The sequence below is a fragment of the Phasianus colchicus genome, chromosome Z (genome assembly GCF_987193195.1).
Source record: "Phasianus colchicus chromosome Z, bPhaCol1.hap1.1, whole genome shotgun sequence".
Taxonomy (NCBI): Eukaryota; Metazoa; Chordata; class Aves; order Galliformes; family Phasianidae; genus Phasianus; species Phasianus colchicus.
In genome coordinates, this window is record NC_143476.1 from 21,411,940 (window position 1) to 21,556,118 (window position 144,179).

The following is a 144,179-nucleotide window of genomic DNA, read 5'->3' on the forward strand; positions in this document are numbered from 1 at the left end:
TATGTGCATTTCACTGAAGCACAGGCTGACAGTAACCAAATGAAATATGTCTCCACCACATACAGTTTCTTTCACTCATCCATTGTTAGTATTCACTCTGAGTTTTCAAAATAAAAACAGTCTCTGAAACATCTTCCCAAGCTGTCAGCAGAATTCCTAACATCTCGTTATCTTTCAAGTCTTCTGAAGGTGGTGTTACACAGCACAGACTGCTCATATCAAGTCAAGCAGCACTCATCTCTCTCATTCATTTTCGCACATGCGGTCATTCCTGTAACGCTTCTATAACAATTCATCTTAGTTTCAATACATATTAATGAGCGATCAGACTGAGAAAGGGAGAATAAAAGTCCTTCTGACATACTTTGATACAAACCTCTAAATTCTCCTCTATTCCCAATTTTCTAATACTTTGTGTTAATCTGCAGAATTTGGTTGGTTTATCTAGAAATCCACTGAAGATTATGAAAACTATTTTTAAGATTCTTGACTGTCTGTGTATGCTATGCTGTGTCTGCTATCTATCCAAAGCAGACTAACCCTGAGCGTTGTTGCATAAATCCTTGAGAAATTCTGCATATTTCATTGCATGCTTGCAACAGAGCAATGTTAGTATACCACACAACTGGAGGAACCATTGCATGGGGCTTGAAATCTGTGGAACAAGAAAAGCTTGTTGTGCTCAGGAGTGAACACTGCATTTGACAAAGTACCTCATGTTCCTGTCTAACAGTATTAGTTTTCAGAAACAAATCAACAGGTCATGAAAAACACTAAAAAAAGAAGTTGTTTGTGCCCATGAAGTTTTACATAGACAATGTCACATACTCTTGTGCACAATCTACTGTCACATTATGTGTGGAGATGCTCCCTCAGGAGAGTATTACTGTGCTCTCATGTCTGCATGGAAACATGAGGACAGTACTGTAGTGCTTCCAGAGGCTGGATGGGAGAGAGTGATTCTTCATCTCTATATACTCTATACTCTCTATACTACAGTTCTGGAACTGCAAAATCCATGCTGAATAATATTTTTACGGATAGTATTTGCTTAGTCTTCATTTGTAAATCTTGTATATATATTTTGCATGTATGTATATTAGTAGGATCCAATGATCTCCATGAAACCCTTACATACACAACAGAAATAAACCAGAATACCCAGGGGTAAATTTCACTAGTGCTGTCATGAAATAGAGCAGTGCCACAGTTATTCCTCAGCTGTGGAGTAAATAGTTGAAGGCATGCCACGGCTCTAAAGAGGGGAAACAGTAGTTATGATACTTTAGTAGTCAGTCAGAGACAGCTGAGGATAATCCAACTATGGAGCAATCTGTTGGGACCACTATTAACTATCTCAACACCTAAAAAAATCCCAGTACCATTACAGCTATTTTTTCCTAACTGAACACATAAAATAAAGCTACTGCTATGCTTCGTCTCTGGTGAATGAAACCAGAGTTTTCTTGAGTTACTTGAGTTTTAGGGAGCCATACTGACAATATTTTGTTCTAGTGTGGAAACTTTGCACCTTTTCTAGAGTAATCTGCTTGTGGTTTGGCTTTGAAACATACTCTGCAGAATCTCTGTGGATATTTCCCATGTACTTCTTAGTCCCATGCAGTCTGCTAGCCCACACTTGTCTGTTCACAAGTTTCTCTGACAACAAAAGTAACCCAGAAGTTGCAATGATCTTAACTTGCTCAGTGCATTGACTGTCTCACTTTGCTTTTCTTCCATAACCAGGGATAAGTGTCTACATGGTCTTGATACAGCAAAGAAGGACATTTGTTTTTAATTTTTACTTGTGAAATCTTGGATTTTTGTGCACTTTTTAATAATAAAAAACAAATACTGAGGCAGTTTCAAAAGTAATGTCTCCAATTTTACTGGAGACCAGAGTGATAGCTGGTCCTGATGTCTGAGAGCATGTGATGAAAATTTTGCCTTTTTACTCATGTTAGAACAACTTATATTGGAAATATTTGCAAAAGGAGCCTCTGATGGAAAATAACATTACTGAAATAGTAATTTGTTTCAATTTTTTTCATTTGTATTATAAAAGTATTTATGCCTATTCAGTATTGATGAGGCTACTACATCACATCACAAATGAGAGCCAATACACTTGTGCATATTATCTTCTCCGATATCCAATATGAAGTGGCTTTGCATTGAGAAAAAAACAAAGGCAAAAATAAAACAATGGAATCTTTTTCAGGTCAAGGATTTGGGGAAATTTCAAGAAAAAACAACTTGAAACTCAACTGACAATTGGAGGTATGAAAGAAGACAGACCTTATGTACGTGGTAAGTTACAACAAGCAAGTTACATTACCATATGTGAGCTCTAACACTGTGCCTCTAGTAAAAACTAGTGGATTTATATTTCCCTTGATTGCACTTTTTCACTTCCCTGACTGGAAGGTAGTTCACCATCAAGATGGTAATTTTCATATAAAATTTCTCTGAGAAAGTAGAAATAATCCTAAAAGCAAACAAGGAAACATCATTCCTAACAACACAAAGGAGCTCTGCACAGTTATTTTTCCAGTTTATTTCTCTTCGAAATCAAAGTTCTCATTCTTTTAATGCAAACCACACCCTAGTTTATGAGAGGCTGATTACAGTCTGCTTTCTGGTAACATATGGTCAGCATCTGCCTTAGAAAATAATGTCTAAAGAACATTTTTTGGTGTCAATCTTTAAACAAGCCTGTTCTCTCAATCTCTGCCAAACAGAGAATAACCTTATGTAACCTTAAAGATATGAAAAAAGAGATAGTGCCAGGTATTACTCTGTAATCTTCTAATGCAATCTTTCTTTGAACAAATCTACAAAATTTTCTCTGTACTTTGATAAAAAATAGATATTGTACATGCTCTAGCATACAGACAGACAGTGTGTACTGAAATCATACAATGTCAATTCCTCATTAAGTTGCAGGATTACATTCTGGAAATATTTAACACAAATAACATAGAGTCTTTAATATACAGAGTTGTAAATCTTAATTTGAAAAAATCCCTTCATGTTTTATCAGTGATAGCATAGCATGTGTGGGTTAAATGATCTGCCATTAAATTTTAGAGAAGAATGAAAATAGAGAGTTAAAAGCAGCAGTACACCTAAATAACTAAACTTCATGGATACAACTTTAAAAGGATACATAATTTAAAAAATACTGATTAAGAGAGAAACAATTTCCCATTTTAAATTAAATTGCTTGAAATGAAAGGGTGAGTTTGGGCGAGAAATTCTTCTAAGGTGGTGAACCTGCAAGAAATGGTTGTAAGGAGTTATGAACACCATCACTAACTGTACATAGTACAAGGCTACTGTTAGAACAGCCTTAATTTTTCATCCATAATGGACAGAAGCTATTACACACTCCTTGATCTCAAATTAACACATACTAACCACTCTTCCTTCATGTCATCATTTGAAACTAAGCAACATGGGGCTTTAGAAATAGGCTTCATGGAGCTTTTATGGACTTGTATTTCAGTCGCCCATCAGTAGAATGAAAACTGTTTCTAAAAAGACCCATGGCCTCAAACACTGAACTAAATGTGGTACTTTCCAAGTCAACAACAGAAATTCCAGTGGATGTTCCCAAGGATGCATACCATGGAATGATATGGTTTTCAAGTGGCTGAAACATCTCTTTCCAAAATACGCTGTATGTATTTCTTTTATGGCAATTGCCCTCCTCACTTGGCAGAGTATCATTGAAAACGTGCACTGTGCCACCAAAATAATAATTCCAGAAAGAGAAGTCACGTCAATCAAAACAAGAACACACAAAACCACCCTGCAGTAAGAAGAATAAACTTCCCTATCTGACTTGAGACAAACAGATATGAATTCAGATCCACAACACTGTTCAGCTGTGGGATATGCTATAACACTAAGCTTAGGAAGGGAACACTCTTTTGCCATTAAAAATAAGATTAACAAAATATTAAGTATAAACATTTTTTAAAACAAGGATATTCAGAATATTGGTAACAGAATACCATGACATACAGTGCAATTTCTACCATTCTACCATTTCATGTAAATAGGTCTAGAGGAGAAAATAGGAATAAGACAATACATCAAGATGATATATGTCTGCATCCTACAAGAAAGTACCCCTTACACCAGGCTATTTGGCTCAAACATTGACAAAATCTGAGTATAAGCACAAATTTCATAGTTGGACTTCATAATCTTAGGGGTATTTTGCAATGTTAATGATTCTATGGTATTTTTTATCTCTTCACTGAATAACTCAAAAGACTGCATTGCACTCATCCTGACAGATCCCTTGCATCTCAAGCAGGGAGATTCCACCCCTCCACACTTTCCAGGCAAACGCTTGGAAGTTTCATCACAGAAGATGAATCACTCAGGTTTTATGTAGTGTATGAATTTAATCCACTGTCTGCACATGCACTCTTTAATCAGAGTAGTCTAACTCCTCCAAGCCCTTGGTGTCTTCATAGCCTTAAGAATACTGCACAAACAAAGCTAATGTTCTGATGTATCAGGAGTGCAAAAAGGAACACACATAACTAGCATGATAAATGAATGCTGCTCAGAAAATAAATGTCTTAGAATTTATAAAAATATATACAAAACAGCCCTCCAAACATCTTTGTAAAGTGCCATGTTTTGACATATGACTGAATTTTCTGGAGGTCTGACTATTCTGGTCACAATTGCTTCAGTATGAAGTTGCAGTGATATGTAATATCACTGTATTGAATGCAGGCAAAAGGAATTTGTGTGATTTTTTGCTCTAAAAAACTAAACACAAAAAACCTCAATGGCTGTTCAATCTCTGCAGAGTGAAGACTGGAGACATGCTTCAACATGGATCTTTGAGATGAGTTTTTTGCTTCTGAAGTAAATTTGAGGACATATGCAAAGTGTCTGTGTTCACAATATTAACGATGTAATATTCAGCCTCAGACTGGATACCTACTTTGCTTATTGGAAGCAAGACCAAGTCTTCAGTTCATGAAAAGTACATGTGCTTTGACAGGTCACAATTAGAGGCTCGTACTTAAAATACAGAAACGTTGTGGATGCTTATAACTGACACCAAGCAAGGAGGAGCTGACTGACTTTAAGTCTGTTTTAAAATTAATTCCAATACAAGACTCAGAACTCCAGAACAAAGCTACAACTTTTGAATAAATGGAAGAACAGACAAGAAAAAATAAGAAACTGAGCAAAACAAAAATGCCCATTAAATTAAAAAACATTATTTCATATAGATCTGCCTAGGAACTGTCACTCACAGCTGGGTTAACACAGGTTGGAAAGTCGCAATTTTTCCCATCCATGAATCTGTCCTCACTATTTACACATTTATATTTATATTTCTTGAAATTTATATTTATAAATAAATATTTACATTTATATTTCTTGAAATAATATTTATCATAAAGTATTTAATCTTTATGGAAAAAAAAAGAAAGACTGTAATTGCATGGAAGCAATACTGAATTTCACAATCAGTACAATCACTCAAGCACTTGGCGTGCCAGTTTTCTTGGTAGGCATGTTCCTTTAAGTGAAAAAGTTACTTTTTCCCCAAAACATTTCACATTCACAAATCTTAACTCTCTGCATTCCTTTAGCTTTTCTCCTAACAACACATTTTCCTTCTCCTTCCACTCTTTTTCATCCACTCATAGTTGCTTATAAACTGAAGACTGCACATAGCACAAAAAATAAAGTAATTCACATAAAATATGAAATATTTCATATTATTGAAAAACAAATGGTTCACTGACACAGAAATGAACGAGAAAGAAAAAACAAGAACGTGACCAATGTGTGAGACTGATTTAAGTTGATTTCACTAACACTACCAAATAATTACTTAAGTATCGTCAGATAGGCTGAGAAACCTTGCTGGATTTTAGAATTTCCTGCTGACGAATATGTACGTCCATCTAAAAGTAAAATTTTGTACCACAGTCCATCTCTGGAAAACAGGCACTGTAGAAAAAAAAAAAAAAAAGATCAGTAAGAACAAGGTTTCTTGCATACTTCTGATAGTACACAACATTCCTCAATTTCCTAGTGCCAAAATGTTCCTACAATTAGAATTTTCTGCAATTTTTATATGAGAGTGCTTAACAGTAAAAGTAATTCCTTTTGCTGGCCAGAAGATTTCTCATGGTTTGCTAAAGATTGTTAGTTAGTCACACTCAGAAGGTCCAGTTCTGCCAGGAGCCACTGCCTCCAAATATTTTCTCCACTCTTGTGGATTTAATTTTAAGCTGAGTAGGGAACCGAAAACACTAGGTCTAAAATAAACGTCTTTGCCTTACTATCTACAGAAATGTTCAACCAGTGAATAAATTCTGTATTTTTGCTGGTAGGAAAACATCTGAAAAAAGATTCTGCTATTACAGTGCACTGGGGACTGGAGAGGAATCCTTCTCAGTCTCACTGAAGACAAAGACTGGCAGATCCCTTTTGCTCCACAAAAGGCATCTACAAAATCAGTGAGGCAGCCAGATGACATATTTTGAGTAGAGTAAGATGTGTTGTTACAGAAGGAACTAGAATTAGTACTGCAGTCATTAGCCCAATTCAAAGGGCAAACTAATTTAAATCTAACAAGTAATGCAGAGTGAAGCTGTTGCCCCTGACACTGCTTTCTTCTAATTCCATCTCTACTATTCTCTTTTCTCATTGCTGTACTGACCAACATATTCATACTTGATAGAAGAGTTTGACTCATGAAGAAAACCTGAAGGAAAATGACATTTCACATCATTTCTGCAATTGGAGTTACTTTCTGCTGCAAATCTGCAGGTCTCCCTTATTTTTGTTTGTCCTTTTGCCCTAGTGCATTTATATCCCTTAGATTGGGGTGAAAAAAATCAGCAGGGAGAACAGCAGGTGGGGAGGAGATTATTAGCAGATAACAAGCTGCTCAGCTTTCTGTCATCTCCAGGTTTCATGGGCAGCACGTGGCTGCCTTTCAGCAGCTTAGGTGAGCAGCAGACTCCTGTGGATGGCTGAAGCACTTCCAATTGAATTGAAGTGCAGAGGAAATGGCAGAAACCACATGAAACACTGTGAGCTGAGCACAGCAAGTGCAGACGGAGGTCACCCTGTGTTTATGCAAACCAATAAACCAAGGTCATGAGACTAAAACATGAACAAGATGCCCAAATTTCAGCACTTAAACTAAAAGGAAACGCTGCCCACCTTAACAGTGAGTTACCAGCTTTATTTTCAACATATTTATACACACAATGGATTATCTCAGAGGGATCATTAGCATTACTACTTTTAAGAAGTTGACCATATTTTAAGGAGTATTTTGGCACTTAGCAGTCATTTAGAAATTCAAACATTATAAGGAGGTTCCTCCAAATACCTGGTTCTTTAGCAAGTCATTCAGGAGAACACAGCCACAGCAAAGAGGCCTTCAGAAGGACCCCCAAAAAATCTGCACTCAGCTGTATAATGACAAAGCCTAAGAAACAAGAGCTTTTAAAACATGATTGCATTTTATTCCTCTCTTGCTCGGTTTAAGGTCACAGCCTGAAATGATGATTGAGCACCTAATGAAGGGGTATGGCTGGCCCAGAAAGCACAGGTGCCAACAACTTAACTGTGCTTCCTGTTACTGAGCTTGATTAAGGGCTACCCTCCCAAGGGAGAATAAAGTGGCCACTTCCTGAGAAAGACTGTTCAACAACCAGAGACCTTCATCACCAGCTGAGTGGGTCAACCTTATTCCTGTATGTGACTACTGGTATTCTGATAATATTTTGTCTGGTGTCACAAATAACTCGCAAGAAGAAGTTTTGCTGCTTTGCAGGACAAACACTGGGAAATAATAAGAAGCCTATTCCAGTGTGCTCTCTAACCAAGGTGAACCTAATTAAGGGTGTGGTTTCATAAAGCCAGGCTGGGAAGGTGCTAGCTGGTCTGAGAGAAAAATCATGAGATAAGGTTGCAAAAAATCTTTGGAAATTTCCTTATGAAGGCTTGGATCTGAAAGTATTTTAACTTTAAAATGTTGCATTTTAAAGTATTTTGTGCACAACCATATTAAGTATGGATTTCCCCGTCACTGTGGAACTGTGCTTCCATTGCACAGACACTATACATAAGCTAACAGTGACATGAACCTTGTTCTGCACTGAGCTAAGTAAGAGCCTGCTGAAGTCAGCTGCGAGCAGCTGACTTGGCTCCAGTGCTCCTTCCCCATTCCTCTTTCCTGCCAAGTTCATCTTCTTAGCATGTCATCAATCCTTCATTCCACTGGCCTGTTCTGTCCTGAGAAGCAGTCAGCCCCAGCTTTTCCCACCAGCCTCCACACATTCCCAAGTTTTTCCAGGCTTTTTCAGCTCCAAATAACATGCCAAAGAAGGATCCTGAAAACAGCCATCTCAAGAAATAAATAAGATGATGCTGAAAGAAAAAAACAGCAACTAATGCTGCTGCTTATTAGATGTGTGAGCACAGTTAAAGACAGCAAGCAGTCAGAATTTGAACAGCCCCTTACTTTCGCATATGTGCAGATTTAAAAAAAATGTAAATTGACCAGATCAACGTTAGTTGAACTCCGCCTACCACTCTACTGAGCCATAAGCTTGTGTACTAGCCATTGACATCCATGTCTTCCTAGAAGTACATATTCTACAAATTTCATAGGCATGAGTAAAGAAGACGCCAGAGAAATGAATGAAGGGCTCATGCCCTTCCTATTTGCGGGGCAAGGTTTTTGACCCATCCTCATCCAGTCATCCTGATAAAAATTAAAAAGAGGAAATTGGTCTATTCATTTATTACATTTGTCGTGTTTTGTTTTTTTTTTTCATTCGTTACTAACAAAATATATTGTGATTAGGGTTGCCTAGCAATAGCAACAAAAAGAAAAATGAACCAGCAGTGCACTGCAGCAGGTACAGTCCTTTGAGGTACTCATGTTAGCATTTCAGTGAACATGACAATGTTCTACTGCCAGACAAACTACAAGAAAATAAAAAAAGACAGAAGCTAAGGGAAAGATCTGCCAAAATGGAGAAAATAAATAGAGGGAAGATTGTTTTTTTTCACAGTGACAAATGAGGTTCCTTGACAAATACTACTCATTTGGTTATTAACATCATAATTGTTAATTATTATTACTGGAAAACAGAATGATGTTTTGTGAACACATTAGTTCATCTCTGATAAACACTCTTGACCAGAAAAGCCATGATGAGCATTTATTCTACACAACAATAGCTGCAATTGAGCATTATAATTAAGATTATCAGCATTTCTAATAACAATTTTCCCCCACCCATAACTCTCTTAGTGCCCTTCAAGACTGAAACTTTCCATGCGGGGCTTCTGCATGAAGAAATCTAATTGTAAAATTTGAATTTAATCAACTGAATCAATAGCGACCTAAAGGAGAGTAATCTCTCCTTCAAAACTGTTTTCCATTTTGTTTGATGGGCTTGGGACAAATTGGTGAGATTTTTTTTTTTTCCACAGAATGCCATAGTGACAGTTTAGAAGGGTGTGACAGCTACCTCCCACCCCGATCCCTGGTAATACAGAGAGCATAACCAGTGCCACTTTCTAAAGGCAGTAGCTATCATCTGTAAATGAGTTGGTCACATCTCAACCCCTCTGTCCCCCCACCAGCACTGTGAGAGCCCCAAGCATTGTAACAGCCAGCACACCGTGACACCTGCCATGGAAAGGAGAGATGTAACAGCACATGAGACATTGCCTGTAACATCAAGCAGCTGCAAGCCTCAGATTAAAACTGCTGCTGAATGACAGAGACATCTCTGCTGCTGTCCACAGAGATCTAAGTGACTCATTTTCCTTCACAGGTATATCTAGATTACAATCATTGTATGACACACCAAGTATTAAGATTTGACATGATCTGCAGAGTGTCCAGACAATGACAACAAAGTAGCCATAAATTACACTGATTACAAAATCCTGTGCCAAGCTGGTAATAAAATCCCTTGCTATGTTAATTACAAAATTCTTTATAGTACATTAATTACAAAACACCACAAGCATAAAGCCTTGATCATATCACTGCAACTGAGTAGTGTCCTCATTCTGCCCCAGACACAAAAGAATTGCTGATGCATTTTGATAAGACAGGTGGAGAATTTAACCCCTTAGCTAATCTAAACTGTTGAGGCTGTCTCCTGGTGGCACAAGGAGAATATAGGAATGAAGAACTTCTTGGAACAAAGTCTTTCGATATGATAGTCCATCTTAGCTACAGATACTGTAAGAGTTAGGAGCAATATAAGTGTTATCAATATAACATTTACCCTTGAAATTGATTCTGATCGTATCGAAGAGCAGTCTTCACATGACAGAAGACTAGGTGCTAAAAGGGTGGCTGTTATGTTAGTGCAGCAAGCTTCCGTATGTCCAGATGGCATGTGATAGATCATGAACATGACTGAGAAAGTAAATATTATTCCTCTGGTGCCTTCAAAAAATATTCAAAAATATTCAAAACAAACAAATAAAATAAAAAACATTTCAAAAGAAAAATCCAGTCCATTTTTTTTTCTTTTTTTTCCTGTGGTATTAATGCTGAGCTTTGCAAGAGAATTTCTTCAAAGAAAATAATTTCCATGTTTTGAAAGTCAATTTATTAATTGTGCTGTTAAAGTTTTATAAAACAAATACTTAGTGATCAAACACACATTTCCAGCATATGGCTTAATTACATCAAAATTATTTGTAATCTTACAGAGACACAAAGGAGTAAAACTAGCTCCTTAGCATTTAGAAAGGTCATTCTTTTTTCCTCTGATTAAAACTCATAATGAAATTACAGCAGCTATGTTTTTCATCAAGGAAGTGGTTAAATTACTAATTTTATATAAATGTATTACATGCTAGTTCAATAAATTAGAAAGAACAAGAATAACCTAGTTAAAATGCAATTCAGAGGAAACTGCAGGCGGATGGCTATTTACATGAGAAAGCACAGAGTAAATTAAGCTCATAAATTATTCACAGCTAACCAGCAAAATTTAAGGGACCAAATATTTTTAGAAATTAAATGAGGTCTGCTGCTAGAGTGATTGAATTTCTCCATTCAGAAGGAATAGAAAAATTCATTTCCAATCTCCTAATGAATCTCATTTCTGCATCTTGTCAAAATTAGATTTAAAAGGAATTAGTGACAAATCACAACATCACCATTACCAACATTCACTGTTCTGCTGCAGTTCCCACATTCCATGGCAGAAAATACAAGATTTTTTCTTTTTTTTTACTACACCTTTTGTTTCATTTGTGGCTAGTACTCCATTTTCTGTGTAAATGAATGTAATTAAGTGGATTTGAGCCATTTCAAAACCAAAATTCTTTTGTTACACCCTTGAAAAACTGCTGATTGTGAAGTAAGTCAGAAGAGCTTTCGGAAGAGCAGTCTGTTAGGTGCATCAGGACACCCTCCCTCTTTGGTAACAAACCGTTTCTTTGCTCTTTCTTTGTTCTGGATCTGGAACTGCTACTGCTATGCCGTTGAAATGTTCCTAATTTAGGTATTATTTTAAAACACAGTAGGGCTTTTCACCTCCAAAATTTTTCTTTCTCATCGCACTATGAGATTTGTTTTTTGCTTCCAAAAGTAGAAAGGCAAGAAATTGTTCCTGCTCCTTTCAGCTAGGCTATGGTTCTTTTTTCTTCTGCCCCAGCAAAAGCAATGATGTAATCCTTATTTTTCCATATTTACTATCAAGGCTTTATTGAATTGAATCCAATGGCTAACACTGCAGTTGCGTACAAGGAATCATCACCAGAACCTTTATTCTCTTCCTCCCCACCTTGTTTCCTTTAAACCATTTCCTTCTTTGTGCACACACTGTTTACAAAATCTCAGTTTTTAACAGCTGTTTAAAACTGAGAAATGACAGAATGGCCAGAGTTGGAAGGTCCCTTCCCTCAAAGTCCCTTCCATGAATCTCCAACTCCCCTGCCACATGCAGGGCCACTAACCTCCCCATTTAATATTAGACCAGGCTGCCCAGGGCCTCATCCAACCTGGCCTTGAACACCTCTAAGGATGGGGCATCCACAGCCTTTCAGAGCAGCCTGTTCCAGCACCTCACCACTCTCTCCGTAAAGAACTTCCTCCTGACACCCAACCTAAATCTTCCCTCCCTCAACTTAAAACCATTTCCCCTTGTCCTGCAGTTATCTGCCCTTTCAAAGAGTTGATTCCCCTCCTGTTTGTAGGCTCCCTTTAGGTACTGAAAGGCTGCAATGAGGTCACCCTGCAGCCTTCTTTTCTCCAGGCTGAACAAGCCCAGCTCCCTTAGCCTGTCTTCGTAGGAGAGGTGCTCCAGTCCCCTGGTCATCTTCGTGGCCCTCCTCTGGACCCTCTCCAACAGCTCCCTGTCTTTCTTGTACTGGGGGCTCCAGACCTGGACGCAGTATTCCAGATGGGGCCTCACAAGAGCAGAGTAGAGGGGAACAATCACCTCCCTGTCCCTGCTGGCCACCCCTCTTCTGATAGAGCCCAGGATACCATTTGCTTTCTGAGAAATATCTAAAATGGAGAAGATTCTACCTGCTTCTTTGACGCCTGGCCTCTGTAGGTGGAGAGTTTCATGAAATTAGTGAAGTGTTATGTATATGAAGGCACATGAAGCATATAATCCATCATGGAAGTGAAATATGGGCTGGAAAGTCTTCACCATTTTGAGTTATCTCACAGGACTAGTCGTTTATTCCTGTGCACACACAATTTTAGTTGATTATAACATAGTAATATACCATTTACAATTGCCTCATTTCATGTTTATCTTCTCTTCTTCCTAGTAGTTAAAGAATGGACAGAGAAAAATGATTTCACATTCCCCACCTCAGATAAGTCTGGGCACCTAAGAACAAAACCAACAAAAAATTTTACACGCTTCAGAAGTTGTGTGAAAATACCTTTTCAATACATGTGTTGTATCTGCACATACGGATTTTATTTACATATTTGCAGAGTGTTCAGATTTAAAATTATAATTCTAATCTATTCTAGTGGAAAATTTAAGTGTACAAGTTAAAAGCAAAATTGTGAAAAGGGTGGGTTTCAGCTTTGTTTGACTGTTTTTAAAAATCATTTTAAACAAGACTCCTTACAGCATCTTCCTTTACACCTACCCAGAATTTAAGAGGCTTCCCTATTTGTCAGTGTTTGCTTCATTCAAACAAGATGGTACCTAAAGTTTCTAAGGGACAAAACATACAATGCATACCAAGATACTGAAGTCACAGATTGTGCAAAGCCTTCAAAAAATAACCCACCTGACTGCTCGATCCATGAATGATTAGTGATCAACTATTATTATATAACAGAACAGGTTCAATCTCATAAACATGTAAAGTATGGCAATGAAATTATGCAGATTGTCTTCTGGTAATCTATGCCAATGATGCTTTGGAGCCAACATCTATTCTTGAGCTCCCCTGCAGGATAGGAATAACAAACTTGGTAAACACACAATCCTGCAACACCAGGTTTCTACAGGCCTATGCAGGTCATAAGAGGTATTTTATCCTACAGAATTGTCATAGAAAAATGTGATGTTTCAGTAGATATTATTTCAACTTTTCATTTTTAAACATACATTATTTTTCTCTACTCTTACACAGAAATTGATATAAGGTTGATTTTAAAGGACTCTATTTGCTATATCCCAAAAATAAATGATTTTATTCTCTTCCATGGTTAACGAAAGAGTGATGATGCTGCCTTAAAGCACTTGAGTGTGCCCTGTACTGTCCATTGTTTCAAAATATGGAGTGGGAATTTTTCTTCAGATGGCATCATTTTGTCATTAATGGTCTCAGCCTCAAATGGATCACAGCATCTATTTTCAGTTCTCAAAAATGTTTACATAACCTCTGTGGAGTGATGAAATCTGGGTTACAACGCAGGACTGAATACAAAAATTCTTTCAGCTTCTGCTCACTGCATTCAAAATGTTATAAGCTATACTTCACAAAGCCATCTTCACACCTCCTCTCTCTTATTATGCCCATCTGTAGCCTATAGTAAATCACACTTCTTCCCCTTCTCACTTGACAATCCTCATGCTCACTTTCCTGAGTCCATCTGATGATCACTGGCTTTGATACCACTCTCAGCTTAGCACACTGAGAAGCCTAGTTCATACAATGTGAGCATGATAGAATCTGTTGAAGAATGACTACCAATTGCAGTGACGCCTCTTGGATTGAACTCACAGTAAAAGATGAAGGATTTGCAGTTCCCAATATGTAGGGAGATACTAGCACTGTGGTCCTCAACCCCTTCTGCTCTGACAAGAGAAAGCTAACTGAATCTGCTGAAGATGTGACAGCCTGATCTTCCAGTGGCAGAAAATACATCCAGTTACAGTAACAACCAGTTACAGTGCATTGCAAAGAGTTCATCATCATAATAAGAAAGCAGAATAAAATCAAATAGTGTATGTACATTAATTAAAAAAAAAAAAAAAAAAAAAAGAACACTTGCAGTCAGAAAGGAAAAGCCACAAGCACAGCTGATTCTTTTCTTCCTTGCCTCTACAAGACACACTAGTGTGTAGCATCTAGAGTATGAGCTTCCAATTCCTGCAGTAGTCTGAGTAGAGAAGAGGAAGGTTCTCTACAGCTAGATTCACCTACAAAATCATATCAAAATACTACAGAAAACACATGCAAATTATTCTGAAACAGAAAGGTGATGTCCTGACTCAGTATCCCTGCAAACATGATGGATTATTCACCTGGTTTAAAAGGGGGTTTGGCTGGGTTTATGCCACTGATCTCCCTTCCCCTCCCACAAATCTTCTTCAGCAAAGGCTAGCACTCAATTTCAGGTTGGATATAAAACCCATACTGTCTTTTCTCCCTTTCTTAGCTCCACCTGAGTCTGTGCTCAGACTATAAAAAATCCAGTCCAGATAGCTATTTTACTGTAGGCTTTCAAGCCTTCATAAATATTCTGGACATCAAGGATACAAACTGTATTTGAAATTCCATTTTGCAAAGACTTAACCAAAATTTTTGAAGGGTTCTTAGTCCTCGAAGCAGCTGCCCAGGCAGATAACCAGGAAAAAACAAAACAAAACAAAACAAAACAAAACACTTGGAAGTGAAAATCACACAGCATATAAGTAGGCTGCTCCAAAAATAATGCCTCCTCCTTTTTTCCATGGAAACTACAACAGTTACAAAGAGCACAATAACACTATTTAAAAGAGCAAATTCTCAGCTGCAGTGCACTCTTTTTCAACCTAGTCCCGGACATTAGCTTGCATTTTTGCCAGCAATGAACAGGAGACTGCATGCTATGTTCCTAAAAATCTGCACCAGCAGAGGTGTTTCACAGTTGCTGCAATGTCATTGCTAGGAAAAATATTGCCTATACAGCATCTTTCATCAGCCTGAATACATGGAAGTCAGAAGGCACCAGACTATATGGTGGGTACACCATTACTGTCCAGACAAGATTCTCTGTACTCTGTGGTCTTCAAACTGGTATGCGGCCTGGTGTTTATCGCAAGACAAAAGGTTGTCTACTTCTCTGGCTTGACTCTGGATGCTCGAGCCTTCAGATTAGTCAGCGTCATGATGTAGCAGTCAGAGCTGATGGTTTGTCCAAATTCCAGGAAATCCAGAAGGATCAGTCCTTTCATATCCCAAAGGACAATGCACATCACTGTACCCACTGAGGGCTGTGTCTTGAAGCTTTTCTTTGGTGAAGAATTTATACCTCATCACTCCAGGGACGTTATTTTGACTCCAGCTTGTACTGGTGACACCACATTTAGTCTCTGGTAATGCTGTGATTCAGAAAACTGTCACTTTCAGCCTCGTATTGGTTCAATAGGTACTGATAAACTGCTATATGGTGTTCCTTCTGTTCCTGTGTGAGCATTTGTGGGATTCACCTGGTGCAAATTTTGCAACGTTCCAATGTTGTTACCATTATTTCCAACAAATTGAAGCCACTATTCAGCTCCAAAAACAATTCCCTGTTCATTGTCCATTGATTCACACAGATGTGCTCACTGAGATGCTCTTCATTTCAAGGTGTGATTGTGCATGGCCATCCCAAACATGGCTTGTCTTTCACATCACTGTCACCACTGATGAAATATACCATCCACCATCTCACTGTGCTCACATCCACTGCTTAGTCTCCACAGCCTTTCAGCAATGAGGTGAGCCTTCCTCTTTACTTAGCATTGTTTAGACAACACCTTGACTACTAAGTCCAGTTCTGGGCTTCTCAGATACCAGTAATAATTTGCTAAGATCATAGACAAAGGAACTAAATGACAGATGGTTCTCATTTTTAAGTAGCACAAAGTGCTCTGGAGCACTACTAACAAAAGGCCTGGCTGTTCATACTGATTCCAGTCCCACAGATGAGCGTTCACCTGTTATGTTGCTCATAGTTTTAAAGCAGCATCTGTTTCAGTCTCAAAGAAGGACATTGCAAAAGTTTAATACCCTTTATACAGAGTTTATTTTGCACTGTTAGAAATAATTATGTGTCACCTGTACATAAGCCTAACTGGTTCTAACCACATTATCCATACCTATACCAGGTACAGTAGATTTTGAATTTCTCCAGATAATAAACTAATTAACAACATTTCTCCCAAATTTAACAGATTTTTTTTTTTTTTTTTTTTTTTTTTAAGTCTAAGTAGATGTCTGTCTGTTGAGAAGCACAGACTCCAAATTCCTTTCTTTTCCTGTTTGCTATTGCAGAGGTGGAACTAAGCTGCATGTTGCTTCCAACCTTACCAAACTGGTCCCATCTGTTTTCAAGACCTTTATTTTTTTTTCTCCTGGATGAAAAACAAGATTATATTTATAATGGAATTGTGTAAGCTGTCTGCAATGCTCCTTCAGAGCAGTGGGAGTGATTTAATTTCCCTTCACCACTGCTGTAAGTCTTGTATGAACTTAAGGCTGCCTCCATTTATAATTCATGAAGGACTAACCCCAGTTTTCCAGAGAATAGTATCTGCTGCAATGGTGGTACAGAGTTTTTGAAGGCTATGATTTTGCCTTAGCACATACTGGTTCAAGTTATGGTTTAGGCTATACTAGTGTGAGTTCAAAACAATTTAAATACCTTCAACTAATATAAAAATATTCTACCTCTCAAATGCTGTTAGTGTTTATGTAAAACTATCCTTCAAACAGCATAAGCATTTTGAGAAGTAGATTTCTCATTCAGTTAAAAGAAGTCTTAGGGTAGCTCAGTAAAACAGATCAAAACTAAAAATGTGGATTTGTGAAGCTGCTTTATGGTTTCTCATTTCAGCTACTGGAATTCAAAACATATGTGATATCTGACATCTAATAAAATAAAGTTGAAGGACTTTATGGCATACTGGGAAAATATGCATTTATTATTTCATTTATTCCACAAAACATCTTTGCTTGCTGTTTTCATTACTGCACTTCACATATTTTATACAAACAGTGGACAATCAGGAGGAAAGTATTCATTTTAAATATTCAGGCACGTCTCTTTAAATAAAACCAATTACCTTTCATAATAATTTTTTTTTCTGTTGGATATGAAATGTTGACCAGGATAATGGATGTCATTCCCCTGTGAACCATTATTACATTTAGAAAGGAACAAGTCCCTTTATTCTGAAGAGATAAGGAATACTATATGTTGATCATACATGGTTGGAGCATTTGATGCTAATCAGAAGGTTTCATCTGAAAATTCCAGATATTTAGAACAAATGTGGTTGAGTGACAAAACAAAATAAAACACACACACACACACACACACAAAACAAAAAAAAAAAACAAAAAAACACTCCACAGTTTGTAAGATTACTAGTATAATGTACAAAATGAAAGACATAAATATAACTTAAGTACAGACATATAGATGTTACTATGAGTAAACTTGCACATCTGTACATCAGCTTTTGCTTTGATCAGCTCAAAACATCTCCTAACTTGTAGAGGTACAGGAAAATGAGCTTGATTTAATTTGCAGGCTGAGTACTAAGGATTCTCATTTCTGAAATCATTGCTAGGGGGAAAAACAATATTCTGCTTATTGATTGACTTAGCAATTTCAAACTGCATATATTAATGCAGGAAAAGCATTAAATTTAGCTAAGGTTTTATACTAAATATGTGTATGAAGAAGAATTAGCAGGTAGCTTTTGAGATACAAAGACTCAGCTAAGCTATAAATAAATAAACAAAAATCTGCACACACAATTTGCACACACAATTTGCACATGTGCTTTAACATCACTATCACAGCCTTCAGACTGTTTATCAACAGAGCAAAGTTTTGATATGGACATTTACTGACTTGCTTCATGGAGACAATTCCTTTTCAACTACCTGCACTCACGTGTGAAGAGGAGGCAACTGCAGTGTGATATCTGATGCCTCTATCAGTAGCACTTTGGCACAAATGCAAGAAGCACTGACAAAAATTAAAAGCTGAAAAGAAAAATTCACAGAAGTTAATACATGCAACCAGTACTTCAACATGAACATTTGTTTTTGAGGCCACAGTAGTTGATAAAAGGTTAAAAACAGAGCTTGGTGAAACAGCATGTTGAAGGATCTGGACAAGGATATCCACAATGCTTTATGACACCTCCCCCTTCAGCCCTGGAACATAGGGGTATCCAAAAAAGTAGTAGGAGATGTCTTTGAATTTCCTCTCTGTCATGGTGGCAGTCACAAGGTAGTAATAAATATTTCATCACAGCCACCCACTATCAGTGTAACTATAACCCACGGCAACATATGTCCTTGTCTACTAACACCATAAATAACCAACTATGGCACCCTGGGGAAGCTGGGTGTTTGTTTTCAGTTATAAGTAGGATCCATGTTCAAAGCATAGATTACAGATAATTATCTGTGCATTTATCTTTATTAATTATTCATTAATAATTATTCATTTTTATGTTCCCTGACTCTTTAGCTGGCAAATCACTATTGTTTTGAAGTCAGCCTCATTAGAAGATAGCCAGCAGCATCAAAAATGCATATACTCCAGCTTTTAATAAACAGACAACAAACATTTTGTAGAACCAAAATATCTCCTAAATCAAAATGTATTCTACCATACCACAATTTCAGTATAACCTTATAAAAATGCAAAAGGCTGAAACAGGAAAATGACTAGAATGCATATATTTTTCTGAGATTTAATAAAATAAAACAGCATCATACATACATACACACAATAATAAACAACAAAATAAAAATTTCTTACTATGAAGATCTCAAAGGGAGAAGCCAAAGAATTACCAGGAGTCAAAAAGGTGATAGTAACAGTCTGTAATTACTTTGCTGCAGAAAACTGGGTTTCTTTTCAGAAACAGGAGGCATTACTTTCTGAGCAACTTACGTAGATTGGTCTATATCTAAAAATGAAGTTTCCGAACTATAGTTTCTTGTCACACAAAAGCTTACCTGCACTCTGCAGTATCTAAATCTTTTATTTTGCACTTCTTAGTTAGGGATTAACTTCTAAAACTTCTGCTCTCCATTTTTCACTGAGCAGAATTTTCACTCTATTCTCACAGAACATGTTTCTGAGTTCCTAGAAGTCACCTGTAAGCTCTGATGACTCTCATAAACAGGTACAGTTGAGTACAATAAGCCAAGTATTAAAATACTCATGGGCAACAAGTTAAGAGAAGCCCACTTAACCACTCAACCTTGAAATCTGGAAGGGCAGCAGCATAATCCACATTTTCCAGGACTCATATCTTACTAGGATCACCTGATGCTGTTGGGTAAGTGCCTTGAAATTTCAGGCCAATAAACCAAGCATTTAATTTTACTACTTTGCAAATCCACTCAAACAAAGAGACCACAGTCTTGGTGTGGGATCACACAGGATCTCTTATTTGACTATTTCTATTTTAAATTCTATTTTCCCTAGTGAGACTTTACAAAGAGTTTTGAGTCATCGCACATTCTGATCGACAACAACTGCCTTGAAACCGCATCAACGTATTTCATCTACACAGCTTACAAAAATATCCAGAGATGGTAAAACCTAGCCATTGCATTATGAGGATGCCTTTGAGTCAGTCACTAGGAAGACAGAAAGTTTCATGAATCTTTGATTAATTCTGAATTAGAAGCGCTCATAGAATTAGCATCTTGTCATTTAATCTTCCTCCACTGAACAAATTCACAAACCCTCACGGATCAGAATTATTTTATATACATTGGCACATCTGGAAAAAAAAAACACAAATGCACCATACTTCATAATGACAAAGACTTTAAATTAGAAAGAAACTTTGGTTAATTTATCCATAGCATTGAAAAACATAACCAGAAACAAACAAAACAACTTCGGCAAGCATAATTTAAGTGATTTAAAATATAAGTATTCAAACCTTTTAAACGTCCTTCCAAAACTCTGTAAAATTCAATTTTGTTATTACACGGAACTTCATAATAGAGTGTTTAGGCTTGTAGCTTACCCACAGTGCAGATGACATATGACATGCCAAAGTAAGCAAGGCATTGTCACATTCCCCCAGAGACTGATGACATTTAGTTTCATGACGAAAGTGCCTTTGGGAGGCTGTCCTGGAACAAACATGAAGCTCAATGTTTGTTTGCCTTGTGGCAAACAGGTGTTTGAACAATTCCTAAAGTTTTCCTTCAAGAGCACTGTTAAAACAGTAAGGCTAGGCAAAGAAATGGTAAACATTGTGCAATAAAAGGCAGCTGATAGGGCTGGGTGAAAGGCCACGAGTCTTGTTTGAGCACCTGCAAGACAACTGCAAGTATGATGATGTTTATAAAGTAGCCTCCCAGGAATTTGTTTAGATGTCAAAACTTTAGGCAGGCAGCATTTGTTTTCTTCCTTAAACCATCTGTGAGCATGTGTGAAGGGGAACAATCTGGCAAAGCATGCAATAACAAATTTCTTTTCTTTTAGCTTCTTACAACAAATATGAAAAGAAAGATCAAAGTCACCATGTAGACTGCTGATTACTGGGACTTCTGAAGAACAGCCCAGAGTTCACGTAAGTAGTATCCAAAATTCTAAACAATCAGTATCAAAAATGCTAAATAAGAATATGTTTATCTCTTAACTATCACAAAATCTTTTCATGTCCATTTCCTATGTATAAACCTTTGGCCAGCTGGACATCCAATTTATTGAAAGCACATCTTCATTTACTGAGAACATGATTGGAAATATATTTAGATATAACCCATATGGAGAGAACACAAAGTGCACATAGAATCGCTGAATTGTTTAGGCTGGATCATTTAGTTCCATGGCTGCTAAGCCCTAAATGAGACACTAGATACAAAATGAGGCATATGGGTGAGCAAGTATGTATTCACTCAGACACCATATCACAAGTCAAAGAAAGAGCAGCCAATTCTTCTTTATTTTTCCTGACCAGAAACTCTTTTTATTACAGCTTATATATTAAATACGCATGTTGATGTAAAGTTTTGTATTTCCTGCTGGAATGCAAGTAGCCTGCTTTTAAAACTGACAGTTACAACTGTGTTTTCATGGAAGCTTAAATGTTATCACTGTTCTTGGATTTAAGTGTTCACAATTATATGTAAGATAGCATGCCATATGAACACGTGGATGTCTACTTTAACTAAGAGACAGAGTTTTCAGTCCTTTGGGAACTGCTTCTCTGCAAGTCTTCCAGTGCTTTGGCTAGACACCTGATTTTGTACACTTCACATTTAAAACAAAAACCAACCCCAAAACCACAGATTTCCTGTAGCAGACACTGAGGTTTAACTCTCAGTGTATCATTTATCAGATGTTCTAAATGGAAAATATAGTTTACAGATCTTTCTGTCCTGATCTGTTGTAGGCTGAGGTAAATGCCTTTGGAATCAAAAAATGAAGCAGCTATTAACATGCTGGCCTTCAATAGATACAAGGCAATACCATATCACAAAAGGTACTGCTTTATATTGTTACACTTATAATATGTATAATAATACAATATTATATGCTTAAACTTCAGGGAACCATTTTGCTGTATGACTGAAGTAAATGTTTGGCTAAATAAATATTTAATATCTTTTAACTGATGATTCATGCATTATTATAGTTACATTACTGCTCACGACCAATTAAACTACTCACATAAACTTTAGCCATTTTTCCAGAACTGCATTTGATTTGACATTGCCTATGCATCTTCAGTCTAAACAATGCAATATTAAAAAATCTTGCTCTGCCAACCTGTGTTAGTTATTTATGCGCTAATAATTATGTACTAAAATAACAAAGCATCACTCAGCATAACTCATTAACAAAAGGCCACTCACATATAGGCAGAGTTGTACTCTGCAGAAGATATGAAGATCTATTCCCTACACCATAACTCTCTACAATGGCTGAACATGAATGGGACACGGGTTCACAGTACACATTTTCTTCAACAGCAAAGCTTACTTCAGACAGTCTCTTAGATCATTTTCAATATAACACAACTCCCCATCGTGGAAATGATCCAGAGCACAAAAATTAAGAAGTACTTCTGTAGGATTCAAGTTTTAAAGTCTTCAAATGGGGTGATACTGTGGTCCTTGTTACTGCAGAGCCTCACAACTGCTGACTGTATACATCCCATGGCACACCCAACTGCATGACAGAACCCATGCAGCAGCCTGGTAGGGCACACTCTTCTCTTGGATTGGCAGCCAAATAAAAGCATATTTAACAAGAAACTGCAAGAAGAGAAAGGTTTTATAAACATGTTTTAAGGATGAAGAAAAAGTCTTTTAGGATTACAGGAGAAATGACACTAATGCCATAATTAGTGGCTGTTTCCTACTGAGATTTCTTACTGTTGTAAGTGACTGAGAAAGAGTATGTTACAGGATAAGACAACTGAGTATCTTACTATTGTTTCTGTGCCTTACTGTAGTACAGATATTCTACAAAGACAGTCGGTCCTCCAGATGCCAGTACAACATGAACAGTGAATAGCAGTAGCAGAAAGAACAAGGATAGCTGTTTTTCCAAACAGTAGATTGTTTAGGTTTGTTGTTTGTTGTTTTTTTTTTTAAGAATTAGATTTATTTATTAATTATAAAAAGGATGAGCATAAAACTTGTAGTTGAAATTGACCACAGCTGTGAGAAACAATACAATTTTCAGAAAAAAAATGTTTTCATAAAAAATGTTTGTATTTTTTTTCACACAATGGGAGAATTTTAGCTATGCTTGCTTGCATAAAAGGACTAACTGTGTGTTATCGGGCAAAACATTATTTGGCAAGTCTACCTGCTGCTTTTTTTTTTTTTTTTTTTAAACATGCAGCTTTATGAGAAAAATTGTGATGTCTAAAAAGTAACAAGATTCACATTAAAACCCCAGTACGTACTGATCAAGATAAAGCAGAAGTTCACCACTAGCTGGATCTCAGCAAGCAGCCCACAACTCTCTGTACAATTCCACAGCTTAACCTTTGCCAGTGTTAATTAATATATTAAAATACCTCTGAAATAAAAATGTGTGTTTCTCACTGTCTTTAATGTAGTGCATGAGGCATTAAGAAAAAAATTTGATATTGAAAATTTAATTGCAAGACTTGTTGCCTATGCATTTATCTGTACAATGCAAAAGCTCAGCAGGTGCTCTGTCTCATGAAGTTATTTTCATAAATAATTCATCATGAAAAGCACTTTGACTGAAATTCAGTTTGCCATAGAGACCAGGGAAAAGTTGTCATTCAGAATTTGTTTCAGTTCACATTCAAAAACATCTTTCACAAAGAAAGTTTAGAAACACCCTTTTCTTCTACATGCTGGCATCTCATATCTTTCACTCTTTTTACAAAGTCTATGCTGTCATCTAGTGAGTATTTCAGAATTTGATTAGATTCAGAAATGAGATATTTTTCTTTTTTTACATAAAAGCCAATAAAGGCATTTTCTTTATATGTAAATCTACTGGACATTCTAGAACTTTGAATACATGTACTCAGTACTGTGACATCAACATCTTTTGGAAAGATTCTTGTTCTGAGTAACTCAGAACGTATACTTAATTAGTAACATTCAACTAATTAATAAGTACTTGTATTACTTTACTATTTATCAGTCTGATTCACAGATCTAAAATCTTCTCTATTTCTGTAAATGTTTGAGTTAAATAATCCCCTATATTTTGAGAAACTGAAAAGCACTACTTTCAACAATCTGATCCTTGCAACAAAGAACTGTCTGTATCCTGCTTCAGTTTCCTGTAATCCAGTTTGCACAGGATGGTCAAGCAGAGCAGCACTGCAATATTACTTTTCTCAGTTTGTAACCTTGCTGGTGCTTGTATCTTTTCTCTTTTTACCAGGAACTTTGTATCACTTGTGTCTTTGCACCATGCTATCTACCTATTCTGGGGAAAGCAGAATAATACTGGCTTATTCTATAAAAAGACAGCATACTTATTTGTTCTGAATGCATACTGTGGCAGACAAATCATATAAATTTGAATTTTGAAGTTAATTTTTTTCTGGAACATCTTAAAATAATAAGATTTTGAAATATTGTAAAAGTTGCCATGATTAATGCAACCAAAACTTTTCATTTCCAGCCGACTTCTTTTCAGTTTTTCATTTTATGACTCTTTCTAACTGGGATGAAAGGGGTGCAATAAGATTAAAAAGAAGGAGTAGACAGACGATAAATCAGACTACTGAGGATATGCTTGTATTAACATGCAGTTAAATCTTTCTATTTTCTAATTAAAATTTGCTACAAAGAACAGGAATAGCTTTACAGCCCTTAAATACGTGTTGGACAAAAAGCTAATTAAAGTTGAAAATTAAAATATATATGTATACAAGTGCATCTTCTTTTCTCTATGTAAAGGATTGGCATTGGATATTTTCTGCAGCTAATAAGATTGACAATTGTACCACACTTACTGGAAGCAGTTAAACATCATACCAAACACAAAACTACTAATGATGATGGCCACATTGCAATTTTATCATTTAAATATTAGCACCTGACACATCAAGTAATTTTGTGTCCACTGGCTACATTAAAAAAAAAAAAAAAAAGCAGATATGAAACACTATATGCATCTGTACAATTCTTAACAAACAGATTTATTTCCAAATGAGTGGATTTGAAGTTAGCTTCATTGTGTGCTTGTTTTTCTTGGTGTCTCTCATATGCACAGTTGAATTACAACAAGAAATTACCAAACATCTAACTTGCTATACATCCACACAGATAAGGAAATCAAGCTGAACTGCTTGCAATATTTATCTTTTTTAAACAGGAGAATGCAGTATGCAACAAGGATAAAGCAGGTCTAATTCCAATTTTCCAGACAAATAGCTTAGGCAAGTGTGTTTTAGCGAATTTTAAAAACTGGCCATATAATGGCCGTATAATGTTCTCAAAATTGTCAACTACATGTATCCAGAGAAGCAAAGAGTAAAAAAAATAAAAATAAAAATAAAAAAAAACAAAAAAGAGCCTATAGCACTTTGTATACACTAGGAGACCACAATCACTTTACCTCTCCTGCTGCAGCCAGAATTCCAGATGGGTCTGCAAATGATAGGGAGAGCATTTCTGAAATCAATTCTAATAGCTTTGAATATATCTATAATCACATTTTCCTAAAAACTCTTTCTTTGTTCTTTGCACACTTTGGCTATGGGGCATGTATAATTGAACATTATATAATAAAGAAAAAAATGCATAGGCTTTTTGTTCTAGGCTCTAGACTCAAGGCTTACTTCTCACTGTATATTGCTGTTTTCATACAAGCAGCTCCTAACTGTTGCCAAGACTTATTTTAGTCATTTTTAAACAAAGTCCACAAGTGCTAACCCTTGAGCTGTTCAGAACAACTGTTACTGGCCTATGCCCCTTTCCCAGCACAGGTAACAAGGGCATGAAAAGTAATTTATTTTCCTGTTTACTACTATCTTCAAATAATAGCTATATTTAACCTACACCTGAGTGTAGTGGGAACAAAGACTGTGGCTGCAGATCAACCTGCACTCAGATCTGGAAAGAAATATGTTGCTGCTAGAAAAATACAAGATGATTTCCTGTTTCTTGTTTTATAGGAAACCTAAAATTCTGTCATGGAGTTTGGATTGGATGGGACCTTAAAGATCATTTAGTTCCAACTCCCCGCCAGACCACGATGTTCTCATATGAAGCCTTAATCCTGCAGTTTCACAGCACAATTTACAACAATTTGCATTATATTATATATAATACAATTTTGTAAATCAGTATCCTTACAGTCAGATGCAATCTTTCAGCTAATCTTTCTGGGAACAAAAACAAATTTCCATGTGGAAATTTAAGTCTTATCTTTACTTGAGTATTTGGGCTCTTTGGGCTTTACACTGCCACTGTAATTCTGAATCTTTCATTTTTCTGCATTTGCCCTGCATTAATTCCTGCATCTATTCCTGCTTATCCATTTAAGTCAAAACAAATCAATGCTGAACTATAGGATCTAAATTTATTTTCCTTTTTGTAATCTCTCTCTTTATCCTGCAAATCGAGTTACTCAAAGAAAAGAAATCAATTAATGAAGCCATTGTTGAAATGTCAATACCTAAGCTAGCATTTTTTCCCATAATCCCTATCTAGGAAGTTGAAATGTTGCATGTGTCTAGAGTGAACACTAATTATTCTTTTTTTTTTTTTTTTTCCTTTAGTGCTGCTATAGAGATTCACAGTTTCCAAAAACTGCCTTAACAGAACTTACTATCTCTTTCAGACTTGACTGAACCCAGGACACAGTAGTATGACCACACACTTTAGCTTTATTTGTGTTTTTTTTTTTTTTTTTTTTTCCTGTGAATATCATCTTAATTCCTTTAATTATTTATGTTAGTTAACCCATGGAGCTGGAGTTCCAGCAGTTCAATTACCTCCATCTTGTTATCAGACTTCCCACATTACCACACAAACACCTCAGTAGGGTGATTTCAGACCACAACTAATTAATAATCAAATCCATTCTTCAATGGAATTACTTATCCTAACTAAATATATAGCAAATAGTTATCACTATTATCACTATTTCTAACTTCCTTTTCTGTTGCTCTTTCTCCTATTATTCTTTTGTTACTTTATTTGCCATTTTCTCATTTATTTTTCTCTTCTTAAGTACTCAGTTAAAAGAAGTCATGACTCTTTTTATTTTTATTTTTTTACTTTTTCATTTACTTTCTCTTCAACACTAAGATTGCAATATTTCCAGTGAAATCTACTTATCAAGAACTTTTTTCTTGAATGTTACTTAGTAGTCTAACATCCTAAATGCATCTTGAAATGTTTAAACAGTTCCCCCTTGAGTCCTTTCTACATTAAGCATCTTTTCTTTCCTAACCCTGGGAAATCCTAATCTCATTAGAGCAGGTAATTGTTATTTGTTTCAAGCACCAGTCTGAGCGAAAAAGAGGTGCATGAGTACTGCCATAGTTAACACCTTACCGTTATCCTTCACACACCCAAGTACAGGATGTTCTTTTTAAATAAAAGGAAACTTCCTTCTAGAGAAGAAAACGTTTTACTTTGAAGTAATCATCAAGATACTCATGCTTCAATTCTGTCTTATACAATTACTATTTACCTCCAGACATCTTTCCTTGGGAAAGGAGGTTGTGTTTTGTGTTTGCTTTTTTAAATGTACCTTGCAAACTGCTTTCAGCAAAGCATTAAGAATAGCAGAATTTCATTAATTTAAAATTAGTCAAGGTGATTCTCATTGACATTACCTCTTGTTCTTATGAACAAATTGAAAAACAACCCAGCACAGTGTGTTAGATCTTCTGTTTTATGGAAAACAATGCCATACTGGATGTTATGAGCCTCATACTGAAATACTTAAATTACAAGATGAAATCATGCTTAGTAATAACATCTAAAGCACTTAGTCTTGTTAGAGAATGGAAAGGAAGTCATTTAGATTCTTCTAAGTAGGTTCTCAGAGTTCATATATGTATTTTAAAGCTCTTTTTGTAACATACAAATGCATTATTATACTGCATGACAATCCACAGTAGAAGGAAATCAGGATCTTCATCCAGTATGGCATTGTTTTCCATAAAACAGAAGATCTTACACACTGTGCTGGGTTGCTGAGGGAAGGCTTTGGCAGCAGGGATTCCCAGAGGTGTGAGAGGTCCAGGGCTGCCCCATGCTGGACACAACTGGTGCCACCACTGGCCAAAGCTAAGCCCATGGGTTAAGATGAAAGTAGCACTATGAAAATGTCATTTAAAAAGTGTGAAAACACTGTGCAAAGGAATGTGAGATAGAAGAAGGAGGGGAAGATACATGTGAGAAACAGCCCTGTCAAAGCTGAGACCACAACGAGGAAGGAATAGGAGGAGGAGCACCAGGCACCAGAGCAGAGGTTTCCTGCATACTGCAGAGAAGATCAGTGAAGTTAGGCCTACTGCAGCTCATGGAAGACCCTGGAGAAAGTGGTTGTGAACTAAAGAGAACTGCTGCTGTCCACAGTTGTTTTTTTTTTTTTGCAAGAACTGTGGCCCATGGGGGACCCACACTGTTCGTGAAAGACTGCACCTCATTGAAAGGCTGCAAAGTGGAACAGGTGGAAAGTGTGAAGAGAAAAAAAGCTGTAGAGACAAACTGTTGTGGAGACTACTGCCTCCATTGCCTTCCTCTTACATGCTCAAGTACAGACTGTGTGGGAGTGAAGTTGAGCAGGGAAGAAAGAATAGGACAAGGGGAAGTTGGTTTTAGTTTTGGATTTGCTGCTAACCACCCTACTTCATTTTTAATAGGCAATAAGCTAAATTAATTTTCCTGTAGTTGAGTCTGTTTTGCCCATGCTGGAGATTGGTAGGATCCCTATATCCTTATGCTAGCCCAGCAGATTTTCCATTCTGTGTTCTGCACCACCCGGCTAGCTAAGGAGAGGGAGTAAGAGAGGAGCTGGGTGGGCACTTAGTAATTGCCAAGGAACGCCCACCAAATCCATTCAGCTTTAGAATGCCCTAAGTAAGTACATTCACACAATTGACCACGCAATAAAAAAAAAAAAGAGAGAGAGACAGAAAAAGAAAGGAGGGGAAAAAAAGGTTGAAAAAAGAGCAATTATTTTAACTGCTTTATTGGTAAAAATATCGATAGTATATTTGTGATTCCCTCCAGCCTAAGCCATTTTATAATTCTACAATTTGGGAAACCCCTAGAGGCACTTCAGTATACAGACCCAAGTCTAATTCCATGAAGACCTGTGACAAAACAAGCTAATTTTAAAAATCTTACCTTGTACGTAGAAACATACCTGTCTCTAAAGGGAAGAAGGGCAAAAAAAAAACAGAATTAAGTGACTAAACCAATAGTCATTATTTATTAATGGTAGCACCTCACACATACCCTGAATTAATTATATTGATCACAGTTTGCATTTATAGTAAGGTTACATTTTTATAGATCATTAAAATAAAAATGTATCCTAAATTCTGAAAAAATTGCCAGCCCAGAAGAGTAACTATTCTAAATTTCTTTATGAGCATTTCATGAGTAGAAAAACATGTCATGGGTTTGAACTCTTGTTAGGGAGAACAGGTCTGTTGATTTTTTGAGCAGAATAATCAGTGTGTATTCCTATAGCTTCCTTTCTACCTATACAATTAGTTTAACATTTTGTGAAGACTCAAATCTATTCTCAGCAGAAGCTAAATAGGCAATTCTTTGCCAAGATCCCTGTCCACTGTGCATTCATGAAAGCAAACATGAATGCCATTGATCCCAGCAGGAAGGCTTGCAGGCCTGACACATTCTGTGCCAAAGCAAGAGCTCTAATTAGTGATCGTTCCGGTTGGGCAGTAAAGGCCTTAACCTTCCTTGGGGAATAATGAGCCAGGCAATGTCTAAAGCCCCAAAGTAAGCTTTGGAGAACAGGGAGGGTGCAAAGAACTGTGTTAAATGCACTAAACTGACAGACACAGGTGACCGAACAGTGAACTGTGCACTTGGCGATGAACAACCAAATGTCTACTACACACAGGCATCATCCGGTCTTTGGTTCCTCCTCTTTGCCTGAATTACTACAAGAATTCTAAGGATTGTATTGGACAGTGCAGTTATTTAAAAGATAGCAAAAGATTTTTTGCAATAGCATTTGTTTTGAGTATCTTCAAACCTTACTGATTGTTTTTATAGAAAAGACAATGCCTGGTGACAGTATACAATACTGAATTATATCTTGCAGAATAATGATAAAAAAACTCACCAGTGGTAACAGACTGAAAAATAGGCACCAGGTGTAATTTTGATATTTTGAAACTGTTATCAAGTCACTTATATTAATATCTAAAAGGAATCTATCCAAAAGATAAACCTAAATAGAAAGTCCATTAATATAGTAGAGATTACTGGAACTATACTGCAGAAACTCTGAGCAGGCTAAATCATTTATACACACATGCAAGATATCAAGATTTTTTTATACAAGTTATCTTACATAGCTTTTCTTCATTTATCACATTGCTTTTTCTGAATTCTGGCAACCACAACAATATTGAAAACCAGAGTTTAAATGCAAAAGCAGAGTTTAGTGAAATCAGTGTTCATTTAAAAATACTTGACATACAATCACATTAAGTACATAAAGAAGCTTAGATTTTTTAAAAGTTTACATTGTCAAGAAAAATGATAACAACCTGAATCAAGTAATCACAACTGCAAATGAGGGATTTTTACTAATCCTATTTTTAAAAGAACAAGTAAGTAATCAATTCAAATACTATCATCTACACATGTGTTGGCTACTTCATTTTATTGATTCAACTGCAAGAGATACGCACACGTTCACACATCATCTCTCTACTAAAAAAAAGTACCTAAGTTCAGCAAACCTCAGTATTTTTGTTAAATGTAGACTTGGCCTGACCAAGGAAGCCAAAACATACTCCGTAGGAAAGGAATTGTGATAAGGAATAGATTTAGTGCTCACTTACGGAGAGATTTCATGAAACAAATGACCATATCCACTTACCCACTCTTCTCTCTCCCATATTCCCTGCTAGGCAGCACGGCCTTAAGTGTCCTTCATGGTTGCTGTTGTTTCCTGGTGCCAAATAGCACAGAAAGAGATCCTATTCCTCCTGTTGACTCAGTTTTGCACCAAAACCGAGTGTCGAACTGACTCACCATGTGGACAGACATAACTGGCAAAAGCATGTTGTCAAGAGGAGCTACATTACCAGTGACAGTGAATCATCTGATCGGTATTAATGCATTTCGAATCTTCACTCCCTTAAAAACATTAAATAACAGTAGAAATTAATAAACTACAGCAATGCACCAGAGTTGAGAATCGCAAACTATGACAAGCGGGAACATAATAGCCATCAAGTCCCAAAAGCTACACAGAACCTCCCTGTTCTTCCATATTGTGCATATATCTGTAAATCCTATGAAGCTCTATGACTCTTCAGTTAAGGAAAGCACAAAAAATTGGTGCAATACAAAAGAAAACAAACATAGAAATCAATTTTAACATGCAAGAATAATCCGTATGACTTTAAATAGGTAACTTGCTTATCAGTGCCAGTCCCAAACCAAACCCCAGCAAAATTTATGAAATTTTTTCCTAAATATGAATTACAAGGTGTAGTATAACTATGCTAGTTTACACATAGTAAGACATAGAAAACGAAAGACAGCACTTTCAGGATCTTCTCTACTCCAGCCAAACATAACACTAATCTATAATCGAGCATTACTTGCAAAAATCTGTCCTTTGACATAAGAATAGACACTTTGGTAGTAAGAAATTTTTGAAGTCAAAATTCAGAAGTAAAAATACAGAGGGATGTAATCCCCTACAAAGGAACATTTCACTGGTTCATTTTCTTTCATCTGATTGCCATTTGCTTTCTTTTGTCAATAGCTATTTTTTTTTTAAGTGCTAAATATCTGGAGGAAAAGGAAGAAAAGCAAATATCAGTAATAATCTAGAACATGAATATTTCTGATAACTTGCAACTCCAGTATCCAAAGAATGTAGCACAATCTTAAAGAATTACTTAGAAGTATGCCATACTCCAAAAGAACCCTTCAGTTTGCATAGCTAATTAAAGAAAAAAAAAAAAAAGTGTATTTCTCCCCTTGTTTGAAGTATCATTCAAATTACAGTTGGGTTTGTACATATCAAGGAATATAGCTAAATGTGACTGAATTTCCCGTTGCACCTCAAAATAGGCCCAATTTAGAAGCATTTCCAATAGAGTGGATTAGATAAATGTTTGTAGAAAACTTGTGCTCCTGATATAAACAGCAGCAGAAAAGTGCCATAGCTACCTCCAGCCTTCAAGTGAAACCAAGTGTACAGATCTCTACATGTACTCATTTCTTCAAGACCAAGAAACCGGAGCAAGGAGGAGTGATCAGATAAAGGCCATGACCAACACATACTTAGAGTTTCTCCTTGAACTATTTCAGGAGAAGTTTATGTTGAATATTGGAAAGAATTTCTTCACAGAAAGGGTTGCCATTCATTGAATCAGGCTGCCCAATGAAATGGTAGAGTCTCCATCCTTGAAAATACAGAAAAGATGTGTAGACATGGCACTAAGGATCGCTGTTTAGTGGTGGAACTCAGTTGGTTGATGGTTGGACTTGGTGGTCTTGAATTCTTTCCAATCTAGATGATCCTCTGATTCTGTTTATTTACAGCTGTGAGTAGCAGGTATCTAAAAACAGCAAATTAGCACAGGCAGACTTGTGATAATGTCTAATTACTATAAATGTTGGCTTTAGGAAGTTCGTAGGCATCTGCTTCTTAAAAGCATGTAAGTGCAGGTACCACAAAAGCACTACTGAAGAAACACAGCACTGAAAATAATTCTTTAATTCTGAAAAATCCAATTTTTCGATCTTCTTTCAAGAGGAAGCACTGCCCTCTAGAGGAAAATTCTTATTTTCTGAAACTGCGCTACAGAAAAATCAGGTTTTGAGATTTTTTTCTCAATTTCTTCTTCAGTTAATTATTATAATAAATACAAAAACACCATTCAAGACCTTCCCATTTCCACATTTCTCTGTCACACAAAAAGAAGTGGAACATACAAATGAAGGTTATTCTATCAAAAAATGCTAACTTTTCAAGTACAACATATGTTGTTTTATTGATTTGCTTTACAGGTTGTTTTGACAAGCTTTAACAGACTTAATGTATTACCCATAACAAAGTTGAAAGGCTCCTGAGAACTGGATAGAGGTAACAATTTCTTTCTGCATAAAATCTGAGAATTATTTAGATAGACAAAGAGGAAGTATGCAGCACTGCAGCACTTCATCACAATAATACTGTTACAGAATGAATCCAGGTCTTAAACTAGGATCAAAAAATCACCTCTCCAGCCAGTGAACTGTCAGAAGGGAAAGGAAAAAACATGGTTTCTAAACAAACAAACAAACAAACAAACAAAAAAAACAATATTAAAAAAGGCTCAAACTTAGTCCAGCTAAAGAGAAATCATGTTAGATAGTTTGAATGATTAAAACCAGCAGCTGCAATTAGCACTCTGATGCACTGCATCTTTCTGCTTCAGTGCCTCTAACAGGACTTTTCTGAATAGAAAATAGAACATGGAACATATTTTTTCATTATAATTTTTTTGACCCAAGGACCTCAAGTCCCTGTGATACTAAGGCACAAAGTTGTTTTGTAGCACGCTGCATGAGTACACCGAGATAAAGTAGTCTTCAGACCTCTGTATCATATTCTCTCTGGTAAAAGCTGTTCTGACCTCCTACATAAATACAGGAAGAACAAAAAGTGCGTATGTAACCAAGCATCGACGCAATGGTACAAGATGGGTCAGAAAAAGATCAGGTCAAAAAGTCCAGTTATCCTACTGAAATATATATTTTTAAAAAAACAACCACCACACCTCTCCCATCTAAAGAAAGAAATACAGCCTGTTCCAAATTCAGTATTCTTTTCAGCTAAGAACAACATAAAAAGTTACATAAATCTAAACAATTGACTAACACAAAGTTCACTACAGCTTTTCTCAGCTTGGTAGCTAGTATTACATACAGGATGGTTCTAGAACTGCTTCCCATTAGACTATTTCTGCCTCACATAAGACCCTTGCCATACAGGTTTAACATATACGGGGGGAAAAAAAGTGCATGAACCTATGATTCCAATCATAGATGTGTCTGTAAAGTACACTTGCATTTTCTACTCAAACTTAGCAGTTCAGTAAGTAAACAGTAAGAGATTTGCAGTTTGTTGAATAACTTTTTATATCTCTTCCAAGAAAATGAGAAGAGACAAATTGTAACCTGATCTCTTCTCCAATTAAGCAGTGAAGAATACCACTTCTCTCTTTAAAGAAGACAGACAGCTGCTAACTCATACTGCAAATCTTACTCAGGAATCTGCTTAGAAAGAGTCACGGTAAATTTTTTAAAAAAATGGCAAAATAATTAAAAGTTATATTGATATAAAAAATAATCATTTTCTCAGAAGTGAGAAGTTTTCAACCTTGAAAATTCAGCCAATTTTTTTTTTTAATATGAAAATCATTCTGCATACAAGCTCACTACTATTGTCAGTTTAATCATCTGCATATGGCTGTACAATTCAGACAGAGCCATTAGTAACTGGTAATTCAAAATGTGGCATTTATTTACCATACCTTTCCTGATGTGGTTAAAGGAAGCCCTATATGCAAGCAATCAAACACAACTATGTTAAATGTATTAAAGTGCTCCCGTATTAGTTTGCTCAAATAGGGAGCAACTAGTAGTCTGAAATAAAATGTTTGCTATTTTAAAGAAAAGTCCTTGCTGTCTGCACTATAGTTTAAAAAAACAAACAAAATACTGTTCAAACTGTGCAACCATGACTTTTATTGGCAAAATTCATAACAAAACTTGTTATTCTGGAAAACATACTGCCCTCTACTGATCCGTGTAAAATACAAGTGGTATTAGTGAATCATCAACAATCAGAGGAATATTGCACCATCTTCTGTTGAACTAGTTATGCAACTCCTTTCTCTACATGAATTTATTTTTCCGAAGGTCATAGAAAATTGTCAGTGGCCACAATCTTTCCAAATTAGGGGAGTAACTGTAAATAAATCAGAAGCCACTTAAAGGAATCATTTGCAGGTAAATTAATTTCCCTAGCTTCTATCTGCAATTTATTCTAGTTTTTTGCCCCTTCATAATAAAAAAGATTATGGCCACTCAACAACACTAATCAAAAGTCAGTCACCTAATAATGCAAACTAGGTGCAGTCTTAATTCTCTTTTTTCTTCAAATAAACTAAGCAAGGTCATTTTGATTAGTAAGAGAAGTCAGTCTCTGAAGAGTTCTTTGAACCAATGGCCAAGATGGATAAAGAACTTTCTATAAGGAATTCAAAAATACTTTCAGCACAACTTTCTGGTTAAAAAATACCAGACCGCAATGACAGCTGATCAATTGAATTTACAAACTAATACGGAAAGCCATTCTATCCATACACAGACACTAAAACCAAAAAGCAGCTTCATGCATAGTGACTTAAATATGTTTACGTTGTTAAAGATGTAACAGAATTTCAAACAGACTCTGAGTTAGGAAAGCCCTCCACACAGAATAAATTAAAAAAAGAAAAAGATAATCTTCCAATTTTGTTAAAAAATCATTGGCAAGGCAAGTTGTTTCCAAATTATTTGCATCTTAAACCAGAGTAGTTTTAATTAACAATATTGCTTAAGAAGGTAATTAATCACTTAACTACTTGCTGCCACAAAAAAAGATTGGTCAACAATGACCACTATCTCCATCTAAGCGAAGAATATCACACAGCAGAGGTTCCTCTGCTGACAGAAATTTAAAACTAAACGGTGTCATCACAAATTATATTCAGGGATCTTAAACAGTAAATCTAATCAATTGTGTCTGAAATAAGCATTATCATGGGCTCCAACAGAAGCAGCTAATTTCTTTCTTAACTCCTCACAAAATTCATTTGTCCCCAGCTTGCTCCAAGAACCTAGGGAAATAGCCAAAGCTGCTGTCTGTTATCAGGACAGAACTGAACTGGAAGGGTGGAGACTAGAGCTGGAGAAGATCAAGTAAATGCAAATTTTGAATAGGAATTACCCCCAAAATATTAACTTTGCCAAGTGTCCTAGCTCTGCAAGCAGAAAAACACAAACTCATATATATAGGTATGCATAATGAAAATTTTCATTGTAAACTGTTAGAAGGAAAACAAATAAATTCGTCCTCAGACTCAAGTGGGGGAGATCTCAGTTGTTCTGAAAAGTTCCGTCTCATTGAAAAAAACAAACAAAAAAAACCCCAACAGATAATGTTCAAGAACAAGGTCTTGGGCTGCTGCCCCAATGCAGTCAGCGGTCCTGAATTCACAAAGCCACAAAGGCATAGCCAAGGATAAATTTGCAACACTGCAAAGTTTTAGCATTTGCTTTATTGCTACCTAGCAAAAAGCCTTCAGTTTGCTGTCTTCCCCACTAACTCACCTAACACAAAAGTACAGCAGTTTAAAAAACAGTGGAAAGAAATAAACCATACTATTTTCAGTCTCTCAACACTATTCAAGCAAGAAGAGAAATAAGAACTCTGAAACAAAAGTGATTTCTTCCAGCACCTCTGAGCACCCCACAGAAAGCATTGTTCCCTGATCTGCAGCCTCTATTGCTATCCTAAAACAGAGCAGAGAACAAATAATGAAGAAAATGGAGTTTAAAAAACAGAGTGAAAAGGCACACCATGGCTAAGAAGTTCAGAAACTACCTGAAGAACAGAAGTAAGACAAAGGCAATGTCTGAAAATCAGGAGTAAACTCTGAAAAAAGGAGTAAACTCATAATTTGGAGACTAGTAGTGGCACACACTTCAAGATGTAATATTTGACCTTTACATTTCCAGTTTCATGGAAAGATCTCACTGTTGATATCTGGATATATAAGGATTGCAAGGTTTTTTTGTTTTTTGTTCTTCAGCTAATGTAACTCAGATATTTTCATGGATGTGACTAGCAGAAAATATAGTCCTGCTAGTTTAACAGCAATCCGACAACCCACAGTCACTTCTATGTTTTGAAGAGGGCTTATATACTGGGAGAATTGGAAGGAAAAATGGATTGGATGGAAACTCTATGTAAATTTAATGCCTGGATACATTCAAATCAATCAGGGCAGAGTGGTACCAACTAGTTTTAAAAAAACATCTATTTCTACATTTTTAGCAGAAGCTCCTTACAAAGTAAGATTCTGTAAGTACTCTACTTTATCTACAGTGAGTACTCTCCATATAGAAAGACTTCTATATGGCTGAATTGCTCATCAGTCATTATCAGACACAGAGAAACTAATAGCTTTTGGGATGAAGATAACAAAAGAAAGAAACCAAGGCTTACATCTGGGTGAAAGAAGAGTACAAGCAGAAGGGGATGAAATATATATAGGACTGGAGGAGACACTAATGGGAGGAGGAAGATATATATATAAATATGGATTGTCCACAAAGGCTGTCAGTCCCTATCAGGCCTGGACCTGTACTGCCCACTTCTGGCACACTTTCCTTGTTCGCCACATGGAACTGAGACCTGCCTGCAATCCGTCTGTCCCTGTGCCACTCTACTCTGTAATTCTATAAGAATTCCTGGACCCCATTATGAATAAATCCCCCATTTTTTTTTAATTATTTCAATTACACTACAGTAAATAATGCAAAGCTAAAAACTGACATAAATTTGGACTGCTTTAGCAACCTGATTTCAGCCTGTGTGCATATTTTTATCACAGCAGCTTTTTTACCTGACCTCACTTTATTCTCACAGTGGGCAAGACAAGATGTGGAGATGAAACCCTCTGGGTCTGTACCTTAACCAAACTGCAATATATCTCATTGCTACAGCAGCCAGAAGGTGTGCAGGAAAAACAAAACTACAAGAGCAAGTAGAATGATTTTGATATCATTAGCCTAGTTCTGAGACTGTTCACTGCTTTGCAGCAGTAGTATAAATTCAGTGTTTCCAGGACACTGTGGATGCTTCTTTATTTTCAAGGTCCACAAAACTTGTTTCCAACCAATTGTGATGGTATGTATTCGCTACTACATCAAAATTCAGTGGAAGTTCTATTCTAAACATGAGAAAGTGACAGGAACTCAGGAGAGGAAGAAGGAAGAAAAAAGACAGAACTAAGCACAATAACTCACATTTTGAATACTGTGATTTCTGATGTCTAACATTTTCACAATCTCACACAAAGTGTTTCAAAAAGATTAGTACCAAAGAGCAGAAATGAAAAACAACTGAAGGCCCACATTATTCATATATTACAAGTCAAAGGAAGATGAGTATACAATAGAAATAAAATGAAATAAAGCATGTAATTAAAAGGAATTTAAAAAATCCAAATACCTTCATACAAACCAGAAACTCCTAAAATAAGGTTAAGACAAAGGGAAAGAAGTACAAACTATTCTAGTCAGTCATGACTTTAGGGCTGCAAGCAAGCAATGCCCTTACTCCTATACAAAAGCCCTCAGAGTAAGCCATCTCAAAAGGTTTTTGAAAAGCATTAGAGCAGAATTGTACTCCAAACCAGGGTTTAAATTCTTAACCAAGCATCAGCTTATTTAAATATTAAAATTAGAAGTTATAGTTTGGGCCTTGTACCTCAACGCAGCATAATGTTCAGCTGTACAAACACTTTTCACTTTTAAATAATTTGCACAATAACTCCAATAGATGCACACAGTTTGTTACTAAGAAATCATTGAGAATATTCATAGAACAAAAACTTTCACGGACAGTATTTGAGGGAACATAGTAAAAAGAATTAATTGAGCTAACAACAACAATTATGGGGAAAATTAAATATGTCTGAGCTGTTAAATCAAGCTTGAAATATTTGCCTTTCATTTTATCTTCTACCACAAGGCCTTCTAGCATTCTGAACATTCTGTACATCATGGAAGGTGTGAAAATGAGAATGGTAGGTGCTTTTTAAAAAACAAAGGCAAAACAAAAAAGAATACTGTTAGCAAAACACTAATGTAAACAAGGAGATGTAGAACACCAACAAGGTTGAAGTTGGGATCGCAGCTCCACAAAACAAATCATTCTGTAACCATAATCAGAATGCTTTTTGCCTCGAAGTTGGAGAAACAGTAACACTAACAAAGCTTTGGCCTCTGAATACAACACACTATTATTGCAAAGCAATGTCAAGACTGTCCTTGCAATCGGTAGAAAAAAAAAACAAGTAAAAGGTTTCTCTTACACAATACATTCTACGATACTAAATTAGAATGGAAAAGTTCCTATATTATCAACTCTGAAAGTATCCACTATCCCGATTCAACAGCCTTTCAGGAGGTTGTGTTCAGTCAAAGGAGAGAACAGACCCCAGGTAGACCTCACACATACTGGACAGGCTACAACTCTAATGGAAAGCAAGCTGTTTGACCACCAACTAAGGTTCATGAAGTGACCAAACATTTCCTTGAGAAGTGCCAAATGTTGGTCTGAAATTCCAGGTATAAGCATGTAGGTAACATACAGCCACCACTGTGGGCTCCTTTTGCACACAGCAATCACTTTTTCTACAAATTCAGACACCTTAGCAGTATCCTAAACTAGAAACTGTAACATTACCACAGCCTATTCCCTAAGGAGCTCTTACTAATTTTTATTTGAAATAAGACATCTGCAGCAACAAAATCGCTAAGCATTCATATTTATCTTGAGAACAGTAGTTTCCTAAAACTGCAGTGAAAGAGCCCACTGTATGAACTGCACTGCTCAAACCTTACATTCAGTTAAAGCTTTGGGGGATTTATAAGACTATCCTTAGAAGGGAAGGTGCAGCATTTGTACACCGGGCATATACTCTCCTATTCATTAGAAGAATTTTACAAACACCCAGCTCTTTCTGTTCCCACACAGATCATTCACACACATAAAATAGGTGAAAGCTGTAGTGCTTAAAAATATAAAAAATATAATGTTCCTGTATATATTATTTTTAATGTCAAGCAAGACCTTAGAACTATATATCCCAGTCAAATGTAATTCTATTTTTTTTAAAATTTATTTTAATTTTTACAGCCCTTATTAGCAGTTACTTAAGTATTAAAGTTTATTTTGAAACTCCTTCCAGAGAAGGTTCATGGTTAATCTTCTGACTTTATGATCAGAAGCAGCTTTACAAATGTTATGAAAGATTCATTTTTTAATTGTTCTGCTGAAAAATTAACTTACTAGTTTACAAGTTCAATTTTAAAGGTGCATGCATGCAAGTTCCTAATACAGTTGTATGATACACAAAATTATACTTTTTATTAAGAGTAAAACTGAAGATTTGCTGCAGTTAGAATCCTATACAAGGCTGTAGTAGCTCATATCTGAGACAGACTCATGCTCTTACTAAGAGTTGGTAATTTCATATTCAGACCTACTATGAGTAAGAGTATATTAAAAAACCACTCTCCTAATTAGCTATTTGTACAATTAGCTATTTGTACCTTGTTAAATGTTCACTTTTTTTCACTGAGAGATACCTCACTTGGATACTCACGTGGTCATGTGTTCCCAGTGTTTCAAGTAGATTAAACAACTTCATCCTTCAAGGCTGCATGGTCAAGATACGCCAGAGCATGAGAACAATTAAGGATGCACCATTCTTCATCACGAGATGTGAGAACACGGAGAAACTAAAAATAAAATCTAGCTAAAACAAACATGTCCAATTATGCATTTAATTCAAAAGCATTACTCACATAAATTAACTGGCAAACAACATTTCACCTCTTTTGCATCTCTTTTAATGCTTTTTTGAAAATGTACTGCAAATACTGAGGAAAAAAATGCATTTAAATGACTCCTGATTACATTTTGTTTTTCACAAAGCAATAGCTCAGAGCACTGAGACTGGTTAGAACAATTAGATGTTCCACACGTATACTGTATTACTTTTCTTTATTTCTCCAAAGAATTCTTATAGCACCTACATGAGAACCTACATGAACAATCAGAAGACAATCTCTTTGCCATTGCCACCTTCCAGGAGTGGAGAAGGGGTGGGGGAAGATGGGAACCTCAAGCAAGCAAACAAACAAAAAACAGCTTTAATTTAGTCTACACTTTTCAAAAACACAACTGCCCCCCACAAAGGCAGCAGATAACACTCTACAGCCGCCAGTCCATGTAGCATATGGACTACCAGTTAACAACTAGTTTTGACTATCTGAGCACTATGAGGCACAAAGAACCTTTTAGTTGGCAGTTCTGTCCATCTCTGTGCTACTAAAGATTTGCAGCAAGGCAGCACAATGACAGACAGCAACAAACAATATGTATTTAGCAAGGAGCAAAAAGTCTGTGAGAAAAGATGTAGAAGGAATCAAGCAGAACTACCCTAAATAAATTGTTCTGTACCAGTCAACACAGGTACAGAACAAAAGCTGATCAAAGGATCATAGAATGGATTGAGTTAGAAGGGACCCTTTAAGTTCATCTAGTCCAACCCCTACGCTGTGGGAAAGGACATCTTTCACTACATCAGTTTGCTCAAAACCCTGCCCAACTTGACTTCCAAAGGTGGGGCAGCCACAGCTTCTTTGGGCAACCTATTCCAGTGTCTCACTACCCTCATTGTGAAAAAGTTCTTACTTAAGTCCAGTTTAAACGTACTCTATTTCAGCTTAAAACCATTGCTTCTTACACAGACACATTCCTATTAATAACATTTTTTATATATTGAAAGGCAAAAATAATTTCATCAGACACTCACCGATGTCCCACTACAAAAACGATGACAGGATAACTAATTTTTCATCATTTTTACAGAATAAACTAAGCTCTCGTAATTGCAAGGTAATATACAGCGCAGAACAGTGCTACAGGTGCAGTGGGAGGTCAAATTGTCCTCTGCTAAGCATGGAGGCCACATATGTCCTCCCCCTCCCTCAGGAGGCTGGGGAACAGTGACAAGGCCCAGAGCCAGCAGCTGCAGAGGCACACTGAAGGGAACACAGACGCTCAGACGCTGCTTATTAGAAGTGCAGGTGCTTTAGTTCCAAATATCGCCCCCTAACAGCACGCGGCAGGAATCGTGTCCTTATGCGCTTCCATCTCTTGTAGCCCAAGACCTGCTTATGGCAATGAAAGGAACCCGCAGGAAAAGCTGCCCTTCACCACCACAACGGCCGCGCCCGGGTTTCGAACCCACGGCAGTGAGCGCGCCTCTTGGGCGCAGGCGCACTGGAGGAGCCTCTCTCGACTTCCGGTTCATGGGCAGTCCCTCGACCCATCGCCTCTTGCGGCCTGCGCGCAGGTGCGGTTGTAGCCGGAAATGTGTTTCCGCTGGGGAGTCGGTCTGGGCAGATACACGTGCGATCGGATTAACTCATTAACAACGTGGGAAGTGGTCGAACCAGTTTCGGAAAGGAGACTTTTTCTGTTTTGATTTTGAGCCGATCGCGGCTCAGCGGTCAGCTAAGCGCACAGAGATTCGGCTGAGGATACGAGCGTCTATGCAGCTGCCAGGACCCAGACGAGCCGGATCCCTGAGCGGGCGGCGCACCGTGCTCTGCGCATGCGCAGGAGCGGCCGAGGCGTGCTGCTGTGCTGGCCGGGGGTTGAGCAGCTGCCGCCATGGGGAAGCTGAACGTGGTCATGCTGCGGTACCTGTCCAAGGAGCATTTCCGAGTCCTGATAGCGGTGAGCGGGGCAGGCGGGCGGCGGGCGGGGAGGTTTTGTCGTCTGGCACGGCCGCTCAGTCTGCCCGCCTGGCGCCTTGCCCGCCCGACGAGTGCGGGAGGGAGCGCTCCGAGCGGGCACAGCTGCTCCTCCACCCCGTTCCTGGGAGCGCAGCCAGCCGGCTGCCGAGTTGTGGTTGGCTCTCTACCGGTTTGGGGCCCCCAGTACAAGAAAGACAGGGAGCTGTTGGAGAGGGTCCAGTGGAGAGCCACAAAGATGATCAGGGGGCTGGAGCACCTCCTTACACAGACAGACTGAGGGAGCTGCGCTTATTCAGCCTGGAGAAAAGGAGGCTGCGGGGTGACCTCATTGCAGCATTTCAGTACCTAAAGGGAGCCTACAAACAGGAGGGGAATCAACTCTTTGAAAGGGGAGATAACAGCAGGACAAGGGGAAATGGTTTGAAGTTGAGGGAGGGAAGATTTAGGTGGGATGTCAGGGGGAAGTTCTTTACAGAAAGAGTGGTGAGGTGCTGCCCAGAGAGGTTGTAGATGCCCCGTCCCTGGAGGTGTTCAAGGCCAGGTTGGATGGGGCCTCGGGCAGCCTGGTCTGGTGTTCCGTGTGGAGGTTGGTGGCCCTGCCTGTGGCAGGGAGTTGGAGATTCATAATCCTTGAGGTCTTTTCCGGGCCATTCTGTGATTCTGTGAAGACATTATTACATATATATGTGAGAGGTTAGTTAAGTTACTCATCTGAGATAAGTGGTTTAGACTCAGGGAGTATCTAATGCTATTCAGCTGCTGAACACTGGCTAACCGATCCATTTTTCATTTGCTGTTTTAGGTGGAAATGGGAATGAAGAACCACGAAATAGTTCCTGCCAGCTTGATTGCTTCTATTGCAAGCCTGAAGCATGGTGGCTGTAACAAAATTTTGAGAGAGCTGGGGAAACACAGGCTCCTGGCTTATGAACGAACTAAAAGTGAGTTTTGTTTATGAGTTGGGCTCCTCTCACCCCTTCTTATGCTAGAGTGACATTGCTTGGCATGCACAGACATCTGGAGCAATTGCTCATTTCCTCTGGGGTCTAGCCTGAGAATGTGGATTTGTTAAGCAACAAATGATAATGCTGTCTCTTTAGCTGCTGATTCCAGTAGAGCTCATAGGCAGGAAAGAGATGAAAGGAGAGCAGTTAAATCTTGTTCACTCCGTTACAAAATTCATGGAAATATGAAATAACTGTTGGTTAAGGTAATATTCAAGTGCATACAAAAATCAACCCAAATTGTTAGAGTTTTATCACAGTGCACAAATGGAAAAGACTGCAAAAGTCATGTGACCTGCATCTCAGCAGAAACAGTTACTAAAGTATTTTTTATTCCTTTCCAAGTGTCAAGTAATAGTGTAGCAGGCCCTTGCCCATATCCTTCAGCCTTGTAGTTTCATCTCACTTTTGAGTCTGCATGAAATTCCTTCCCTTTTGGTCTCCATTCTTCAGAGTTTTAAGGATTGGTTTAGAGCCTCACAATAATCCTAAATCCCTGCTATATCTCCTAGGTAATTATCTTCAAAAGTAATGCCACTTCCATGCCATTTAGAGTATCATAATTACGTGTGCTGTTGAGGAGGAGCTGATAACATGTCTATCTTTTATCCAGTTAATTTTTCTAAGACTTGCAGGAATTTAAACATTCCATCAAATTTGGCTGATACTAACCAAGAGAAAATGTAGTACTTGAGTGTTTTGTACCATAAGCTGGAACAAGAAACTTGACTAAAACTAGGCTTTTTTTTTTTAAGGTAATATGTCCGTAGTAAGGAATAAAATGTTTTATAATTTATTTTTATTTAGCGGTCCAGGGCTATCGGCTAACTAATGCAGGGTATGATTACCTTGCCTTGAAAACTCTGTCTTCCCGGCAAGTCATCAGTTCTGTTGGAAATCAGATGGGTGTTGGCAAAGAATCAGGTAATTCAAAAAACTTTTTTTTTTAAGGAAACATATCAGTATTTTTGCTTGTATTTTGCTAGAAACTTGGTAAATGTATCTCTCTAGATAGTCATCTCAGTTAAACACCAAGATCTGTGGCTCACTTCATGAGGCTTTTGACTGCATTTGATTTTTTTTTTTTTGTAAGAGTGTTCCAGTTTGACCATTTCGTCCAAATTTTAATTCATCTCTTGAAGGTTATTTTGCTGACAGATGCCAAATGTCACATGGTTCGTGAAGAATTTTGAACTGTTTTATCAAAAAGATAACTTCAGCTTTTTCATTCCACCTATAAAATAAAATAATGTAAAATACAATCAAAACTATTGGAGTGCTGTCTTGGTTTCTCTTACATATAGGTTGTAATTTGGCGTCTCTTTCATCGTTAAAGAGACTTGTTGTAGACAAATGGTAGAAATGAAATTAGGAGGTTGGTCCCTTGGGATTTGTCTCCAGTCAGTTGAAAGAAGGCAGGTTTTCCAGCATGTTATTAAGAACACTGTAGTTTGGCATCTGCCTTGTATTTCCCTGTTTGGGAAGCTTATAGGTCCATGCTGTACATGTGGCCTGCAGAAATACCAGTCTACCCTGATTGTAGGAACCTGAAGTCAGAGAGCTTCAATTGTCTCAGTTCTATTCCAGTTACATTTACCTTCTGGAATGAAAGATGTTTCAGATAACATCAGTATTTCTACTAATGAAGAACCGTAATCTCTTCCACAATAATTTCTTCCATCTCAGATCACTAATAGACAATATATAAATGTAACTCTCTTTACTGTTGGACTAAGTGTCGTAGACCTTTCTATGCCAGAAATACTTTTTCATTATAGACTTGTCAGATACCATTTATTTCATAGCTATGTGTTGTTGTTTCTCTTCTAGATATTTATATAGTTGCAAATGAAGATGAGCAACAGTTTGCAATGAAATTGCATAGGCTTGGAAGAACTTCTTTTCGCAGTCTGAAAAACAAGCGTGACTACCATAAGCACAGGCATAAAATGTCATGGCTGTATTTATCCCGACTAGCAGCAATGAAGGAGTTTGCCTACATGAAGGTAGAATGCTATTTGCACAGTATCAACAATGGTGTAATATACTGGAAGATACTTCTCATGCTATCTTCTCATCACTTTGTATTTGCAGTACTAATAGAATTTATGCTTATTTTCCTAGTGGACTTAAATTATGCATTTCAGGGAACATCAGTGCTGTATTCTTATATAGTGTCCAGTGATATAATGAAGCCTTGCAACAGAAGTCGTACAAAACTGAAGCAAGTTTTCCTAGAGGATTTCAGTTGAATGTTATTACTACTGGACAACTTTATGTTGTCTGTCTGAAAATCTCAATGAAGGCATCTGAGTACCTGCAGTATGCTGCTTCCACCCTAATATTTTGTGCTTATCTTGGATTGGAGTTTGTTGTACACATAATGTTTTCTTAACAATTTTCTTTTTATTTTTCAATATGTTGACCCTTTCCAGGCTTTGTATGACAGAAAATTTCCTGTTCCAAAACCTGTAGACTACAACAGACATGCAGTTATTATGGAGCTCCTTGATGGCTATCCTTTGTAAGTACTGAAGCTTGAATTCTCTGTTTCACAGAAACCCCAACAATTATAAGTTCAGTAAGGCAGCAGGAATTGCATTTTTCCTTATCATGTGAGTGAATTCTGACCACAGTAAAGCTGCTTGGCCTGCAGTGGTTACAGTCCTGTTTAGTTATAGTCTTACTTCTATGATCAATTTATCTAAATAAAAATTTATTATTTGTTCAAAGTAACTAGTGAAGTAGACTTAATTTCTTTCAAGTATGCAATACACTGGAAGAGCAACGTGATGCAGATGTTAGTGGTACAACTGATTTCTATGCAGAAATTGTATATTCTGTTATGTTCAGTATTGAGTTGTATTTCCTCTGCATTCTGAGATCAAGTTCATGATGCATGCTGTGGCAACTTAGATAAGATTACAGCTGTCCAATCCAGAGCTTGTGTTTAAAAATATAAGGGGGAAGGGGAAGTGAGGAGTGTTCTCTCTTTACACGTATACTCTTTAATGTGTCATGTATACTCTTTTTTATAAATTTCTTTTATTTCTTGAATTGTTCAAAATCTTTCAATGATTTAAAAAAAAATTGTGTGTGATGAATGGTTTGGTTGCATAGCTGAATGTATTTGATACTCTATAAAATGTAGAATAGCATAAGTGCTTACCCAGAGATTTAAAGCATCACGTACTAGAACAAAAAGTCTATGTTTTGATATGGTAATGAATATCAAAAATAGAAGTTTAATCAAAAAGTGATTATCCCAAAGTATAACAGTTGAAGAGAAACATGGAATAAGTGCCTTTTAAGTAAGTGCCTTCAGTGTATTCTGAATCCCCTTTGTTTGTTAAATAATTCCACATCTGTTAGATAGAATGGTTTCATGTGGGCATCTGCAGTGGAGTTTTACCATGCTCACCCTGTTCTGCAGTTTTAGTCTGAAGGAGATGCTGGATGAAAATTATTTCAAATGAAAAACAGTCTCAGAAGATGCCAGTTAATGTGATTTCCAGATTCAAAGAACAAGGGGTATATTTTATGATATAAGACCTGACCATATGAGAAATGTTACCAATTAATTTTTCTACCTGTACAAAAATGTTCAGCAGCAGCATGTTTGAAAGCTGCTGGACTTTCCTTGTGCTTTCTTTCAGTGTTGTGCAGTTGATCTGCTCTCATAACACTGTAATGTTGCATTCAGGCCAAAATGTATCACAAGAAAATTTTAAGTTCTGGCTTTTCCTTTAACAGTTTTTGTATAATAAAACAACTGCCTCTTCATGCTGTTTATGAAGAGAAGGTGATGTGTATTTTTCCCATTTCCAGTACTTTGTTTTCACTGGTATGTATTTTAGAGTGTCCTAAGATTTTTATGTTTTGGATCCTCACTTACCTTCCAGCCTAGTCTTGAAAATATGTTTTTGTGAATGAAAATACGAGGCATTTGAATATGGGATTACCTCCGGTTTCGGTACAGGACTTCCTGTTGTGAAGTTAGGCTTATCTAAAAAAACCCATACATAAAAATTTGCTGATCCATTATTTAAATACTGCAGTATGACAAAAGAACTGATGAGAGGACAAGAGAATTGGTATAAGTTGAAAAGCTTATAAGTACAAGGAGAAAATTCCTCCGTATTAGGGCAGTGCGACAGTGTGGCACAGGGCAGCTAGGGAGGCTTGCACAGTCTTTCTACATCCCTGGAAGCTTTTCACCCTCATTGTGGGAATTCCTGATAATTTTATATCTGTTTTCAGAGCTGAGAAGGTTATCAGAATAGAGACCTCTGGAGCTAACTTGAATTACTCTATACTTCTGTGAGAATTAATTGGTGTACCTTATCTATATTTATTAAGTCCTTCTGGGTTCAGTATATTTTATTTGAAATTTCCAGGTGCCAGGTGCGCCAAATGGAAGATCCTGCCTCTGTCTACAGTGAATTAATGGAGTTAATTGTAAAACTTGCCAATCACGGCTTGATTCATGGGGATTTCAATGAATTCAATCTCATACTGGATAATGATGACCATGTCACTATGATTGATTTTCCACAGATGATATCAACATCACATCCAAATGCTGAATGGTAGGTAAAAAGTTTATGGTATTTTTAAAACAGGTAAGTTAAGTTCTGATAAAAGCAGTCAGCTGTGCTTTATGTTCATAACCTGCTTCTACATCTACCATTTTTATCATTTTTATCAAATAACATTACAAGTGTAGTTTGATTTATGAATGAGCAGAAATATCTAGGATAAATTTATCATTAATTGCTCCTCAAAGAAAATAATTTATTTTGGTTAAGGAATACTTAGAAATGAACTGTCTACTATTTAGATAATTAGCTTTTTCTCTAGATGCATAATAAGTCATTAACTTGCAAATAAAATGAGTAATAAAAAAGTACACAATAAAATTGTGTCATTGCAATAGATTTAATTACTTTGATTCTTGTTTTTGTGCATTTCTGTGTTTTTTACAGGTATTTTGACAGAGATGTTAACTGTATTAAGGAGTTCTTTAAGAAACGCTTCAACTATGAGAGTGAGCTCTTCCCAGAATTCAAAGACATCAGGTAGAAGATGCCAGTTAAATCTGGGTTCCCCCATCTTTGGTTTTGTGTTGGCTTTATGGAATGAGCTGATGCCTGTTTGAGATGTTTATAGAAGAACTCTGGAGGGGAGAAAAAGCCAAATTAAGCAATTTGAAACGTTTTTGTTGTTCTTACAGTAAGAAGGTTCCCTTCAGAAAACTGACAGTTTTCTTCACTGTCAGTGAAATAGTATCCAAAAGCTAACAAATGCCTTAAAATGATCTGCTTTCTCCTCTGCCTTTCTGCTTTCAGCTGAGGGAAAAAGATCAAGGCAAAACCGTAATCCAAATGGTAAATACATAGGAAATATTACAGTGATGCAAAATCAGCTTCTCCCAGTCTTAAAAGCCTTAACAGTTCTGGCATATTGAGTATTCATATAGGTTTTGATTTTAAATTTATTTTTCAGAATGGTAGTAAACATGGTGTCTACCTCTTCAAATATTACCTTCAAAGTTTAGACATAAGGAAAAAATCTTCTACAGTGAGGGTGGTGAGGCACAGGCACAGGTTGCCCAATGTGATTGATGCCCCATCCCTGGAGACTTTCAATGGGAGGTTGGATAAGGCCCTGGGCAACTTGATCTAGCTTGGTGTCCCCGTTCATTGCAAGGGAGTTGGATCAGATGGACCTCAAATGTCCATTCCAACTCAAAGGATTCTATGATTCTTCAAAGTTTTTTTTATAATATTGTTTGTTTTTTTGAAAAGTAAACTGATTTTTCATGTATGTTGAGAGGGAAGCTGTTGCAATGAATAGGTTTTTATGTCATTCTGAGCTCTTGCTCAAGGAACAATTGCACTTAAAATCAGTGCATGTCAGTGCACCCTTTATTTTTCAGTTTGAACAAGTATTATTTAAAACCAAATTATACTTGTGTTAAAATAAAATTATTTCATTAAATAAATACTGATCTTAGAGATGGAATCATCTTCTCTGGCAGTTTGCTTCTGTTAAGCCACATTCTGCTAAGTACCAGAGCCTCACATTGTCTGGTATGTTTCAGCAAAGTACACTCTTTTTTAATATTATGGTAATTACAGTTTATGGTATTTTATGGCACATCCATAGCAGGATGATTTAAAGTATTGAAAGAAAACCTACTTTTACTGCTGTCTTTCAGAAGAGAGAGTTCTCTTGACATAGAGATTGCTGCCAGTGGATATACAAAAGAAATGCAGGAAGATGATGAACTGCTTCGCCCATCAGGCTCTGATGAGGATGATCATGCAGCAGAGGTATCAGAATTTGAAGAATTTTCTGAGAGTAACCTCAAATTCTTCAGAAGTAATCAGGAAGATAATGCAGAATTAATACAGGAAGAGGATTCTGAAAGCAGAACCTCTGAAGATGCAATGTATCACAATGAAGAGGCTGATACCACTGAAATTAGTGAAAATCTACAAAAACTGAGTTTGTCAGAGTTGAGTTCTGCCATAAATAAGGTCGAAGGGCAACCTGTGCATTGTAAATCCAGTGAAGATGCAGAGAATTGTGTAACTGTGTTTTCTGAGCATGAAAGAATGCTTGAAGGTACCTCAGAAAATCAGGCAGCTCAAGGAGAGTGCTGTATTGATAAGGACAATGAAGATGATGAATGCCCTGATCTGGTTGACTTGTCAACTTTAAACAAGAAGTTGAAGCCTTATGGGTAAATATTGATCTTTACTGTCTAACCATGTATTTCCTGCACTACCTCCCAGTAAATCTTACAAGTAGTTCAAAAACAACTGCTCTTCAGCCACCATAGTTCAAAGTGCCAACTAAAAATTTAATTTATTCTTAAAACAGTGCATTAATATATTTCTTGATTAAGTGTTACATGTACAGTACCAGTCATATGTATGATGCAGCAGTTGTCCTGTAGTAATAACAGGCTGCTTTTCATGTGTGCAGTATGCAAGCGCCTATTGTGTAATACTTCTTCCTGTCATAAATGCCTGTGTTGAACTGCTAGTGTTAATGTTTCAAATGGAAATGCTCTGCAATACTTAGATGTTAGCAAAACTGTTAGCAGTTTTCAAACTATGTCTCAAAAATTTTATGACTAAAATATGATTATCGTGCGTTAATTTTGCTAGGTAGAATAAAACACTACTTTACATATTTCAGAAATGAAGATGATATACCTCATATTGCTGAGAACAAGGCAAGAACAAGGACCACATCAACCAGCAGTCTTGGGAGCTGTTCAACCATTCCACCGGTAATTATTACTGTTACTATTGCATTATTATCATCTAGTTAACTCTGAGACCATCTTAAATTTCACATGGATGTTAGTAGGTAATTGTAAAAATATGTTCTAGAATTATTTGGTTTTTAGTGATTACTACCATGTTCCTCTCTGGCTTGCAGTTACATGGTCATAGACAAATGGTACTGACAATTTTCCAATTGCTGACTTGTGAATTACATCCAGCACTTTACTCTATTTGTTGCTCTTTTTTCTGTTACAAAGTCTCTATGTTTGTGTAAGCAACTTTAATTTGATGGTAGCAGGTATAGGTCATACAATCTGTCCTTTCATTTCTCTTACTAGAAGTGGATTCTGTTCCACAATTAATGTTTTTGTATTTTAGAAGTGAATATTTAAGCAAAGATTTAACCTGCTCTGTTTAGAGATTTCTTCATGCTTTTCTGAAATATTTATATCGACTCATTTTAGTAATGGTTTCTCCAATAATTTGAATTTAACTTTCAGAATTATATAAATCAGGAGGTTTTGCAGTAGAATTTAATGTCTTTTTTCAACCACAGTTTATACATTAGTCAGTATGGCTTCTTCGATTACATTTTAAGAAGTACATTTTAGTTTCAAAGGGAAAAAAGGACAGCTATATGTGTAAATAAATGTATCAAGAACGGCATGCTTGGAAGTTGTCTCAAGACATTTGTACAGGGCTTCACATTTTTTAGTCATTCAAGTACTTACTGTAGAGAGTGGCTTTGCATCTTCTTAAGGAGGCAAAGAATTGGATTTGATTTATGAAATGGGGTAAAGAAGAACCAGGATGACCTGCCAGGAGTTCTTTAATTTCTGGTGCGTGCAGTCTGATGTGTTTTTTTCAGTTGTTGGATTTTTGTATATGTTGTTTTTTTTTTCCCCTAGTTTGCTGACTAAAGTTTTCAGAATTACTTTAAATTTCTATAGGGGTGACTTTAAATTACTTCTATTCACCATTAGGTGGTAGCAGTGGTCATGATGTAATTCTAGAAACCTTTCTAAGCATTTAGAGTTTGTATGTTTATTCTGTACACAGACACATAGAATTTGTTAGAAAATATTAAAATGGCATGTAAGTACCTAATATTCTCTTCTAAAAGAAACATAAGAGTACTTTGGCAGAAGAGGCTTTCAAGAGATGCAACCGCATAAAAATCCTGTTTATCCAATTTACCTTATGTAATCATTCCATTTGCATGCTCATACGCTGAGTAAAATGTTTCTGTCCATTGATAAATCTTATTTGAAAGTTTGAATGCTAGAAGTAAATAGTGGAACTAAGGGGAAGATACGTATGTGAGCTATTTCTAACGAAAGGACATGATTACAAAACTAAAACAAACAAAGGTACTGCAGTAGGGCCCTCTGTGGCTGCTGCTAGTACTTTTCTGTTGTTCATACAGCTTTCTCCATGGAGAATCGTATTAAAACATTTTCAGATTGAACACAGAGAAGGAATTCTTATGGACATAAATAAGCAATAATGGTAATAGCAGTAGGTACAGTCATAACTTGGAGTATGCCAAAGCAAAAGCAGTATGAGCTAAAGAAAATAAAATATTCTAGACAAAATAAAGTGTCTGTCTGTGCTTGTAGAAATCTTTTAGGGACTCTTCTCATTTAATCAAAGGAAATAATGTGAACTGTCAAAAAACTTAAACAGCAAAATGTAAATTTGTTTACTCTGAAATTTTTCTGTTTTTCTTATAGTTAAGTTTAGGATGACAGTAAGACAAATGAGACTTGCATGCTATGGTTGAGCAGTAGACTTTTGCAAATTTACACTATGATTACATATCAGAAATACCTGGTATTTGTGTTGCAAGATTTCTTGCTTGAACTGTGAATAAAATCATCTGCTTACTACAGCAGGAGAAGTAGAGAAGCCACCTTTAAGGGCTTTACCTATAAAAAGCAGAGAATTAGATCTTTTTTGCTGACAAATGAGAATGAGAACATTAGTGGACCAGTTTTAACTAATTCTGTTAAGTTTTCTTCAGGAATTTTTGAGGAATATTTTTACAGAGAATACACAGTTAATTTCCAAAGACCTTGTTAAATTCTGAGGTGAAACAGACACATCATAAACAAGATTAATGTAACTTACTGCCTGTTGATAAGAGTAGAGAGCAGTGAATTACTGAAAGCAGACTAAAACCACCTTTCCCCCACTCACCCTCCTCCATGTTCTCCCCTCGGACAGCGCATGTGAAGATGCAGTGAATGCTGTGATCAGCCCCATGATACTTCACCTCCCCTGGTTCTCCCTGGTCCCTCTGTGCCTCTGCCTCACATGGGTGCCCCTGAGTAGTCCCACTGGCTGCAGCTCTATCAGCACCACTCTGAGACTGCTCTGTGCCTTCATGTTCCAAATGACAAATTTACAGCTGTAACTATTAAATTATGGATTGATTTTTTTTTTTTATGGATACCTTTAGCCATCACAATACACAGTAGAACTCAGAATGAAAACAAAAGAGTAAATAGCATGACATTTCTTAAAACTACTGTAGTCTTTTTTTTTTTAACTGGTCCATTGTAATTCAGGCACTTAACACTGTGCAAGGTACCATTTAAAATGCTACTTATTAGAGCTAACACTAAAAGAAAATAATAGCACAGATAATCTTATACCCTTCTAGATGCTGGAGCCTTGAACGGTGTAGCATCAAACTGGAGTCCAAGCCACACACTCATCATGTGGACATTTTCTGTAGCATAAGTTCTCCCCTTTCAGTCAGTCAAACCGTAGTATGACTGCCTCACAGGGAAATACCTCTGTTCATCATTTCTGCTGTCAAAGAGAATGATGTTTTCGTGAGAACTTCTTGCCGCTCTATCAGATATAAGTGAAATTACACAGCAGTTGTAATCGCTGGTACCAACCAGAGGCTGCCTGCAGGCTTCTCTGTTACAAACAGCTGGCTGAGATTGCCCTGAAGCCCAGGGATCTGTATAAAACAGCACATGGCTGAGGGTTGCAAAGGGCAATTTTGAATACATCGGGGTTAGCCCTGGCATGGATCACCAGCTTGCTGTCATGCAGTGGTCTCCAGTCAGGATCCCCACTGCGTGTCCTTGTTAGTAGTGAAAATACAGGCTCACTGACTGTGTCTTAGTATTAAATGATTTTCAGAAAAGTTCTGATGCTGAATTGTTTCTTTGTAGGAACTGGTAAAAAAGAAGATAAAACGTCAGCTGACAAAACAACAAAAGTCTGCTCTGAGACAACGACTGCAGAAAGGAGAGGCAAATATTTATACCAAACAGCGTCGAGAAAATATGTACAACATTAAGTCAAGCTTGGACGCAGCTAGTTTCTGGGGATAACTTATTGAAACTACTGTAAACATCAGGAAACAAATAGTACATACAGTTAAAAGAATATTATTAATAACAGATATTCCTTTTATACAATGGAGCAACAGCTCTTCTGTACAACACTGTATTTTTCTGAAAGCTAATAAATATTATTCTTGTTCCTATGGTTTTGTTTGGAGAATTTTCTTTGTGTTTCTAGTTAAAACCACTGACTGTAATTTAAACTAAATCTAGGTGTGATCCTTTAACTATAGAAATTGCCAACAGTACCTTGTTTTAAATTGGTTTTACTGTGTTTGTATAGATTAAAGATTTTCCACTGTGCAGAGGATTCCTTTTTAAAATATCCCTTACTTCAAGCTTAGAGCTAGTTTTTGCAATGACATGAAGTGTCAATGCAAAATGCTGCATTCAAGTTATAAATGTTTGGCTTAATTAAAAATTACAAGGAAATATTAACAACTGGCCTTTCTTTTCTACCCCATAAGATTTTTCTATTCCATAAGATCTCTTGTGAAACTGTACAAAGACCATCAAACAGTATAACACTATTCATTCTTTGATCTTATCAATTCTTTTTTTTTTTTTTTTTAAACTTTCATTCTAAGTAATCGCACATAAAAATCTTGCCCAGAAAGAAGTGTAATAAGTGCTGTATGGATATGGGTTTTGGATGTACCTGTGCAGTTACCAATAAATTTAATTCCTTTAGTAACTTACATATAGCAATGAGAACTGTGAACTTCTCATTTCAAAAATATCACCATATCTTTTATGTTATATCCTGGGGCTCTGAAGACCTAAAAGATCAAATGCTTTGATGTATCTGCACTTAAGATGTGAGGTGGAGCCTTCCTGCAGAAGGATAACTCGGTGAAATTTATCGGTCTGTAGTTTCCAACATCATACATCTTCTATTTGCCAGGGGGAAATCAGGAATTTGAATGATACTTTAGATATCATGTGCACATATCTGATGCTATCTGTTCTACCCCTTCTACCTGACATTCAGCTTGTAGTTAATTGAAGAACTATAAGCTCTGTTCTGTCTTGAAGCACGCTCTTGATTTGAAAGCTTCTAGCTTTGGTCTTGCTGTTACAATGCAAAAGCTAGTATCGCCAGCATCTGTACATGTCCTTAAAGCCATGGCAGGCCAGTAACAAGATGCAAGAGATAAATGCTACCTGAACAATCACAGCTGTGGGAAAGCCTGGTGACAGAAGGAAGCCAAATTAAATCTTAGTTGTAAGTGCAATCAAGATACGCAATCCTATTTCCTGATGCAGATAGAACTCATTTTATCTGGAGCAGATATGTGACCTAAGTTAATTACATTTCTGTTTCAAACATCAAGGGAAAAAACGTCCTTGTATGTTTCTGGGCTGTTATATTAAGAGGTTGTTTCAGCGACAATGGTATTTCAGTTGTAGCTCTTTGTCTACGATGCGTGTGCACTTCTTGGCTTCTGAGTTTGAACTTTTCACAGTGAATGAGTTCTTTTTCTGACGCACGACCTTAAGTCTGTGCTGGTAATGGGTTTCAAAAATACACAAAGGCTGTCCCGTTTTATTCAGCTCCACAGAACAGAAGGGGTGATGGAAATCTTTGCTGTTTATTTTCACAGTGTTCCTTTAAAACATCCATTAACTGTTTTAAAAGTACTCTAATGGATGGCTGTAAGTTATCATTTCCATTTACTGGAGTTAGTGAGGGAGGAACAGCCTCGTGGTTACTGCTTAATATGTCTTTATTAAGCTTTTTTTTTTTTTTCTTTTTAAAGCAGCAGAATTCCTGAAATATCTGAAGTCATTGAAGGTCACAGCAACGTTTACACACAGAGTGAACTTCAGAGCACTATTTAGAGTGGACTTAAGGAAACGCAATGGTTAGGACAACAGCATTACAGCTCAGCAGCAAGGAATGTGCATGTGGGTTATAACAAAACCTGTTCAATTTATTTTAGTAGTCATAATGCTGGTTCATTATCTTGTAAGCAAAATTTGAAAATAAGGAGTGGAAATACACTATACAATGCACTTGTTATACGCAATGGTAGGTGATAATAGAGATACAAGTTTGTGTTGCAGTTTTCCATCCTAAAAAAGATAAGAATTGTTTGGGAACATGGAAGGAAGGACTATAGTAATTAAACAACACTCTCGTATGTCTTTTTTCCAAACCAGGAAGACTTTACAGGAACTGAAATAAGTTACTGCTTTGTAATGGCAGTGCAGCCCTGATTGGTGCAGCTTGTGGCTGTTACACAGATGTGTGTGGCAGCACTGTGTGTACATTTGTACTTCAAGCTTTCGCCATTGCATCTGTGTCTGTCCTGACTGGAGTCCTGTTGAGGCCACTGCACTTTTCTCTTACACGTTAGTAGTTTAACGCGCTGTCGTTTTAATACACACTGTGTAGGGAGTGCAGAAAACAGATTCAAATTCAGTTAACACACCACAAGTTTAATTTTGCTATTTCAATTTATTTTCCTCATGCTGTTAATATCAAAGTCCCGATCCTGCTACAGGGCTAAAGGAAAAAGATCATAGCTCCCGCGTGCTGCTTTTATTTCTCAGCAAAAGTCTGCCCGGTAATTCCACAGCACTGCGTGTGGAGCAGCTTTATAACTTACTGAATCTTTTCTCAATCTTTTCTACAGTTTGAGAGTCTGGCGGTCTTCGCTCCAACTCACGGTCCTCATCCAGGAGAAACGCAGGTCCCCCTCCCTGCCCGCCGATGGGTGTGCTTGCAGGAGGAAGCCGCGCACTGAGCTGCTTTGCAGCTCCTCAGCACGGCGCATGGGGAGGTGGGCCCTTGGAGTGCCTTGGAGTTTGAGGCAGTGCCTGATTGGGAGACGAGGGGAGACTCCTCAGGAGCCCGTGCATCAATGAGCTGCTGCAGGAAGGCAGCGCGGGGCTCGGCTCACTCGGGCATGAGGACAGCTGGTGGCCGCTGTCTGGCAAAGCAGGACGGAGATGGACAGAATCCTGGAGTCTTTGCAGCTGGTGATTGCCCGAGTTCTGCCTCACAGAGACCCTGCCCTGGTGTTTAAGGACTGTAAGTACCATGAAACTGTCCGGCTTCTCTCACAGAGTGTTCCTTATAGCTGAGGCAGGAAGAAAGAGAAGTAATAATTAATCTGCTTGTATATATGTGTGAATCACAAGCTATAGTTGTTTTAACTCTGCCTATTGCAGGCAGTGTTGCTGGTTGTGTTTGGAGTTTGCATTTCAGAGAATTGATTCGGAACCATTTCATAGGATACTGACTTGCATCCCAGAAACTACTCCTGGTGATATTTTTTACTAGTGATGATCCTGGAAAACTTTCTGTCAGCTCCCTTCCTCCAACAGTTAGCTTGTCGTATGAAACCACATGTCTTTTTAACTACTGATTCTGTAAAACTAATAAATAAATACATATCACAATAGAAATCACAATCTTTATGCACTGATGCAATGTGAAAAGATGTTTTCCTGCAGGCATGTGGAATGTGAACTGTTTTCCAGTTACCAACTTGTCGATGGCTGCACCTTTCCAAAGCATGCCACAATTGCTTGCCTCACTGTCCTTTCTCCCCCTCTTGGAGTACAGACTGTGTAAATGGATGCTGTGCAGTGAGTGCTGCACAGAAAACTGCTCTTTTAGCATCCTTTGAAACAAACGGAGTTGAACGTGTCACATCGTGGAAATGCAACTATTTAAACTGTGCTTTATGATGAGCGCAGGGCTGCACGTGGAACGAAGCACTGTTTAATTGGCAGATTTTTACAGAACACGTTCACATTGCCACAGATTTCACATAGTAGTGGGGTAGAAGCCTCCATCAGATTGAACAAGCAATAGCTAAATCTCATTGTTTTTACAGTTTCCTCCAGAGGTGAACGAGATCTTCCACAAATCCACCCTTATGTTAGCTTTGTGACTGCTGAATTAGGAGTTTGCTGGGTGCTGTTTCAATCAAGTTGGGGAACTGTATAATCATTGAATATACAAATATTATAATTATGAAATAAGCAAGAGAGTTTGGCTAAGGAGGTTATTATACCAAAAAGGGAATAGGTAGAGTGCTTATTCTTGTCCTGGGCTCGCTGGAAAACTTGAAAGGAAGTTTAAGATTTCCAGAAGAGATCTTCCCCACTGGTAGTCAGCTCTTAAATGGGTCTAGGAGGGGTGCAGCCAGGCTCCACCCCTTCCGGCAGCACAGGTGAATTGCCTTCACCTGTGCTTCCGTGGCTGACTCATTGCTCGCCTCAGGTGATCAGTCAGAGGTTCAGGCTGTGATTCAGCAGTTCCCATACAGGAATCAACTTTTTATTTGAGTAGATAGTGATAGGACAAAGTGGAATGGTTTTAAGCTCAAGAAGGGAAGGTTTAAATTGGACATTGGGGGAAGTTTTTCACGGGGGGAGTGGTGAGGTGTTGTAACAGGCTGCCCAGAGAGGCTGTGGATGCTCCATCCCTGGAGGAGTTCAAGGACAGGTTGGATGGGGTCTTGGGCAGCCTGGTCTGGTGCCAGATCTGGAGGTTGGTGGCCCTTCCTGTGTCATCAGGGGTGGAACCTGCTAATCCTTGGAGTCCCTTCCATTCAGTGATTCTGTCATTCTATGACCTGCATCAGTCAGTCACGTAATGCACAGCCAATGCTGGGACAATGTTTGATTTTTAAGAGTTTTTTTTCTTAACATTCACACCTAGTTGTCATTTGCCTGACCTAAGGTACACTGCAGAGGTATTTATTTCATCTCCACTTCATTTTTGAACAACCATGTTAAAGTTATTAAAATCAGCCTCGTACAATCGGCTGTTATCTACTCCCTTGCTGTGGAAGGGTTGAAGACATCAAGCACATGGCTAGAAATGGACCTGGGAGAAAAGCTGGTGTACTTGTACATTAAATGTCTCTACTTGCCAGATTCAGTGTTCAGATACATGGAAAAGTGAAGCTGTTCTGTAGTTCTGTGGCTCCCTGTAGGAGTAGTAGGACACTGCTCTCCTACAGATGTGGCATAAGGATCCATCCCCAAACCTAAACATTCACCGTCAGTGCCTCAGGCCCCCCCAGAGGAGGTTTATGTGCTGCTGGGTAGAACTGCATTACGGCTGCAGCTTCAGGACCTCACAGTACGGTCTGTGAGAGCACAGGAACAAAGAATTGGGTGGGGGGGTGGGCTGCAGGAAAAAGGGCATTCCCTTTCACGAGTTACCACGGGTAACCAGTTCCAGCACATCTACCCACACGGCTTTTATTGAAAGTGTGTGTAAGAGCTGCTTGGACAGCACACTGTGACCACCCACAGATCGGAGGCAGGGGGAGATGATTAAAGCAAAACAAAAGTGCAAGGGGTTCAGAGTACTGTTTTTCTTCAGATTTTCTGAGGCATGAAAAGAATTCTGGGGGTGTTCAAAATACAGGTTTAATCTATGAGAGTTGCTCCAAAAGTAATGCCTCCTATTTTATTGTGTTGGCCACCAACATCAGAGGCAGATGTTGGTGGTATGGCAATAGAGGTGGAACCTTCCCATCAGTTTCCCAATACATGTTATTACCGTGTGACTGGTGGCTGCAGAGCAGCACTCTGACAGAATGGAAGCACGCATCAAGCAAAAGTGTATCACAGAATTTCTCCACATGGAAAAAATGACACCCACCAACATTCATCAACACTTGCTGAACATTTCTGAAGACCAAACTGTGAGGTAATGGGTGGCGAATTTCAGTAGTGGCAACAGTGACAGTGGGTCACCTTTGCTGGTGCAGATCGGTATGAGCAAGCTCAGCATGCAATTGTTCATTGCTGATGGAAATGCAGAGCTAATGGTGGTACCTATGTTGAAAAAAAGAAGTGTTTTGTAACTGAGAATTTGCTCTATCAAACAGTGTTATTGTGCTCTTTGTACCTGTTGTATTTTCCATGGAAATAAATAGAAGGCATTACTTTCAGAACACCCTACTTAGATAGATAGGTTTGAAGTTGCTGTGAGTACATGCTGCCAGTTCTGACTGGTAACAGACACAGTGCTTTGCATGTAATTTGGATGAGAATTTACAAGTGTTCTCTTTATCTTGTCAAATCTAGAAATTAAGTAGTGTCCATCTCTGATTTTTAATGGGATATAAAGCAAGATAATGCCTCGTGCTTCCCCTATGAAAGCATGCTTTTACAAACATGTTGCTTTCAACTTTTACTGGACCAGGTAAGAATGAACAATCCAGCACCCACTTCACTACAGAGGCACTTTTTCACGACCTGGGCTAACTCAGTATGTAGGGAAGACTGAGTTTTGCTGGGAGAGGAAGAACGTGCATCCCAGAGCAAGTCTGCTGCTGCCTGCTCTTGTATCTCAGGAAGTTTGCTTATGCTGACTGAAAGGTAGAGTATGAGGGATGCTCTGCAGAAGGCTTGCCCCAGAAGCAAAAGGCAGAGGTGCAGAGTACGCACTGCTGGATGCTGTTGGCAGGAGTGAGCACAGTGCAGCAGAGCTCCTTCTGGGGCAGCTTCTCCCTCCAGTAGCAGGGATGAGATTTAAGGGAGATGCATGATCACGGCTGGGTGCACTGGCAGCAGGACAGCCTGTACTTCACCTGTGTCACTACTGGCAGTCCTGCAGAAAACCTGAGGTGAGAAAGATGAGTGGTCCTTCCTACTTTGTCCTGTTGGTATATAAACCATAGAGGTGTGCGTGTATCTGAAAACATGCTGGCTCTGGCTGTGGGGACGAATGCGGAAGTGTTAGTATGTAATAAACTACAGTGTAATTAAATTCACTCTCATGTTCATACTCCTTCTCCATACATACTATGGATGTATTAGAATACACTAGTATAATCTAACTTTAGTTTTCGTGTTTCTTTTGTTGCAAGCCAAAGCAGTTTGCAGTTCATTATGTTAATCCCAGTCCCTCTGAATTGAGACTCAGAATGGAGTCAAGATGTTGATTGAATAAGAAAGTACTTTTATTTATTAAAAGATAGGCTAGCACGAGAGAAAGAACAGGAGAGAAGAAAAGGAAGGAGATAAGGAAGGGGAAGGGATGGGAGGGAAGAGGAAGGAGAAACATAAGGAGAAGGGAAGAACATAAGGAGAAGGGGAGATGAGGGAAGAAGAGAAGAGGTCTTCTCCTTCTGGGATGGTCAAGGATGTGGTGAGACAAGCACAGCTGGCTGTGGGTTTGGCAGTGCCTTTATGCCATAGCATAGTCCCCTCCAATTGGGCCAGGAGCTATTTAGAGTTTAGAGTGTTTGGCCTCAGGCATCGTGCGTATGCCATACAAGCCACATTTCTCCCTTCACATGGTGATCATGGAGGGTCACAGTGCTCCCGTTCTGTATTGTGTTGTCACAGAGGCTGAGCCAGAAAGAAACGTCACTTCATTGTCATACCTTTAAAAAACATAGATTCTTTGACAAAAATGTGGATATCGAAGCAAGAAAAGAAGCTGGTGGACTCACAAATTCTGGCAAGTAGAGTCCAATCAAAAGCTGCAATACAAAAGGGTTGCTTTTATTTTAATATGTCTGTTGGGTCTAAGAGAATGAAGTGCACTGTTTTTATCGTAGAATCATAGAATGGCTTATATTGGAGGAGATCTTAAAGATGATATAGTTCCAAACCCCTGCATAGGGAAGCTGTGGATGCCCCATCCCTGGGGCATCAAAGACCAGGTGGGACGAAGCCCTGGGCAGACTGATCTGTTAACCCTGCTCATGGCAAGGCTTTACCTGATGTGGAATTGTTGAGTACAGCTACTGAGGAATATATTACAGAAAAAGTTTCCAGAATTAGGGACGGTTTGATATTGAACTAATTTGTGGAAGCCCCAAATATATGTCAGTATCCAATTCTGTAGAATACTGTGCAAAGTAGATTCTCTGCCTAAGAACACTCAGTATAAAGTAAAGCTATTCTTTACTCCAAAATTTGCTGAGATAACTGCACGGGGAGTATCTAGATGACTTCACGTGGCAGATGGCCCTGCTGAAGAGCTCAGCATCTGATGGCTGGGGCACTGTGGCAGCAGCAGGCTTTCCCTGCAGCTCTAATCTGACAGCAAGCAGCTACTCTAACTTACTGCAGTACTCATGGTGCTACATCTGGGTCTTGGTCTGCTCTGTCTCTCTCCTGTCTTCAGCTCTAGCTTGTCTCCTATTCAAACACAGGAGAGCAAAAACAGCATTTCATGTGTTACGCAGCTGGAAGATCTTCCTTTTGATCCTTCCAGGAAGCAAACTAAAAGACACCAGCTTGTTTGTTGGGTGTTAGACCTGGAATACATTTTCTTGGCTGTGTAGGGTAGGGGAAAGGAGTTGCTCTTCTAACTGCCACTTGTGCCTTGCACTCACTGGTATAGTCTGTGTGGGAGCCATCAGCCTTACCACTCTTTCAAGATGAGTCATCAGCAAGCGAAAGCTGGGAGAGGAATCAGAAAGTGCAGTGCCTTTGCATCACAAAGCCTCAAAAGTAAGGTAATATACCTATAAACACTTCAAGCAGTCATGAATCAGTTCCTCCATTTCATAAAGCATTTCCAAATTTATCACCTTGTTTCAAGCCTAAATTTGTTGAATGCCAGTTATAACCACTGTGTTTTTTTATGTCTTTGTTTCGACAATAAAACGATGTTCTGGTATCAGCTACAGATTGTAATATAGCTTGGAAAAAGCTAAATACTTCCACTGAGATTTTCAAACCTGGCTTGAATTCATGGCTCCTGGCTGAATTGCTGAATAGTTGGTTTGTGAAACAGCCCAAGTGATTTCAGATCAGTTGAACATCAGCGTGTCTCCATGTTTTTACTGGCAGTGACAAACTATATTTCATTTGTACATTTTACCAGCAAAGTTTTCAGGTCAGCAATAGACTGTAGATGTTTTAAGAGAAAAAATATGTTAAGGATTATGACCAGATCCCTGTGGGATTTCAGTAGAATCAGCCCAGCTCACTTATCTCTTCATTAAACACTGAACTAGATTTGTCAGTGAGTACTATACTAGCTCTCCGTGATATAAGCTTTTGAATTTGAGTGCAGTGCCGCCAGAGTAAGTCAGCTGTCTTGGGAAAATATTACAAGATTAAGTTTCATCAAAAAAAAACATCTTTTCCTTTCTAGATTATCATTTTTATTATATTATTCCTGTGGAAACTAGTTATACTTCTGATTATCATAATAGATTAACAGTTTTACAGATGTTTATAGCTATTTTTGGATACTGAAATTCTACCAGAATTCTTTTCATTTTTCCCATGTAATGCTAAATAAGACCTTATGCGAAGCTGCTTGGCAATGATTAACAGTTGTCTAATTTTAGCAAGTCTCCTTATTCTGTCCCAGATGATAACCTTTTCCCCACTCATAACACTTCAGAGACTGACACCTTGCCTCATCCCAAAAGTGGCATCAGTAAAACCCTCCCAGTTGCTACCCTTCCTTTTCTCTGATTGGATCTAAGCTGGCTGTGCTGAGGGGCTGAGTTAACCACCTGTGAAGCACCTAGTCAACCTACACCATTCTCTGAGCATCTTACTTCCAACACTCTCTTCCCCTATTTGACAGAACCTTAAAAATGACTCTTTTGAGGAGCCTGTTCATATGATTTATTTAATTTTGTTCTTTTCCCAAATCTTCAAAGTCTTCTAGGAACTGCCAGTGAGTGGTGGATTTAAAGTATTCATTGTCAGGACACAATAAGATCTTCTTTTTCTGAAACAACTTCTTGCTATTAGCAGTCCATAGCTAGGTCATTCCACTCATCTTGCCTCATGGAGGGACCCAAGTCCTTCATGGAGAAAGGAAAAGTTCCCTGAAAGCTCCTCGGCATATTGTTAGTACTTCCTATATGATGATTTTTTTTTTTAACAGTATTACAGAATCACAGAATCACCAAGGTTGGAAAAGACCTACAAGATCATTCAGTCCAATCACCAATAGTTCTCACTAAACCTCAACACAGTGTCCAAATGTTCCTTGAACACCTCCAGGGTCGGTGACTCCACCACCTCCCTGGGCAGCCCATTCCAGTGCCTGACCACTCTTTCAGAAAAATAGTATTTCCCAACGTCCAGCATAAATCTTCCCTGGCGCAGCCTGAAGCCATTCCCTCTAGTCACCAGTTACATGAGAAGAGGCCGACCCCCAGCTCGCTACAACCTCCCTTCAGGCAGTTATAGAGAGCAATAAGGTCTCCCCTGAACCTCCTCTTCTCCAGACTGAACAATCCCAGCTCCCTCAGCTGCTCCTCATAAGGCCTGTGCTCCAGACCCCTCACCAGCTTTGTTGCCCTTCTTTGAACACGCTCCAGGGCCTCAGTGTCTTTTTTGCAGTGAGGGGCCCAGAACTGGACACAGTACTCAAGGTGCGGCCTCACCAGAGCTGAGTACAGGGGGACAGTCACTTCCCTGTTCCTGCTGGCAGCACCGTTTCTTATGCAAGCCAGGATGCCATCGGCCTTCTTGGCGTATGCTTGGTTTCATTCTGTTTTAGTAGGGATTTGGGGCTTATTCTCTTCATACTACATCAGTGTAGGATGGAATAGAAATAGAGAATAGAAATTGCAGCATGGGAATCAGTATATCCTAATGTAATCACTGCTAACTTGGTAATGCGTAACAGCTGATAAATGTACAACAGCATAATGGCAAATGTAACTGATGTTGCCTAATCACATTTGCAACATTTTTTACCCAAAGCTATCTAATTATTAATATGAAAATGTGCAAAATGAATCAAAAGAGATGCGAGAAAACTTCCATCAAAAAACAGCTGGCTTCCACTTCAGTTGCTGACCTTTTTTCTATAGATTTAACCAGTACTGTTTGCTAGCCTGAGCTCGATTTAACAGCTTCCCTAAGATGTGTGCATTAAGTTACAAGCCATAATAGGCTGCAGCTGCAGAAAGGTGCACTTGTAACTTATGAACTTTGTTTAAATGGTATGGTTTCACTGATTATGTGCTATAGGTTGATTTAAGACATGTAAGACAACTTTACTAGCCTCTCACTGAAGAATCTTCTTTAATAGATTTCATATTATGTATTTCTCTTATTCAGAAAGCTTATATTTTTCCTTTGCATTCACATATTAAATTAAATCCACAAAGGCAGTTAAAAGGACTCTCAGAAACAGCTGTTTTAAGTTTTAAAATGACAAAGTAGGTGGTTATCTTGTGTGCATTCTTTATATTCCACTCTCTCAGCAGCAAAATGTTGTCAAGTCTACGACTCCATTCTGTGTTAGTGGCAGAGGTACTTGGCTCCTGCCCTCCCAGTCATGGCAGTATGCTGTTTATTGTGTGTTTGTTTGCCTTGACTCAGGAAAGTGCCTAGCCAGTTTTTTTAGCAGCAATCCACAGAAGATTGGAAACAATTTTTTTTCTTTTTTTTTCTTTTTTTTTTTCATTCTGGCATCAGTTTGATGCAAACTTACATAATTCAAGTCCAAGAGTTCTGTTTCCCACTTAATTGAGAATTTGACCCCACAACTTCCATGAGCAGAAGTAAGACATTTCCTACTCAATGAGAAATTGGCTGCAAAATAGTGCCATGTTGTATGATACGTGTTATCATTTAATCCTCTTCCAAATCTGACTCACATAAAACAGGATTTCTGAAAAGTGAAAAAAGCTCAGAGTTCATTTAGGGTAAATGCAGCAGAACAACCCATGTATTTCTGCAGAATCAGAGCTTCCAAATAGCCTGTTCAATAAATAAATAAATAAATAAAAATAAAAAGCCTACCCTTGTTGTCTTCAAGCAAGCTACCAAGGTTTGCACTATAGGATAGCATCACCTGCCACAATGCTCAGTCCCTGGACAAGAAGTTTCCCAGCTATTTAGAAAGCACAGAAGAGGAAAATGAATGATCTTCTCACTTCATTACCAGACATTACAGTCAGCATCATAAATCATAGAATCATAGAATCACAAGGTTGGAAAGGACCTACAAGATCATCTACTCCAACCGTCCTCCCATCACCACTGCTACCACAAGCTACTAAACCATGTCTTGCAGCTCCTCATCCAGACACCTCTTGATCACTGCCAGGGATCCACCACCTCCCTGGGCAGCCATCCCAGTGCTTGACCACTCTCTGAGAGGAAAAGTTCTTCCTTACGTCTAATCTAAACCTCCTCTGGTACAACTTGCGGCCATTTCTTCAAGTCCTGTTTGTTGTCTGGGAGAAGAGGCCGAACCCCTCCTCATCACAGCCTCCCTTCAGGAAGTTGTAGAGTGCAATGAGGTCTCCTCTGAGCCTCTTCTTCTCCAGACTAAATAATCCCAACTCCCTCAGCCACTCCTCATAGGACTTGTGCTCCAGACCCCTCACCAGTTTTGTTGCCCTTCTCTGGACACGTTCCAGGGCCTCAATGTCTTTTTTGTAGTGAGGGACCCAAAACTGAACACAGTACTCGAGGTGCAGCCTCACCAATGCTGAGTAGAGGTGAATGATGACCTCCCTGCTCCTACTGGCCACATTTCTAATGCAGGCCAGGATGTTGTTGGCCCTCTTGGCCACCTGTGCACACTGTCAGCTTGTGTTCAGCCAAACATCAACCAACACCCCAGGTCCCTTTCTTCTTCACAGTCATCCAGCCACTCAGCCCCAAGCCTATAACGCTGTATGGGGTTGTTGTGGGCAAAGTGTAGGACCTGGCACTTGGCCTTGTTGAACCTCATCCCATTCACCTCAGCCCAGCAATCTAGCTTATCTAGATCCCTCTGAAGGGCCTCCCTACCCTCAGGCAGATCCACACCACGTCCCAACTTGGTATCATCTGCAAACTTACTGAGGGTACACTCAATCCCTTCATCTAGGTCATCAATAAAAATATTAAACAAGATGGGCCCCAGTACTGACCCCTGGTGGACACCACTTGAAATGGGTTGCCAGCTGGACTTCACTCCATTAACCACTACTCGCTGGGCACAGCCTTCTATCCAGTTCCTTACCCAAAGAAGGTATACCTGTCCAGGTCATGGGCAGCCAGTTTGTCCAGAAGAATACTGTGAGAGACCGTGTCAAAGGCTTTGCTGAAGTCTTGGAAGGCTACATCAACAGCCTTTCCCTCATCTACCAGGCTGGTCACCCAGTCATAGGAGATGAGGTTGGTTAAGCACAACCTGCCTTTCATGAACCTGTGCTGGCTGGGCCTGATCCCCTGGACGCTGTGCACATACCTTATGATCTCACCCAGGATGATTTCCTCAATAACTTTCCTTGGTATTGAGGTCAGGCTGACAGGCCTGCAGTTCCCTGGATCTTCCTTACCGCCCTTCTTGTAGATGAGAGTCACATTGGCAAGCCTCCAGTCTTCTGGGACCTCTTCAGATAACAAGAAGTGCTGGTAAATGGCAGCGAGCAGCTTGGTAAAACCTCCGCCAGCTCCCTCAGCACCCTAGGATGAAGCCTGTCCGGTCCCATGGACTTGTGACAGTCCAGATGGAGGAGAAGCTCTCTAAGTGTCTCCACCTGGATCACGGGGGGTATATTCTGCATAGTATCTCAGCCTTCCAGATCAGAGTGTAAAGTGCCCTGAAGATAACTGATCTGCCTATTAAAGGCAAATGTAAAGAAGAAGTTGAGGACCTCAGCCTTCTCCTTATCCTCAGTGATCCCATTCCCTGCTGCGTCAAGTAAAGGATGGAAATTCCCCCTGGTTCTTCTCTTACCATTGATATATTTATAAATGGATTTCTTATTCCCTTTTACTGCAGTTGGCAATCTGAGTTCAAGTTGGGCTTCTGCCTTCCTAACCTCCTCCCTGCATACCTTACCAACTTCCTTGTAATCTCCTCAAGTAGTCTGTCTCTTCTTCTAGAGGACATAGACTCTCTTTTTCTTCTGGAGTCTCAGCAGTAGTTCTTGGCTGATCCACACCAGTATCTTCTCCTGCGACTCATCTTACAGCATTTAGGGACAGCCTGTTCTTGCATCTTTAAGATTTCCGTCTTGAGGAGCATCCAGGCTTCCTGTACCCCTTTACCTTTTAGGAGTGACTCCCAAGGGACCCATGCTACAAGCATCCTGAACTTCTAATTAAGAATGATCAGGTGGGTAGGGATAAAATGGATAAAACATTGTCTGTTGGTATGAGGGAGACTTGGCTTTGCCTTCAATTCAGTCCAAACTGTTAACTAATTACAGCAACTGACTATGTACAAAGTAATAGCTTTTAAAGCACCAAGGAGTTAATCGAAAAAAGTTGGTTGTCAGTGCATATAAATACTACAATCATTATCTTAAAAACTCAGTCATTTCATAATTGTTTTTCAAAATTCAAGAGCCAATGACAGGAATGAGAATGATTTTTGACAGTGAATTATAAATTACTGTGTTTTGTTAAGCTTCCCAAGTAAAGGCAAATCTTGTTGTTTCATTTATATACTGCTACTGCTTCTGAAAATTATCACTGTTTTCTACAATGCCTTATTAGACTCAAAGAACACTGGATGCAAAACATGATAATCAAACAACATTCTTCTTGGAATCTTTAAAAAGAAAAGACACACTATTACAGGAAAAACGGGTCCTGAGAAATCTTAATATAACATTAGTAATCATGGTATTATCTTAGAAGAGCAACAGGGTACAATTAATTGCACACTTGAATGCGTGTATATATTTTTCTCATCTTAAATTACAGCAAATCAACAAGATACATAGTGGAAATACACAAATTAGTGCTTATTAGGCATAAATAAATGTGTTTTTAGTAGAACACTACTACATAACATTTATCATGTATGAACTTGAGGACAACATATTTAGGCTTATATATATATAAAGAATTTCTGAAATTATTTTAATTATGTATTTGAAATGGATATGCTGGTTTAACCTCATGACAATAAATGTACTGATTAAAGCTACACAACTGATTTAAATTAAGCTGAACTAAATCAAAACATAAAGAATTCTGGCCAAAAAAAAAACAACCTTAGCGTGATGAGACTTCGGTGTTGTGGCCACATTCTGTAGTTTAACCTGATACAACTTCACCATCATCAGTGTTTTGAGGTGCTGGCTTTGAGTGGGGCTGAAAAAACCAGCAGAAAGTGGTAGTTATTTTGAGATGCATCTCCAGGAATTCCTATTACCAATCTCACAGCTCAGCTAGGTTTTATCCTTACCCTCTTCATTGCAATCCATGTTATCCAATGCTGGATAGCTGTGTAGCTTGCTAAGTATACAAACTTTGTTTGACAGACATTAATTCAGAAGTATTACTTCTCAGCTGCTGCTTTAGTGTTAATCGTATCAGTGTAACCTGTAATTGCTTAGTAGCCCTCTGGTAAAATATTGCTTTATCTGTACAGTTTGCAATGGCAGAAAGTGTTTTGTTTCAGCAAAAAGGAGGGAAAGTCCCTCATTTCTATTGGTGTACTCAGTAAAAAGATGTACTTCTCCATAGTGCTTGAAAAGTTTTTGGAATTTCAAATTTGCAGAGGAGCGAGAACTTTCTGTCAAGCAAGAAATGCAGGCTGCCCAAGTGTTGAGTTACTTTCAAAGTCTCACAAAGTAGAATGGAAATTAAAACAAAGTTTTTACTCTGAACTTTTATAATTGCTGTAGAATTGACAACAGAAGAGAAAGAAGTATCATAAGCACACTACAGTTCAGGAAGCTGTCTAATGCCTTCTGTTTCCAGTGTGGACCGCTTTATACCATGGTTGTTTTCTGGTAGGAAGCAGAAGCATGGCATTTATGGGTCATTCCTATTAAGTGTGGCTAGCACATTAAAATCTGGGGACTTGGACTGAAGAAAAATGTATCAGTAATGCCTGGAATTTCCCTCTGTTCCTTTGCCTATTGCAGCATATATGTTCTTAAAAGAGTCAGTAGTTTCAGCTAAACAGGAAACTAACATCCATTTATTTCTCAGCTGCATAACATTCAATGTCATGATTATGTGGCTGAAATCAATTATTTTTTATTTATTATTTTTAACAAAAGTTGTAGCATACAGGCTCAGTGACGTGGCAAGTAGAAATACCACAGGTTATTTCCACCACTGTACTTGTTGTTTCTGTGATCTTTGGATTATGTAATTGTGTTTTATAATGACTGCACTCTTGGACAATCTAAACCAGAGGTGTTCTTGAAGTTTGAATAGCTTGAATAACTTTCTGTTGCTATATATTTCAAAACCAATGCAGGACTGAATGTATCAAAACGCATTTCTTATTGCAGTGGCAGCTTCTACTAAATTGTCAGTTTTAAAGCTTGGAAATCCATGAAATTTATGTTTAAATATCAGCTTTCACTTAGTGGGTTTTAAATTAGATTGTTATCCAATATCTGTGTGCATGCTCTGTGGAGCAGGAGATCTCATAGCAGACATCCAGACATTGACATCAGTGAGATACTCACTGCCAGAGACTAATATCTGAAGCATTCCTTGAAGACGTGGATCCCCTCCTGCAGTCTGTGCTACTGGCTGTTGACTCCCAGTTTTTCTCCCAGGTTCATAACTGCCCTTCATGAGTATAGAAGCAGGCTCACCAATTACAGAAGATTGCTTATTTCCTCTGTATTGCCAAATACTGATTTTTAGAAATCAACAATAGCATAACATACCCTCCTTATTGTCAAGAAGGGAATAATTAAGAAAAGCAGAACTCCATTTCCATGATTAAGAGTTCCTCTCTGTTTCAGTCTTTCTCCAACTTCATCTGCACCATGACAGACAGTTATCCACTGTGCTTCCTGTTACAAATATTTCTATGCAGGTAGCCCTCTTCCGCATGGTATACCAACATCCAAATGCCACTGCAGCTTTAAACAGAACACCAGAGTAGATGGGAGCCACGCCGTGACACTGTTGGCAGTGGGCACTGTGTTCCAGCTGCTGCCCCTCACCTCCCCATGCTCAGTGTGCTGCATGCACATCCTGACCTCCTGAGCACATCAGGGAGAAGGAAGCTGGTGATGGACACACCCTGTGCCTCTGCCCTCCTCCTGGACCAGGACAGCTACTGCACATCAGAACAGTGCTGCTGCCAAGCACAGAAACAAGCGACAACAAAATTGGAGATCACAGAGCTTCTCTTGCAGGAAAGAGCAATGCTCCATCTATAGTTTGCATGGGAACTGCCTCCAGGGTGATCCTGTCTCAAACTGGTTTCCTCTTCCATTCTTCCACCACCAGCCACCTCAGGCTGTATGAAGAAAGGGGGAAGATAAGAGGGAAAATGATTTCTGTCCTCATTTATTTTTTGAATGCCAATGACTCCTGTACGAACTTATCAACTGGTTTTATCAACTGGTTATCAACTGTTTTTATGGTAACGATTTCTAAACTAATACTAAACCAGTTGCTTGCTCTGGGTAACTACATGAGATCTTTTTGCGAATGGGTAAAAAGAAATTATACATTTTCTCTTGTTTGAAAGTGGACAGCTCCATTCCTGCTGTGGAATCAGAGTCCCAGTGTGCTGTCCCAAAAAAACAATGCTGCTGACCTGGAATGAATGACCTACAGCAGCCTGTAATCCTTGAAGGCCCACAGCCTATGACTCTGAAACACAATCACATTGTCACGCCAACAGTAACAACTGTGAAAGCTTTTATGTTAATAATGATTTATAAAGTTTCAATTTCATAAATCTGCATTTCTTGTGTAACATAGAAAACACTAAGGATCAAGGACTTGTACTGCATCTTACATTCAGATTTTTTTTTGTCTTTGGCAGTGAATGTTGTAGCAATATTGCAAGAGTTCTGGGAAAGCAAACAGAAGAAGGCCGTACTTCCAAGTGAAGGGATCATTGTGTATGAGTCACTGAGCAGCCTGGGCCCACCATTTGTGAGTTATGTTACCTTGCCTGGAGGAAGTTGCTTCGGTAACTTTCAGGTAAGTGTCAACTTCCAATCTTTGTCAGGGGACATTTTTTTCTGAAAAGAGTTTTGCTATAGAATATACAGGGCAACTACTTCTATAACATTGCATTGCAGTTCCATACTTGTCTTCTCCAGCCTAGTGCTGTCCCATATCTCAGTGATTTCAGAGCGACAAACTATCTGAAAAAAAAATAGCACAGTTCTGGGAATTAATTGGGCATGGAATGATTTTACCAACCTCATTTCTGTTTTCTAGCATTATTACAAGAAGAAAAACAACAGAGAACATTATGTGTAATTCAAATGTTTGTCAGTTAAATTTAAGACCAAAATTTGTGTTCTTTCATTCCCTGAGAAAACAATAAAATCTGATATGAAAGAGAAATAGCTTTGTATTTCATTTTTTTATTCAATGTGAAGATACTTCTCACTGTAGCAGTATGTCCCCATAATATGCACCATCCAACTCATGCTAAAGCTGTGCTAACATATAAAAAATGGGGATCAAAACTAACCAGGGCCACATCAGGTTTCTCTTTCAATGAAAAAAACCTTGGAACTAAATTTGATGTCTCCAGAAGGAGGAGGGTTGCCTTGTAAAGCATTCTGTGCTCTATCTTCCTTTCAAGCTGAAGCTTGAACTCCATAGGCACTGATAGTGTGACTCATCTACTTAGGATGTGGGAGTTGTGCCTACAGAAGGTTACTGAGCAACTTCAATGATTAATCTTGAGATCTTCAACAACCAAATAACTGGGACAAAATCAGAATTCTTTCCAGAGTATCAGTTGCAATTTTAGTTGACTCCTTCCAAACTCCCTCTGTTTTCACTAGATGCATCCAGAATGTTTTTCTAAATACAGCCATCTTCCTTCTTTATTTTTTTTTTTTATTATTATTATTATTTTTGAATTTTTTTTTTTTTTTTTTTTTTTAGAAAAGGCAAGGAAGAAGTCACTAAAAACTAATTGCAAAGACAATGCTGTTACTCTATGGCCAGCCTGTGCGCAGATCCCTAATAACTGTCTGATGCCTACCACCAATCTGTCTTCTCTGTAAGAGCCAGTACAAAAGCACCTAAATATCACCAAGTGCTTGTTCATTGGTGTGTAATGTGTAGATGTAATCCATTAGGATCTAGAACCAGACATAACCACTGTTAATTGAAGTGTTTTAACCAATTTGAATGACATGCACGTGTCTTTCAGATTACAGTACTTTAGCCTCTCTGCTGAACAGAACCAAATAACAGTTTGGAAACTGAATGTTGCATTATGTGCTTTTGGGAATGTATTCTCAACTCATAATGAAAACAAGACATGTGCCATTGAATGTTCTTTCAGTTCACAATAGGAGAAAAAGGAGATAAGCAAGATGATTTACAGCAGCTTCGACATCAGGTGCATAGGGTAGCAAAAGTGCTCTGCTCAACAGAATACTTTATTTTCTTAGCTTTAAAAAAAATAATAATAATTTTTAAAAAAAATGAATCCAGGCAATTTAGTTCAGCATTCCCCAGCCCTATCTATCTGCCCAGAAAACAAAACAGTCTAATTTTGCAGTCTCTGAATTTGTAGTCAGTCAGGTTAGAATCTTTCTTTCATAACTAAAGAGTGAGATTCACATTTTTTATCTTCCTATGTTTCTGTGGCTGGCTCCAAACATTTTCAGCAATAGGTAGAGAACCTAATTTCGATGTGCAATGTTTCCCTTACATACATAACTACACTGTTGCATTCATCTGGTAATATGGTTCAGGATCCTCTCATTGATACAGAAGTGGAGCCAAGCCAGCTTGGCAGCAGGCTTCCCGTGCCAACCTGCAGACAGACATTAAGAGCTTGGTTCTGTTCATGCTTTCAGGAAAATAGCATTACAACAATATATTAATTAATTGCCAATGTTTTAATTTAAAGTTATAAAGTTATAAAGGCTCTCCACATTGCTTAAAAGTTACTGTAGTTGTATTTACAACATCACTAAATAACGGTAAGTAACACAGCATAGTGAAAAACTGCAGATGTCTCTGCACAGCTCTTTTCATAAATAATCCTTTTTCCTGCCTAAAGACACACAGGTGTGTGTTACGTGACATACTTCAAGGCACTTCACAGCCCAAGAAATCTATTAATTTACTTAAGCATTTTAAATACTTTCTTGTCCATTTTTGTTCTGGGCACATAATGCCAGGAATCACATGCCATGACTGACCCCGTAAACTGCAGTAATTTTCAGTTATGATGAAGGGACCAACATAAGGCCCATCTGATCAGCTTCTGTCTCCCCTCTTGCTGAACTCAGGCATCAAACTGCTCCTGGCTTTAGCAGATGTTTTTACTTTTAATTCCAAAAAGGAAATATGTAGAATACTTTGATTTTATAAATGCAGTGAAAAGTGCTTGCAAGTCAAGCCCAGCTTTTATCTTTCCAAGTGAGATCATCTACAACAGTGAGTTCTCTTTAACAGTGTGTTTGTAGTTAACCAGGGATAGAAGCACTGAAAAATCCCTGAGTTGCCAATTCAAATATTAAATTATTATTTGCTTATTTATTTGCTGGCATTTCCTTGCTACTATTAATCAAAGTATGCTTTATAAGAAAAAGTTATATCTCTTATTAGACAATGTAATGTCGCTGGGAGCAAAAACAATTATCAGATTTTGAGTGCATTAGGATGTTTTGAATCTGTAGGACTACAACATAAACACATATATGAGCTAAAAACTCTCTTTTTTTCTCACTCCAATGAAAGTTTAACTGATTAAATAGAAAGTCACTCTCTAGTGAATATTCTCTTACACCATAGACTACTGTGGTCACAACAATATTAATACTATCAAAACTGCTACAAGTTTTAAATTGTACTACAGGTACTAATTTTACTAGAAGTAAGAAGAGCACAACCATCAAAGCATGTGTAATGGAAATAGTAATCACAGACAGATGCATAGGACAACATAACCTTCTTCCACTTCATTGTTTTGGGCTTTCCACAGAGTAGAACAAAAGTCACTGTGAGAAGGTCAAACTAGGGATCACAGTTTTCAGCTTCACTACAGGAGGTTGAGAAAATCACATTTTATTTATTTCTCTTATAAAGAAAATGTGAGGCTGTATCATCTTCTTAAATGCCATGTCTTAAACAATATCTGATATGCACACCTCTGTTTTTTAGTTTAAAAAGTATTTTAAACTTTCTTGTCTGTCTCTGCCACAGTATGAAGAGTTTGTACAGAAAGCTGAATAAGAGTTTGGAACTCTTTCTGTGGCTTTCTGTGCCTTCAGCAATGTAAAAGACCTGCCTTTCCTGAGATCCCCATGTTCTTCAAAGAAGACCTATTCTTTTACCTAGACTCCTAGACTAAAGACTGTCTTCTGTCTTTCCTGGATCCCCTATACATGGTAGAATGCTTACAGTGCTGCAGCTGAGATCTGACTACACAGCTATCAAAGTAGTCTTGTTCCACTTATGACCACACACCAGATGATGCTGTATATTTCAGTCCCAGAAAGTCTACATGACAAGTGTTCTACTACTTTTCCATTAATGGAAAAATCACCATCAGCAAGGTAGTGAGCGCTCCTAAGGGAGAGTGGAAGTCAAGAAGGATGGAGACATAACTTGAAAATGAAAGAATTGCTAAATTGAGATATTTGGAAGATTTCTGGGATAGAATATTGGTGGAAGTTTATGTCTTACGGATCTGATTTTATCTTTGGTTTGAAAATACTACATTTTGCAAAATAAAGAAAAGGGTATCTTTCCAAGTCTCATTGAAATGCTAGTAGTATATCCACTAGTAGGTGAAAATGGCTGGTATCAAGTATTTAAACCAGAAAACTTTGCATATGTTGGTTATGAAGCCAGACTTGAACTCCACTCCACGCAACAAGGACTAAAAGAAGCAGTGGAGTCCAATTTCTATTAAAGTACTAACACTAATGGTCTTAAATCAAGTCTCCTTCTCTACTAAATGGCAGAATGTAAGGAACAGAGCAAAAAGAGGAATAGTACTTCCAAAAGGCAGAATCTTCTGCAGAAATTCTGTCTTTAGAATGTGTTTTTGTGAAGGAAGGCGACAGTGAAGCTGAGATGAAAATGATATGCTTGTATACATCAGGTGGTGATTCTCAATAGCCAGTGAGTTAATAAACTTTTAAAGTTTCGATAAACTGGATTTATAAAATTAAATTTAAATAAATGGTGAATTAATACTTATATTAAACATTCTTAAAACTCTTCTTGCAAAACCTGCCTGGTCTACCATTAGGTGGGAAGGTTGGTGGCCCTGCATGTGGCAGGGGGGTTGGAGATTCATGATCCTTGAGGTCCCTCCAACCCTGGCAATTCTGTGATTCTGTGATTTTAGCAAAATTACTTTAATGCTTGTTGTTCTCATTTGGAAATACAAGAAAAGAAGGAACATAGATATTTTAAATGTTTTTTTTAAACCTTGCCTTGTGTATTCTATGAACTCCCTGCACTAAAATCATCTGAAAAATGACACTTGTGCACTAATAAGATTCCTAATGGCATATACCCTGATTAAAAATTTAGAAGTGCACACACACTCACAAAAATAACCCCCATAAAACTAAGCAAGCAAACAAATAAACAACCTCCCCCAAAGAAATACTTTTTTCATCAAAGGAGAAGTTATTTACTTCAATATTCAGCACTCAGTACACAGCACAAATTCTGGCTGACTCGTTATCATGAGGCAGGGTAAACAGTGGGAACGTTGCTTCTTGGTATAATGATAGAAGACGAAATAAAGCTGGGCAACAAAGAGGCTTGGTAATTGCATAAAGCACCAGCTTCCCACTCTAGCTCCAGGTTACAGCCTTCTCTAAAATACACATTTATAGAAGTGAATAATTAATTATAAATATTTCCTCTGTTTTCTTCAGTCCATGTGATGTTACTGGTTTAAAGATGCAGTTCACTCCTTGATAAGCATTTTTACAAGGGCCAGAAGTCAACTGTTTAAAATCAAAAAGAACTGTCTCCTTGATCTTACAGTAGATGTTTCTAGATTTTATATAGTTGTGTACTATACAGTGATTATGGAGCAAGAGAAAGCAGTTAGATGGTATAAAAAATGTAGCATTTGTTACCAAAGAATCATAAAACGGTTTGGGTTGGAAGGGACCTACAAGATACCTAGTTTCAACCCCCTGCTATAGGCAGGGACACCTCCCTCTAGGCCAGGTTGTTCAGAGCCTCATCCAGCCTGGCCTTGAATGCTTCCAGGGAGGGGGCATCCACAATCTCTCTGGGCAACCTGTTGCAGTGTCTCACCACCCTCAAAGTAAAGAATTTCTTCCTAACAACTAGTCTAAATCTGTCCTCTTCCAGTTTAAAACCATTTCCCCTTGTCCTGTCTCTACATGCCCTAATAAAAAGCTCCTCCCCAGTTTTCTTGTAGGCCCCCTTCAGGTACTGGAAGGCCACTATAAAGGTTCCCTTCGAGTCTTGTCCAAGTTGAAGAACCCAGCCCTCTTACTGTCCTCGCAGGAAGGTGCTCCCTCTGATCATCTTCGTGGCCCTCCTCTGCACCCTTCATGTCCTTGTGTTGGGGGCACCACAACTGGACACAGTACAGTGGGGTCTCAGAGAGCAGAGTTGAGGAACAGAATTACCCATGCGCCTCTTGATGCAACCCAGGATACAGTCAGCCTTCTGGGCTACAAGCACACTTTGCTGACTCACGCTGAATCTCATCAACTGACATCCTCAAATCCTTCTCCTCAGGGCTGCTTTCAAGCCATTCTCTGCAAGTAAAAAACAGGCTGTAATAAAACATCTGTGCTTTTCTGATAGTTTCACCTATTGAGAACAAAGAGCTATCATCTTTGAGCTAAACTGCTAAGGTCTACTTTCCCTGTTTCCAACATGTCTGAAAAAGCAGGAGGAACCTGCTTCACTGTGCCTTGGATCAACCCCTCCTCTTTCCTCTGGGGACGAAGAGTACAGCTTTGTTACCTTTTCCAGCTACAAACATCAAAACTGCTAAAACGCAGCATGTTGAAGAGTGGACATGACTACCAGCATTCCACTGTATATTGCACCACTACAATGCAGCAGACACTGCCCTCTGTATCAATCCCATTCAACGACTTTCAGAGACCTCTTCTACAATTCCCAACACAAATTCAACTTCATATAATATCAGACTTCTCTGTAAACTACAGACAATGGTCCTATGTTAATACCTTTGCCTTTTGAAAAACTACATTACAACTGTGCCATTTTAGTCATTCTTTCAGGATTGAGAGGAAAAAAAAACATCACAGAGAAAAGTCATATGTCATCACTTTAAAATATGATCTCTATTTTTGTTCAAGTTTTTATAGCTTCCATTATATTTAGTTAAATGTTAAGGATCTTTCCCTTCTTCCAGATTTGTAAATCTCTTGATCTTTCAAAACTAACCATTTGCGTATAAATATATAAAGACTCTTTGATCTGCTGCTTTGCTGGTATTACTTAAAAATGAATAGTTTTCTTTTATCTGTCATTTTAACTGGATTTCATCTGCACAAAGATGGTTTAAATCCAAATTATTTGGCTTGGTTTAGATTATAATATTTATTGTTGAAAGCACATAGAAACCTAAGTTCTTAGAATTTTACAAAACAAAATCACATGCAACTTGCAGAAGAATCTTTAAGCATAATGAAAGAAAAATAGACAGTGTTGAAACATTTAACCTGAGCAGCTTGAAAAGGATATAAAAGGGTTAGATATTTTACACATTCATGAAGACCCCAGCTTGTGAAAGAGCATGAGAGGAAAAACTGAAATGAAATACAAACTTAATTTCATCCTAAAAATCACATTTTTGGGGAGAAAAAAAATGGTTTAAAATGGCTTTTTAAAAGATAGGGTAAATTGGATTTTATAATGAAAAATATTCTACCTGATGAAAAGATAAGCATTTAGTCATTTATTTACTTATTTTAATGAAAATTACTTGTTTCAGGGAACTATGCTTCCATTTTCATGGCATGTCAAAGATCAGCAGTTTTCTTGATCACAACCAGTTACTATATTATTTAGAAGTCTCCCAGTAGAAATAATACAGCGTATTCACACTTCTTATCAAAATGCATAGAAACAACCAGGCAGAGTTAAACCAATTGCCAGATATTGAATATCTTTAGGCCTGGAGAAGGAAATGAAATAAAAAAGACTGTGGAAGAATCTGTGGATGCTGCTGTAAATGAACACAAAAAGTATGCATTTCACAGAATTGCAGAATGAGAGGGGTTGGAAGGGACCTCAACAGATCGTTTTGTCATATCAGACATTGCAAATTAAGGTGGATGACTAGCTAACCAGTACCAGTTAAAGTAAGATAAAGATCCTCAAATACGGCACAGCTTACTCACCATGAAGAAAATTAAATGTTGAAATTCTAAATGTGTTCATGTTTCTTGCTATCTGAAACGTACTCAGGCAATTTTAAAATTTGGTCTTCCTTCATGTCTAGTAAAACTTTATTCAGCAAGTCTCTAATAAGATGGCTTTGTTCTTGATAAGCCGTGGCAGGTTCTGACTTGCCCTGTTATTTCACTCTGCAAAATGTAGGAGAGGAACACAGTGATGCATTGACTTGGTTGTATTCATAGCACTTAATCTCTGTATTAAGAGAGCAGAAATCAAATGTCAATTAGTTGTTTAGAAAGATTAGGATTTTTTGTATAATTATTATTACAGTAAAATCTAATATTATTTACATGCCATTCCCTATAAATTACTGTGGCATTCAGAGGCAGCAGCCAAAAGAATGGACAAATCAAAGTTTGAGGATGATTGCTTTTCATTGTAGCATCAGCGAATGGCCATACCTGACTCAGCAGCTAGTGTGCAGAACATCTGCTCTCTGCTCTCTATCTTGATTGCCATGCTGTTAGCCAGATTTGAGATATGAAAAGAATTTCAGCCTTCAGTCAGGTTGACATAAATCTTTCAAGGCATTTTTTAAGCCTTCTCAAAAGCTTGGGATGCAGTTCATCTTCTAAGTTCAGATGGACTCAATTCACAGAATCCATTCCCTGTAGTTGCTGAAGCTCAGGCATGGCAGGTGCTTTCGTTTCTACTTTTCACTGTCTGTGCATACAACTTTGTCTTGTAAAAGCTGTGAGAAAATTAAAATCTGGAGCTTGATGTGGGGAATATGGGTGAGCTCTGGTGACATATGTAACATAGGAGGCAAGATGAGGTAAGTTTCCTGTGTTCAGACAAAACTAGGAGCATAGCATTTTGTCCAGATCATGCTACAGAGCTCATGTTTAGGAATCTCCATTACCTCCGAAGTGGGTAAAATCCTGATTTTATTAAAAATATGAGTGCATTGTTTGCTTGTTGAGACTAAAAAATTTTCATGCTCAATTAGAAAACCAGAGAAAGCAGTCTTGAACTGAAACTTCTGAAGGCCAAATAAACACTGAGCCGTCCCTCTGTAAGCTGTGCGAGGACAGCAGGTGTCAGCACTGGCAGGTCATGCAGCTACGCAGCAAAGCAGGGAAAACAACATTTTTTCAAGTTCCTCCTTTCCACTGTCCAGAGTCTCCACAAAATTCATAGAATATTTGGTTTGAAAGAGGCAAAGGATGGCATCACTGGGAAATTAGAGGTGCCATTCTACTTCATGGATGTTAAATTATGGTTGATTTTGAAGAAAAAAAAAAAGAAAAAAAACACTTAGGATGTGTTTTCACTGCAAAATGTTTTGTAAACTTAATTCACTGTGGTACTAATAGGAATGGGAAGGCGGTTGGACTAGACGATCTTGCAGGTCGTTTCCAACCTTGTGATTCTATGATTCTATGATTGCTAGAAAGTATGCTAAGCAGCAAATTAATGTTTACAGTAACTATTAAAAAACAGTTAAAGAATTTTGATAAATTAATGTTTACTTAAGCCAATAATTTTCATGAAGATTTCTGGCTCAGCTACTTCCCAATTAAAATGTTGGTTCTCAGAAGTCAGATTTTATGACAAAAGCAATTATTAATAGTATAAATCATATATTTTAACTCTAATTTACTGTGAGAGGCAAAAAAACACACATAAGAAATACAGTGGGAAATACAGGTTTCATCTGAGACCTGTAAAATTGCTTCTGTGCTTTTACAGAGCTGCTTAAGCAGAGCAGAGGCAAGGCGAGATGCTGCAAAAGTGGCTCTGATAAACTCTCTCTTCAATGAGTTGCCCTGTCGCAGAATCACGAAGGAATTCATCATGGAAAGCATTCAGGAGGCTGTTTCTTCAACAAGTGTAAGTGCAAAAAATAAAGGGGGAATCATATGATCTTGTAGATAAAATCAAAACTCCAAACTGCCTGCTAAGTGAGCAAAAAGAGCACGTGTGAATGGTATTAACAAATAGAAGGTACAAGATTATGATTCTCCACTAGTAGATTTTCCACCAATTGACAAAAGCCAAGGTCTTACTGTTTTTTCACCTTTGTAGTAATAAAGATTGTCAGTTTTATTAAAATTAATAAATTAGGGATTCAAGCATCAGTTTTTTAAAGCTGCGTTAGTCATTAAAGGTCATGCCGATTTATTTATTTATTTATTTATTTTCTTTTTATATTTTATATTTTATTTATTTTATATTTAGTTTATATTTTATTTATTTTATATTTATAGTTCAGAACACTACTATGTAGCAAATATCATTTCAGAGTGCTGTAAATCCTTAGGAATGAAAGTACTGCTTTGCTAAAAGACATGTATTGTGAGTTGAGGAAAGTTTAATTGAATTTCTTTTCTGCTAGCAGAAGACATTTCTGATATTAAGTGTGGAAGAGATTTTTAAAATTTTGGAAATATCACTATTTTCTTCTCCCTTTTTTTTTTTTTTTAATAATCATAGTGTTCTCCTTCTGAGTGTACTCCCTCATAAGATATATTTGGGAAGGGATATAGAAACAGATGAGCATAAGGGGGTCTAGTCTGTATCTGTTTCATAGATGAAAGAATGGTTTTCTTTTACAGTACTGAGAATTTTATACTTCACAGAGGGACAAAAAATCCATAAAAAGTAAGGAGAAATAGAACATGATTTATTTGTGTATGAAATTTAAAGGGAGTTTTTTGACTTAAGTAATTTATCATTTTTTATGGAAATTTTTGAGCTAAAAGATTATATGCTTCACAGAGTTCTGCCTGGATTTCCTTAGGGATATTTAAAAGCCAGCATAAATATTTCAACAGCATTGTGTTAACGCTACAGCATTCAAAAGCCATAAATTTTCTTTCAGTTCAGTGGAACCATATTGGGTAGAAATCTGTTTAACTTTCTGAAGTTGCCATTGAACAGCTGGGGTTATGCAAAGGAATCTGTCCAAAATTATCTTGTTCCTTTTTCTTGGTTTTCCCCTAAAAAGGAGCTTACAAGTTGCCCAGGGAACTTGTGGATGTCCCATCCCTGGAGGCATTCAAGGCCAGGCTGTGCAACCCTGCACATAGCAGTGGGGTTGAAACTAGATGATCATTGTGGTCATTTTCAACCCGGGCCATTCTATGATTCTATGAAAGAGATGAAACTCAGCCTCTTCCTGTAGCTGGGTAATTAATGCAGCTTTTGAATTCTACTGAAAAAGTGAATGTAAAACTATGGATCGTATTATTAGCATGCCCACAGCTGTGCTTTATTGAGTGTACTCATTACTATAGGTACACTTTATGAGATGCAAAACCTGCACAGTCAGGTTTGTTGCACTAGGACTATTTGTTAAATACCTAGAACAGGACAGAACTGATTTAACTGAAGGAGCATTTTGTTGATTCATCTCAAGCAATTATGACTTTAGATGAACGAACACCACACAGAGATCAGGAGGTAGACTCTCCCATTAATAGTGCACTGGGACAGCAAAGATTAGATAAAGAGAAGCAGGTCTTGATATAAAATTATTGTATGCTGCTGAGCCACTAACCACTGTCAGTTTACTTTGGAAGTGCTCACGGGGGTGCTGCTCCAGTTCATAAGATAAGCCAAGACTTGCTTCAAAACTCTAGTCTGTCATTATAGTCCCATTACAGTCAATTTATATTGAAGCTGGAAAGTATTATATCTTTTGACTTAGAAGAGATAAACAAGTCTGGGCAGAACAATAAGAAATTGCTTCCCCTTCTTGCCTTTCTCAGGTCATATTTCTTTCCATCCTTACACCTGAAAGAAGATTTTGTTAGAGCTCCAGAATGATCAGATAACTTTGCCTACATAATTTTCCTCTTTATAAAGAAATTGATAATTCCAGATTGCATTTTTCTCCGTCTTCTTTACAATAAAAGATTCTTTATTTTTGGGGGGCGGGGAGAGGGTTGTGGGGGGGGAGGGGGAATGGTTAGAAAATTCCTTAAAGCATATGAAGAGCTCTGTAAAATTGTTTTCCTGGAGTCTTCTCCTGCTCTATAAATCATTATTGGGATCTCACTCCTTCTACTTCTCCTTTTCTGTTGGGCACAGGCAAGGGTCCTATTTCCTCTGCATTACAGTGTTGAGATATTTTGCAAAGTATCTGAGTTGTAGCAAGCACCAAGATAGAAAAACTGCACACAAATATTCAGTCTAGTGGCTGTGTGGATAGATAGGAACTCTTAAGAAGGTAATGTGAAAATCATACCTACAAGGAAGTACATCAGTTAAACTGACTAAAAATGTATCAGCAGGAGAGTGATTTGAGAAATGTCAGTAGGAGGATCATGGGGATATTAGCTAAGGAAGACTTTTGAGTGCTAACTGCTTACTGCAAAGCAAATACTAAAGCGCTTCTAGTTAATCCCACTTTCAGCACTCAGTCTGTCACTAAGCACTTCAGCACTCTAATTTCACAATCAGATAGTACACTAACTATAGATAAAATGAGTAGTTTCTGTGGTCATTGTGGTTTGCAGAAACAGGCTCCCAAATTGTTTGATGGGGAAAGAAATGGAGGGACATTAAAAAAGTCTTGGGTTAGCAGTATTAAGACATGTTATTAACTACGAAATATACAACCATAAATCAACTACTTCCTTTCTAATCACATTCTCTTGTTTCTTCCTAAAGGGTAACCTGAAGGATGCTGATGACCCCAGCACTAGTATTGGAGCTTATCATTACATGCTAGAGTCAAACATTGGAAAGACAATGCTGGAATTTCAGGTATAAAAATAAGACTAATGTCAGATAGAATTCATTGCATCAGAGGCATGCTGAGACCATAGAGAATGAAAGAAAACTGGATTTAGATCAAATCTGAATGTCTAAAGGTTAATTTCAAAGCTGCACTACAATAAGTCAACATGTCTGCAATATTAGCATAGAGTAGTGTCCCTTCCAGCTGATTACATGCACTGAAATACTATATGCACAGTGCTGTGCCTAAAATTCATGTATGGTAAAATGGCCTTTTTGATTCCATATCCTAATAAAAAATATCACTCTAAAACTACATTACTGGAGAAAATACTATAATCACGGTCCTTATACTGGGTTAGTACATCCTGACAAGTGAGCACTTGACTTCCTGCACTGGTATTCTAAAGAAAATCTGAAAGTACTGTACTGAACGTGGGTGAATGAATTGCCACACACTGTCTAATGTAATATGTTGAAGGGCAAATATTCCTGTAACAACGGTCATTTCAAAGGTGTGGTGACCACTTCTGGCCCTCTGTCAGAGCCTTTCTAAAATTAATTCCAGTTGAAAGAAGGTTGATTCAACACTTCAGAACACATATTCTGATCCACTAACAAAATCTCCAATGCTTTATTACAGCTTTCTAAATTACTAAATTATATGTAAAACCTTCATGCACAGTTATTTAATCTAGGCACCAAAGTAGACCCACATATTTTTGAGTTTATTTTTCTTACATTTGATTAAGTGTGAACTGATTGATGTGATGTCGTATAGATTTCAACTGCCTACAATATGCTGTAGGGTTTTGATTTTTATTGATGAATAGCACAGGTTAACTGGGCATAAGTGCTATGTGTTATGGGTACCATTCCGCTTCATCTTCTGAGTGCAATCAATACACAGCTGTGTGTAGCTTTCAGATGTGTGAAGGAGGAAATAAATTCAGGAAAATAGTCCAAATATTCCTAGAGCATGCCTGTTTTGAACTGCATGTTTCCGGAAGCCTACATGTTTTGGCTGAGCTATAAGTAGCACCTCACATTGGCACATCTAACAAAGAGTGAGAAAAGTATCATCAGGAAAAAGTTGCCCTATTTACTTAATGTCATAGGTAATGTCATAGTATCTATGATATTTACTTAATGTCACAGATACTGCACTCAAGATGATAAACTTTCAGGAGGCTTGCTGGGGCCAAAGTAATATAATTCTGAAGTCTGATCTTATGCCTTCTCTCCTCAAGATGCACTTAATCCAGAGATGGAATTTCAGAAACAACTCAAAAAAAAAACAGGCTTTGAGAAAGAACACTCAAACTGCAAAAAACATTTGATAGAGTAGATGCTATGGCCTACGAGCAGAGATTTGTAAAATAAAACATGTTTTTGAATCCAAATCACAAAATATCCCAATTAAATTTAAAACCCTTGTCTATGCACTTGAGTAAGATGAGTAAGCCAGGATTATTTATCAAATAATCCATGTGCTACAAATATAAATAGGTAACAAGCCATCCTAATGCAAAGATTGATATCTTATATGAACATGTTAAAATCCAATGGTAAATGAGAACTAATACAGCAGGTTTATACATTCAAGCAAATCAGAATGGAGAGTGAAGGAGCTCACACTAATTCCCATATATCACTGTGTTTCCAAGATAGTGTTCAGCTATTTCAGACTATAGCTGATATGCTATTGCAGAATGATTGGAAATATGAAAATCAAAAGACGTAAGGCAATTTCTAGTCTAAATGATAAAAAGCACAGTGTTGCATTGCAGGGTTCATCTCCAGTAAGTGAAGAAGCATCGAAGGGAGAGTGTGTGAACTATTTATACAAAAGACATTACAAATTTCCCTATGATTAGTTACAAACTGCTATCTTCTGTTGTTTGAAATATAGGGCAGATCTTGCAAAGTAAACAAAATGGTTAATAGTTTCTTTTATAATTATTTTAAAATCAAAAGCCAGTTGCACAGAAAGTCAAAATAAGACCACAGCTTCTAAGGCCACACAAAACCTACCACAATCTTTTCAGTCTGAAAGGACTCCAGACATGTAGCACAAACTTTGGACATTCTTCCACCTTTAAAGATTGGTCTTCACATGCTTTGGGGACTTTGCATTTTGGGCTTGTATCTTGATTTATTTTGTTTTTGTTTCCTGAGGTAAAGAAAAGGGAATAAGTAAAGAGGTATGCATAAAGAGCTGAATATTTAGGTCAGACCTGGCCTCCAAAAAATTATTTGAATTATTTCTCACAATGAATGAAAAGAACTTCTTTTTTACTACATGTAAAGATTTTGTGCAAGAAAATTCATTATGTCATTGTAAACGGGTACTGTTTAACCCAAGATCTGACCAGGCCAGTGTCTTCCGTCATATGTCTTGCCAGATAAGTTTGTCTCTTCTTGCAGAGTTCTGGGTGCAGATGTATGTCTTACAGTCCTTATCTTTGCTCATCCTTAACCTACCACCACAATCTGCCCAAGGGAGGAGTGTACACAAATTAACATGCCAGCCAGACACTCCTTTTATCTGTCCAGAATGTGCATACCCTATTCTTTAACCACAGACAGAAACTTACCTTGTATCACAGGTTCTGAGGTATGTCCCTTGGATACAACATTCTATTACTTACGCAAAAATCATACGTCATTTCCCACACCATTGAATTATGATCCTTACTATGAATGGAGTACAGCAGTATTCAAGACGTATTAGGTCAACACCACCAGGGATACTACTCCTGATGTCTTGGTCTGAAATGTGAGATTGTGCAGACTTACTTTGTGCACTCTTACTTTCTTCACTAGGGCACTTCCTCCATCTACTAACTATGTCCATCTCAAATGTATATAAAATTCATTGTAATATAAACAGTCTCCTGCATAAGCAAAAACTAATAATGTAGCTAAGTTTATAAAAGGTTCGAGGAAAGGACTGAAATGTAGGAATAATTGGTCAAGATACCAGACAAATAATTTGTACAGCCCAAGTAAAGCTCTACGTTTTCTATCCAATGTAAGGAAGATAATTTTATCAGTCTTATCACTGAATCCTTTTGTCCTGTCCTCTGTTTTGTCAGAAGACTACAAATCATCAAGCTAGATGCAAAAATCCAGTTACAAGCCAATGCTTTTGGTCACATCAAAAACAGTAAATGAACATGAGTAAAAACAGACTAAGATTCACTCTTCATTCTGCCCAGTTTGAGGTTAGCATTTGAAAGAGAATCACTGGTGATTAAAATAATCCTTGTATGCTACCAAGTTAGTCTTTATCTTTCTCCCTCCCATCTCTAATTTAAACTGTAATGTGTTAGGCACTCTTAGTAATACTGAGGCAGTGATTCAGTATCTGGTAGGTACTCATTACCATGAGCAATGGTCAGGATTGACACATGTATATATTCTTCCTTAAGGTTTACTTTTCTCTCCCATTTCCCTACTTTCTATTGGCGCCCACTGTAAATCTCCACAGGGTCTTGATATTATCAAAATAGGGCAATATTAGCAATATGTTTGTTTTGGAACAAGTAATTTTAAAGTATTCAATCTTTACAATGAGAAATCCAGTTCCATCTAACCCTGCTCTATTCAATATAGCAGATATAATTACAACCCTCTCAGGGACCTCATTCAGTTCTTCTGTGCATAGCCTTGTTTAATAGCACCAGCTGACCCATTAAACTGCATCAACTGTGTTTCAGGTGAAACGTTTGTTTTGTATATTTACTATGAGATAGCCGTTTTGTTTCACACGAAGATCAAAATGCCTAGAGTTTAACAGCCTCACCTCATGTAAAGAAAAACGAATACATTGATAACAATTTTGTTTAAGGCTACTGGATGTCTGCCATGAAATAAAAATCCCATTAGAAAAGTGATCAGTTAGATAGCAAATCTCATCCTTTGTGTGTGTGTATGTGTGTGTGTGTGTGTGTAAAAATTTGATAGCATTCTTTCTGTGATAGTTATCCATCTCAATTCAGAGTTTGAAAATTAGCAAAACTAACAGAACAGTGATTTGGGGCAAGGATCTAAAGTTAATTTTAAGTATCATTGATACTTCACCAAATTAAATGTTATTTTGCAATGATTATGGGGATGTGACACAATGAAAGGTAGAAAGTCAATTAAACTGCCTTACTTTAATGTGCAGAAAATAGAAAATAAAATACTCAACCTGGTGATCAGGAGTTTGCCATATTTTTAATGCTGATGTCTGATAGCTAAAAAGCTCTAAATACGCCAGCACTGTGACTATAAATAAGGTTGTAGTAGTCACCTAGAAGTAAGTAAAAGCTCAGATTGAGGGACTTAGAATATCAATATTTTACAGTACTCTATTTGCTTCAAAAGAAGAAATACTAGCTTTTAGCTACCTGGCTGTAAGCCTTTCATTATAACTCCTAATACAATTTGGATTAATTTTCCTTTATGTCATCAACATTAAACACCAAATCTGCTCTTTTTTTTTTTTTCTCTTAAGTGGTGTGTTTTTTGAATATTTCAATGTGTAATCACATTTTGCAGGAGCTCATGATTGTCTTTCAGCTTCTGCATTGGAATGGAAGCCTTAAAGCCCTACGGGAAACAAAGTGCTCCCGGCAGGTAGGACAAGACATTAAAAAGTTGACTGAGTGGTTAACTGTGTGAGGTTAAAATATGCAAATTACTATTACTAGCAGTACTTTTAATTTCTGAGTTAATGTATTTGTCCTTTATTTTGATTTATACAATACTTAGAAAAATTAAGTTTTAAAATACTTTGTATTTTCTGTATTTGCCCCTTGATATCACTGCAAGAAAACCCTGAATATTTCTCACTTTAATCTATCAACAGGCAGAAAATTCATTTGAGATAAATTGCAACCCTAACAGGTTTTATCTTCTATTTTGGGACAGCACTTGAAAATGCAATACGTTGAAAAATTTCAAAATATTTTTAACTTGTGAAACTAAGTTGTGTATTATGTTACAACGTACAGAAAAATTATACATTCTGAGCTTTCCAAAGGGAAGAGAATCACAGAATCACAGAATCACAGAATCGTAGGGGTCAGAACGGACCTCCAGAGATCATTGAGTCCAACCCCCCTGCCAAAGCAGGTTCCCTACACCACGTCACACAAGTAGGCGTCCAGGCGGGTCTTGAATATCTCCAGAGAAGGAGACTCCACAACCTCCCTGGGCAGCCTGTTCCACTGCTCCGTCACCCTCACCGTAAAGAAGTTCTTGCGCACATTGGTGCGGAACTTCCTATGCTCCAGTTTCTGGCCGTTTCCCCTTGTCCTGTCTCTGCACACTGCTGAGAAGAGTCTGGCCTCGCCACTTTGCCACACCTTAGATATTTGTAGACCTGGATCAGGTCCCCTCTCAGTCTTCTCTTCTCAAGGCTAAACAGACCCAGTTCACGTAGCCTTTCTTCATAGGGGAGATACTCCAGGCCCTTCCCCATCTTTGTGGCCCTCCGCTGGACTCTTTCCAAGAGATCCCTGTCTTTTTTGTACTGGGGAGCCCAGAATAGCTTTCATTATTCAAAATGTTACCTCTCTTCTAGAGAAATAAGCATAGGTAGATTTAGTTCTATCTTTTAGTAATCAGCTTTTGAAAAAACATTATAGAGGACTGCTGTGTAATTTTTGTGCAAAGCTGAATGATTCTCACTGTTGTTTGTGTGTCTATTTAAAGTAGTTTTGTTACTAAGTTCCATGTCTGTTATTTCCCTGAATGACAGGAAGTAATTTCCTACTACTCCCAGTGTTCCTTAGATGAAAAGATGAGAAGTCACATGGCCCTGGACTGGATTATGAAGGAGCAAGAATCTCCAGGAATTATCTCCCAAGAGCTGCAAATGGCACTGAGGGAACTGGAAGAAGTCAGGAAAGCTGGGCATGAACTGAGGTTCTACAAAGAAAAGAAAGAGATACTGAGCTTAGCACTGAGTCAGATCTACAGTGATCACATTACCACTTCCTCATGGGACAATCAAATGAGCTTGGCCCTACATGGCTACCGCTAAATTTGAAGAAGATGTTTTAACATGCCAGGCTAGGTTAAAAATACTCTCCATGTAAGTTGTTGGCATTCTTTTCCATAGATGTTTTAATTTCTGTATCTAAAAGCACAGATTTTTTTTTTTATTATTATTCTTTTTATTTTTTTATTTTTTTAATTTTTATTTCAGTGGCTAATCTTCAGGTCAAGCTAAAGCTGCCATGAAACATTTGATGTACCACTGGTACTAAGATATGTGTAAAACCTAAATGGAGACAAAGCACAAAAGCTTTTATGGTACTCTGAAGATTGAACTTGACATGGTAACCTGATTTCCACATGAAGACCACATCTTTGTTGAAGACATAAAAATTGTCTTCACAAACCTACAAATTACCAGCAGTAAAAGACAAAAAGGGTAGTTCAAAGCTGTATTGGTGCCTGGTTACTCCCAGACTTCTTCACAGCATGTGTTTCCTCTTATCAGGTGCTATTGCTGAAGTTCATTGTGTTTTTCAAAGGGTATAAAGAACCTTTCAAGCAAAATAAACCCTGCAGTATTAAACAAGTTCTCCGGATTCAAGGTGCTTTACCTCTGTTGCAGCCAGCAAGATTTCACAAATCTATGGGAACATAAAGATGAGCAGAAGTTATTCACTGGCCATCGGTATGGCTAACGATGTGATAAAAATTTTCTAGTTAGACTTTATATACTTTTCAAAGAGAATTTACTTGCTTGCACTTCAACAAATACCTACTGAGGTTCAAGATCTTTCCTTTCCTCTTGCTGACTGTCAGCACAATTCCACTACTAGAAGCTACTGTCTGTAGAGCAAAGTAGGCAGCATAAGCCTGTAGAAAGCACGCAGTCATGTAACCAGCATGCCATTTTAGCTGATGATGACAGCAGGAAGGTGTTAAGATGCTGGTCAATGAACTTGAACATACTTCTCTGTAGTTCTGTTTCCTGGTAGTTTCTGCCAGAAGAATGGACGTTTAGCATAGCTGTAGTTTAAATCAACTTAATAACCTCAGTAGTATCTCTTAACATCTTTTAACAAAGTACAGTTTGCTTTAAACATAATGTATTTCTACGTAAGAGGGACACACAGTTCAGTTGGAGGAAAAGCAGGCTGGGAAAAATTCATTTTCATTCTTTACAGAAGTGGACACCCAACAGTGTCACGTCTCATATAAAAAAGACAAGAGAATAGTTCAGCAGTAATAACTGTGTTGCAAAACCATGCACACCACTGCTAGACACAGTTCCCTAGTGTGGGACGCAGCCTTACTGCAGAGACAGACAACTGTGACCTGTAAAGATTCTTGCACGTATAAGGAGAGTTGTGGGATGGCTGTACAGTATAGATGCCCAGTAGAGGGAGAGCCAAGCTGGCCTACAGCTTAGCTATAGCAAGCACAGTGATTTGAAGAATTAATTACACAAAGTTATTCTGTTAATGCTTTCTTGCAATACCACAGTAGCTTTTAGGTGTTGTGGATGATAAGTGGGTACATCCCATTGTAGAAAGGGAGATATGTTGTAAGACTGTTCTGCTTTAACAAGGCAGAAGAAACAACAGAAAAAACTGCACCTGTTTAGTGGAGTCATTATAAGCCAGAATCCACACATACCAGGCAGAATTTGCCTAAAATGTGACGGATGCATCAAGACATTCCCCTTGTCTTCCTACCTGTGTAAGAGACTTTTCCAATTGTCTTTGCATTCCACAGTAATCTTTGGGACAAAAGGAATATTTGGAGAAAGTAAATGAAACACCCCAAGGACAGACAGTGACATTGAAGATGGCCAAATAAGGCCATCTCTGTTAGTCAGTCATTGGGAGTGGATAGGAAAATGAATTTGGGAATGTAAGGGGTATGCAATTCAGGAGGAGCATTCTTAGAGAGTTACTGGATGCTACCCCAGCACTGCCAATAAAGAATACCTTGCTTAATCATAATAAAGCTTCGCTGTTAAGTTTCTACACATCAATTTCTTCAAATCAGCAGCTTGAAAAGACAAATGAGCAGCACAGAATTTTGGAAAGCTGTGGTGAGATTGTAAATGAAGAGCAACAGTTGTGGGTTTTTAATCTTTTTTTTTTTTTTTTTTTTTTTTTTTTTTTTTTTAATTTTTATCTACTGAATGTGAAATTTCCAAGGGAAAGAAAAAGAATGCAGCCTCCCTCTTCAGCATTCTGAGATCTCAGCTTGAACTAATAGTGGCATGGACTTTACAAGTCTTGAATTCTTTCTTTAAGCTCACTGAAGAAGGAAGTATTTCAGTTCATTGTAAGGAATCAACAAATCCCACGAGATTTTTTGTCTTCAAAATAAAATGATTATGTGGGATGGAAAATGGTTGGGACAAAAGAGAGATCTTGAACAACATACAAGGTTGGAGAAAATTCTCATTTTTTATCTCCTTTCAGGTGCTCATTTAAAAAATGTACAAAGTTGTATGGCTCTATTACTTAAAAATATGTTTTATTAACTGAAAATAAATTTTTACTTGCTTTTAATGTTTTGTTTCCTTTCAGGGCATTTCATATGTATAACAATAAAGTGAAAGTAATTTTCACACTGCATCAATAGATTGTACATCCTCCCTTGTGCATTTAGGTTATGTAATTTAGGCAATGGTTTGCCTTCCATCAGTGTAGTATGTAAACTGATTAAGTAGGTTGTAGGAAAAGTACTGGAAAAACTTGGATTGCTTTGATTTTTATTTGTTGATCAGATGGAGAAATAAACAATCACACTCCTGTGGATTGATTTCAGCATTCGAGCTTCATTTTTTATGTTAGCTACTTCAGCTCTAAGGATTTGTGCAGAAATCAGCACTTCAAAGCACGAAGAAAACTAGAGACCCCATCCTAGATCTCTGCATTCTTTGAGCTGATGGGAAGACACAAAAGAAGGTTAGCTTTGAAAGGACACATTTCACTTAGCATTAACAAGTACTGCCCACTTTCCCACTTACCTCTTCTTCTTACCCCACTCCTGTCTCTCCTCATCATGTTTTAACCGTACAAGGCTGCTTGTTGTCAGATACATTCCTCTGGATTACATGCTTTGTATGCTGTTCCTCACACTGTGAGAAAAGATGATGCCAATGCTGCCACTGCAGCCAAATACCTAATCACTTCTGCATAGGAACTTTGTGTTGTAGCCTTATCAGTCTACTCTGGATGCCAGTACTGTTTATGTCTCCTGTTAAATGTTGAAGTATGTTATTGCCTACCCACAGGCAGAGTCTGACTTCATCGTTTATCTCCTCCTTGTATTTCAAACATCACTTTGATGTTGGACACAAGAGATACATAGGTGCCCATAATTTCTGCAAGTAACTATGTGTGGACAGAATCTATCAGACTGCATTTATGTAACACAATACACCAAATCAACATATGTTGGGAAAATGTATAGTCCTTTTACCATGCAACCACAGCTTTCTTTCAGAGGAACACTTGTGTAAATGGCCCTTTAAACTTTCATAGAAACCAATACCCTTTCAGGGGAGCTGTGAAGTAAAAGCAACTATATTTAATAGTAAGAAACCTCTGAAATGCTGTCTCTCTTGCCCTTCAGCCTGAACTTATCAGCCTGAGGAGAGAATATTTCAGCTATTTCCACCACAGTGGATTGAATTTGTATCAGGAGACTTAATGTCTGTATGGAATGAATTGTGTTCAGGTAATTCGGAAGCAATGATAATAGTTGTTTGATAGATAATCTGGCAGATTGGGAGAATAAGAGCCCCTTGACCCCAGGTGCACACTCCTGGCAGGAGTATTATATCATTTACGTGAGAGTAAAATTAGCAGAGAAGGCTCTCCAGGCAGGTTGTTACACTATATGTTTGTGAAAATATTCCATGCATTTTTGCTTTCACGCTGTTAAAGGGAAGCTTAAGGAAGCTCTGTTTTGACATGAGCCACTTCATCCTTGGTATTGCTGTTCTCATATGCATTAAAAACTGGATTTTCAGGATCCAAAACAAGAAGCCTCGGAAAGAATAAAGAAAATTAGAGTAAATGCTATGGCTCGTATAAAGTGCCAGCAGTTTACTGTGTCTTGAAACTTTTGTGTTTCTTTTGTATATATATCAATCAGTGCACTAAAGCATAACTGTGATAAGACAAATACATTGAAGATAAGAATCTATCAGACTTTGACAACAGAGGTTCCAAAAACAGATAGCAGGCTTTTGCTGTCTCTATTCAGATGGATGTTCATTCATGTCATCTACAGCTGTTTCTCTTTTCTAAAAACCGATGATCACATCTCAATTAAACCATAATTCTGGGCAAATGTGAAAATGCGCATGCACACTCATTGAACCTCGAGCACCCAATCACCTGTTCCTCCCCGTGTTAGAATCATTAGCTTAATCACTCTCTTTTTTTTTTTTTTTTAATGTCTATAATTTATTTTCTGTTGGACAAGATATCTCTTGATTTAAATAAACAAATAGGTGGAGAAAGGTATCTCACAATTATTTGTATTCTCTTTATATATACTTAGTATATTGATCTTTCAATTGTAGCTGAGCTTTACAACTACATATTAAGACAAATTCTTCTCCCTCATGTGCAAGTGCACAACTTGCACAAGATGCAAGAAATCACACATGCAATTTTACCTTAGCCCTTAAAATGTATGTTTTGCTTTCATTCACAATTCCATAGCTTTGAGTTCCTATATGACACTTCCTCTGCTCTGCCCTAGTAAGGCCCCATCTGCAGTTCTGTGTCCAAGCCTGGGGCCCCCAGCACAAGAAAGACATGGAGCTGTCAGAGAGTGTCCAAAGGAGGCCACAAGTGGATCAGAGAGCTGGTGCATTTCTGTGAAGAACAGAACATCATTCTCTACAAACTGGGAAGATATGGATTTGATGGGTGGACTGTTTGATAGATCCTGGTTGCAGGATCAAGTCAAGAGAGTGGCGGTCGATAGCTCAATATCTGGATGGAGATTGGTGACAAGTGGTGTCACACTGGGACTGATACTCTTTAATATCTTCATCAGTGACACGGACAGCAGGGTTGAGTGCACCCTCAGCAAATTTTTCTGATGACACCAAGCTGTGGGGTGCAGCTGATATACCAAAGGGAAGAGATGCCATTTAAAGGTACCTAGACAGGCTTGAGCAGTGGGCCGAGGTGAACCTCATGAGGCTCAACAAATCCAAATGCAAAGTCTTGCACCTGACTCAAGACAACCTCCATTACCAATACAAACTGGGGGATGAAAGAATTGAGAGCAGCCTTGCTGAAAAAAACGGGGGGGTAATGATGGATGGCAAGCTGGACAAGAGCCAGCAATGTTCCCTTGTGGCCCAGAAAGCCAACTGTATCCTGAGCTGCATCAAAAGTTGCATGACCAGCATGCTGAGGAAGGTGATCCTGCCCCTCTGCTCTGAACTGGTGAGGCCTCACCTGGAGTACTGTGTCCATGTGTGGAGACCTCAGTATAGGAGAGACGTGGAGCTGTTAGAGCACATCCAGAAAAGGACCACAGAAATGATCCATGGAGTGAAACATCTCTCTTATGAGGACAGGCTCAAAGAGCTGGGACTGTTTGGCCTAGAGAAGATAAGGCTGCGAGATGACCTAATAGAAGTCTTTCAGTATCTAAAGGGAAGCTACAGAAAAAAAGATTACAACTCTTTAGCAGGATCTGTGGAGACAGAACAAGAGGAAATGGCTTCAAGCTCAGGGAGAGTAGATTTAGGTTAGACATAAGGAAAAAATCTTTTACAATGAGAGTGATGAGACACTGGAACAGATTATCTAATGTTGTGGCGGATGCCCTGTCCCTAGAGACTTTCAAGGGGAGGCTGGATAAGTTGGTCTAGATGGCCCTCAGAGGTGCAGTCCAACTCTAAGAATTCTATGATTCTGTGCAACTATCCTTACATCCTTTTCCTAATGACAAATCTATCCTAACTAGTTTCAGCTTAATATTTTTGAGATTTCTTAGTCTCTCTCAAGCAGTTTTAGGGTTATTGCTGTACCTCAGAATTGCTACTGAATCTCCCAGCTTTACAATCACTAGGTGATGCAAACACAAGTCCCTCAGCAATACCATTTTAAGTCTCTGATCACGTTTTTCATTCTTTAGCCTTCTTCCATGGAAGACTGGTTCTAAATCAGTGTGACATCACGAGCTCATCAGAGTGGTCTCGTTGAAGCTTTACCAGTACAGAGCAGTTACTCTCTGTATCTAATCTGTAAGACTCCTGCGCACATGTCAGCTTGAGGATTGGTTAGCAAAAAAAAATCCGTGGCTGGATGACACTGTGTGTATATCAGTTGTACCATAGGTACCTCTAAATAGCATAGTCGGTTCAATAACTGCAGTCACCAGCATGTCACAACTCACACCACAGGTGAGGCAGGAGTCACACATACATCTTCGGATCTATAGTCACCACTCTGAAGAAGGGTGCAAAGAGGGCAGAACCAAACATTTTTTGCTTGTGCTCAGTGAAAGGACAAGAGGCAATAGGAATAAATGAGAACACAAGGGGGTACACCTCAGTAGTGGAAAACACTCCTTTATTGTGAGGATCTGTGCCCTGGCACTAGTTACCCAAAGGTTCAGAAGAGTACTACTTGCAGTTACTCAGAAGCCAGCTGAACAACCACATTTTGAAAGGTCCTCTAGGAAGCTGAAGAACAAAATGAAGGGAGGCTGTGGGAGATCCCTAAACTGCCAGCCAGGTCAGGGAATCACAGGACATCTCAACTAACCTGAAGAGGAGAGTGTGCACCTTTGATGCCTCCAGCAGCACTGAAAAAAACCAACATGGAGGAATTTCGTGTCACCTCAAACACTGACCTTGATAAAAATCCCGGCCAACCTTCATCCATACAGGCTCCAGTATCAACAGAACAATAAGCAGCCCAGGAAGAGCCAGGGGTAGCACTGACAGATGATCAAGTGTGGAAGGAACGAATGCACACATGGGGCAGGGCAGCAGTGTTGGCTTGTGGGGAGAGCCAGTTACACTCGTGTCCTGTAGCCTCAGTGTTTCCTCCATGTGGAAATAATGTCATCTGCTGACATTCATCGACATTTGCTGCATGTTTGCGGAGACCACAAAGTGGATGTGAGCACAGTGAGGCGGTGGGTGGTACGTTTCAGCAGTGGTGACATCAACAAGGAGCAGAGGTGTATCTGTACTGTGGAGCTGATGGCGATTATTTCTGTGAGGAGAACTCAGAACACCTACTGAACTTTGCGGAAAAAACAGGGGCTTTGGACCACAAGACACGTTGCTTAGTTGCAGTAATACCTGCTCATGAGCAGGTGCTGTAGGGGAAATTAAAATTCTGTGAGAACTGGTATTTTAGAGGTTTGCTTTAAGAAATACTTCTTAACGAACTGCTTTCTCAGTCAGCTAATTTTTGGGAGGAACTTTATCAATCTCCCCTTGCATATAAATTCTGAGCTAATGCTGCACTCACAAGTTGTGTTGTACAGCCAGTAATGGGTGTGAGGTGGCTTAATAAATGGCTGGTTAACATTTACAGCCATGAAATTCATCAGCCTACGCTACGGCTTGCATCACCATACAACTCCTCAAGACAGCAATGCACTATTCCATTTGCAATGGGGCAGGGGGTGGTAGGTGGTGCTAAATGTGCGTAGGGAATGTCTTGGAAATCCCATCATCCTATCACGGTGATGGCGGTCTTCTCCTTTCTTGAACCTCTTGAGATTTCTGGTATGTTTTTGCTTTTGTGCAGGGTGAAATAAATAAACTAAGTAATCTATACTTCTCTGATCCTGTCACAGAAAATCTAAATGTTAAAAACCGAGCTGTATGACCAATCAAAATATCACGATCTCAGTTTCTCCGGAAGAGAGAAATTTCCAAACAAAATTACTACGCTGCAATTAGATGGATCACCAGGGGAAAGCAAGCAATACCATCATGAGCTTACAGAAGCAGAGCATCTTCCAGTCAGAAATCCCTTAGCTTTCCCAAACATGTGCCCCCCTTCTTAGTAAAATAAAATGTTAGTAATAACAAGAGAAAGAAAATGTATCTTCTGTCCTACTTCCTGAGAACGGGAATGGGGCTGTCTTTCTGCAGAGTCAGAACTTGCAGCAGCAGAGCTGTTGACTGCAGTGCCATATTTGGTGAAGGCTGATTTCTCATATTGCAGTGCCTAGACATCGTTGCAAAGGAGGATGTCATTGCTACGTTTTTCTTTCTGGATTAGACCGTGTGTCCACAGGCTTGTGACAGTTTTGCACTCAGCTCGGCTTATGGATTCTGATGTCTCGCTGGTGTGATTTTTCTGTCTCCAGCCAGATCCTCCCAATTGCAGTTCATGTCAACTGCCTCCGAACTGGTGCTGGCAACGCAAGCCTTTCTGGCAGGACAAGTGCTCCAGCTTCACTGCCTCAGCAGTCTCCAGTGAGCCCACCCGGATAGGCAGTGTCACTCCTGGCTGCAATCCTAGAAAGGAGGCAGAGCCTGGATTAGGCCTGGTGCGTGCTGGGCAGAGGGGATCAGCCCCGCTGCCCCCAGCTAGGGGAGAAGAACGGGAGAAAATCTCCAGGGGCGAGCCACGGGCCGTCTTTGACTTGGTGTAGGAGGAACCAATGCACGGAGGGGGCAGGGCAGCAGTGTTGGCCTGTGGGGAGAGCCAGTTAGGCCCGCGTCCTGATGCCTCAGAGGAAGACATGGGTTTTGCTGAAGGCACCCCAGTGCTGCATGGATCTGGAGATTTGTCACAGCTGGGGCGATGTGGGAAGACTCGGTCAAAGCCTCAGACACTGCTGCAAAGTGCCGGCAGGGAGCAGACACAATATAGGGAACGGAATGGACAGAGGCACTGCGGAAAACCCGGATGCCATTGCTGGGCTTGGAGTGCTGCAGATGACGCTCGCCCATTGTGACGTCACTGGCACCGCTCCCCTACGTGAGGGATAGTGACATACGCAGCAGGGGATTGTGACCTCTTGGCCCTGGCTGCCTGTAGCCGGGCACAGAGTCTCTCACTCTCACTTGTGCCCGCACTCCAGCCGAGCGTGTCCGTGAGGTTTGGAGCGAGGAGCAAGGATAGCCTTGGTGCTGGTCTCGTGCTCTGGGAGCTGCCGACAGCCGCTCTCAGTGCTCGTCCCCAGAGCCACTAGAGCTTCTTCCCCGCCCTGCCTGGCTCAGGCAGCCGGGGCACCCAGGAGGCCGCAGCAGCAAAGGGAACCGGTAAGGGGACGCCTCAGCCTGGGCGGCCCAGCTGGGAGGGTTTCCTTCCTGAGGGACCCGGGCACTTGTTCCTCTGCTGGCGGGCTCAGCGAGTGACCGTGGCCTCTCTTCTTTTCCTAGCGTGACCCCTGCTGCTGCAGCAGCGGGGTGAGGAGCAGCCCCTCATCCCCTTAGCTCTCCTGTCCACCCAGCAGCTGGACAGCATGGCCACCGAGCTGGACCGTCGCTGCCCCATTTGCCTGGACACCATGGATGACGCCAGCCATGTGATGCCGTGCCTGCACCAGTTCTGCTTTGGCTGCATCCAGCGGTGGGTTGAGAGCATGCCCACGTGCCCCCTCTGCAAACGCAGGGTGGAGTCCATCCTGCACTCAGTGCGTGCGGACGACAGCTTTCAAGAGGTTGTCGTCGGACAGCAGGAGAGGGCCAGAACAGCACCCCACCACACAACACCAGCGCAAGAGCAGCCAGGGGCGGTGCCCGCCTGGGCGTCCATTTTCCGCCTGCCTCCAGCTGTGCTCCTGCCACTGCTGCCCTGGCTGCGCCAGGAGCTGGGGCAGCTCTTTGGGGCTGACCACAGGGCAGCCGCTGCAGCACAGCGCCGTGTCCTCTCTGGCCTGTGCTTCTTTGGTCTGGACGGGGGAGCGCTGACTTTGTGGCTGTTCGGCTCCCTGCGAAGCCAGACCGCCAGCTTTGTGCGACGGCTCGTCGTGCAAGCTGCGCATGTGTGCAACGGGCTGGTGCCACCCGCTGGCCCGGAGGCCTCCCGCGCTGCCACGGGACAGGAGGGCAGCCCCGCAGCTGCCCGTGGTGCAGCTGCCTCCCAGGCACAGACCCCACAGCCCTCCAGCAGCACTGGGGAAGACAATGTGGAGGAGGAGCATCCTGTGCCCTCGACCACTGCCCTCAGTGAGGGGCCCAGCCAGCCTCCATCCCTCCCGGCTCCATCGAGGACCAGCCAGCAAGCAGCCCAGGAGGAGCCGGGGGAGGCAGTGCCGGGTCCCTCCAGCACCAACAGGGCCAGGGAGCGCTCACGCAGGGCGCCTCGGCGAGCCCCGAAGAGGAGGGCCCACGACTCTGGGGCCTCCGCACCTCCTGCCAAGAGGCCACCCCGCCGGCAGCGCTAGGACACCGCCCCAGCAGCTGGCGAGAACAGGGCCGGGCCTGCAGCTGGGGCACAACCAGCCCTCAGGGGCTCGGACTGTGTCAGACCCACAAAATCCCAGAATGGCCCGGGTTGGAAGGGGCCTCAAAGATCGGCAATCTCCAACTCCCCCGCCACAGGCAGGGCCACCAACCTCCACACGGAACACCAGACCAGGCTGCCCGAGGCCCCATCCAACCTGGCCTTGAACACCTCCAGGGACGGGGCATCCGCAACTTCTCTGGGCAGCCTCACCACTCTCCCTGTAAAGAACTTCCCCCTGACATCCCACCTAAATCTTCCCTCCTTCAACTTCAAATCATCTCCCCTTGTCCTGCTGTTATCTACCCTTTCAAAGAGCTGACTCTGCAATAAAATTTCAGAAAAATCTCCGTGTTGCTACCAGTGCCTTTGTCAGCGCTGTGCATGGGGGAGGTCAGACTTCTGCTGGGCCTGGAGGCCTCCCACGCTGCTGTTACCGTTTCTTTAGAACTTCCCTTAACACACTGCAAAGACCAACATCCAGAGCTCCACCTCACTTCCTCTTCCCTCCAGGTCCTCTGGGGATGCCGCCATCCCCATCAGGATACTCACAATGCCCATAAGGGGCAGTCAACGGGACCAGAACATTAACTCTTTAACTCCCACTGGTCCACGTGATGTTCTGATGTGAAATACTGACAATAAAAATCACCAAACCACGACGTCTCCCTACAACGGCTGGCCCTTCCGTGAGCCCACGGTGGGTCACAGAATCACACAGAATCACAGAATCGTAGGGGTCAGAACGGACCTCCAGAGATCATTGAGTCCAACCCCCCTGCCAAAGCAGGTTCCCTACACCACGTCACACAAGTAGGCGTCCAGGCGGGTCTTGAATATCTCCAGAGAAGGAGACTCCACAACCTCCCTGGGCAGCCTGTTCCACTGCTCCGTCACCCTCACCGTAAAGAAGTTCTTGCACACATTTGTGAGGAACTTCCTATGCTCCAGTTTCTGGCCGTTTCCCCTTGTCCTGTCTCCACACATTGCTGAAAAGAGTCTGGCCTCGCCACTCTGGCCCTCACACCTTAGATATTTATAGACCTGGATCAGGTCCCCTCTCAGTCTTCTTTTCTCAAGGCTAAACAGACCCAGTTCACGTAGCCTTTCTTCATAGGGGAGATACTCCAGGCCCTTCCCCATCTTTGTGGCCCTCCGCTGGACTCTTTCCAAGAGATCCCTGTCTTTTTTGTACTGGGGAGCCCAGAACTGGACACAGTCCTCCAGATGAGGCCTTACCAGGGCAGAGTAGAGGGGGAGGATCACCTCCCTCGACCTGCTGGCCACGCTCTTTTTAATGCGCCCCAGAATGCCATTGGCCATTGGCCACGGGTCCATCCCTTCCGGTCACACAGGGAGCACAAGTGCCAGCAACTTGCCTGCGCTCCCTAGGCCAGCCTCACCCCTTCACCAGGTGCTCAATCACCAGTGCAAGCCATGACCTAACAGTTCCCCTGCATGAGGACGCCTAGTCTCCACCTAGATCCGACTGGTTGGTTACTGTGCTGGAATCGCGCCCCTATTTTGAGGATGTTGCTTTTGTGATAGAGGTCTTGTGGTCAGAAGGGACATTTAGCACAGAGAAGCAATACACCTGGAAGCAACTATGAGCAAGTACCTTGACTAGGCAAAATGGCAGATATGCAAGGGCACTGCTCTTATGAAACACTACACCTGCAAGTCACAGGTAGAATGATAACTGCGATCAAAAATGGCAAATAACAGCTGCCCCTGGCCCAGCTGCCTCCCCAGCGGAAACTCCTGCCTCTGGCCCAGAGCCCTCCTGCAGTATGGAACTGCGTAGGTGAGGTCCCACCTGCAGCTTTCTCCCACTTTTTCAAGGGAGAATTTGACAAGCGTGGCTCCTTGCCTTCCAGTCTTGCAGGACCTCTTTCCCTTCGTGACTCAACAGCCACGGGGCCTGGCCCTACATACCTGCTGAGGCGAGGGCCTCTCAATCGGCTTCACAGAATCATGACGAAATTAAAGCTGGAGAAGAACTCAAAGCTAACCAAACCCAACTCTCAGCTCATCCTCACCGCGCCCACTGAACCTCGTCTCTAAACGCCACATCTACGTGCTGCTCGATCTCCTTCAGGGACAGTGATTCCATCACTTCCCCGCGCAGCCTGTTCTAGCGCCTCAGCACTCTTTCAGATAAGAAATTCTTCCCCTACGCACTTCTTCATAATCTTCTCGGTCCTCTGCTATCAGCGATGGTGGAAGGTCTGCAAATCCTGATGCAGTACATCTAACTGAAACATTAACAAAGAATGTAGTACTCCTTTTGTGGAATAATTTCCTACTGACTTCCTTCCAATAAAATGATGAAATAGCTGCTTTTTCTTTCTCTGAGTCGTAGACTTGTAGAATCATTAAAGGGCCACATCCTCATTTTAAAAAAAAGATGTAAACTTTGAACACGTTCTTTTCTTTCTTGCTCAAAACTAGTTCTATCAGAGCCAGAGGGCCAGGATTACCATTGACCATTACCATCTCATTGCTGATAGCCCCCAGTGCGTTTGTTGGCTGTTGCCCCAGGTAAATTAACATTCAAATATCTGACTGGAATACTTTTTCTTCTTTCCTGAATTTCGCCCACTAAATTAGGGCCAGAAAAGTCTGGTTCTCATTCTGCACGTGGACATCATCCTTCCTAGGGAACCCACCATCTGTCTGACAGGGGCTGAGAATGAGCTCTGAAATATCTGTAGGGCTTCACCAGCATAGAAGCTGTTACAAATCCCTGAAGATGCACTGTTCACCACCTCTTCTAGCTCTCAGACGCTGGCTTGGAGCAAACAGAACAGGCAGCTTCTTTCCATCAGGGACCTGAGAAGAAAGGCAGAGCTATGAACTTTCAGGGACTCACACCCGAAATGCAATGCCACCTTCAGCAGCTCCTCCACACTCTTATTAGATGGCAGTTCCCTGCTGCATTGTAGCAGGGCTGTGTACCCTGAGAAGTGCTTTGACAAAGTGCCATCCCGAGGGACCTGGACAGGCTCGAGCAGTGGGCCCAGGTGAACTTCACGAGGTTCAACAAATCCCAGTGCAAGGTCTTGCACGGGGTCAAGGCAGCTCCCCACTATCAGTACAAGCTGGGCGTTGAAAGAATAGAGCAAAGCCCCGCTGAAAAGGACCTGGGGCTATTGATAGATGCCTGGACATGAGCCAGCATACCCTGGGCTGCATCAAAAGAAGTGTGGTCAGCTGGGAGAGGGAAGTGCTCCTGCCCTCCTGCTGGGGAGACCTGACCTGGCGTATTGCATCCAGGTGTGGAGTTCTCAGTACAGGAGAGACGTGGACCTGTTGGACCGTGTCCAGCGGAGGGCTGCAAACATGATCCAAGGGATGGAGCACCTTTCCTTTGAGGACACGCTGAGAGAGCTGGGGCCGTTCATCCTGGAGAAGAGAAGGCTCCGCAGAGACCTCATTACAGCCTGTCAGTATCTAAACGGGGGCTATCAGAAAGAAGGGGGCAGACTGGGGTTTGTTGTGATGGTTTCATGGACATGGTTTCACACTAAAAGAGGGGAGATTTACATTGGTTACAAGGAAGCAGTTTTTTTACCGTAGGAGTGGTGAGGCACTGGAACAGGGTGCCCACAGAGGCGGTGGATACCACGCAGGATCTTTGGATACGTTCAAGGTCACACTGGAACAGGCTCTGAGCAACCTGATCTAGCTAAAGAAGTCCCTGTTCATTGCAGGAGAGTTGGCTGGACGGCCTTCAAGTATCCCTTCCAACTGAAATGATTCTATGATTGTGCATGATGGCATCTCGGGGAAGTACATTTATTAAGTAAATTCTAGAAGAAAATACATCCTTATCTACTGAGGCATCTGCCCACGTGAGCTATTTCCCACAGGAAAGGCCGCACAGGAAGAAACCAAACTAGAGGCCAAGAGAGATGAACTCAAACATGCAGACCAAGAGAGTAGTATCTGCTAGAGTACTGCCTCTTAGTACTTACACTTACGTTTGAGTGGTGAACAGGAATATGACTAGGTTAAGTTTCTCAGACTCTCTCATCTTTCCTAGCCGTCACATGGGTTCCACCTGGCTCCAGAGTGCCAGGTGCCTTTCTGAAACAGGTGGCGTTGATCTCAGCTTCTACCCTCCATGCTCGTTCCACCTCATGTTAACACCAGTCAGCCATGAAGAACACGCCAAATGACTTTGTCCCTCAAGAGCAGTGGTGCACAAGAATTTCTGCCCGAGGTCCTGGAAGCCTGAATTCCGCGACAGAACGAGAGGACCTGGAGTTGTTGTCCACTGTGCCTTGTGATCCGTTGGAGAAAAGCAACTGGACCCAGATTCCAGATGTGCCTCTCCCAGCGGAGTGGAAGGCAAATTGGTGAGGACTTGTGGCTCAAACAATACAAACAGGCTGGGAAAGATCCAGGCTTGACTTATGATGGCCCACAGATTGCAGTGATGACGCAGGTCTGAGATCCAGCTGGGATTGCAGCCTATGGGTCAGAGTCTCAGCACTCCTACAGTGCCCCTGGGGTGCTGAAACGGGGCTACTGGGCCCTGACACTAAGGATTTCTAAGTTTCTTCTGGCTGGTTTTTGTGTCACGCCAGACCTTCTGCACCGCATACTTTTCAAACACCACTCTGACAAGAGGTATCTTCATTTCACATTACTCGTGTGGCTCTTGCATGTGCCTTTCAGAAGAGCTGGGAGGATTTTCAAACTAATAGTTTACTTTCACACGCCTCTTGCCAAAATGAGAATTATTCCTCCCCTCTCTGCCCTTTGTTTACAAACCGTGTATTTCTTCCTGCCCTGTTTTGCAAGGTAGAACTGAAGTATGGTGAGATATGAGTGAAAAGTGTCTGATTTATTCCCAAAGTCCGTTTAGAATTGTCAAAGACCAGGTTTTTTTTATAATCAGTGTGTTAATTCAGCACACTTCTCCTGCTGATTTGCAGTTGCATGAATTCATCTTTTCTATAAACTAAATTGAAATATCTTATAGCACACAGACATAAAATGAGGAATCCAAATTGGTAATCACATGTGAAGAGCCTATTTTAGTGATTTGCCCAGCATCCCCCAGCAAATCTGCAGCAAAGGCTGGGGAAATCAGCACTGATACAATTTATGGACCATCTTTTCTTTTCCACAAGGCCTTGATCACTCAGCCTCTCACCTTTTAAAACACTCCCAACGTACGCACCTAAAGACAGTCATCTCCACTGCATCTGGTACAACCAGGGCAAATATTCCTTTCAGGGAGGGGAGTATATTTTGCTGACCATTCAATCTATATTAAGTAAGGTGAAAGATGCTTAAAATCAGCACCCCTTATCTTCAGCGTTTTTTACAGCCCTAATCATATGCTTTGTGTCATCCCTTGTCATGCGCACTGCCAAATCAGAAAGCGGTGTCTCCCAGTGATACGCATAGGGATGGAACTTCTACACCTCTGCTCCATCGGCACAGGAAATAACTGAAGGAGGAGCAGACAGCTGTGCTGAAGGAAGGAGAAAATATGCCGATGGCACATCTCTGGCTAGACTCAAGATCGGTTTGATATCGGTGTGCTGGTGGGTCACCAGCTTTCCTACTGTGACTTTTTAGGAAAAAAAAAAAAAAGGGGGGAGGTAGAAGAGGTAGAAGGTGGGGGTAGAGGGGGAAAGAAAGGAGAAAGAAGGAAAAAATAAGAAAAGAATGCTTTGCATCATCAGTGCAGTATCCTTCATCTCTCTCCTGCCTTTTTCTCATGCAGACTCCTACTTTCAATCCCATTTGTCTCACTTCAGTCATCCCATTACAGAAGAGCACTTTGCTATTCATGACTCCTCAGCTGCAGTTTCCAGCAGCCTTTCTCGTAGACTCTCTCCTTTCACTTAGCCTCCAGCTCCCACTAGTTCCCCTGTCTCACACCCTTCCATTCAGCTTCTTGGGCTTCTCAGCTCTTTGTCTCTTCCCCGCTCTCCCTAGCCCAGTGATCCAATATCAGCCACTTTCTCTCTTTCTTCTCATTTCTTCTCATTCATTCTCATTTTTTCCCATCAGGGGGAAGTTCTTTACTATGAGAGTGGTGAGGTGCTGAAAAAGGCTGCCCAGAGAGGTTGTGGATGCCTGGAGGTGTTCAAGGTTGGGTTGGATGGGGCCTTGGGCAGCCTGGTCTGGTATTAGATGGGGAGCTTGGTGGCCCTGCCTGTTGCAGGGGGTTGGAGATTCGTGGTCCTTGAGGTCCCTTCTAACCCAGGCCATTCTGTGATTCTGTGAGTCTGAAGTTCAGATGCTCTGCTGTAATACAAAATATCTGCAGGAAACAAAAATTCTTGTTGTCACCACAAGCAGGTATACAGCCTGTGACTGTTGCCTGCTGTCCCAGTGAAATGGTACTGCCATTGTTAGTAAGAAACCTCATGTTAGCTTTGCAGGAGCTGGTGGGCTCATAGGGTTGTTACCACCTTGTGCAAATTTTTAGTGCAAACTGGAAGTCAATACCAGGCGATTTTTGCTGCGATACACGTAGCTTCAATGTGCAGCGATACCAAAGACCTCAAAAATACACGCACAGGCTGAGAATGTAAGCTGCAAGACTAAACAGCACCTCGCTCAGCTTCTGCTTACTGAAGAGGTACTACCATAAGAGCTGGGAAAGAATACAGAATAGAACCAAGAAGCAGTCCAACAGCAGGATAAGGCACCTTACGTGTCCCGGGGAAGTTACGTCCACCAGCACTGCACAGCATACAGTCCCAGGAGCTGAGCACAACAGCTTACAACGCAACCTGAGGGGCAGTCTGACAGAATGGCATCTGATGCAGATGAAACAAAGGTGTGTCACTGAATTCTTCCGTGTGGAAACAATGGCATCTGCTGACATTCATCGACATTTGCTGCATGTTTGCGGAGACCACAAAGTGGATGTGAGCACAGTGAGGCGGTGGGTGGTACGTTTCAGCAGTGGTGACAGCAACAAAGAGCAGAGGTGTATCGGCTCTGTGGAGCTGATGGTGAGGCCATGTGAGCCTTCGGTTCCATTAGAACTTCACAGAGAGGCCCACAGTGTGTCTGCATGTCTGCTACGGGATGTTTTTGGAGTAAAACAGTCTCAGAGGCAGCCTTTGTCCAAACGCTGAGGTTGACATTGTTTCTCGGGCACCTCTGTACGGCCAGTTGGAGGCAGGGACTCAGGACAGGTAGCTAAGTCCCTGAAGACTTTTAGGAAGCGTACAAAAGCACAGGACTATGACACAGATATTCAGGCCTTTGGAGACAGCAAACTTTATCCACAAGTTTATTTCTAAGGAGAAAATTGTGTCTTTGTTCCCATTCCTATCGGTTTTTTAAACCATTCTCCTACCATGGTGATGGCGGTCTTCTCCTTTCTTGAACCTCTTGAGATTTCTGGTATGTTTTTGCTTTTGTGCAGGGTGAAATAAATAAACTAAGTAATCTATACTTCTCTGATCCTGTCACAGAAAATCTAAATGTTAAAAACCGAGCTGTATGACCAATCAAAATATCACGATCTCCGTTTCTCTGGAAGAGAGAATTTCCATACAGAATTAATACATTGCAATTAGATGGATCACCAGGGGAAAGCAAGCAATACCATCATGAGCTTACAGAAGCAGAGCATCTTCCAGTCAGAAATCCCTTAGCTTTCCCAAACATGTGCCCCCCTTCTTAGTAAAATAAAATGTTAGTAATAACAAGAGAAAGAAAATGTATCTTCTGTCCTACTTCCTGAGAACGGGAATGGGGCTGTCTTTCTGCAGAGTCAGAACTTGCAGCAGCAGAGCTGTTGACTGCAGTGCCATATTTGGTGAAGGCTGATTTCTCATATTGCAGTGCCTAGACATCGTTGCAAAGGAGGATGTCATTGCTACGTTTTTCTTTCTGGATTAGACCGTGTGTCCACAGGCTTGTGACAGTTTTGCACTCAGCTCGGCTTATGGATTCTGATGTCTCGCTGGTGTGATTTTTCTGTCTCCAGCCAGATCCTCCCAATTGCAGTTCATGTCAACTGCCTCCGAACTGGTGCTGGCAACGCAAGCCTTTCTGGCAGGACAAGTGCTCCAGCTTCACTGCCTCAGCAGTCTCCAGTGAGCCCACCCGGATAGGCAGTGTCACTCCTGGCTGCAATCCTAGAAAGGAGGCAGAGCCTGGATTAGGCCTGGTGCGTGCTGGGCAGAGGGGATCAGCCCCGCTGCCCCCAGCTAGGGGAGAAGAACGGGAGAAAATCTCCAGGGGCGAGCCACGGGCCGTCTTTGACTTGGTGTAGGAGGAACCAATGCACGGAGGGGGCAGGGCAGCAGTGTTGGCCTGTGGGGAGAGCCAGTTAGGCCCGCGTCCTGATGCCTCAGAGGAAGACATGGGTTTTGCTGAAGGCACCCCAGTGCTGCATGGATCTGGAGATTTGTCACAGCTGGGGCGATGTGGGAAGACTCGGTCAAAGCCTCAGACACTGCTGCAAAGTGCCGACAGGGAGCAGACACAATATAGGGAACGGAATGGACAGAGGCACTGCGGAAAACCCGGATGCCATTGCTGGGCTTGGAGTGCTGCAGATGACGCTCGCCCGTTGTGACGTCACTGGCACCGCTCCCCTACGTGAGGGATAGTGACATACGCAGCAGGGGATTGTGACCTCTTGGCCCTGGCTGCCTGTAGCCGGGCACAGAGTCTCTCACTCTCACTTGTGCCCGCACTCCAGCCGAGCGTGTCCGTGAGGTTTGGAGCGAGGAGCAAGGATAGCCTTGGTGCTGGTCTCGTGCTCTGGGAGCTGCCGACAGCCGCTCTCAGTGCTCGTCCCCAGAGCCACTAGAGCTTCTTCCCCGCCCTGCCTGGCTCAGGCAGCCGGGGCACCCAGGAGGCCGCAGCAGCAAAGGGAACCGGTAAGGGGACGCCTCAGCCTGGGCGGCCCAGCTGGGAGGGTTTCCTTCCTGAGGGACCCGGGCACTTGTTCCTCTGCTGGCGGGCTCAGCGAGTGACCGTGGCCTCTCTTCTTTTCCTAGCGTGACCCCTGCTGCTGCAGCAGCGGGGTGAGGAGCAGCCCCTCATCCCCTTAGCTCTCCTGTCCACCCAGCAGCTGGACAGCATGGCCACCGAGCTGGACCGTCGCTGCCCCATTTGCCTGGACACCATGGATGACGCCAGCCATGTGATGCCGTGCCTGCACCAGTTCTGCTTTGGCTGCATCCAGCGGTGGGTTGAGAGCATGCCCACGTGCCCCCTCTGCAAACGCAGGGTGGAGTCCATCCTGCACTCAGTGCGTGCGGACGACAGCTTTCAAGAGGTTGTCGTCGGACAGCAGGAGAGGGCCAGAACAGCACCCCACCACACAACACCAGCGCAAGAGCAGCCAGGGGCGGTGCCCGCCTGGGCGTCCATTTTCCGCCTGCCTCCAGCTGTGCTCCTGCCACTGCTGCCCTGGCTGCGCCAGGAGCTGGGGCAGCTCTTTGGGGCTGACCACAGGGCAGCCGCTGCAGCACAGCGCCGTGTCCTCTCTGGCCTGTGCTTCTTTGGTCTGGACGGGGGAGCGCTGACTTTGTGGCTGTTCGGCTCCCTGCGAAGCCAGACCGCCAGCTTTGTGCGACGGCTCGTCGTGCAAGCTGCGCATGTGTGCAACGGGCTGGTGCCACCCGCTGGCCCGGAGGCCTCCCGCGCTGCCACGGGACAGGAGGGCAGCCCCGCAGCTGCCCGTGGTGCAGCTGCCTCCCAGGCACAGACCCCACAGCCCTCCAGCAGCACTGGGGAAGACAATGTGGAGGAGGAGCATCCTGTGCCCTCGACCACTGCCCTCAGTGAGGGGCCCAGCCAGCCTCCATCCCTCCCGGCTCCATCGAGGACCAGCCAGCAAGCAGCCCAGGAGGAGCCGGGGGAGGCAGTGCCGGGTCCCTCCAGCACCAACAGGGCCAGGGAGCGCTCACGCAGGGCGCCTCGGCGAGCCCCGAAGAGGAGGGCCCACGACTCTGGGGCCTCCGCACCTCCTGCCAAGAGGCCACCCCGCCGGCAGCGCTAGGACACCGCCCCAGCAGCTGGCGAGAACAGGGCCGGGCCTGCAGCTGGGGCACAACCAGCCCTCAGGGGCTCGGACTGTCAGACCCACAAAATGCCAGAATGGCCCGGGTTGGAAGGGGCCTCAAAGATCGGCAATCTCCAACTCCCCCGCCACAGGCAGGGCCACCAACCTCCACACGGAACACCAGACCAGGCTGCCCGAGGCCCCATCCAACCTGGCCTTGAACACCTCCAGGGACGGGGCATCCGCAACTTCTCTGGGCAGCCTCACCACTCTCCCTGTAAAGAACTTCCCCCTGACATCCCACCTAAATCTTCCCTCCTTCAACTTCAAATCATCTCCCCTTGTCCTGCTGTTATCTACCCTTTCAAAGAGCTGACTCTGCAATAAAATTTCAGAAAAATCTCCGTGTTGCTACCAGTGCCTTTGTCAGCGCTGTGCATGGGGGAGGTCAGACTTCTGCTGGGCCTGGAGGCCTCCCACGCTGCTGTTACCGTTTCTTTAGAACTTCCCTTAACACACTGCAAAGACCAACATCCAGAGCTCCACCTCACTTCCTCTTCCCTCCAGGTCCTCTGGGGATGCCGCCATCCCCATCAGGATACTCACAATGCCCATAAGGGGCAGTCAACGGGACCAGAACATTAACTCTTTAACTCCCACTGGTCCACGTGATGTTCTGATGTGAAATACTGACAATAAAAATCACCAAACCACGACGTCTCCCTACAACGGCTGGCCCTTCCGTGAGCCCACGGTGGGTCACAGAATCACACAGAATCACAGAATCGTAGGGGTCAGAACGGACCTCCAGAGATCATTGAGTCCAACCCCCCTGCCAAAGCAGGTTCCCTACACCACGTCACACAAGTAGGCGTCCAGGCGGGTCTTGAATATCTCCAGAGAAGGAGACTCCACAACCTCCCTGGGCAGCCTGTTCCACTGCTCCGTCACCCTCACCGTAAAGAAGTTCTTGCACACATTTGTGAGGAACTTCCTATGCTCCAGTTTCTGGCCGTTTCCCCTTGTCCTGTCTCCACACATTGCTGAAAAGAGTCTGGCCTCGCCACTCTGGCCCTCACACCTTAGATATTTATAGACCTGGATCAGGTCCCCTCTCAGTCTTCTTTTCTCAAGGCTAAACAGACCCAGTTCACGTAGCCTTTCTTCATAGGGGAGATACTCCAGGCCCTTCCCCATCTTTGTGGCCCTCCGCTGGACTCTTTCCAAGAGATCCCTGTCTTTTTTGTACTGGGGAGCCCAGAACTGGACACAGTCCTCCAGATGAGGCCTTACCAGGGCAGAGTAGAGGGGGAGGATCACCTCCCTCGACCTGCTGGCCACGCTCTTTTTAATGCGCCCCAGAATGCCATTGGCCATTGGCCACGGGTCCATCCCTTCCGGTCACACAGGGAGCACAAGTGCCAGCAACTTGCCTGCGCTCCCTAGGCCAGCCTCACCCCTTCACCAGGTGCTCAATCACCAGTGCAAGCCATGACCTAACAGTTCCCCTGCATGAGGACGCCTAGTCTCCACCTAGATCCGACTGGTTGGTTACTGTGCTGGAATCGCGCCCCTATTTTGAGGATGTTGCTTTTGTGATAGAGGTCTTGTGGTCAGAAGGGACATTTAGCACAGAGAAGCAATACACCTGGAAGCAACTATGAGCAAGTACCTTGACTAGGCAAAATGGCAGATATGCAAGGGCACTGCTCTTATGAAACACTACACCTGCAAGTCACAGGTAGAATGATAACTGCGATCAAAAATGGCAAATAACAGCTGCCCCTGGCCCAGCTGCCTCCCCAGCGGAAACTCCTGCCTCTGGCCCAGAGCCCTCCTGCAGTATGGAACTGCGTAGGTGAGGTCCCACCTGCAGCTTTCTCCCACTTTTTCAAGGGAGAATTTGACAAGCGTGGCTCCTTGCCTTCCAGTCTTGCAGGACCTCTTTCCCTTCGTGACTCAACAGCCACGGGGCCTGGCCCTACATACCTGCTGAGGCGAGGGCCTCTCAATCGGCTTCACAGAATCATGACGAAATTAAAGCTGGAGAAGAACTCAAAGCTAACCAAACCCAACTCTCAGCTCATCCTCACCGCGCCCACTGAACCTCGTCTCTAAACGCCACATCTACGTGCTGCTCGATCTCCTTCAGGGACAGTGATTCCATCACTTCCCCGCGCAGCCTGTTCTAGCGCCTCAGCACTCTTTCAGATAAGAAATTCTTCCCCTACGCACTTCTTCATAATCTTCTCGGTCCTCTGCTATCAGCGATGGTGGAAGGTCTGCAAATCCTGATGCAGTACATCTAACTGAAACATTAACAAAGAATGTAGTACTCCTTTTGTGGAATAATTTCCTACTGACTTCCTTCCAATAAAATGATGAAATAGCTGCTTTTTCTTTCTCTGAGTCGTAGACTTGTAGAATCATTAAAGGGCCACATCCTCATTTTAAAAAAAAGATGTAAACTTTGAACACGTTCTTTTCTTTCTTGCTCAAAACTAGTTCTATCAGAGCCAGAGGGCCAGGATTACCATTGACCATTACCATCTCATTGCTGATAGCCCCCAGTGCGTTTGTTGGCTGTTGCCCCAGGTAAATTAACATTCAAATATCTGACTGGAATACTTTTTCTTCTTTCCTGAATTTCGCCCACTAAATTAGGGCCAGAAAAGTCTGGTTCTCATTCTGCACGTGGACATCATCCTTCCTAGGGAACCCACCATCTGTCTGACAGGGGCTGAGAATGAGCTCTGAAATATCTGTAGGGCTTCACCAGCATAGAAGCTGTTACAAATCCCTGAAGATGCACTGTTCACCACCTCTTCTAGCTCTCAGACGCTGGCTTGGAGCAAACAGAACAGGCAGCTTCTTTCCATCAGGGACCTGAGAAGAAAGGCAGAGCTATGAACTTTCAGGGACTCACACCCGAAATGCAATGCCACCTTCAGCAGCTCCTCCACACTCTTATTAGATGGCAGTTCCCTGCTGCATTGTAGCAGGGCTGTGTACCCTGAGAAGTGCTTTGACAAAGTGCCATCCCGAGGGACCTGGACAGGCTCGAGCAGTGGGCCCAGGTGAACTTCACGAGGTTCAACAAATCCCAGTGCAAGGTCTTGCACGGGGTCAAGGCAGCTCCCCACTATCAGTACAAGCTGGGCGTTGAAAGAATAGAGCAAAGCCCCGCTGAAAAGGACCTGGGGCTATTGATAGATGCCTGGACATGAGCCAGCATACCCTGGGCTGCATCAAAAGAAGTGTGGTCAGCTGGGAGAGGGAAGTGCTCCTGCCCTCCTGCTGGGGAGACCTGACCTGGCGTATTGCATCCAGGTGTGGAGTTCTCAGTACAGGAGAGACGTGGACCTGTTGGACCGTGTCCAGCGGAGGGCTGCAAACATGATCCAAGGGATGGAGCACCTTTCCTTTGAGGACACGCTGAGAGAGCTGGGGCCGTTCATCCTGGAGAAGAGAAGGCTCCGCAGAGACCTCATTACAGCCTGTCAGTATCTAAACGGGGGCTATCAGAAAGAAGGGGGCAGTCTGGGGTTTGTTGTGATGGTTTCATGGACATGGTTTCACACTAAAAGAGGGGAGATTTACATTGGTTACAAGGAAGCAGTTTTTTTACCGTAGGAGTGGTGAGGCACTGGAACAGGGTGCCCACAGAGGCGGTGGATACCACGCAGGATCTTTGGATACGTTCAAGGTCACACTGGAACAGGCTCTGAGCAACCTGATCTAGCTAAAGAAGTCCCTGTTCATTGCAGGAGAGTTGGCTGGACGGCCTTCAAGTATCCCTTCCAACTGAAATGATTCTATGATTGTGCATGATGGCATCTCGGGGAAGTACATTTATTAAGTAAATTCTAGAAGAAAATACATCCTTATCTACTGAGGCATCTGCCCACGTGAGCTATTTCCCACAGGAAAGGCCGCACAGGAAGAAACCAAACTAGAGGCCAAGAGAGATGAACTCAAACATGCAGACCAAGAGAGTAGTATCTGCTAGAGTACTGCCTCTTAGTACTTACACTTACGTTTGAGTGGTGAACAGGAATATGACTAGGTTAAGTTTCTCAGACTCTCTCATCTTTCCTAGCCGTCACATGGGTTCCACCTGGCTCCAGAGTGCCAGGTGCCTTTCTGAAACAGGTGGCGTTGATCTCAGCTTCTACCCTCCATGCTCGTTCCACCTCATGTTAACACCAGTCAGCCATGAAGAACACGCCAAATGACTTTGTCCCTCAAGAGCAGTGGTGCACAAGAATTTCTGCCCGAGGTCCTGGAAGCCTGAATTCCGCGACAGAACGAGAGGACCTGGAGTTGTTGTCCACTGTGCCTTGTGATCCGTTGGAGAAAAGCAACTGGACCCAGATTCCAGATGTGCCTCTCCCAGCGGAGTGGAAGGCAAATTGGTGAGGACTTGTGGCTCAAACAATACAAACAGGCTGGGAAAGATCCAGGCTTGACTTATGATGGCCCACAGATTGCAGTGATGACGCAGGTCTGAGATCCAGCTGGGATTGCAGCCTATGGGTCAGAGTCTCAGCACTCCTACAGTGCCCCTGGGGTGCTGAAACGGGGCTACTGGGCCCTGACACTAAGGATTTCTAAGTTTCTACTGGCTGGTTTTTGTGTCACGCCAGACCTTCTGCACCGCATACTTTTCAAACACCACTCTGACAAGAGGTATCTTCATTTCACATTACTCGTGTGGCTCTTGCATGTGCCTTTCAGAAGAGCTGGGAGGATTTTCAAACTAATAGTTTACTTTCACACGCCTCTTGCCAAAATGAGAATTATTCCTCCCCTCTCTGCCCTTTGTTTACAAACCGTGTATTTCTTCCTGCCCTGTTTTGCAAGGTAGAACTGAAGTATGGTGAGATATGAGTGAAAAGTGTCTGATTTATTCCCAAAGTCCGTTTAGAATTGTCAAAGACCAGGTTTTTTTTATAATCAGTGTGTTAATTCAGCACACTTCTCCTGCTGATTTGCAGTTGCATGAATTCATCTTTTCTATAAACTAAATTGAAATATCTTATAGCACACAGACATAAAATGAGGAATCCAAATTGGTAATCACATGTGAAGAGCCTATTTTAGTGATTTGCCCAGCATCCCCCAGCAAATCTGCAGCAAAGGCTGGGGAAATCAGCACTGATACAATTTATGGACCATCTTTTCTTTTCCACAAGGCCTTGATCACTCAGCCTCTCACCTTTTAAAACACTCCCAACGTACGCACCTAAAGACAGTCATCTCCACTGCATCTGGTACAACCAGGGCAAATATTCCTTTCAGGGAGGGGAGTATATTTTGCTGACCATTCAATCTATATTAAGTAAGGTGAAAGATGCTTAAAATCAGCACCCCTTATCTTCAGCGTTTTTTACAGCCCTAATCATATGCTTTGTGTCATCCCTTGTCATGCGCACTGCCAAATCAGAAAGCGGTGTCTCCCAGTGATACGCATAGGGATGGAACTTCTACACCTCTGCTCCATCGGCACAGGAAATAACTGAAGGAGGAGCAGACAGCTGTGCTGAAGGAAGGAGAAAATATGCCGATGGCACATCTCTGGCTAGACTCAAGATCGGTTTGATATCGGTGTGCTGGTGGGTCACCAGCTTTCCTACTGTGACTTTTTAGGAAAAAAAAAAAAAAAGGGGGAGGTAGAAGAGGTAGAAGGTGGGGGTAGAGGGGGAAAGAAAGGAGAAAGAAGGAAAAAATAAGAAAAGAATGCTTTGCATCATCAGTGCAGTATCCTTCATCTCTCTCCTGCCTTTTTCTCATGCAGACTCCTACTTTCAATCCCATTTGTCTCACTTCAGTCATCCCATTACAGAAGAGCACTTTGCTATTCATGACTCCTCAGCTGCAGTTTCCAGCAGCCTTTCTCGTAGACTCTCTCCTTTCACTTAGCCTCCAGCTCCCACTAGTTCCCCTGTCTCACACCCTTCCATTCAGCTTCTTGGGCTTCTCAGCTCTTTGTCTCTTCCCCGCTCTCCCTAGCCCAGTGATCCAATATCAGCCACTTTCTCTCTTTCTTCTCATTTCTTCTCATTCATTCTCATTTTTTCCCATCAGGGGGAAGTTCTTTACTATGAGAGTGGTGAGGTGCTGAAAAAGGCTGCCCAGAGAGGTTGTGGATGCCTGGAGGTGTTCAAGGTTGGGTTGGATGGGGCCTTGGGCAGCCTGGTCTGGTATTAGATGGGGAGCTTGGTGGCCCTGCCTGTTGCAGGGGGTTGGAGATTCGTGGTCCTTGAGGTCCCTTCTAACCCAGGCCATTCTGTGATTCTGTGAGTCTGAAGTTCAGATGCTCTGCTGTAATACAAAATATCTGCAGGAAACAAAAATTCTTGTTGTCACCACAAGCAGGTATACAGCCTGTGACTGTTGCCTGCTGTCCCAGTGAAATGGTACTGCCATTGTTAGTAAGAAACCTCATGTTAGCTTTGCAGGAGCTGGTGGGCTCATAGGGTTGTTACCACCTTGTGCAAATTTTTAGTGCAAACTGGAAGTCAATACCAGGCGATTTTTGCTGCGATACACGTAGCTTCAATGTGCAGCGATACCAAAGACCTCAAAAATACACGCACAGGCTGAGAATGTAAGCTGCAAGACTAAACAGCACCTCGCTCAGCTTCTGCTTACTGAAGAGGTACTACCATAAGAGCTGGGAAAGAATACAGAATAGAACCAAGAAGCAGTCCAACAGCAGGATAAGGCACCTTACGTGTCCCGGGGAAGTTACGTCCACCAGCACTGCACAGCATACAGTCCCAGGAGCTGAGCACAACAGCTTACAACGCAACCTGAGGGGCAGTCTGACAGAATGGCATCTGATGCAGATGAAACAAAGGTGTGTCACTGAATTCTTCCGTGTGGAAACAATGGCATCTGCTGACATTCATCGACATTTGCTGCATGTTTGCGGAGACCACAAAGTGGATGTGAGCACAGTGAGGCGGTGGGTGGTACGTTTCAGCAGTGGTGACAGCAACAAAGAGCAGAGGTGTATCGGCTCTGTGGAGCTGATGGTGAGGCCATGTGAGCCTTCGGTTCCATTAGAACTTCACAGAGAGGCCCACAGTGTGTCTGCATGTCTGCTACGGGATGTTTTTGGAGTAAAACAGTCTCAGAGGCAGCCTTTGTCCAAACGCTGAGGTTGACATTGTTTCTCGGGCACCTCTGTACGGCCAGTTGGAGGCAGGGACTCAGGACAGGTAGCTAAGTCCCTGAAGACTTTTAGGAAGCGTACAAAAGCACAGGACTATGACACAGATATTCAGGCCTTTGGAGACAGCAAACTTTATCCACAAGTTTATTTCTAAGGAGAAAATTGTGTCTTTGTTCCCATTCCTATCGGTTTTTTAAACCATTCTCCTACCATGGTGATGGCGGTCTTCTCCTTTCTTGAACCTCTTGAGATTTCTGGTATGTTTTTGCTTTTGTGCAGGGTGAAATAAATAAACTAAGTAATCTATACTTCTCTGATCCTGTCACAGAAAATCTAAATGTTAAAAACCGAGCTGTATGACCAATCAAAATATCACGATCTCCGTTTCTCTGGAAGAGAGAATTTCCATACAGAATTAATACATTGCAATTAGATGGATCACCAGGGGAAAGCAAGCAATACCATCATGAGCTTACAGAAGCAGAGCATCTTCCAGTCAGAAATCCCTTAGCTTTCCCAAACATGTGCCCCCCTTCTTAGTAAAATAAAATGTTAGTAATAACAAGAGAAAGAAAATGTATCTTCTGTCCTACTTCCTGAGAACGGGAATGGGGCTGTCTTTCTGCAGAGTCAGAACTTGCAGCAGCAGAGCTGTTGACTGCAGTGCCATATTTGGTGAAGGCTGATTTCTCATATTGCAGTGCCTAGACATCGTTGCAAAGGAGGATGTCATTGCTACGTTTTTCTTTCTGGATTAGACCGTGTGTCCACAGGCTTGTGACAGTTTTGCACTCAGCTCGGCTTATGGATTCTGATGTCTCGCTGGTGTGATTTTTCTGTCTCCAGCCAGATCCTCCCAATTGCAGTTCATGTCAACTGCCTCCGAACTGGTGCTGGCAACGCAAGCCTTTCTGGCAGGACAAGTGCTCCAGCTTCACTGCCTCAGCAGTCTCCAGTGAGCCCACCCGGATAGGCAGTGTCACTCCTGGCTGCAATCCTAGAAAGGAGGCAGAGCCTGGATTAGGCCTGGTGCGTGCTGGGCAGAAGGGATCAGCCCCGCTGCCCCCAGCTAGGGGAGAAGAACGGGAGAAAATCTCCAGGGGCGAGCCACGGGCCGTCTTTGACTTGGTGTAGGAGGAACCAATGCACGGAGGGGGCAGGGCAGCAGTGTTGGCCTGTGGGGAGAGCCAGTTAGGCCCGCGTCCTGATGCCTCAGAGGAAGACATGGGTTTTGCTGAAGGCACCCCAGTGCTGCATGGATCTGGAGATTTGTCACAGCTGGGGCGATGTGGGAAGACTCGGTCAAAGCCTCAGACACTGCTGCAAAGTGCCGACAGGGAGCAGACACAATATAGGGAACGGAATGGACAGAGGCACTGCGGAAAACCCGGATGCCATTGCTGGGCTTGGAGTGCTGCAGATGACGCTCGCCCGTTGTGACGTCACTGGCACCGCTCCCCTACGTGAGGGATAGTGACATACGCAGCAGGGGATTGTGACCTCTTGGCCCTGGCTGCCTGTAGCCGGGCACAGAGTCTCTCACTCTCACTTGTGCCCGCACTCCAGCCGAGCGTGTCCGTGAGGTTTGGAGCGAGGAGCAAGGATAGCCTTGGTGCTGGTCTCGTGCTCTGGGAGCTGCCGACAGCCGCTCTCAGTGCTCGTCCCCAGAGCCACTAGAGCTTCTTCCCCGCCGTGCCTGGCTCAGGCAGCCGGGGCACCCAGGAGGCCGCAGCAGCAAAGGGAACCGGTAAGGGGACGCCTCAGCCTGGGCGGCCCAGCTGGGAGGGTTTCCTTCCTGAGGGACCCGGGCACTTGTTCCTCTGCTGGCGGGCTCAGCGAGTGACCGTGGCCTCTCTTCTTTTCCTAGCGTGACCCCTGCTGCTGCAGCAGCGGGGTGAGGAGCAGCCCCTCATCCCCTTAGCTCTCCTGTCCACCCAGCAGCTGGACAGCATGGCCACCGAGCTGGACCGTCGCTGCCCCATTTGCCTGGACACCATGGATGACGCCAGCCATGTGATGCCGTGCCTGCACCAGTTCTGCTTTGGCTGCATCCAGCGGTGGGTTGAGAGCATGCCCACGTGCCCCCTCTGCAAACGCAGGGTGGAGTCCATCCTGCACTCAGTGCGTGCGGACGACAGCTTTCAAGAGGTTGTCGTCGGACAGCAGGAGAGGGCCAGAACAGCACCCCACCACACAACACCAGCGCAAGAGCAGCCAGGGGCGGTGCCCGCCTGGGCGTCCATTTTCCGCCTGCCTCCAGCTGTGCTCCTGCCACTGCTGCCCTGGCTGCGCCAGGAGCTGGGGCAGCTCTTTGGGGCTGACCACAGGGCAGCCGCTGCAGCACAGCGCCGTGTCCTCTCTGGCCTGTGCTTCTTTGGTCTGGACGGGGGAGCGCTGACTTTGTGGCTGTTCGGCTCCCTGCGAAGCCAGACCGCCAGCTTTGTGCGACGGCTCGTCGTGCAAGCTGCGCATGTGTGCAACGGGCTGGTGCCACCCGCTGGCCCGGAGGCCTCCCGCGCTGCCACGGGACAGGAGGGCAGCCCCGCAGCTGCCCGTGGTGCAGCTGCCTCCCAGGCACAGACCCCACAGCCCTCCAGCAGCACTGGGGAAGACAATGTGGAGGAGGAGCATCCTGTGCCCTCGACCACTGCCCTCAGTGAGGGGCCCAGCCAGCCTCCATCCCTCCCGGCTCCATCGAGGACCAGCCAGCAAGCAGCCCAGGAGGAGCCGGGGGAGGCAGTGCCGGGTCCCTCCAGCACCAACAGGGCCAGGGAGCGCTCACGCAGGGCGCCTCGGCGAGCCCCGAAGAGGAGGGCCCACGACTCTGGGGCCTCCGCACCTCCTGCCAAGAGGCCACCCCGCCGGCAGCGCTAGGACACCGCCCCAGCAGCTGGCGAGAACAGGGCCGGGCCTGCAGCTGGGGCACAACCAGCCCTCAGGGGCTCGGACTGTCAGACCCACAAAATGCCAGAATGGCCCGGGTTGGAAGGGGCCTCAAAGATCGGCAATCTCCAACTCCCCCGCCACAGGCAGGGCCACCAACCTCCACACGGAACACCAGACCAGGCTGCCCGAGGCCCCATCCAACCTGGCCTTGAACACCTCCAGGGACGGGGCATCCGCAACTTCTCTGGGCAGCCTCACCACTCTCCCTGTAAAGAACTTCCCCCTGACATCCCACCTAAATCTTCCCTCCTTCAACTTCAAATCATCTCCCCTTGTCCTGCTGTTATCTACCCTTTCAAAGAGCTGACTCTGCAATAAAATTTCAGAAAAATCTCCGTGTTGCTACCAGTGCCTTTGTCAGCGCTGTGCATGGGGGAGGTCAGACTTCTGCTGGGCCTGGAGGCCTCCCACGCTGCTGTTACCGTTTCTTTAGAACTTCCCTTAACACACTGCAAAGACCAACATCCAGAGCTCCACCTCACTTCCTCTTCCCTCCAGGTCCTCTGGGGATGCCGCCATCCCCATCAGGATACTCACAATGCCCATAAGGGGCAGTCAACGGGACCAGAACATTAACTCTTTAACTCCCACTGGTCCACGTGATGTTCTGATGTGAAATACTGACAATAAAAATCACCAAACCACGACGTCTCCCTACAACGGCTGGCCCTTCCGTGAGCCCACGGTGGGTCACAGAATCACACAGAATCACAGAATCGTAGGGGTCAGAACGGACCTCCAGAGATCATTGAGTCCAACCCCCCTGCCAAAGCAGGTTCCCTACACCACGTCACACAAGTAGGCGTCCAGGCGGGTCTTGAATATCTCCAGAGAAGGAGACTCCACAACCTCCCTGGGCAGCCTGTTCCACTGCTCCGTCACCCTCACCGTAAAGAAGTTCTTGCACACATTTGTGAGGAACTTCCTATGCTCCAGTTTCTGGCCGTTTCCCCTTGTCCTGTCTCCACACATTGCTGAAAAGAGTCTGGCCTCGCCACTCTGGCCCTCACACCTTAGATATTTATAGACCTGGATCAGGTCCCCTCTCAGTCTTCTTTTCTCAAGGCTAAACAGACCCAGTTCACGTAGCCTTTCTTCATAGGGGAGATACTCCAGGCCCTTCCCCATCTTTGTGGCCCTCCGCTGGACTCTTTCCAAGAGATCCCTGTCTTTTTTGTACTGGGGAGCCCAGAACTGGACACAGTCCTCCAGATGAGGCCTTACCAGGGCAGAGTAGAGGGGGAGGATCACCTCCCTCGACCTGCTGGCCACGCTCTTTTTAATGCGCCCCAGAATGCCATTGGCCATTGGCCACGGGTCCATCCCTTCCGGTCACACAGGGAGCACAAGTGCCAGCAACTTGCCTGCGCTCCCTAGGCCAGCCTCACCCCTTCACCAGGTGCTCAATCACCAGTGCAAGCCATGACCTAACAGTTCCCCTGCATGAGGACGCCTAGTCTCCACCTAGATCCGACTGGTTGGTTACTGTGCTGGAATCGCGCCCCTATTTTGAGGATGTTGCTTTTGTGATAGAGGTCTTGTGGTCAGAAGGGACATTTAGCACAGAGAAGCAATACACCTGGAAGCAACTATGAGCAAGTACCTTGACTAGGCAAAATGGCAGATATGCAAGGGCACTGCTCTTATGAAACACTACACCTGCAAGTCACAGGTAGAATGATAACTGCGATCAAAAATGGCAAATAACAGCTGCCCCTGGCCCAGCTGCCTCCCCAGCGGAAACTCCTGCCTCTGGCCCAGAGCCCTCCTGCAGTATGGAACTGCGTAGGTGAGGTCCCACCTGCAGCTTTCTCCCACTTTTTCAAGGGAGAATTTGACAAGCGTGGCTCCTTGCCTTCCAGTCTTGCAGGACCTCTTTCCCTTCGTGACTCAACAGCCACGGGGCCTGGCCCTACATACCTGCTGAGGCGAGGGCCTCTCAATCGGCTTCACAGAATCATGACGAAATTAAAGCTGGAGAAGAACTCAAAGCTAACCAAACCCAACTCTCAGCTCATCCTCACCGCGCCCACTGAACCTCGTCTCTAAACGCCACATCTACGTGCTGCTCGATCTCCTTCAGGGACAGTGATTCCATCACTTCCCCGCGCAGCCTGTTCTAGCGCCTCAGCACTCTTTCAGATAAGAAATTCTTCCCCTACGCACTTCTTCATAATCTTCTCGGTCCTCTGCTATCAGCGATGGTGGAAGGTCTGCAAATCCTGATGCAGTACATCTAACTGAAACATTAACAAAGAATGTAGTACTCCTTTTGTGGAATAATTTCCTACTGACTTCCTTCCAATAAAATGATGAAATAGCTGCTTTTTCTTTCTCTGAGTCGTAGACTTGTAGAATCATTAAAGGGCCACATCCTCATTTTAAAAAAAAGATGTAAACTTTGAACACGTTCTTTTCTTTCTTGCTCAAAACTAGTTCTATCAGAGCCAGAGGGCCAGGATTACCATTGACCATTACCATCTCATTGCTGATAGCCCCCAGTGCGTTTGTTGGCTGTTGCCCCAGGTAAATTAACATTCAAATATCTGACTGGAATACTTTTTCTTCTTTCCTGAATTTCGCCCACTAAATTAGGGCCAGAAAAGTCTGGTTCTCATTCTGCACGTGGACATCATCCTTCCTAGGGAACCCACCATCTGTCTGACAGGGGCTGAGAATGAGCTCTGAAATATCTGTAGGGCTTCACCAGCATAGAAGCTGTTACAAATCCCTGAAGATGCACTGTTCACCACCTCTTCTAGCTCTCAGACGCTGGCTTGGAGCAAACAGAACAGGCAGCTTCTTTCCATCAGGGACCTGAGAAGAAAGGCAGAGCTATGAACTTTCAGGGACTCACACCCGAAATGCAATGCCACCTTCAGCAGCTCCTCCACACTCTTATTAGATGGCAGTTCCCTGCTGCATTGTAGCAGGGCTGTGTACCCTGAGAAGTGCTTTGACAAAGTGCCATCCCGAGGGACCTGGACAGGCTCGAGCAGTGGGCCCAGGTGAACTTCACGAGGTTCAACAAATCCCAGTGCAAGGTCTTGCACGGGGTCAAGGCAGCTCCCCACTATCAGTACAAGCTGGGCGTTGAAAGAATAGAGCAAAGCCCCGCTGAAAAGGACCTGGGGCTATTGATAGATGCCTGGACATGAGCCAGCATACCCTGGGCTGCATCAAAAGAAGTGTGGTCAGCTGGGAGAGGGAAGTGCTCCTGCCCTCCTGCTGGGGAGACCTGACCTGGCGTATTGCATCCAGGTGTGGAGTTCTCAGTACAGGAGAGACGTGGACCTGTTGGACCGTGTCCAGCGGAGGGCTGCAAACATGATCCAAGGGATGGAGCACCTTTCCTTTGAGGACACGCTGAGAGAGCTGGGGCCGTTCATCCTGGAGAAGAGAAGGCTCCGCAGAGACCTCATTACAGCCTGTCAGTATCTAAACGGGGGCTATCAGAAAGAAGGGGGCAGACTGGGGTTTGTTGTGATGGTTTCATGGACATGGTTTCACACTGAAAGAGGGGAGATTTACATTGGTTACAAGGAAGCAGTTTTTTTACCGTAGGAGTGGTGAGGCACTGGAACAGGGTGCCCACAGAGGCGGTGGATACCACGCAGGATCTTTGGATACGTTCAAGGTCACACTGGAACAGGCTCTGAGCAACCTGATCTAGCTAAAGAAGTCCCTGTTCATTGCAGGAGAGTTGGCTGGACGGCCTTCAAGTATCCCTTCCAACTGAAATGATTCTATGATTGTGCATGATGGCATCTCGGGGAAATACATTTATTAAGTAAATTCCAGAAGAAAATACATCCTTATCTACTGAGGCATCTGCCCACGTGAGCTATTTCCCACAGGAAAGGCCGCACAGGAAGAAACCAAACTAGAGGCCAAGAGAGATGAACTCAAACATGCAGACCAAGAGAGTAGTATCTGCTAGAGTACTGCCTCTTAGTACTTACACTTACGTTTGAGTGGTGAACAGGAATATGACTAGGTTAAGTTTCTCAGACTCTCTCATCTTTCCTAGCCGTCACATGGGTTCCACCTGGCTCCAGAGTGCCAGGTGCCTTTCTGAAACAGGTGGCGTTGATCTCAGCTTCTACCCTCCATGCTCGTTCCACCTCATGTTAACACCAGTCAGCCATGAAGAACACGCCAAATGACTTTGTCCCTCAAGAGCAGTGGTGCACAAGAATTTCTGCCCGAGGTCCTGGAAGCCTGAATTCCGCGACAGAACGAGAGGACCTGGAGTTGTTGTCCACTGTGCCTTGTGATCCGTTGGAGAAAAGCAACTGGACCCAGATTCCAGATGTGCCTCTCCCAGCGGAGTGGAAGGCAAATTGGTGAGGACTTGTGGCTCAAACAATACAAACAGGCTGGGAAAGATCCAGGCTTGACTTATGATGGCCCACAGATTGCAGTGATGACGCAGGTCTGAGATCCAGCTGGGATTGCAGCCTATGGGTCAGAGTCTCAGCACTCCTACAGTGCCCCTGGGGTGCTGAAACGGGGCTACTGGGCCCTGACACTAAGGATTTCTAAGTTTCTACTGGCTGGTTTTTGTGTCACGCCAGACCTTCTGCACCGCATACTTTTCAAACACCACTCTGACAAGAGGTATCTTCATTTCACATTACTCGTGTGGCTCTTGCATGTGCCTTTCAGAAGAGCTGGGAGGATTTTCAAACTAATAGTTTACTTTCACACGCCTCTTGCCAAAATGAGAATTATTCCTCCCCTCTCTGCCCTTTGTTTACAAACCGTGTATTTCTTCCTGCCCTGTTTTGCAAGGTAGAACTGAAGTATGGTGAGATATGAGTGAAAAGTGTCTGATTTATTCCCAAAGTCCGTTTAGAATTGTCAAAGACCAGGTTTTTTTTATAATCAGTGTGTTAATTCAGCACACTTCTCCTGCTGATTTGCAGTTGCATGAATTCATCTTTTCTATAAACTAAATTGAAATATCTTATAGCACACAGACATAAAATGAGGAATCCAAATTGGTAATCACATGTGAAGAGCCTATTTTAGTGATTTGCCCAGCATCCCCCAGCAAATCTGCAGCAAAGGCTGGGGAAATCAGCACTGATACAATTTATGGACCATCTTTTCTTTTCCACAAGGCCTTGATCACTCAGCCTCTCACCTTTTAAAACACTCCCAACGTACGCACCTAAAGACAGTCATCTCCACTGCATCTGGTACAACCAGGGCAAATATTCCTTTCAGGGAGGGGAGTATATTTTGCTGACCATTCAATCTATATTAAGTAAGGTGAAAGATGCTTAAAATCAGCACCCCTTATCTTCAGCGTTTTTTACAGCCCTAATCATATGCTTTGTGTCATCCCTTGTCATGCGCACTGCCAAATCAGAAAGCGGTGTTTCCCAGTGATACGCATAGGGATGGAACTTCTACACCTCTGCTCCATCGGCACAGGAAATAACTGAAGGAGGAGCAGACAGCTGTGCTGAAGGAAGGAGAAAATATGCCGATGGCACATCTCTGGCTAGACTCAAGATCGGTTTGATATCGGTGTGCTGGTGGGTCACCAGCTTTCCTACTGTGACTTTTTAGGAAAAAAAAAAAAAAAGGGGGAGGTAGAAGAGGTAGAAGGTGGGGGTAGAGGGGGAAAGAAAGGAGAAAGAAGGAAAAAATAAGAAAAGAATGCTTTGCATCATCAGTGCAGTATCCTTCATCTCTCTCCTGCCTTTTTCTCATGCAGACTCCTACTTTCAATCCCATTTGTCTCACTTCAGTCATCCCATTACAGAAGAGCACTTTGCTATTCATGACTCCTCAGCTGCAGTTTCCAGCAGCCTTTCTCGTAGACTCTCTCCTTTCACTTAGCCTCCAGCTCCCACTAGTTCCCCTGTCTCACACCCTTCCATTCAGCTTCTTGGGCTTCTCAGCTCTTTGTCTCTTCCCCGCTCTCCCTAGCCCAGTGATCCAATATCAGCCACTTTCTCTCTTTCTTCTCATTTCTTCTCATTCATTCTCATTTTTTCCCATCAGGGGGAAGTTCTTTACTATGAGAGTGGTGAGGTGCTGAAAAAGGCTGCCCAGAGAGGTTGTGGATGCCTGGAGGTGTTCAAGGTTGGGTTGGATGGGGCCTTGGGCAGCCTGGTCTGGTATTAGATGGGGAGCTTGGTGGCCCTGCCTGTTGCAGGGGGTTGGAGATTCGTGGTCCTTGAGGTCCCTTCTAACCCAGGCCATTCTGTGATTCTGTGAGTCTGAAGTTCAGATGCTCTGCTGTAATACAAAATATCTGCAGGAAACAAAAATTCTTGTTGTCACCACAAGCAGGTATACAGCCTGTGACTGTTGCCTGCTGTCCCAGTGAAATGGTACTGCCATTGTTAGTAAGAAACCTCATGTTAGCTTTGCAGGAGCTGGTGGGCTCATAGGGTTGTTACCACCTTGTGCAAATTTTTAGTGCAAACTGGAAGTCAATACCAGGCGATTTTTGCTGCGATACACGTAGCTTCAATGTGCAGCGATACCAAAGACCTCAAAAATACACGCACAGGCTGAGAATGTAAGCTGCAAGACTAAACAGCACCTCGCTCAGCTTCTGCTTACTGAAGAGGTACTACCATAAGAGCTGGGAAAGAATACAGAATAGAACCAAGAAGCAGTCCAACAGCAGGATAAGGCACCTTACGTGTCCCGGGGAAGTTACGTCCACCAGCACTGCACAGCATACAGTCCCAGGAGCTGAGCACAACAGCTTACAACGCAACCTGAGGGGCAGTCTGACAGAATGGCATCTGATGCAGATGAAACAAAGGTGTGTCACTGAATTCTTCCGTGTGGAAACAATGGCATCTGCTGACATTCATCGACATTTGCTGCATGTTTGCGGAGACCACAAAGTGGATGTGAGCACAGTGAGGCGGTGGGTGGTACGTTTCAGCAGTGGTGACAGCAACAAAGAGCAGAGGTGTATCGGCTCTGTGGAGCTGATGGTGAGGCCATGTGAGCCTTCGGTTCCATTAGAACTTCACAGAGAGGCCCACAGTGTGTCTGCATGTCTGCTACGGGATGTTTTTGGAGTAAAACAGTCTCAGAGGCAGCCTTTGTCCAAACGCTGAGGTTGACATTGTTTCTCGGGCACCTCTGTACGGCCAGTTGGAGGCAGGGACTCAGGACAGGTAGCTAAGTCCCTGAAGACTTTTAGGAAGCGTACAAAAGCACAGGACTATGACACAGATATTCAGGCCTTTGGAGACAGCAAACTTTATCCACAAGTTTATTTCTAAGGAGAAAATTGTGTCTTTGTTCCCATTCCTATCGGTTTTTTAAACCATTCTCCTACCATGGTGATGGCGGTCTTCTCCTTTCTTGAACCTCTTGAGATTTCTGGTATGTTTTTGCTTTTGTGCAGGGTGAAATAAATAAACTAAGTAATCTATACTTCTCTGATCCTGTCACAGAAAATCTAAATGTTAAAAACCGAGCTGTATGACCAATCAAAATATCACGATCTCCGTTTCTCTGGAAGAGAGAATTTCCATACAGAATTAATACATTGCAATTAGATGGATCACCAGGGGAAAGCAAGCAATACCATCATGAGCTTACAGAAGCAGAGCATCTTCCAGTCAGAAATCCCTTAGCTTTCCCAAACATGTGCCCCCCTTCTTAGTAAAATAAAATGTTAGTAATAACAAGAGAAAGAAAATGTATCTTCTGTCCTACTTCCTGAGAACGGGAATGGGGCTGTCTTTCTGCAGAGTCAGAACTTGCAGCAGCAGAGCTGTTGACTGCAGTGCCATATTTGGTGAAGGCTGATTTCTCATATTGCAGTGCCTAGACATCGTTGCAAAGGAGGATGTCATTGCTACGTTTTTCTTTCTGGATTAGACCGTGTGTCCACAGGCTTGTGACAGTTTTGCACTCAGCTCGGCTTATGGATTCTGATATCTCGCTGGTGTGATTTTTCTGTCTCCAGCCAGATCCTCCCAATTGCAGTTCATGTCAACTGCCTCCGAACTGGTGCTGGCAACGCAAGCCTTTCTGGCAGGACAAGTGCTCCAGCTTCACTGCCTCAGCAGTCTCCAGTGAGCCCACCCGGATAGGCAGTGTCACTCCTGGCTGCAATCCTAGAAAGGAGGCAGAGCCTGGATTAGGCCTGGTGCGTGCTGGGCAGAGGGGATCAGCCCCGCTGCCCCCAGCTAGGGGAGAAGAACGGGAGAAAATCTCCAGGGGCGAGCCACGGGCCGTCTTTGACTTGGTGTAGGAGGAACCAATGCACGGAGGGGGCAGGGCAGCAGTGTTGGCCTGTGGGGAGAGCCAGTTAGGCCCGCGTCCTGATGCCTCAGAGGAAGACATGGGTTTTGCTGAAGGCACCCCAGTGCTGCATGGATCTGGAGATTTGTCACAGCTGGGGCGATGTGGGAAGACTCGGTCAAAGCCTCAGACACTGCTGCAAAGTGCCGACAGGGAGCAGACACAATATAGGGAACGGAATGGACAGAGGCACTGCGGAAAACCCGGATGCCATTGCTGGGCTTGGAGTGCTGCAGATGACGCTCGCCCGTTGTGACGTCACTGGCACCGCTCCCCTACGTGAGGGATAGTGACATACGCAGCAGGGGATTGTGACCTCTTGGCCCTGGCTGCCTGTAGCCGGGCACAGAGTCTCTCACTCTCACTTGTGCCCGCACTCCAGCCGAGCGTGTCCGTGAGGTTTGGAGCGAGGAGCAAGGATAGCCTTGGTGCTGGTCTCGTGCTCTGGGAGCTGCCGACAGCCGCTCTCAGTGCTCGTCCCCAGAGCCACTAGAGCTTCTTCCCCGCCCTGCCTGGCTCAGGCAGCCGGGGCACCCAGGAGGCCGCAGCAGCAAAGGGAACCGGTAAGGGGACGCCTCAGCCTGGGCGGCCCAGCTGGGAGGGTTTCCTTCCTGAGGGACCCGGGCACTTGTTCCTCTGCTGGCGGGCTCAGCGAGTGACCGTGGCCTCTCTTCTTTTCCTAGCGTGACCCCTGCTGCTGCAGCAGCGGGGTGAGGAGCAGCCCCTCATCCCCTTAGCTCTCCTGTCCACCCAGCAGCTGGACAGCATGGCCACCGAGCTGGACCGTCGCTGCCCCATTTGCCTGGACACCATGGATGACGCCAGCCATGTGATGCCGTGCCTGCACCAGTTCTGCTTTGGCTGCATCCAGCGGTGGGTTGAGAGCATGCCCACGTGCCCCCTCTGCAAACGCAGGGTGGAGTCCATCCTGCACTCAGTGCGTGCGGACGACAGCTTTCAAGAGGTTGTCGTCGGACAGCAGGAGAGGGCCAGAACAGCACCCCACCACACAACACCAGCGCAAGAGCAGCCAGGGGCGGTGCCCGCCTGGGCGTCCATTTTCCGCCTGCCTCCAGCTGTGCTCCTGCCACTGCTGCCCTGGCTGCGCCAGGAGCTGGGGCAGCTCTTTGGGGCTGACCACAGGGCAGCCGCTGCAGCACAGCGCCGTGTCCTCTCTGGCCTGTGCTTCTTTGGTCTGGACGGGGGAGCGCTGACTTTGTGGCTGTTCGGCTCCCTGCGAAGCCAGACCGCCAGCTTTGTGCGACGGCTCGTCGTGCAAGCTGCGCATGTGTGCAACGGGCTGGTGCCACCCGCTGGCCCGGAGGCCTCCCGCGCTGCCACGGGACAGGAGGGCAGCCCCGCAGCTGCCCGTGGTGCAGCTGCCTCCCAGGCACAGACCCCACAGCCCTCCAGCAGCACTGGGGAAGACAATGTGGAGGAGGAGCATCCTGTGCCCTCGACCACTGCCCTCAGTGAGGGGCCCAGCCAGCCTCCATCCCTCCCGGCTCCATCGAGGACCAGCCAGCAAGCAGCCCAGGAGGAGCCGGGGGAGGCAGTGCCGGGTCCCTCCAGCACCAACAGGGCCAGGGAGCGCTCACGCAGGGCGCCTCGGCGAGCCCCGAAGAGGAGGGCCCACGACTCTGGGGCCTCCGCACCTCCTGCCAAGAGGCCACCCCGCCGGCAGCGCTAGGACACCGCCCCAGCAGCTGGCGAGAACAGGGCCGGGCCTGCAGCTGGGGCACAACCAGCCCTCAGGGGCTCGGACTGTGTCAGACCCACAAAATCCCAGAATGGCCCGGGTTGGAAGGGGCCTCAAAGATCGGCAATCTCCAACTCCCCCGCCACAGGCAGGGCCACCAACCTCCACACGGAACACCAGACCAGGCTGCCCGAGGCCCCATCCAACCTGGCCTTGAACACCTCCAGGGACGGGGCATCCGCAACTTCTCTGGGCAGCCTCACCACTCTCCCTGTAAAGAACTTCCCCCTGACATCCCACCTAAATCTTCCCTCCTTCAACTTCAAATCATCTCCCCTTGTCCTGCTGTTATCTACCCTTTCAAAGAGCTGACTCTGCAATAAAATTTCAGAAAAATCTCCGTGTTGCTACCAGTGCCTTTGTCAGCGCTGTGCATGGGGGAGGTCAGACTTCTGCTGGGCCTGGAGGCCTCCCACGCTGCTGTTACCGTTTCTTTAGAACTTCCCTTAACACACTGCAAAGACCAACATCCAGAGCTCCACCTCACTTCCTCTTCCCTCCAGGTCCTCTGGGGATGCCGCCATCCCCATCAGGATACTCACAATGCCCATAAGGGGCAGTCAACGGGACCAGAACATTAACTCTTTAACTCCCACTGGTCCACGTGATGTTCTGATGTGAAATACTGACAATAAAAATCACCAAACCACGACGTCTCCCTACAACGGCTGGCCCTTCCGTGAGCCCACGGTGGGTCACAGAATCACACAGAATCACAGAATCGTAGGGGTCAGAACGGACCTCCAGAGATCATTGAGTCCAACCCCCCTGCCAAAGCAGGTTCCCTACACCACGTCACACAAGTAGGCGTCCAGGCGGGTCTTGAATATCTCCAGAGAAGGAGACTCCACAACCTCCCTGGGCAGCCTGTTCCACTGCTCCGTCACCCTCACCGTAAAGAAGTTCTTGCACACATTTGTGAGGAACTTCCTATGCTCCAGTTTCTGGCCGTTTCCCCTTGTCCTGTCTCCACACATTGCTGAAAAGAGTCTGGCCTCGCCACTCTGGCCCTCACACCTTAGATATTTATAGACCTGGATCAGGTCCCCTCTCAGTCTTCTTTTCTCAAGGCTAAACAGACCCAGTTCACGTAGCCTTTCTTCATAGGGGAGATACTCCAGGCCCTTCCCCATCTTTGTGGCCCTCCGCTGGACTCTTTCCAAGAGATCCCTGTCTTTTTTGTACTGGGGAGCCCAGAACTGGACACAGTCCTCCAGATGAGGCCTTACCAGGGCAGAGTAGAGGGGGAGGATCACCTCCCTCGACCTGCTGGCCACGCTCTTTTTAATGCGCCCCAGAATGCCATTGGCCATTGGCCACGGGTCCATCCCTTCCGGTCACACAGGGAGCACAAGTGCCAGCAACTTGCCTGCGCTCCCTAGGCCAGCCTCACCCCTTCACCAGGTGCTCAATCACCAGTGCAAGCCATGACCTAACAGTTCCCCTGCATGAGGACGCCTAGTCTCCACCTAGATCCGACTGGTTGGTTACTGTGCTGGAATCGCGCCCCTATTTTGAGGATGTTGCTTTTGTGATAGAGGTCTTGTGGTCAGAAGGGACATTTAGCACGGAGAAGCAATACACCTGGAAGCAACTATGAGCAAGTACCTTGACTAGGCAAAATGGCAGATATGCAAGGGCACTGCTCTTATGAAACACTACACCTGCAAGTCACAGGTAGAATGATAACTGCGATCAAAAATGGCAAATAACAGCTGCCCCTGGCCCAGCTGCCTCCCCAGCGGAAACTCCTGCCTCTGGCCCAGAGCCCTCCTGCAGTATGGAACTGCGTAGGTGAGGTCCCACCTGCAGCTTTCTCCCACTTTTTCAAGGGAGAATTTGACAAGCGTGGCTCCTTGCCTTCCAGTCTTGCAGGACCTCTTTCCCTTCGTGACTCAACAGCCACGGGGCCTGGCCCTACATACCTGCTGAGGCGAGGGCCTCTCAATCGGCTTCACAGAATCATGACGAAATTAAAGCTGGAGAAGAACTCAAAGCTAACCAAACCCAACTCTCAGCTCATCCTCACCGCGCCCACTGAACCTCGTCTCTAAACGCCACATCTACGTGCTGCTCGATCTCCTTCAGGGACAGTGATTCCATCACTTCCCCGCGCAGCCTGTTCTAGCGCCTCAGCACTCTTTCAGATAAGAAATTCTTCCCCTACGCACTTCTTCATAATCTTCTCGGTCCTTTCCTATCAGCGATGGTGGAAGGTCTGCAAATCCTGATGCAGTACATCTAACTGAAACATTAACAAAGAATGTAGTACTCCTTTTGTGGAATAATTTCCTACTGACTTCCTTCCAATAAAATGATGAAATAGCTGCTTTTTCTTTCTCTGAGTCGTAGACTTGTAGAATCATTAAAGGGCCACATCCTCATTTTAAAAAAAAGATGTAAACTTTGAACACGTTCTTTTCTTTCTTGCTCAAAACTAGTTCTATCAGAGCCAGAGGGCCAGGATTACCATTGACCATTACCATCTCATTGCTGATAGCCCCCAGTGCGTTTGTTGGCTGTTGCCCCAGGTAAATTAACATTCAAATATCTGACTGGAATACTTTTTCTTCTTTCCTGAATTTCGCCCACTAAATTAGGGCCAGAAAAGTCTGGTTCTCATTCTGCACGTGGACATCATCCTTCCTAGGGAACCCACCATCTGTCTGACAGGGGCTGAGAATGAGCTCTGAAATATCTGTAGGGCTTCACCAGCATAGAAGCTGTTACAAATCCCTGAAGATGCACTGTTCACCACCTCTTCTAGCTCTCAGACGCTGGCTTGGAGCAAACAGAACAGGCAGCTTCTTTCCATCAGGGACCTGAGAAGAAAGGCAGAGCTATGAACTTTCAGGGACTCACACCCGAAATGCAATGCCACCTTCAGCAGCTCCTCCACACTCTTATTAGATGGCAGTTCCCTGCTGCATTGTAGCAGGGCTGTGTACCCTGAGAAGTGCTTTGACAAAGTGCCATCCCGAGGGACCTGGACAGGCTCGAGCAGTGGGCCCAGGTGAACTTCACGAGGTTCAACAAATCCCAGTGCAAGGTCTTGCACGGGGTCAAGGCAGCTCCCCACTATCAGTACAAGCTGGGCGTTGAAAGAATAGAGCAAAGCCCCGCTGAAAAGGACCTGGGGCTATTGATAGATGCCTGGACATGAGCCAGCATACCCTGGGCTGCATCAAAAGAAGTGTGGTCAGCTGGGAGAGGGAAGTGCTCCTGCCCTCCTGCTGGGGAGACCTGACCTGGCGTATTGCATCCAGGTGTGGAGTTCTCAGTACAGGAGAGACGTGGACCTGTTGGACCGTGTCCAGCGGAGGGCTGCAAACATGATCCAAGGGATGGAGCACCTTTCCTTTGAGGACACGCTGAGAGAGCTGGGGCCGTTCATCCTGGAGAAGAGAAGGCTCCGCAGAGACCTCATTACAGCCTGTCAGTATCTAAACGGGGGCTATCAGAAAGAAGGGGGCAGACTGGGGTTTGTTGTGATGGTTTCATGGACATGGTTTCACACTGAAAGAGGGGAGATTTACATTGGTTACAAGGAAGCAGTTTTTTTACCGTAGGAGTGGTGAGGCACTGGAACAGGGTGCCCACAGAGGCGGTGGATACCACGCAGGATCTTTGGATACGTTCAAGGTCACACTGGAACAGGCTCTGAGCAACCTGATCTAGCTAAAGAAGTCCCTGTTCATTGCAGGAGAGTTGGCTGGACGGCCTTCAAGTATCCCTTCCAACTGAAATGATTCTATGATTGTGCATGATGGCATCTCGGGGAAGTACATTTATTAAGTAAATTCTAGAAGAAAATACATCCTTATCTACTGAGGCATCTGCCCACGTGAGCTATTTCCCACAGGAAAGGCCGCACAGGAAGAAACCAAACTAGAGGCCAAGAGAGATGAACTCAAACATGCAGACCAAGAGAGTAGTATCTGCTAGAGTACTGCCTCTTAGTACTTACACTTACGTTTGAGTGGTGAACAGGAATATGACTAGGTTAAGTTTCTCAGACTCTCTCATCTTTCCTAGCCGTCACATGGGTTCCACCTGGCTCCAGAGTGCCAGGTGCCTTTCTGAAACAGGTGGCGTTGATCTCAGCTTCTACCCTCCATGCTCGTTCCACCTCATGTTAACACCAGTCAGCCATGAAGAACACGCCAAATGACTTTGTCCCTCAAGAGCAGTGGTGCACAAGAATTTCTGCCCGAGGTCCTGGAAGCCTGAATTCCGCGACAGAACGAGAGGACCTGGAGTTGTTGTCCACTGTGCCTTGTGATCCGTTGGAGAAAAGCAACTGGACCCAGATTCCAGATGTGCCTCTCCCAGCGGAGTGGAAGGCAAATTGGTGAGGACTTGTGGCTCAAACAATACAAACAGGCTGGGAAAGATCCAGGCTTGACTTATGATGGCCCACAGATTGCAGTGATGACGCAGGTCTGAGATCCAGCTGGGATTGCAGCCTATGGGTCAGAGTCTCAGCACTCCTACAGTGCCCCTGGGGTGCTGAAACGGGGCTACTGGGCCCTGACACTAAGGATTTCTAAGTTTCTACTGGCTGGTTTTTGTGTCATGCCAGACCTTCTGCACCGCATACTTTTCAAACACCACTCTGACAAGAGGTATCTTCATTTCACATTACTCGTGTGGCTCTTGCATGTGCCTTTCAGAAGAGCTGGGAGGATTTTCAAACTAATAGTTTACTTTCACACGCCTCTTGCCAAAATGAGAATTATTCCTCCCCTCTCTGCCCTTTGTTTACAAACCGTGTATTTCTTCCTGCCCTGTTTTGCAAGGTAGAACTGAAGTATGGTGAGATATGAGTGAAAAGTGTCTGATTTATTCCCAAAGTCCGTTTAGAATTGTCAAAGACCAGGTTTTTTTTATAATCAGTGTGTTAATTCAGCACACTTCTCCTGCTGATTTGCAGTTGCATGAATTCATCTTTTCTATAAACTAAATTGAAATATCTTATAGCACACAGACATAAAATGAGGAATCCAAATTGGTAATCACATGTGAAGAGCCTATTTTAGTGATTTGCCCAGCATCCCCCAGCAAATCTGCAGCAAAGGCTGGGGAAATCAGCACTGACACAATTTATGGACCATCTTTTCTTTTCCACAAGGCCTTGATCACTCAGCCTCTCACCTTTTAAAACACTCCCAACGTACGCACCTAAAGACAGTCATCTCCACTGCATCTGGTACAACCAGGGCAAATATTCCTTTCAGGGAGGGGAGTATATTTTGCTGACCATTCAATCTATATTAAGTAAGGTGAAAGATGCTTAAAATCAGCACCCCTTATCTTCAGCGTTTTTTACAGCCCTAATCATATGCTTTGTGTCATCCCTTGTCATGCGCACTGCCAAATCAGAAAGCGGTGTCTCCCAGTGATACGCATAGGGATGGAACTTCTACACCTCTGCTCCATCGGCACAGGAAATAACTGAAGGAGGAGCAGACAGCTGTGCTGAAGGAAGGAGAAAATATGCCGATGGCACATCTCTGGCTAGACTCAAGATCGGTTTGATATCGGTGTGCTGGTGGGTCACCAGCTTTCCTACTGTGACTTTTTAGGAAAAAAAAAAAAAAAGGGGGAGGTAGAAGAGGTAGAAGGTGGGGGTAGAGGGGGAAAGAAAGGAGAAAGAAGGAAAAAATAAGAAAAGAATGCTTTGCATCATCAGTGCAGTATCCTTCATCTCTCTCCTGCCTTTTTCTCATGCAGACTCCTACTTTCAATCCCATTTGTCTCACTTCAGTCATCCCATTACAGAAGAGCACTTTGCTATTCATGACTCCTCAGCTGCAGTTTCCAGCAGCCTTTCTCGTAGACTCTCTCCTTTCACTTAGCCTCCAGCTCCCACTAGTTCCCCTGTCTCACACCCTTCCATTCAGCTTCTTGGGCTTCTCAGCTCTTTGTCTCTTCCCCGCTCTCCCTAGCCCAGTGATCCAATATCAGCCACTTTCTCTCTTTCTTCTCATTTCTTCTCATTCATTCTCATTTTTTCCCATCAGGGGGAAGTTCTTTACTATGAGAGTGGTGAGGTGCTGAAAAAGGCTGCCCAGAGAGGTTGTGGATGCCTGGAGGTGTTCAAGGTTGGGTTGGATGGGGCCTTGGGCAGCCTGGTCTGGTATTAGATGGGGAGCTTGGTGGCCCTGCCTGTTGCAGGGGGTTGGAGATTCGTGGTCCTTGAGGTCCCTTCTAACCCAGGCCATTCTGTGATTCTGTGAGTCTGAAGTTCAGATGCTCTGCTGTAATACAAAATATCTGCAGGAAACAAAAATTCTTGTTGTCACCACAAGCAGGTATACAGCCTGTGACTGTTGCCTGCTGTCCCAGTGAAATGGTACTGCCATTGTTAGTAAGAAACCTCATGTTAGCTTTGCAGGAGCTGGTGGGCTCATAGGGTTGTTACCACCTTGTGCAAATTTTTAGTGCAAACTGGAAGTCAATACCAGGCGATTTTTGCTGCGATACACGTAGCTTCAATGTGCAGCGATACCAAAGACCTCAAAAATACACGCACAGGCTGAGAATGTAAGCTGCAAGACTAAACAGCACCTCGCTCAGCTTCTGCTTACTGAAGAGGTACTACCATAAGAGCTGGGAAAGAATACAGAATAGAACCAAGAAGCAGTCCAACAGCAGGATAAGGCACCTTACGTGTCCCGGGGAAGTTACGTTCACCAGCACTGCACAGCATACAGTCCCAGGAGCTGAGCACAACGGCTTACAACGCAACCTGAGGGGCAGTCTGACAGAATGGCATCTGATGCAGATGAAACAAAGGTGTGTCACTGAATTCTTCCGTGTGGAAACAATGGCATCTGCTGACATTCATCGACATTTGCTGCATGTTTGCGGAGACCACAAAGTGGATGTGAGCACAGTGAGGCGGTGGGTGGCACGTTTCAGCAGTGGTGACAGCAACAAAGAGCAGAGGTGTATCGGCTCTGTGGAGCTGATGGTGAGGCCATGTGAGCCTTCGGTTCCATTAGAACTTCACAGAGAGGCCCACAGTGTGTCTGCATGTCTGCTACGGGATGTTTTTGGAGTAAAACAGTCTCAGAGGCAGCCTTTGTCCAAACGCTGAGGTTGACATTGTTTCTCGGGCACCTCTGTACGGCCAGTTGGAGGCAGGGACTCAGGACAGGTAGCTAAGTCCCTGAAGACTTTTAGGAAGCGTACAAAAGCACAGGACCATGACACAGATATTCAGGCCTTTGGAGACAGCAAACTTTATCCACAAGTTTATTTCTAAGGAGAAAATTGTGTCTTTGTTCCCATTCCTATCGGTTTTTTAAACCATTCTCCTACCATGGTGATGGCGGTCTTCTCCTTTCTTGAACCTCTTGAGATTTCTGGTATGTTTTTGCTTTTGTGCAGGGTGAAATAAATAAACTAAGTAATCTATACTTCTCTGATCCTGTCACAGAAAATCTAAATGTTAAAAACCGAGCTGTATGACCAATCAAAATATCACGATCTCCGTTTCTCCAGAAGAGAGAATTTCCATACAGAATTAATACATTGCAATTAGATGGATCACCAGGGGAAAGCAAGCAATACCATCATGAGCTTACAGAAGCAGAGCATCTTCCAGTCAGAAATCCCTTAGCTTTCCCAAACATGTGCCCCCCTTCTTAGTAAAATAAAATGTTAGTAATAACAAGAGAAAGAAAATGTATCTTCTGTCCTACTTCCTGAGAACGGGAATGGGGCTGTCTTTCTGCAGAGTCAGAACTTGCAGCAGCAGAGCTGTTGACTGCAGTGCCATATTTGGTGAAGGCTGATTTCTCATATTGCAGTGCCTAGACATCGTTGCAAAGGAGGATGTCATTGCTACGTTTTTCTTTCTGGATTAGACCGTGTGTCCACAGGCTTGTGACAGTTTTGCACTCAGCTCGGCTTATGGATTCTGATGTCTCGCTGGTGTGATTTTTCTGTCTCCAGCTAGATCCTCCCAATTGCAGTTCATGTCAACTGCCTCCGAACTGGTGCTGGCAACGCAAGCCTTTCTGGCAGGACAAGTGCTCCAGCTTCACTGCCTCAGCAGTCTCCAGTGAGCCCACCCGGATAGGCAGTGTCACTCCTGGCTGCAATCCTAGAAAGGAGGCAGAGCCTGGATTAGGCCTGGTGCGTGCTGGGCAGAGGGGATCAGCCCCGCTGCCCCCAGCTAGGGGAGAAGAACGGGAGAAAATCTCCAGGGGCGAGCCACGGGCCGTCTTTGACTTGGTGTAGGAGGAACCAATGCACGGAGGGGGCAGGGCAGCAGTGTTGGCCTGTGGGGAGAGCCAGTTAGGCCCGCGTCCTGATGCCTCAGAGGAAGACATGGGTTTTGCTGAAGGCACCCCAGTGCTGCATGGATCTGGAGATTTGTCACAGCTGGGGCGATGTGGGAAGACTCGGTCAAAGCCTCAGACACTGCTGCAAAGTGCCGACAGGGAGCAGACACAATATAGGGAACGGAATGGACAGAGGCACTGCGGAAAACCCGGATGCCATTGCTGGGATTGGAGTGCTGCAGATGACGCTCGCCCGTTGTGACGTCACTGGCACCGCTCCCCTACGTGAGGGATAGTGACATACGCAGCAGGGGATTGTGACCTCTTGGCCCTGGCTGCCTGTAGCCGGGCACAGAGTCTCTCACTCTCACTTGTGCCCGCACTCCAGCCGAGCGTGTCCGTGAGGTTTGGAGCGAGGAGCAAGGATAGCCTTGGTGCTGGTCTCGTGCTCTGGGAGCTGCCGACAGCCGCTCTCAGTGCTCGTCCCCAGAGCCACTAGAGCTTCTTCCCCGCCGTGCCTGGCTCAGGCAGCCGGGGCACCCAGGAGGCCGCAGCAGCAAAGGGAACCGGTAAGGGGACGCCTCAGCCTGGGCGGCCCAGCTGGGAGGGTTTCCTTCCTGAGGGACCCGGGCACTTGTTCCTCTGCTGGCGGGCTCAGCGAGTGACCGTGGCCTCTCTTCTTCTCCTAGCGTGACCCCTGCTGCTGCAGCAGCGGGGTGAGGAGCAGCCCCTCATCCCCTTAGCTCTCCTGTCCACCCAGCAGCTGGACAGCATGGCCACCGAGCTGGACCGTCGCTGCCCCATTTGCCTGGACACCATGGATGACGCCAGCCATGTGATGCCGTGCCTGCACCAGTTCTGCTTTGGCTGCATCCAGCGGTGGGTTGAGAGCATGCCCACGTGCCCCCTCTGCAAACGCAGGGTGGAGTCCATCCTGCACTCAGTGCGTGCGGACGACAGCTTTCAAGAGGTTGTCGTCGGACAGCAGGAGAGGGCCAGAACAGCACCCCACCACACAACACCAGCGCAAGAGCAGCCAGGGGCGGTGCCCGCCTGGGCGTCCATTTTCCGCCTGCCTCCAGCTGTGCTCCTGCCACTGCTGCCCTGGCTGCGCCAGGAGCTGGGGCAGCTCTTTGGGGCTGACCACAGGGCAGCCGCTGCAGCACAGCGCCGTGTCCTCTCTGGCCTGTGCTTCTTTGGTCTGGACGGGGGAGCGCTGACTTTGTGGCTGTTCGGCTCCCTGCGAAGCCAGACCGCCAGCTTTGTGCGACGGCTCGTCGTGCAAGCTGCGCATGTGTGCAACGGGCTGGTGCCACCCGCTGGCCCGGAGGCCTCCCGCGCTGCCACGGGACAGGAGGGCAGCCCCGCAGCTGCCCGTGGTGCAGCTGCCTCCCAGGCACAGACCCCACAGCCCTCCAGCAGCACTGGGGAAGACAATGTGGAGGAGGAGCATCCTGTGCCCTCGACCACTGCCCTCAGTGAGGGGCCCAGCCAGCCTCCATCCCTCCCGGCTCCATCGAGGACCAGCCAGCAAGCAGCCCAGGAGGAGCCAGGGGAGGCAGTGCCGGGTCCCTCCAGCACCAACAGGGCCAGGGAGCGCTCACGCAGGGCGCCTCGGCGAGCCCCGAAGAGGAGGGCCCACGACTCTGGGGCCTCCGCACCTCCTGCCAAGAGGCCACCCCGCCGGCAGCGCTAGGACACCGCCCCAGCAGCTGGCGAGAACAGGGCCGGGCCTGCAGCTGGGGCACAACCAGCCCTCAGGGGCTCGGACTGTGTCAGACCCACAAAATCCCAGAATGGCCCGGGTTGGAAGGGGCCTCAAAGATCGGCAATCTCCAACTCCCCCGCCACAGGCAGGGCCACCAACCTCCACACGGAACACCAGACCAGGCTGCCCGAGGCCCCATCCAACCTGGCCTTGAACACCTCCAGGGACGGGGCATCCGCAACTTCTCTGGGCAGCCTCACCACTCTCCCTGTAAAGAACTTCCCCCTGACATCCCACCTAAATCTTCCCTCCTTCAACTTCAAATCATCTCCCCTTGTCCTGCTGTTATCTACCCTTTCAAAGAGCTGACTCTGCAATAAAATTTCAGAAAAATCTCCGTGTTGCTACCAGTGCCTTTGTCAGCGCTGTGCATGGGGGAGGTCAGACTTCTGCTGGGCCTGGAGGCCTCCCACGCTGCTGTTACCGTTTCTTTAGAACTTCCCTTAACACACTGCAAAGACCAACATCCAGAGCTCCACCTCACTTCCTCTTCCCTCCAGGTCCTCTGGGGATGCCGCCATCCCCATCAGGATACTCACAATGCCCATAAGGGGCAGTCAACGGGACCAGAACATTAACTCTTTAACTCCCACTGGTCCACGTGATGTTCTGATGTGAAATACTGACAATAAAAATCACCAAACCACGACGTCTCCCTACAACGGCTGGCCCTTCCGTGAGCCCACGGTGGGTCACAGAATCACACAGAATCACAGAATCGTAGGGGTCAGAACGGACCTCCAGAGATCATTGAGTCCAACCCCCCTGCCAAAGCAGGTTCCCTACACCACGTCACACAAGTAGGCGTCCAGGCGGGTCTTGAATATCTCCAGAGAAGGAGACTCCACAACCTCCCTGGGCAGCCTGTTCCACTGCTCCGTCACCCTCACCGTAAAGAAGTTCTTGCACACATTTGTGAGGAACTTCCTATGCTCCAGTTTCTGGCCGTTTCCCCTTGTCCTGTCTCCACACATTGCTGAAAAGAGTCTGGCCTCGCCACTCTGGCCCTCACACCTTAGATATTTATAGACCTGGATCAGGTCCCCTCTCAGTCTTCTTTTCTCAAGGCTAAACAGACCCAGTTCACGTAGCCTTTCTTCATAGGGGAGATACTCCAGGCCCTTCCCCATCTTTGTGGCCCTCCGCTGGACTCTTTCCAAGAGATCCCTGTCTTTTTTGTACTGGGGAGCCCAGAACTGGACACAGTCCTCCAGATGAGGCCTTACCAGGGCAGAGTAGAGGGGGAGGATCACCTCCCTCGACCTGCTGGCCACGCTCTTTTTAATGCGCCCCAGAATGCCATTGGCCATTGGCCACGGGTCCATCCCTTCCGGTCACACAGGGAGCACAAGTGCCAGCAACTTGCCTGCGCTCCCTAGGCCAGCCTCACCCCTTCACCAGGTGCTCAATCACCAGTGCAAGCCATGACCTAACAGTTCCCCTGCATGAGGACGCCTAGTCTCCACCTAGATCCGACTGGTTGGTTACTGTGCTGGAATCGCGCCCCTATTTTGAGGATGTTGCTTTTGTGATAGAGGTCTTGTGGTCAGAAGGGACATTTAGCACGGAGAAGCAATACACCTGGAAGCAACTATGAGCAAGTACCTTGACTAGGCAAAATGGCAGATATGCAAGGGCACTGCTCTTATGAAACACTACACCTGCAAGTCACAGGTAGAATGATAACTGCGATCAAAAATGGCAAATAACAGCTGCCCCTGGCCCAGCTGCCTCCCCAGCGGAAACTCCTGCCTCTGGCCCAGAGCCCTCCTGCAGTATGGAACTGCGTAGGTGAGGTCCCACCTGCAGCTTTCTCCCACTTTTTCAAGGGAGAATTTGACAAGCGTGGCTCCTTGCCTTCCAGTCTTGCAGGACCTCTTTCCCTTCGTGACTCAACAGCCACGGGGCCTGGCCCTACATACCTGCTGAGGCGAGGGCCTCTCAATCGGCTTCACAGAATCATGACGAAATTAAAGCTGGAGAAGAACTCAAAGCTAACCAAACCCAACTCTCAGCTCATCCTCACCGCGCCCACTGAACCTCGTCTCTAAACGCCACATCTACGTGCTGCTCGATCTCCTTCAGGGACAGTGATTCCATCACTTCCCCGCGCAGCCTGTTCTAGCGCCTCAGCACTCTTTCAGATAAGAAATTCTTCCCCTACGCACTTCTTCATAATCTTCTCGGTCCTTTCCTATCAGCGATGGTGGAAGGTCTGCAAATCCTGATGCAGTACATCTAACTGAAACATTAACAAAGAATGTAGTACTCCTTTTGTGGAATAATTTCCTACTGACTTCCTTCCAATAAAATGATGAAATAGCTGCTTTTTCTTTCTCTGAGTCGTAGACTTGTAGAATCATTAAAGGGCCACATCCTCATTTTAAAAAAAAGATGTAAACTTTGAACACGTTCTTTTCTTTCTTGCTCAAAACTAGTTCTATCAGAGCCAGAGGGCCAGGATTACCATTGACCATTACCATCTCATTGCTGATAGCCCCCAGTGCGTTTGTTGGCTGTTGCCCCAGGTAAATTAACATTCAAATATCTGACTGGAATACTTTTTCTTCTTTCCTGAATTTCGCCCACTAAATTAGGGCCAGAAAAGTCTGGTTCTCATTCTGCACGTGGACATCATCCTTCCTAGGGAACCCACCATCTGTCTGACAGGGGCTGAGAATGAGCTCTGAAATATCTGTAGGGCTTCACCAGCATAGAAGCTGTTACAAATCCCTGAAGATGCACTGTTCACCACCTCTTCTAGCTCTCAGACGCTGGCTTGGAGCAAACAGAACAGGCAGCTTCTTTCCATCAGGGACCTGAGAAGAAAGGCAGAGCTATGAACTTTCAGGGACTCACACCCGAAATGCAATGCCACCTTCAGCAGCTCCTCCACACTCTTATTAGATGGCAGTTCCCTGCTGCATTGTAGCAGGGCTGTGTACCCTGAGAAGTGCTTTGACAAAGTGCCATCCCGAGGGACCTGGACAGGCTCGAGCAGTGGGCCCAGGTGAACTTCACGAGGTTCAACAAATCCCAGTGCAAGGTCTTGCACGGGGTCAAGGCAGCTCCCCACTATCAGTACAAGCTGGGCGTTGAAAGAAT

General features: G+C 42.7%; 7 protein-coding genes and 1 long non-coding RNA gene across 9 annotated transcripts; 7 read left to right on the forward strand and 1 right to left on the reverse strand.

Moving 5' to 3' along the window:
- Positions 1-5,834: 5,834 nt before the first annotated feature.
- LOC149912694 (uncharacterized) lies at positions 5,835-42,323 on the reverse strand. Of its 2 annotated transcripts, none has more exons than XR_016461789.1 (3): positions 41,826-42,322; positions 40,611-40,746; positions 5,835-5,997 (listed from the first exon to the last, which is right to left on the reverse strand). It is a non-coding gene; the product is annotated as an uncharacterized LOC149912694 (long non-coding RNA). The 2 variants fall into 2 exon arrangements; XR_016461790.1 differs by lacking the exon at positions 5,835-5,997 and adding an exon at positions 30,672-31,302 and having other exon boundaries at positions 41,826-42,323.
- Positions 42,324-42,371: 48 nt separating this feature from the next.
- RIOK2 (RIO kinase 2) lies at positions 42,372-54,590 on the forward strand. Its single transcript, XM_090131621.1, has 10 exons — positions 42,372-42,754; positions 43,577-43,715; positions 44,586-44,702; positions 45,609-45,784; positions 46,214-46,302; positions 48,176-48,367; positions 48,764-48,856; positions 49,999-50,526; positions 50,988-51,081; positions 54,271-54,590. Exons 1-10 carry the CDS (start codon positions 42,689-42,691, stop codon positions 54,430-54,432), a joined length of 1,656 nt encoding a protein of 551 aa, XP_089987747.1. The 5' UTR covers positions 42,372-42,688; the 3' UTR covers positions 54,433-54,590.
- Positions 54,591-57,231: 2,641 nt separating this feature from the next.
- On the forward strand, positions 57,232-90,508 carry LIX1 (limb and CNS expressed 1). Its single transcript, XM_090131697.1, has 6 exons — positions 57,232-57,481; positions 72,116-72,276; positions 81,409-81,549; positions 84,334-84,429; positions 88,951-89,028; positions 90,155-90,508. The coding sequence occupies exons 1-6, from the start codon at positions 57,400-57,402 to the stop codon at positions 90,437-90,439; spliced, it is 843 nt and encodes a 280-aa protein (XP_089987823.1). The 5' UTR covers positions 57,232-57,399; the 3' UTR covers positions 90,440-90,508.
- Positions 90,509-99,438: 8,930 nt separating this feature from the next.
- LOC149912697 (uncharacterized) lies at positions 99,439-101,177 on the forward strand. The gene has a single exon (XM_090131145.1). It carries the CDS (start codon positions 99,847-99,849, stop codon positions 100,768-100,770), a length of 924 nt encoding a protein of 307 aa, XP_089987271.1. The 5' UTR covers positions 99,439-99,846; the 3' UTR covers positions 100,771-101,177.
- Positions 101,178-106,410: 5,233 nt separating this feature from the next.
- LOC149912698 (uncharacterized) lies at positions 106,411-111,234 on the forward strand. Its single transcript, XM_090131807.1, has one exon. The coding sequence runs from the start codon at positions 109,906-109,908 to the stop codon at positions 110,827-110,829; it is 924 nt and encodes a 307-aa protein (XP_089987933.1). The 5' UTR covers positions 106,411-109,905; the 3' UTR covers positions 110,830-111,234.
- Positions 111,235-119,719: 8,485 nt separating this feature from the next.
- On the forward strand, positions 119,720-121,291 carry LOC149912699 (uncharacterized). The gene has a single exon (XM_090131937.1). It carries the CDS (start codon positions 119,963-119,965, stop codon positions 120,884-120,886), a length of 924 nt encoding a protein of 307 aa, XP_089988063.1. The 5' UTR covers positions 119,720-119,962; the 3' UTR covers positions 120,887-121,291.
- Positions 121,292-126,541: 5,250 nt separating this feature from the next.
- Positions 126,542-131,350, forward strand: LOC149912700 (uncharacterized). The gene has a single exon (XM_090131906.1). The coding sequence runs from the start codon at positions 130,020-130,022 to the stop codon at positions 130,941-130,943; it is 924 nt and encodes a 307-aa protein (XP_089988032.1). The 5' UTR covers positions 126,542-130,019; the 3' UTR covers positions 130,944-131,350.
- Positions 131,351-140,000: 8,650 nt separating this feature from the next.
- Positions 140,001-141,409, forward strand: LOC149912701 (uncharacterized). The gene has a single exon (XM_090131905.1). It carries the CDS (start codon positions 140,079-140,081, stop codon positions 141,000-141,002), a length of 924 nt encoding a protein of 307 aa, XP_089988031.1. The 5' UTR covers positions 140,001-140,078; the 3' UTR covers positions 141,003-141,409.
- The last annotated feature ends 2,770 nt before the right edge of the window (positions 141,410-144,179 follow it).

Bases quoted from the DNA above. Each gene is read 5' to 3' on its own strand.
- RIOK2 (XM_090131621.1), top strand. From the start codon at position 42,689: ATGGGGAAGCTGAACGTGGTCATGCTGCGGTACCTGTCCAAGGAGCAT. The intron at 43,716-44,585 runs GTGAGTTTTGTT...ATTTTTATTTAG, and splicing joins GGCTTATGAACGAACTAAAA to CGGTCCAGGGCTATCGGCTA. The intron at 50,527-50,987 runs GTAAATATTGAT...TACATATTTCAG, and splicing joins AAGAAGTTGAAGCCTTATGG to AAATGAAGATGATATACCTC.
- LIX1 (XM_090131697.1), top strand. From the start codon at position 57,400: ATGGACAGAATCCTGGAGTCTTTGCAGCTGGTGATTGCCCGAGTTCTG. The intron at 72,277-81,408 runs GTAAGTGTCAAC...GTGCTTTTACAG, and splicing joins GTTGCTTCGGTAACTTTCAG to AGCTGCTTAAGCAGAGCAGA. The intron at 89,029-90,154 runs GTAGGACAAGAC...CCTGAATGACAG, and splicing joins AAACAAAGTGCTCCCGGCAG to GAAGTAATTTCCTACTACTC.
- LOC149912697 (XM_090131145.1), top strand. From the start codon at position 99,847: ATGGCCACCGAGCTGGACCGTCGCTGCCCCATTTGCCTGGACACCATG.
- LOC149912698 (XM_090131807.1), top strand. From the start codon at position 109,906: ATGGCCACCGAGCTGGACCGTCGCTGCCCCATTTGCCTGGACACCATG.
- LOC149912699 (XM_090131937.1), top strand. From the start codon at position 119,963: ATGGCCACCGAGCTGGACCGTCGCTGCCCCATTTGCCTGGACACCATG.
- LOC149912700 (XM_090131906.1), top strand. From the start codon at position 130,020: ATGGCCACCGAGCTGGACCGTCGCTGCCCCATTTGCCTGGACACCATG.
- LOC149912701 (XM_090131905.1), top strand. From the start codon at position 140,079: ATGGCCACCGAGCTGGACCGTCGCTGCCCCATTTGCCTGGACACCATG.